Below are 144179 nucleotides of genomic sequence, written 5' to 3' on the forward strand. Positions count from 1 at the left end.
TTTGAAAAATTTATAAGGCTCAAAGTGCCCACTGCCTCATCAATCTGTGAGCTCCAGGTGAAGAGGCACCAGATTTATTTATGGTCATTTGCATTCTCCCCAGCAAGCACAGCTGCTACCCTCCTCCAAAGCACCAGTGCTGGGCTAGGGACAACTCTAGTGGAGATCTCCAGCTAGATACCCTTAGAAGAGGGCAGAGCATAACTAGGGTGGAGACATCAGGGCTTTTCCCAGGAGACCACAGTTAGAGTACACCAGATTTATAAGTTACTAGCAGACCTTCAGCAGTTTAGAAATAATAAGAATTTAAATAAATAAGAGTTTAACACTTAGCAAGAATAGGCTAGAGATGAGACTAGACCTGTGTTTTCATTGGTATAAGGAGCTGCTGGATGATGAAGCCCTCTCTATCAAAAGATAGGCACCTTCTCTGAAATTTATCATCTTAGATTATTGCTGTGGATCCTAAGGGGATAAATGACTTATCTAGAGTCACACAGCCAGTAGAGGGCTGACTTTCTTCCCTACTCTGTTCTGATCTCCTTCTTGAGCCAGTCTTCCACCTCAGTTTCCCCAGAAGAAGCCTTGTATTAGTGTCTCAGGGTCTTCTCTTTACAGGGTAGTGTCCTATCGTTAGGAGCATCTAGGAGGCACAGTGGACAGAACTCTCAGCCTGGAGTCAGGAAGACTCATCTTTGTGAATTCAAATCCAGTCTCAGACACTTACTAGCTGTGTGATTCTGCTTAAGTTATATAACCCAGTTTGTCTCGCTTTCCTCTTCTGTAAAATGATCTGGAGAAGAAAATGGCAAACTACTCCAGTATCTCTGCCAAGAAAACCCCTCACGAAGAGTGCAACTCAACAATAATAAGTCCCATCATTTCTCTCAGTTGAGGGCAGGTTTATTCTGCTTGCCCTAGGTGGTTTGTGGTATTTGCCCTGGGTGCAAAGATTCCTAGTTGTTGCTTTCAGTAAAGGGGTGCTTCTATCAGAGGGTGCACATATGCGCTATTGATTCTTTCCACTTCCTATAGAGAATGTATCCTTTGGCTGTAGCTAACTCCAGAAACTCTGCCTCTAGTGGTGGGAGAGTTAGTCCATTTACCTTTGGAACTCCTGCCTTTAGGGCTGAGCTATACTGATTGGTGAGTGAGTGCAAAGCCGACTAGCGTCTTATGTCTATCTGACTCCAAACCATCCCTTCTGGCTAGCTCCCTCAACCACCCTGCTCTCTGCCTTGATGCCACACGTATGCCCTCCTCCACTTTTTATCTCTTGTTCTGGGTAGAGTAATCAAATAAATAATATCATTACTTTGGGAAAGAGCATATCAATTAACTGCCCTATGAACTGATTCACTATTCCTGTGACTTTGCAGATCAAAATTCCCTTCAATGACCACCATTTCCCTATCTGTGTTATCTCCTCCTAGAAGAATATAAGGTCTTTGAAGGCTTCACTTCTGTATCTGATGCATGCTAACTACTTAATAAATGCTTTTTCATTCATTCATTTATTCACTTCAAATTGGAATGTGTTTTATGATTCTTATACTGAACTGAAACTCTTCTTCTCTGGGTCACACCCAGAGTCAGAGAAGTATTTCTCTTTAGAATCCAAATACTTCTGGTTGTTAGTACTGATGCTTAACAATTAAGACTTATTTATTGGTTACTTGTTTACCAAGGTACTATGTGAGGGTACAGGTTATAAAAAAGGATATGAGATAGTGCAATCTGGTTGGAAAGAACATCGGAGTTAATATGGAGTCTTAACTTATTCCCCAAAAGGGCAATGAATAGAGGCCCAACCTTGGTATCAGGAAGATCTGAGCCCAAATATTACATTTAACATATACTACCCTTGGGAAAATCACTGAAACTCGCATGCCCTAGGCAACTCTCAAAGGTTATAAATTATATACAAAATATTGACATACATCAGTGGAGGGAGTGGGGCCAGAGGGATGAAATGTCAGGTGTAGACCAAAATAAACCATCAATGAAAATATTACTTATTCATGTTGGCCTAAACAATTGAAATGAATCCTACACATTATCCCTTCCTTACCACTTGCATCAAATAAATTTATTTTTGGTAGAGAATCTCAGTACAAGTCTCAATTTTCTGCTGTGTTTATTAAGAAAGAGATAGAAAGGTCCTCTGTAGTAACCAGCCAATCCTCTTATTCTAGGAGCCACAAGAAGAGTGAACTATGAGTTTCAAAGAGAAAGATCTGGTTCTCTTAGCTTTATTACATATGAAAAATGAGACGGGGATAGGCAATTATTTAGAGAAAATTTATATAATATAAAGAATTTATACAGAAGTAGTAAAACCCATATGCTCTGGCATTATTTTGTATTCTAGGAACTGTGAGTGTCTTTCCCTCTACATTATGTAAACTCCACAAGAGTAGGGATGGTATCATATCCAAGTGTTGTCTGCTCAAGTCTCCAGCCTCGTACACTGCACATAGATGCTTAATAAATGGTGATCAAATTCAACTGAATATCAGAATGGGCAAAAGCATGGGAACAGGAAAGGCCCAACTTTGTCTGGCTTGAGTATAAGGAACATAAACATTTTTATGAGTCTTGAGGCTTTGGGGTGGTTTGGGATTGTTTGGGCCTTAAAAAATAATGCTTTGAAAATGTTTTCAAAGCCATAAATTAACCAAGAAATGGTTCAGATTTATTAATTCCACAACTGCTCCGTGAGTGTGCCTAGAGGCCTGGAACTGGGCTCACGCTATAAATCACAAATAGTAATAAAAGGCAAATTCTCTGTGGGTTGTTGCCTTTGGGGACATCTGTCTCTTTGTCAGGGACACCTAAACCATGAAGGCCGTCTTGTCTGGATCAATGATGTCACCTTAATGGATCAGTCAAGTAGTTTTCTTTAGGGCCAGCCCCCTGCAGGAACACCACTTACAGTCTCTGGCCCTAGCCACCTCTGTCCTCTCAGAAAACTTAGCAATTTTCTTTTCCACTCTTGGGAGGTACCCTTGTACCTTCTGTGCTTTCCTTTGCAGAGCTTCAGGGTGTTTGGCAGCTTCCATGCTTTCTCCACAGTTTCTTTCTCTCTCTGTGTCTCTCTGTGTCTCTCTGTCTCTCTCTCTTTCACACACACACACACACACACACACACACACACACACACACACACACACACACACACACACACACACACACACACAGTTTTTCCAAGACAAGAGAAAGATTTCAATCAGTGCATAAATGAAATATATTAATTAAAAAAACAAAACAAATTCTGCCCCTCAGCAGTGTCCTTCATCTAGCTTCTTATTCTATGACAGACACTGATAAGCATAGTGCAGGGTGAGGGGAACACCTGCTAAGTTTTTGAGGATAAGAGGAGGGAATATGTGTAAGGCAGCATAGGGGAGAAGAAAGAAAATAAAGCAGTTGAAAGACAGGAGGCCTGCAGTGGAATCCCAACACAGTCACAAACTCTCAGCATGACAATAGACATTTTCTCTGGGCCTGTTACAAAATGAAAGTGCAGGATTAGTTCATAGCATTTTCTTTTAAAGAATATTTTATTGAAACTTTTATATTATACCACAACAATTTCCAGATATACCCCACCCCTAATGAATATATTTGTCACAAAGAAAAACAGTCAAACAAATATGACATTTGAAGCTACCAAGTCTGATATATAGACACAGATATATGTCTGTATACATGTATATTGCTGCTGTTCAGTAGGTTTTCAGTTATGTGTGACTCTTTGTGACTCCTTTTGGGGTTTTCTTGGCAAAGATACTAGAGTGGTTTGCCATTTCAGCTCATTTTATAGATGAAGAAATTGAAGCAAACAAAGTTAAGTGACTTGCTCAAGGTCACACAGCTAGCAAGTATCTGAGGTCAGATTTGAATCTCCAAAGATAAGTCTTTCTGACTCCAGACCTGACATTTTGTCCACTGATCCACTTAGCTGCTGAATACATGTATATACATATTTATGTATGCATATACATCTATATCTATATATCATCTATATATCTATATATGCATATTTCTATATATCAGACACATATACATATATATTTTTTCATATCTATGTATCAGACATATTGTATACCTATATCTATCTTGTCAACCTTCAAAACGGAGTTTGATCTAAGAAAAACATACTAAATTAGGCTGTATCCGTGTTACTATTTCTTTCATAAACCAGTGACATGCATTGCATGGGAGTTACAGTCCAGAACTGGGCAATCCTTAAGGGGCCAGTCCAGAACTGGCTCAATTCAAGAGCTGGGGTGTCCAGTCTATATACCTTTTTAATAGGGGTTGATATTGCCCCACCATCATTCTACCTCCTGACAGAGGAAGCATCTGTTCTATGAGATCACCCCTCTACCATACTAGACCACTCCCAGCCTTGGGCTGTCTAGGCAGAAGAATCTGTCTCCACCCAAGCAGCTTCCAATGCAATCTCATTCTCATTAATGTTCTTCTGAAGAACTTTGGAGAAAGGGAGCTGGTATGACTGGGTGTGGGGGAGAAGCTCTGAGTCTCCAAAATACTAATTACCAATAAAAAAATCATTTTTCACATTATCTATATATCAGACATGTATATCTCTATAGTTATATAACAGACATGTATATATGCCTATATCTATATGTCACACTTAGTCCCTCACCATTCTACCAAGAACAATGTGTTTCATCTTCTGTCTCTCAGACCAACATTAGTCTTTGCAATTGATCTGAATTCAGTTATAGACCATACAATTTTGAGCTGGAAATAGTCCTACACCCTCACTTTACAGATGATGAGACTGAGAAGCAAAGAGGGGGCAAAATTATCCCTGTGTATGGATGACATGATGGTAAAATTAGAAAACCTCAGAGAATAAGAAGGAAACTAATTTAAATAAGTAATTGCAATAAAATACACTATAAATCCATAAGAATCACTTCCATTTTATAAAGAAATAAGATAATAGATGAGTAAAAAGATAAATTAAGATAAATTCCATTCACAAAAGCTATAAAATGCAACAACTACAAAACACTCTTTGCACAAATAAAAGAAAATATAACCAGAATGATATTTACTGGTCATGGTTGACCTATACCAATAAAATTTAAATGACAATACTTTCTAAATTAATTCACATATTTAGTGCTACAGTAATCAAATAACCTAGGGGATACTTTTTAGAACTAGACGAAACAATAACAAAAATCATTCAAATATGCAAAAGTTCGGTCAACAAAAATTTGCTGAGTACCTACTGTGTGCCAGGCACTCTGCTAAGTGCTGGGACTACAAAAAAAGTTTTAACCCCCTGTTTTCAAGGAACTTATAGTCTGATTGGAGAGAAACATGCCAACAACTAAGTACACAGACTGGAGAGAGTGATAGAGGGATGGCATTAGCATTAAAGAAAGGTTTCTTATAGAAAGTGGGATTTTATCTGGAACCTGAAAGAAGCCAGGGAAGCCAGAAGTTAAAGATGAAGAGGGGGAGCCCTCCAATCATAAAAGATGGTCAGTGAAAATGAAGGCAAGAGGTAATAGTGTCTTGGGAGGAGGTCAGTTTCACTGAATCATAGGGAAGTGTGAAAGAAAGATAAAAGGAGACTGGAAAGGTAGGAAGGGGCCAGGTTGGGAAGGGCTTTAGAAATCAAACAGAAGGTTTTGTATTTGATCCTGAAGTTCATAGGAAACTACTGGATTGTATTAAATTGGGGGGAGGGTGGACAAAGTGTCATGGTCAGACTTGTGTTTTTGGAAGATTAATTTAAAGATTAATTTAACAGCTGATTGGAGGATGGCCTGGAAGGGGAAAAGACATGAGGTAGAGAAAGCAAGCAGAAGACTATGATAATAGTACAGGCATGAGGTGGCAAAGGGCCTGCTCCAGGCAAGGAAGCAAGCAATAACAATTCATTAAGATCTTATTATGTGCCAGGCATTGTGCTAAGTGTTGGAGTTACAAATAAGTAAAAAAGGAAGATAGTTTCTGCCCTTATGGAACTTATATTCAAATGCAGGAAGAAAATATGTAAAATGAAGATGAAAGGGCAGGGAAGGAGGGACACATGGCAAAGTCTGGAGAGTCAAAAGCACAGCCAGGAAGAGAATGAAACATGGCCATCTGGGATCTTTCCCCAAAATGGAGACCTTAGAAAGAATTCACCAATGGAAGAAAGGGTTTGCATAGTAGAAGGATATTCTAGGCTGAGACAGCTCTAAGTCTGCAAGGAAGTTTCAGGATGAGAAAGGAGCCAGGGTAGTAGTAATATCACAGGAGAGAAGCAGGGAGATACAAGAGAGGGTAGGAAGGTTGACTTGGCAATTGATTGGACATGCAGGGGGAACAAGTGAGGTTATAGGCTTTGGTGACTGGAAACATGGTAGTGCCTATCCTGGGAGGAAGTTAGGAAGAGGGGAGTTTGGGGGAAAGATAGTGAGTTCTGTTTTAGACATGTTGAGTTTAAGATAACGATAAGACATCCAGTTCAATGTCTAATAGGTAGTTGGAGATGTGAGCCTGGAGGTCAGGAGAGAAGTTAAGGCTGGCTGGATAAGGAGATCTGAGAATCATCTGAGAAGAGATGATGACTGAATCCATGGTAGTGAGTGAGATCCTAAGGGAAACAGTCTGGAGTGGAAAGAAAAGGCTGCCCAAGGACAGAGTCTTGAAGCATGCCCTGAGTTGAGGGGGTCAACCTGGGTAGAATTACATGAGAAATAAAGTGAAAAGGTACAAATAAAGGGGTCATAATATTACCAGACCTCCAAAAAGAAAAAAGGAATACTAATCAAAATGTATGATGTTAGTTAAAAATAAGCAAAAGTAGAATAGCAAAGAACCTTAGGTCAAAGAAAAGAAATGATTTGCTTAAGGTAGCTTGCAGCAAAACCAATTTGGTTTTGAGTTCTTTGGCTTTGAAGCCAACATCACACTGACCCTCTGAAGTGATTTTTAAGGCAGTGGAGTGCCATGGGAAAAATACTAGGTTTGAACTCAAAGGGTTTATATTTTGGCTCTCTTATTTACTACATGTGTATTCTTAGGTAAGTCACATAATCTCTAGGGGATTCAATTTCCTTATCTGTAATTTAAGGGGACTAGCTTCTAAAGACTCTTCCCGCTTTAAACATGTGATCTCTGGTCACTAAATTCTAGGATTTTAGAAAAAAAAGAAATTGTCAAGGGTAGCTATATTCCTCTTGGGCACACTCAAGGGGTCTTGGGCAATGTAAGGATCTGCCCGACCCCACCTCCCTAACTCCCTTATAGATCTGTTATTCCATAGAGTAATCTGACTTTCCCTCATAGCAGGGCAATCTCTAGCCTAGATTCCAGATTTTTTTCACCAACCAGTTCTGGTCAGCAGAGGTCCCCACAGGAGCATTTATTAGCTGGCAGGTCAGCTTCTTCAACGTCGTTAAGCATCTAGAATTTCTGGCAGCCCTCCCAAGGACTATTATCTCTTGGGCTGTGTAGAATTTGGGTTGAAGTAGACAAATAGTGTAAAGTCCACAGGGGTCCAGTTGCATAATGTTACCAACAGTATTACAGAGATGTTGTTGAGTAAGAATTTAAGTTTTCATGAGCCCAGTTATGAAATCATAAACCCATTCTAATAAGTGAACAAAACAGATCCCTTTAGATGAATCTTTTTGGGATAGAGATTGCCCTGCTAGATGGGGAAGTCAACTTGCTCTATGGAATTTACAAGGGTGTTGGGGAGATGGGGTGGAGCAAATCTTTACAGTGTTCTAGACCCTATGGGTATGTAGAAGAGGGAAATAGCTACCCTTATAAAACTTCTTCTGAAAGATCATTTTTCTCTCTGTCTCTGTCTCTCTCTCTTTATCTCTCTCTCTTTTTCTCTCTCTGTAGGGCAGCTAGGTGGCATGGTAGATAGAGTACCAGACCTGGTGTCAGGAAAGAGTTCAAATGTAGCCTCAGATACTTACAAGCTGTGTGACCATGGGCAAGTCACTTAACCCTATTTGCCTCAGTTTTTCATCTATAAAATGAGTTGAAGAAGGAAATAGCAAACCACTCCACTATCTTTGCCAAGAAAACCCCCAACGGGGTCACAAAGAGTTGGACATGACTGAACAATAACATCTATCTCTCTAACAGTCAAATGAGAATAAGAAAATGGTAATAACTATCTCCCATGAGGATCAAATGAAAGAATATATGTAAAGTGCTTTGTAATCTTAGAGGTTTACACAAATGTTAGCTATTATTATTATTACCATTATAGATGAGTTGAACATAAACATTCCTCAGACTTGCTAAATTCAGTTTCATGCTTAAGAATTTGTAATCAAGAGCACACATGCTGTTAGGTGGGATCAGTACATGGCTGTTCAGGGAAATCTGCCTTCTTCTGGGGCCACTTTCCTCTTGCCAGTCAGTAGTTTTATTTCCATTTTAATTTTCAGAGAGTTGGCCTCCCAGGAACAGCCTCTCGCTTGGAATCTGCGACTCTGTTGTGTGTTTATGCACTAAGCTTGCATGTAATTGACAAATTTAAATTCTGGTCATATTTCATTTATTACACCAACTCGGGGAAAAATCCTGGGCGAAAACCTAATTATAGCGAAAGTGCCATGAGGTAATTGCTGTGAAGGAACTCCTCCAGCAGCCAGGCTGCATATTTCATCCACCCATAAGATGATTATACTGACAAGGTTTTGAAAAATAATAAAATCTGTTTAATAAAAAAGAAACAAAATACCAGCATTTTCACACACAAAGTATTAAAACATCCTTCATTTTGGACAGATTCTAAGTCATTTGATTTTTATTCAAATAATGATCCATGGCCAAGATAGTTATTTTATTGAGAACCAAAATATCATTATCCTTCATACAGATGGTATTCTGAAGGTCTCTGGGCCTGTTTCCATTTAGACTAGCAATGTATCTGCTCCTCATAGGTCCATTACCTCTTTAATCTATATTCCACAGTAAAAAACAGACTCAACCTGAATGGTACCATTTGAAATAAAGAGATAGATGTTTTCTTGATTGACTAAAGTTCCTACCTAGAGAATGTTTCAGGTGCAGGAAAAAAACCCAACAACAAAACAAGGATACCTCTGTGCTCACAAACTTGTTAAAATAATGTCCCTGTATAATTTCTAGGGTAAGAACTTCTCTCAAAATATACATCAGCAGCTCTAAAAAGTCCCATACACTCATGTATGACTTCATTCAACCATCATCATCTACTGATTCATTAGATAAATATTTAATATGTGCATGCTGTATGCAGACCAAGATCAAGGCTGTGGATGATAACAAAACTGAGTGATAGGACTCTTGCTATCATGGATCTTAGAGCGTAATTCCCTTGTTGTTGCTCCAAATTTTCAGACATTTTTGTTTTTGTCTTACATCATCTTAATCAAAGTTAGCCACTGTAGAAGACTTTCAGAATTTCAGACATTAGTTTTATATATGTACACAGTATTGTATGATAAAAATGGTCTTGGAGATTAGAAGTCTGGGTTTTAGTTTTGGCTCTATCATGAACCAGCTTTGTAGCCTTTGGTGACTCCTTTAATCTCTTGATTCAGTTTACTCTTATGTAAAACAAGAGGCCTGAATTAGATGATCTTTTAGACTCTGGCCCACTCTGAAAATCTGATTCCAGAGAACACAGATGAATTATAGTCTTAAATTTTACACATATACACACATATGTATATATATATATATATATATATATATACATACATATGTATGTATTGTATTCATGGGGGCAGCTAGGCAGCTAGGTGGTACAGTGGATAGAGTGCCAGGCCTGGAGTCAGAAGACTCATCTTTGTTATTTAAAATCCAGCATCAGATACTTACTAGTTCTGTGACCCTGGACAAGTCACATAACTCTGTTTGCCTCAGTTTCCTTGTCTGTAAAGTGAGCTGGAGAAGGAAATGACAAACCACTCCAGTATCTTTGTCAAAGAAATCCCAAGTGGAGTCACAGATTTGGACATGATTGAAAAACAACTGAACAACAAAGATATGTGTGTGTGTGTGTGTGTGTGTGTGTGTGTGTGTGTGTGTGTGTGTGTGTATATAAACTAAAAAATAAACCAAGTAAATAAATATGGAAAATATATACACATCATACATATATACATATGTGTAAAATATATACATATATACCTACATATGTGTGCACACAACAAAAAAACAGAAACCAACAAAAACATTTAAATCTGAAAAATTGATGCAAATATTTTGCTTTCCATTTTGGAGCATGTGGACATCAGAAAGGAATAACAGTTTAAATTTAGGGAAAACATATGCTTGTCAGGATGCTAGAGAAAGAACTCCAAATCAAATCACCTGCCCATCCAATTAGGTGAACTTTGTTTTATGAATCAAAGTTATATAGCCTCGAAACTAGGAGTTCTTTATCCAAGATCTATGAACTCTTTAGAAATATACTTTGATAACTGTATTTTTAGGACAATTGCTTTCCTTTGTAATAATATACTTTTTATGCATTTACAAGCACTAACTCTAAGAAGGAGTCCATAGGTTTTGACACAGAAAAAATTAGGAAACCCAGATTAAGATCTTACTCAGCTCTGACTTAAGTAACTACACATAAGTTTTAGTTCAGCTCTGGATGAAGAGCTTACGGATTCTAGAAGAAATAGGATTAATAAGTACTCATCAGTTAAGAGACATTTAGAATTTAAAAGGGAAGAAAGAGTTGGTATTAATTAATAAACAGGAGTCAACCACATTCAAATAACAGTAAAAATCAGTAAGCCTCTGAAACAAAGTAAGAACAAGGTTAAGATACATTTTAACAGAACCAAGACCTATTCAGGCTCTCTAAATCAACATTTTCCTTGAGAAAATTCACAATGCTTTCCAAAACAGAGAAATTTTTGCTTCATTTAATAAACTGTCAGAGTGAGAGGAGTGTTAATATCAACCTCAAATTCAATCTTTTAATGTCAAGGGAAAATATGTCATTGTTTTAGAGGGCGAATGATAGAATTAAGAGCATATTTTATTTTGAGACAGAGAGAAAGAAATTCTCTGATTGGTGAGCTGATGGTTATAAACATAGCATTGTGAAGTATAAATCTTCCTGAGAAAGGAAGATATTTTCCAAAGGGAAAGTCACTGGGGGTGATCAGGAAACAAAGCTTACAGTGACTGTCAGAAAACATTAACCTGCTCTTCATGCCGAGACTTAGTCGTAGCTGCAACCTCGCTTACTTTTCTAATTATGAAAGGAGGAAAAAGAAAAACATCTCTGTTTTGCCCAAGGATGTTAGATTACCTATAACTGATTGTTTTAATTTGAACATCTGGATTTAGAAATTGTGTTGGATGGAACTGTCCAGGTACTGAACCTGAATGCATCATGTACTGCTCTTACTAGTTTGGGTGAGATGGGCTTTGTTAGCACCAACTCTTTTCAAATTGCAGAAAACATTTCACAAAGTATCTGCTGGGAGCGGGAGTGGGGAGAAAGGGAATAGAATAGAGAGCAATTTTTTCTCCCACCTAAGAGCCATAACATTTCAGGTAACAATGATCAATATAACTTTTCACCAATCATTTCTTTCATAATTTCAAGAAACGTATTTTTTCCTGAAGAAACAACTGACTACTTTAAACATAATATCAGTAACTCAAAGAAGAAAATCAAGTAAGGATTACACTTTTGATGTAAAGGGAGTTTTTCTTCCATCTGTGGCTGGGATCAAAATTTTGTTGGTGATACTGGCATCTTTATTTATCTGATTAAAATGAAGACATTGGCCAGAAAGATGGATCTTCATTCTTCTAACAGCAGATCTGTGACACATGCAGCAACACAGGTAATGAGAAAAACATATGCTTATGTTGCTATATCCCAGATGGTTAAATGTAACAAAAAAAAGTCTTCTAATTGTTCACTTCCATACAGGGGAATTTTCAAAAAGGGAGTTTATGTTCAGTCAGGAAACAAGTCTGTCTCTGAGGCTTCCAAAAGTCTGCACTTTTAATTGGTAATGAGCAGACAGATGATGTAAATGAGAGCTATGAGAGTTAGTGAAAGAAGAAGAAGCATTTACCCCAATTTGTTTTCCTGGAAATGAATGCTTCATGTCAAGAATGTGTAATAAAAACAACAAAGGCACTCCCATTCTGCACCATAAATGGCTTAATTACCTTGTTGCTGCACAACAGATTTGCCCTTTATGAGAGAATTTACCAGCTCTTTAATCCCTCTTATTTAATTAACATTAGAATCAGTGCTTACAACCTGTGTCGATGTCATAGCATATTATATTTGCAAACATAAAGGAAGATGGAGTTTTGATCATCATATGTTAGAGATACATTTTAAGGATAGCAGATTATCTTTTAAGGCTCCACTTTCTTGAAGAAAAAAATGTTTATAGGATTTCAAACAGAAAGGGTCATTAGAAATCATCTAATCCAACCCCTTCATTTTACACAAGAGGAAAGCGACAGCCAGAGAAGTTAATGTTATAATGGAGGAAGCAGTGAGCTTAGCGTTGGGGAGGACCTTACTCAAGTTGTATGAACTCTTTACAAATTACAAAGGGAAGTAATTATACTGAAATACAGTTATCAAAATATATATTTTAAAGAGTTCCTAAACCTTGGGGGAAGACCTTGGTTTGAATTGAATCTAACATATACTGTATGATCCTTGGCAAGTCTCTTAATTATCTGAGCCTGTTTTTCCAGCTATAAAATAGTACCTACTATAGTTCTAGGCACACAGTGGGTACTTAGTAAATCCATGGAAAGTTGATCAACAAAGTGTAAAAGTCTTCAGACCTGCTTTAGAGTCAGCATGCTATAAAGGAATTGGAGTCAGAGGACTTAGGTGTGAATCCCAACTATTATTTACTACCTTATATAACCCTGAGAAAATTGCTTACTCTTTTTTCTTCTCCTATGTAAAATTAGAAGTTGATAGCTAAATTTCCTGCTAGTTCTAAATCCTATGATTCCTTTGTACCGTGATATGGAACAGTGGAAAGAACACTGGCCTAGGTGTCAGAAGACCCAGATCTGAGTTCCAGCTCTACTCCTAAATTCACTGGCTTCCTTCAGGTTTCTTTCTTTCAGCCTTGCTTCCTTTCAGAAGCACCACAGTGGCACAACAGAGAGAGCAGTGTATTGGGAGTAAGGAAGAAAGGAAACAAGACTTTTAGAAATGTCTTCCAGCTATGAAATTCTCAGATTCTATATGCTGCACAAATCTGATTATTGTACAATATCAAACCTGAAAAGCACCTTTGAGATCACCCCAAAACCATCATTTTTAAAGGAAAAAATTGAGATCTAAAAGATTGATTCTTACATATCTCTTCTTCAGTAGCAAAAAGCAGAACTGATCTTAAATTTAAGACCTGAAACACCATCCCTATATTTCTACCTATACTGTTAGCCAACACCTAGCTGGTATTAACTGTTTTCACTCCTGCAGTCCTACTATATGGATTGGGGAAATAAGGGAAGCATACATGAACAATGCTGTTGCTTGTGTATAGATACACACACCATACACAGGCATTCTTATATATATAAACATATACATAAATACACAATGCACATTTACATATGCACAATACAATGGATATGTGCACATGTATATATACATATATGTATGTAAACACATATATGTATATACACATAAATGTTATACACATGTTTCATGTTATATATACATAACACATTATGCGTTATACATATACGTTATATAAAAACATATACATTTACATATAAACCCATATACATAACATATAATTTGATCATCTCAACAATTCTTGGAGGTATTATTATTATCAGCACTATTTTATAAACATGGAAATTGATTCACAGAGGGGTTAAGTGCAGCTAGGTGGTAGCGTGAATGGAGCGAAGGGCTGGGAGTCAAGAATTCCTGAGTTCAAATTCAGCCACAGACCCTGTGTGACTCAGGGCAAGTCACTTAACCCCGTTTGCCTCAGTTTCCTCCTCTGTCAAAGGAGCTTAAAAAGGAAATGGCAGACCTCTCCAGCATCTCTGCCAAGATAAATCCCCCAAGGGTGTCACGGAGAATCAGACAGGACAGAAAAATGACTAGACCCAAGTAAGTGACTTTGCCTAGGGTCCCAGGGCAGGGCAGAGGCAGCATCCTAGCTCAGGTCGTCCTGACTCGAGGCTCCTTCCCCTAGCCCCGGCACCTTCTTGTTTTAATAGTTATTCATATCTACTATAAAGTTAATATCTAATAAAAGCTATGGACATCTAATAAAAGTTATTACTATCTAATAAAAGATATCTAATGAAAGATAAACTATGTTTAATAGTCATCTGAGAGGACAGCGAGTTGCCAGCCTTCCTGGAGGCAGTCTCACAGGGGCATTGGGGTCAAAGCTGCTCCGTGCCCTTGAGCAGCCCCTCACGCTGCGCCCTGCACTGCAGACCGTAGGACTTTGGTCAGAAGAGACCTGAGGACGCGCTCTTGCCTGGAGCCCTAAAAGACGCACCAGGAGAGAGGCTTGGCGCCGGCTGCACTACAAGCCCCAGCATGCATCGGGAGAGAAGGAGCGACCAATCAGAAATACGCAAGCCGCCCTAGATCCCGGCATGCTCTGGGGAGGCCGGTTCGGAGCTCTCCTCTACGGGGCGGGGCGGCCGGTGGTGGCTGTCCCTGCGAGGCGGAGGTGGGCTCTGGTGGGGCTTGGTGGGGCGTGGGAGGAAGCCACGTCCTCTCTGGAGGCAGAAATGGACTTTTTTGGGATTCAGGTTGAGGGTTGGCACGGGAGAGTACGCGTGTTCCGGATTTCCCCCGGTAGTTGTCCCGTGGGCGGGGCCCGCTCCCCGCCTCCCTTGAGCCCTCGGTGGCGGGGGAGGGGCTGCGGAAGTGGGGGCAGTCCTCTCTGCCCGCAGACCAACCTCACCGAACCCCCGTAGCCCTGTCTGTGAGGAGGTGGGGTGAGCCAGTTACCCCTATTTTGTGGCTTAGGCTGTCGGGGCGCCAGTAGGTGAAGTCACCCGGCCGCAGCCTGATTGCAGCCAGTACTTAAAAGCCTGGTCCTTCTGGTGTGGAAGCTGCCTCTGCCCGTGCAGATGAAACGACCCCCTGAATTTATAGCCTGAGTTGCCTTGGGGTTCAGGGAAATAAAGTTTCTGAGGGAGCGCTCGAATTCAGGACTGCGAATAGGAGATCGGGGAGTCCGCGCAAAGTCCGAAATCTAGCAGCTCGTTAGAACCCGAGCTCCTCGGAACCTGCTGGTTCGGAACTGTACCCACCTCCAGAGGAACACGTGGTGTTGTGTTTAAGGCGCTTCGGGCAGAGACGGACTCTAGGAAGGAGGGAGTGAATTGTCCAAGACGAAGACTCGGATCGCCGGTCAAACTAGAATGAATTCGAATATTCACTAATTACTCACTAAATAACGTTTCTGGTTTTATTCCTTCCACCCTTTCATAGGCTCTTGTACACCACGGATGTGCAAACGTCAGTGCTGCCCGAGCTGCCAGCCTCGAAGGCTTGAGAGTGTGTCTGCAGGGGCCAGGTGCTGCGTACAGGTGATCTGTTGTTGTTACTGTTAACCAGATTCTGTTGGTTGTACTGAGATGGACATGGAGCTAGTGTCTGAGCCTGTGAGGCTGCACCTGGATCTCACCATCGTCTCTGTTCTTCAGCATCTCCTGCAAGCCCTTTGAATAAAGTGGCATCAAGTGGGAGAGGAATAAGCCTGTTCTGGACTCCGAGGGAACTTCCCTTCTCAGCCCATTAGCTCCCTAGGGGACCCTTTCCTTATGTGTTCTTCAAATCAGATGGTAGGATGGATAGTGGCAAAAAAATCCCTGGCCTGGGAGTTAGAAGATCTGAAGTGTCACGAATTAACTGTGTGGTTGAGCAAAACATTTCATTGTTCTTTGCCTCAGTCTCTTCATCTATAATAGCTACATAATATAGATTGTATGTATATACATATTGTATATGTATATATGTGTATATATACATATATGTGTATGTATATATATATGTACATATAGCTGTTATGTAGTAGCACTTTTTGCAATGTTTTTCTCAGAGCAAGCCTATGGTATTCCCATTTTAAAGATGATCAAAGAGATTCTGAGAGTTTGTATCCTTGGTCACATAATTAGTAAAGAGGAGAGCTAGAATTCAGGCTCAGGTCATCTGACTTTTACTATCTACTATCTCATGTTGTCTCAAAAATTAGAAGAGTTGGAATTATATAATCTCTAAAAGCCCCTTCTAGTGCTTTCATCCTATGAGTATCTAGAATCTTCTTTCTGATCTAGCATGCAAACGGAAGTAACTTGACTGTCAGTCCTGTGGTAGTATTTAAGAATTAATGAGCATGAAGACTTGAAACAAAAATTAAGATTGTAAAAAAAAAAAAATCACTCACTTCTTTTACAGATACTCTGCCTTGAGCATTGTGTATTTTAAACAGTGGACTATATGCCCTTAGGGTTAATATATCTGATCCAGGCAGAAAACAAAAATACCAATTCTTTGCACTAAAATTTAGTTTGTTGTAGCCATTATGAATAATAATCTGGAGCAATAAGCCTAAAGTCGCATGTCTTTTGCTCCAGACTAGAAGATATTCTTCAGGGAAGGCAGGACCACATCTTGTACTTTTAAACATTTATACATAAGGATAGTGTTTGTCTATAGTAGGCATTTTTTGAATGCCTGTCAAATAATTGCACTTGAAATGAATGAAATTTTTATGTTGCTGAATTTTTCTTTTAGTTGGAACATTTATGAATTATATCACCAAAGTGGAAAATCCTAGATTAAATAAATAATCAAGCTATTACATGAAAAAAGTCTTTTTTTATACGACTCAGAATAGTTGTGCCATTCAGTAATAGTAGGTGATAGTTTAAATTAACATTAGCTGATTATATTATTAGTATCTAAAATCTAAACTATTATTTTTCATTTTTATGTCATTGTTTCCATTGTAATGGCCCCATCTTGTGGCAATAGTTTGATTAAGAAAGGACTTCATTAATAGCTTTCATTGAAAGCATCTCCACTCTTCCAGGTACTCACTCTAGAAAACTGGCTAGCTGTCTTTGACTCTCTTCCTCACTCCCATTATCTTATTGGTTGTCAAGTCCTGTCCTCCACGATATTTTATACCTGTTCTCTGCTCACACTGCCATCCTAGCTGAGACCCCTATTTCCGTTTTTTCTAGATCAGGGATGGGGAACCCACAGCCTTGAGGCCACATTGGCCTTCTAAGTCCTTGGGTGCGGCCTTTTGACCGAGTCAGAGTTTTACAGAACAAATCCTTTTATTAAGGGGATTTGTTCTGTGAAGTTTGGATTCAATCAGAGGGCCACAGTTAAGGACCTAAAGGGCCGCATGTGGTCTTGAGGCTGCAGGTTTCCCATCCCCATAGGTTATCAGAAATGGCCTTCTAATCAGACTCTGCCTTTAGTCTCCACTTTCTAGTCCATTTTTCACATAGCTATCAAAACTAATTTATATATCAGGTGACTACAGTGCTATGTTAAAATCCACCAGTGGCTTCACTGTTGCCTATATTATAAAATACAATCTCCTGAGCTTGGCTTTTAAAGCTTTTTATAATCTGATTTCAACTTAGTTTCCTGACTTTATTCATAGGCTGCCAGCTGTTCTTTAATTTTACCTTGCCCTCTCCCACTTCCATGCAGTTACGCTAACTTGTAATATTTTCAGGGGTGTGCTGAAGACAGCTGTAATCTGGCAGAGATTGTTAAATTTTCATTGTGAGTATCTGTACTTCAGAAATCAGTAGTTACTACAACGAGAATTGATTTATTTTTTTGTTCATTGTTTAGACGTAAGTGTTAATAATGCAGATTTATCTTAAATATATGCATGTGTTTTCCCTCAGAGAGTCTGGTCATTGAACATTTACCATTGTACCCTTGGATATACTCCTTTAGCATCTATGCCTGTTGAAATCTAACGTTTCTTTTATGGCCCAGTTCAGAAATTCTTCAGTAACCTTCTCTTATCCTCTCAGTTGAAAATGATTTCTTCTTTCTCAAATTTTCTTATAGCACATTGCTTCAATTTTTCATTTTCCTTTAGTATTTCTACCCTGTATTGTACTATTTTTGTACATTTCTCTTATCAGTATTAGATTATAAGCTTCTGGAAGCCAAGGAATAATGATATTTTTTATCTTGGTATTCCCTAATGTATTGCAGAGTGTCTTGCACATGCTTAATAAATGTTTGTTGAATTGAATAACCTATCTGGAAAAATGTTTTCATTTGGAAAAATAACATACAACAAAATGACCTCATAAATGACTGCAATTTTCTCACTTAGATTTAGTCCTTAGAAAAGAACTAAACAAGACACTTTGGGTTTAAAAATTAAATTTATTGATATCTTTTTTAGCATCTTCATTTTTGAATGTATCACTCTTCCTTCCTCAACCTAGAGAGATGTCTCTTATAACAAAGAATTTTTTAAAAAAGAGTGAAAAAAAGGCAGTTGAGCAAAAACATTAGCCAACTTTGACAGTATATTCAGTGTTCCATGCTAACAGTCTACCACACCAAAAGTAATACCATATTAATACCATAGTGCCATACCAGAGAGGCACATTTCTTCATCTCTTCTTTAGGACTACGCTTGGTATTGTAGTTAAATGATACTCAGTTTCATTTTTATCATTCTTTCCATTTCCATTATTATTGTATATAATATTACTCTTACTTCCCTCTGAATGAGTTCATAAATCTTCTCATCTTTGCCTGAATTCTATCATTTCTTGTAGCATAATATTCTAATATATACACATATATGCATATATATAGATATAGGTATATCTATATATATGGATAGATAGATATTCCAAAATTTCTTTGCCAATTCTCCAATTAGTGGGCATCTGCTCTAAAAAATATATTTGAAAGTAACTTGCAGTATTTCTATTTTGCCAATTTTTATTTTTGTTTTTCAGCCAAATGTTTCAGAATTATATTGATGACCAGCAGATCAACTTGAAAGCTATAATTAAAAATATAGAAAAAATTTCTTTGGATCTGAAGAAGATGAATGGTAAATATGAAGTCAAATTGCTTGCATATTATTGTTATAAAAGAAGAGGAGAGCCAGTGTGCATCTCTGTTCTGCTTAATTAACTTATTCCCCCTTCCTGTGGTTGACTATTAAATTTTTGGGCCAGAAAGTATTTTTATTTTGTGGCTAAAACAGTGCCACAAATGAAATTGTGCCAAATTAATCACCTGATCACTGAATTTTAGAGCTGACAGGAAACGAAAATATCATCTGGTATTTAGTTGGAAGTCTGGAGGTTTGGGTTATAATAAGGGATCTGCCACCAAATAGCTTGTGACCCTGGTTAAGTCACAGCCATTCTGAACTTTAGCTACCTCATGTGAAGAGACCAAATACTAAGATCCTTTCATTTCTAATATTCCATGATTTTCTTTTATTAGTTATGTATTCTTCATCTGTCACAATAGAGGTGTTTATGAAAATATTTATGTAAAATTTTAGTAGATCAGAATTTACCTTCACCAAGTTAACTAGATTACCAAAAAACCTCTCACATTAAAGTACTTTTTTTTTTCTTGGTAATTACAATCATTACCCTCCCCCACTTTTTCTAAATTCAGATTCATATAAACCTGGTTTTCTTAAGGCAGTTTCCCAACCAGAGATTGAAATAGGAGAGACTGGACAAAGAGCCAATCAGAACATCCAGAAGAAAGACAACACAATGACATCTGGTTTGCAGTACGAACAGGACTTAAACCTTGGTACTGCAGAGTCCCATTCTGAAATTGAAAGGGGAGACAAGAAGTAACTACTGCATCTAGGGTTCATGAGGCGAGGGAGAACTTCATCTAACACAAAGTCCCAACCTAGAAACTGAAACTAAAGATATGAATAAACAGAAGAAAACTGATACAGTTATGAAATGCTATGGATTAAGAGAATCCCAAGATGAAATCCCAGAAGAAGAAACAACTCTGTTACAACTGTAAGGAGAATCTCAGAACAATAATTGACTGGCAACAAGGACTCTAAGAGTGTATGGAAAAGATAAAGCAAAACTTGAAACAAGAAATAAAATTAGAGCGTTTAGAGAAAAATGGCTTACAAGAGAGACTGAAAAATCTTCTAAAATAAGTAGAAGCTTTGAAAAATAGAATGGAGCAAACAGGACTCAATGGTTCAATAAGACAACAAGAAATATTTGAAGTAAAAAAAAAAAGAAAAGTTAGAAGAACAAATGAAGTATCTGCTAACAAAAACAACTGACCTGGAAAACAGATCAAGGAGACATAATTTAAGAATCATTGGACTTCCTGAAGACTAGGAACAAACAAAAACTCTGGAAACTACATATCAAGAAATCATCAAAGAAAACTGTGCAAAACTTTTAGAATCAGATGGCAAAATAAAAATAGAATCCAGAGGTTACCTCCAGAAAGAACTCTGAGGTTGAGTACACCCAGAAATGTAACCAAAATCCAAAGATTCCTAATCAAAGAAACAATACTACAAGTAGCCAGAAAAAAGAGATCAAGTACCAGCGTACCACAGCTACGATCACACAAAATTATTCAACCATTACTTTAAGGGGAAAAAAAAACTTGGAAAACAATATATCAAAAAGTCAAAGAGAAAGGTCTACACCCAAGAACAACATATCCTGCAATATAGTCATACAGGGCAAAAAAAAAAAAATGGACCTTTAATGCAATAGAGAATTTTCAGACATTCCTATTGAGAAAATCAGGGCTGGATAGAATCTTTGAAACACAGACAAACCTAGAAAGAAAAACCTAGCAAGGTAGATTCATTTGAGTGGGATAAATTATGATCAAATTGTTTTACCTACTAATGAGGGGGAAAGAGACATTTAGAACCCCGTTGTCTGCAAGACACTGCAATTACTTTAAATTTAAACTTAGGAAATGAATGTGGTTTTATGAGATTTTGTTTGTTTACCATAAGATAAAGAACAGGTGGGAAAGAGAATATACTAGAATTCACTAGGTAAAGTGAGAAAGAGGATGTAAGGAAGCTAATGTTATCTCTTATAATTAGAATATGTCAAAAAGAATATACAAATAGGAGAGGGTAGAGGGAACAGTCATTAATTTCATGAACCTTCCTTTCTTATCTGAAGCAGGCCAAATAAGGTAGAACACACACACACACACACACACACACACACACAAGCTTTAGTGTTGAAATACTTTATAACCAAAAGGACAGCAAGTAAAAGGAGAGCAAGTAGAAAGATTGATGAGGAAATTGTCACAAGCAAAATAAAATACATTTACAAAGGAGTAGCTATAAAGGAAGAATTAAAAGAATAATAAGAAAGGGTTAAATCTGTCTTATTTAGATGAAAGTAGAAAAGGCAAAGGAGTGAGATCAGAAGACTCCAATTATAAGTTACTAGTGTTGATCCCTTTACTTTTAACCACTTTTTGTTGTTTAGAATAGAAGGTAGTATGGATATGATGGAGGAAGAAATGTAGCAGTCATAACTTTGTGAATGGGGTAGACGTGAAACTGAAGGGGATAATATAATGAAGAAAGCAAAATCTAACAATGCATTTTAAATAAAACAGATTCTCACAAAGATAAATGATGGGCTAGAAAAAAATTCTTATGTTTCCAAATGAATTTTTAAAAAGTAGAACTGGCAACCATGATCTCAATCAGAACAATAGTAAAATTGGGAATAGGTCAAATAGATAAATAGGAAAGCTACATTATACTTATGTTTTATACTATACTGCATTATAGATAATGAAACAACATAGAAACTAAGTGTATTGGTAGTGAATACCAATTCTAAATACTTAAAGGAGAAGCAAATTAGTTATAGAGAGAAACAAAAAATGAGAATAATCTTAAACAGAGAGGAAACAAAATCCTCACTATTCACAGATGATATGATGGTTTACCAAGAGAATCTTTGATATTCAAGCAAAGATTAATTGAAAAAATTAACAACTTCAGCAAAGTAGCAGAATATGCAGTAAACCCATAAAACTAATGAGAATTTTGGTAAATTACTAATACAACTAACCTGAGGAGATAGGAAAACAAAGAATATTCGAGATAACTATAGACTATATAAAATATTTAGGAATCAACCTACCTATCATTGTGCATGTAAGACTTCATTTAGTACAACTATAAAATACTTTGCTGAAATAAAGAACAGTTTAAATAATTGGTTAAACGTTAATTCTTAGTGATTGGGTAATGGTAATAGGATAAAATGACAATACTACCTCAGTTTATATACTTAGTACCATAGCAGTCAAAAAGTACCATAGCAGTCAAAATAGTAGGAAGGAGTTACTTTAGAACTAGATAAAAAAATAAAATTCATCTGGCAGAATAAAAAGTCAAGAATTTTAAGAGAAATAATGAAGAAAAAGGAAAAAAAAGTAAAAGGTAAAATGGACAGTTTTGATTACCTTAAATTGAAAGCATTTGTATAAGCAAAATAACTCCAGTTAGAGTTAGAAGAAAAGGAATTGGAAATAACCTTTACAGAAAATTTCTTTGATAAAGGTCTAATAGCCAAGATACATAGAGAATATATATATGTATTTATATATATATGTATATATCATATATATGTTTAAGAATAAGAGCCAGTCTCCAATAGTCAAGAGATATGAAAACTGTTGACACAATATGAAAACATACTCCAAATAACTAATAGAAAAAAGCAAATTGAAACAGCTTTGAGATCCTGACACCCACACCTCAAATTGATAAAAATTACAAAGAAGAAAAATAACAATTGTTAGAAGCATTGTGGGAGAACAGTGTGGGTGGAGCTCCAAACTGGTTTAGCTATTCTAAAGAACAATTTAGAACTGTTCTTGAAAAAGTCACTAAACTGTGTTTACTCCTTGATCCAGCAGTTCATGATCTATCTATCCAAGTAGATCAAAGATAAAGGAAAAGGATCTATAAGAGAATATAGTAATCTTTAAAAAAAACTGAAAATAAAATACATACTTATCAATTGGAGAATGGCTGAATGAATTATAGTGTATGTAATAGAATATTATTTTGCATAAGAAATTGTAAAGATGATGAATTCAGAGAAAGATTGAAAAACTCATTTAAACTGATGCAGAGCTAAATGAACAAAAGATCAACAACGTAAATTCCACAGTGACAAAAACAATAATATGAAGAAACAAAATTTGAAAAGCTTTTGGACTCTGATCAAAATAGTGAAGAATAATGACTTCAAAAGACTGATAATGAAACATACCTCCTACTTCTTGACAGTAAGGTAAAGGAAATGTTCTGAAGAATAGGATTTGGTTCCTCAGACTGGCCAAAATGTTAAGATTACTTTTACTGCACTATACATATTTGTTATAAGGGAAGGTTTCTACATGAGTTGATATTGTAGCAGTTGTAGGCTAATGGGTAGGTGATAGGTACACAGTGAAAGAGCACCAACCAAAACTATTTTAATGCAAAGAATAAAAAATGGAGAAGGGGGATACAAATACCAATTTTGTACTTTATTAAATTTAAAACATACATATGCATATATACACATATGTATATATACATGTCTATATGTGTATATATATATAATGACCTAATAAGTTTAATTTCTCATATAAGCCTTTTGTTTTTTCTTATATTGAAATGTATGTTTGTTAATCATTGTTTACAGTAAAAAATTATTAAAGAATTTTAAAATGTGTGCTAAAACAATGACAATATGGTTAATGACTTCAGCAATCTTTTTTTTTCTATACAGAGCTCACCAATTTACTTCTGTGTGATCTTATTTTGCATTTTAGTCACCCTGTGAAGACAGAAGTGATAGCAAAAATAGAAGAAAACAACATTGTTTCTGAAGAGTTTAAAATATCAGATCAATCAGAGTTAGTTCCTACTTTGAGCAATATCTGACATAGATAAAAGGCAAGAATTTCCCATTTGTTTCCAAATTGTTAAATTATATGAATAAAGGTAATTGTAGACTTTTTAAATGAGGATGTTGTTAAAACTTTTATTAAATGTTAACTGATTTGGAAGGTAATTTTGTATTGTTTCTTAGTGCTTCTCAACTTTTAAACAGTGGTTAATTTCAACTGATATGCCCTTTTAAATACTAGTGAGGTAAATGAATGACATGAAATTGTCCAAGGGACAAAGAACTTGACCCTTTATCCTAAGGGTGACTTTAATCCCACTTAGGGGAAAAAGGAGTTACTATATTCACTAATGATAGACCTATCACATTTACTGTTTTCCACTTTTGTCAATGGTGTCCAAACCTTTTGTTCCATTTGTCCTCAAATTCACCTTCCAAACACTGTCCCTACCAGTTAATTTGAACCCTGCAGTACATTGGACCTAATGCTGGATTTGAGGTTAGTAAACCTTGGCTCCAATACTGTTTCTTCCATATATTATTTTTGTGGCATTTGCCAAGTCATTTTGTCTTTCTGGGCCTCCTTTTCCTCATCTGAAAAAAAAAAATACAACAACAGAAGAAGAGGCCTGCTTTAGGTAATCTCCACTGTCCCTTCAGGTTATACACTTATGATCCTTCTTTGGTGTCTTTATAGATAGTAATAGTTGAATGAAACAAAAGAGCATAAATAAGATCATCTCCCATGTTAAGCCAACATACAAAGTTCATGGACACTGTACAGCTCTGGAGTTCTGCAGCCTGTCTACACAATAAAAGCTCCCTGCAAGCCCTCTGGTTATATTGACCCCCTTTTTGAGAAACTGAGTTAATAGTGTACATTTTCTTGAACCACACTATCTTTGCTCTGATGAGTTAAACATTATTCTATATCCATTACTGCACATTCATATCACTTGAGAAAAAATGCTGATAAAGGATATCTCTAGCCCTTAGAAAAATTATATTTTTGCCAGAAAGCCAAAGAGAAACTGCCCATTGAAAAATATTGTTTAGAATCTGAATTTTAGAATTAGAAGAGATCTGAGGAACCGTCTTGTCCAACACCCTCATTTTACAATAGAGAAACAAGACAAGATTCTTTCACTGAAATCTTTGCCCAAGCAAGAGTCAGTATGACATTCACTGATTCACTCGTTTAATGAACAGTTATTTATTAATGCATAATTAATTTGGTGATATCTACCTGCCAGGCCTAGAGGCCTGTGTGGGCTACCCGAGTCTTCTTACCTCACCTCCGAGGTCTTCGGTTGGCCAAAACCGGATGCTCATATGAGAGAAAGGACGTTCTAGAGTCGAACAAGGGTTGAGCTTTATTTCAGGGTCTAGTTACAAGTGCAGGGGGGTCTTCCTTAGGAGGAAGAGGGGGAGATTTCCTAAGGAGGCTAGGATCTTAAGGGATTGGAAGTAGAAGTACAAGCGGAGAGAGAGGGGGAGGGGAGAGAGGAAAGAAGAGAAGCGGAGCCTACTGTCCTCTTGGCTCCTCACGTGCTAAGAGAGCTTTCAGGCTTCCTCAATCCTACTTAACCTTCAGCCACACAGTTTGCATCTGAATACCGTGCTGTTAGATAACAATAGTGTGCCCAGATCCGGGACGACCTCGAGGGCAGGGAGACTCCACCCATCACGTATCTCCCGGGGAGAGGCGGAAATACCCGAGCTAGCCGAGCTAGCTCAGTCTGACCTTCTCGAATCCCCGCTGTTCATGGAGGGCCTCGTAAGACTCTAAGATTTAGAAGTCCCACTTTTACCCGCCTGAGACCGTCCACACGGATTTGAACTTCCAATCCCAACATCTACCTATTTTTTCAAACATTTTATGTAGTATTGAAATTATTTTTTTAAATGTTTGGTAGAATTCACTGATAAATCCATCTAGTCCTGAGATTTTTTTTCTCTTTTGCAAGCTCATTTATGGCTTGTTCAATTTCTTTTTCTAAAATAGAATTATTTAAGTATTCTAAGTCCTGGTCTATTAATCTGGGCAATTCATATTTTTGCAGATATTTATCCATTTCATATAGATTGTCAGTTTTCTTGTCCAATGGTTGGGCAAAATAACTCCCAATAATTTCTTTTATTTCTTCTTCATTGGTTATGAATTCACCTTTTTCATTTTTTTTATGCTGGCAATTTGATTTTCCTCTCTCTCCTTCTTAACATTGAACTTATGGGAAATAGGGAGTTAGGTTCTTGCAACCACCAAAAACTGATCTTTTGCTACAATTTTCTGTATAAAATTCTCTACAACAAAACATTAGTTCTGGTAATAGTCACCTTTCCCAACACAATAACCATGTAATAGCCAATAAAATGCAAGGGAGAGGAGAGACAATGCTGGTCTGGACAGGGAAGGTCAGAAGTGATCCCTTTTGTCTTTGGGGTTAAAATATGCCTTGTGGAAAGCACATACCTGGCAATAAGTCCCCAGCCTAGCCAGACCTTGGGATTCCTGCAAAGAGCAGCTCAGTTTGTTAGGTATGCTGTGCTGCTTCACTTCACCAGACCCACTGGCAGAACACTTGGGAGCCTGGCGGGACAGACAGTACGGGAGGAGGGATGTGCTCTGGAAAGCCTGCAAGAGGGTGGGGGTAACCACCATCTCATTTACCCACAAATTTCTCCATTTTTACAATTCCTTCATCCCACATGTGAGAGCTTACTTTAACACTGGAGCAGATTCATGAACACTTTTATGAATACTTTCCTTCTTTTTGCACATATAAACTCTTGCACATCTCATCTCATTTTTTTTCTCTACTATGCATAGCTGAGAATGTGGGTAAAGTTGACAACAAGAAAGTGAAAATTAATTGCTAATAAAATCGTGTGAATTCCTAAAATCACAAAAGTTAAATATTTGAATGTCGAGGTCTGTAATTATAAGACATTTATCCGGTGGGCAGCTGATAGTATAAGAGTGGAGGTCGGGTGAGAAAATGGTTTTTATATCTGGTGATCATCTGCATAGAGGTCATAGTTTAACCTATAGCAGTTGATTAGATCCCTGGGAAAGAGTGTACATAGAGAAGAGGGTCTAAGCTAAAGCCTTGGGATATAATAAAATGGCCATAATTGAAATTTTGCTACATTGGGCACTGTAACGATCACTGTACTTTGGGACCGTCTTTTAATTTAATTTAATTCCATACTCTAATAACTATTTTTTAGTATAATATTTTAATGGATCTGTGATCTGATAGGTATGAGTACTCCTTCCAATCATATAATCCATTTACATCTTCTCATTTTGTTTGATTCTTACCCATGTCTCATGAAACCTCTGTGAGAGATCCAGATCTATCCAAAGGATTATTAACCTTTGTTGTATCATGGATCCCTTGGCCTTCTGGTCAAGCTTAAACTCCTCAGAATAGTGTTTTTAAATGTATTAAAATAAAATACATTTGACTGCAAAGAAAATAGATTATATTGAAAACACACTTATCAAAATATATATTTTTTTAAGTTCACAGACCCCAGACTAAGAACTACTAGAACATGATGTAACAACTAGTCTTTTAGTCATTTCATGACTGGCCCACCACCTCCTTTTCTGTTTATGTGGCTTTCTGATGATGTTTTTTTAATCACTTATCCCACACTGTGTTTTCTTCATACCATGATGCAGCTTAATCATACTTATCATGTACTTCATTGCCCTTTGGTAACCTGCAACTTTAATTCCTTGAACACTTTGGTATACTCTGGTTTTTAGCTATAAACTATCACTGGAAGTATATTGATATAAAAAAATCCAACCAGATGCACTTTTGTTTTAGGGGAGAAACTTGACATCATTAAAAGCACTTTGAAACTTCCCAAATGAAATCTGGCCCTCTCCTCTTCCTAGTCAATTTTGGTCCCACTTCACTGTGTATCTTCAAAGTCTAAGACAAGCACATATACATATATATATACATATATATATATATGTAGGTGCATATGTATAAACACACATATATACATATACACATATATACATATTCGTGTGTGTGTGTGTGTGTACACTGATAGAATGGTCTGCTTTAGGCAGTAGGACTTCATTATCTTACTTTTTCCTAGTATAGATAGTTAGGATGACCTCTTTTGAGATATGGATATATCATTTAGAAGACTCGACAGTGTTCTAGGACTTGATATAGCTAACATATGTGATCTTACTCCCTCTAAGGAATTCATCTTGAAACTGTACTCTAGACATTGGTCAGCATGTCTCTATGCACCCTAAGGGCCTTTAAGATTTCAATTTTCTTTATGAAATTAAATGCATTTTTAATAGTCCCCAAAACAGTAGGATCTTGTATTCGCTATACCTTTCAGTCAATTGTGTGATAGTAAAGAGGTGGTCTGCTTAAGAATATTGTTTGTGAAAGTCTGCCTATTTCCTTCTCACATCTTCATTCAAAATTCCTTTAAGTATATCTGTATTTATGTGTGTTTATGTATATATACATACATATATGTATCTATGTATATACATATATATAAATATCTATAATTCTCAAAAAGACTTTAGAAATGAGAAAGTAGACCTTTAGGTTGGCATCATAGTACAGTGGTTACAGAGTTGGTCCAGGACAGAGTGCCCAACTTTTCAGGGTTCCAGGCAACTCTAAGACTATAAAATGCAGAGCAGCTATCCATCAGCATTGGTAGAGGAAGATTCTATGTGGTGAGTTCTATCAATAAAATTACAGGTCCAGAGGAAAAAAAATAATAGTGCTAATAATTTCAGCAAGCTAAATTTCTAGGAAGGAAATGGTATATTACAATTGGGAGGATGTTCTTAGAGAAATTTCTAAAGTACTCCAAAAGTTTTAGAAGAAAGTATAGACATTAGGGGTGTTTTTAGTGCTTTAAGAGTCTTCACTGAATCTGTTGCAGCTGCTATGCAATGAAATAACAGATAAAACTTCATATCTATCACAACAGAAGCACAAATCAGAACTATCATCAAAAAATAAGTATGTGTTTACAGGTCCAATTTCCATAATGATAACATTTCTTTCACTTTATATAATGTTTCACAGTATGATATCCTTCCTTCTGTTATACTCTCCCTCTTTCTCTCAGTATAGGATAGTTCTTTGCTAAAACCTAAGGAAGCTCTGCCTAAGACTTGATTGGCCGAAGGGACTGAATCTCAAGGCACCCGGCTGTAGATGCAGCTTTCTGTTAGCCTCAGATCAGGCATAGCACGATTCCACCACTGCCTAAGTCAACCCCCCATCTTGCCCAGGTAACTGCTGTTTCCATCTGGAGGGAGAGGGGGCCATATCTACCTGAGCTGAGTGCTGTATCCTTTATGATTATTCTTTAGATGCTATGACTAAGTAAACCTCGTTTCATTAACTATTGAAAGACCTACAAGTGTCTCATCTAACTAAAAATGGGTGAGCTGAGCAAAATATAGTTAAGAATTTTAGAGTTTTTTCCTTGTGTTTTTGAAATTTTCCTTACAACCAAGAAAATAGGATTATGGATCAAGCAACAAAGGCTATACAGAAACAATAATATAAATTAAAAGAACAAATTCAGTCCAAACACGGGGGGAGGGGGGGAAGACATCTTTTTATCTTTTAACAACAACAACAAAGGATCTATGTTTTTAAATTTTTGAAATTATTGATACAAAGAGTTAAGTTTCAAATAATGATTGCTACTTATTGGCACAAGTTCTATCTATAATAGAAATCTATTTGTGACATAAAAGTTTGACCTCTCAAAGGAATTAAGTGTTAATGTTTGCTGGAAGTTATGTGTAAAATACACATGAAATAGGTGTTCAAAAATACTTATATCTAATCTGTATAAATTGAATTATTAGACTTCACTTGAAGTGTGAACATCATCATTCATGCAATTTTAAAGACATTGAAGAATAATAAATAATTGTAGATCTCATCCTGAATAGACTTCCTTTCAAAAACATCTTTAAATGAAAGGAATAGAACCTCATTTCCAATAAAACACAGGTTTCCTGCTTAGTTTGAGGTCTCAATCCATGGTCTTGTTGGTGGTAGATCTCCTTCCTGTGCTGACAGATGAGGAAGAGACCGATATTTGCTTGATAGTTTTCTATGGATACCCTGCAGCATATATTAACATGCACTGGTTTCTGGAGTCTCGGTTTTTTCCATCAATAAGCAGAAGTGGCATCTTCCTGAAGTAGTCAATGATATCCGGCACTGACAAAAAATCCTAAGGGTTTAAAAAGAGGGAAACATGTTCAAGGTTATAATTAATAGTGTGAATTGAGGTAAAATGACCCCTTAGGTTCGGTAAGGGTAAGTACCAGTAATAGGGGATCTGTCACAATTGTGGTAATGATACTAATAGTCTTCTGTTTAGCATTAAACTCTTAGCAGAGCATTTTGAAGAAATCTTATTTTCCCATCAATCTCCAACAAATCACGTATGATAAACAAAAAAGAAATTACTTTTGAACCCTGAATAAGTTGTTAGTTTCTTTAAATATACAGATATTTATTATTTCTCCCTCAATAATGGTATTGTTTTGTGTAAAGGCAGATTAATTAGATATTGGGAAACCAGGTTTCTCAGTCTACTGACCATTATCTAGACGTATGACCTTAAGCAAAGTACTTAGCCTCTCTGTCTTAGTTTTCTAATCTTAGACTGGGAATAGTAAGAGTTGTCTTATTACCTCTCTAAACATAATAGTAAGTGAGATTATATTTGTCAGAGAGGTTGGAAACTTATGATGCTCTATAAATAGTATAACATGCTACTATTACTATAATTAGCTTAATTTATAGTCCTAAAAATGATTTCATAAGATTTTTTAAAAAATTATTTCCCTCATGTCGGACTGGACCTACTTCAATAACTTGTACTTATATAGCACTTTGTTATTATTAAACATTTTTACCATATATTCTTTCATTTGATCCATATAGCAACCCTGTGTTAAAGATATAAAAGCATTGTCTCTGTTTTTCAACTACAAATTGAGGCAGAGAAGTCTGAGTGATATGACCAATATCACTGTGCTACTAAATGACAGAGGCAAGGCTTCCTTGAAAAACATTTAGGTTATCTATACATTCATGGACTCAGATATTTGATCAAATTTTATTTGATGTCCATCTACATGGTAGCTACAAAAATACTTCTGGGGAAAATTAATATTATAGGCATATTATTTTATATTCTGACTTTATTCAGTGTTCTCAACTTTTGGAATAGATTGTCATGTCTGGGATGGGGAGGAAGAGAGCAGTCAGGTACTTTCTATGCAGGATAAGTCCAATCAATCAATTGCTTTTCTACAAATAGATGGTTGACAGAGGCACCAGACAGTTCTAGGTAAAACCAATCAAGTGCCTCAGGAAAGAAGAAGACTTGAGTTTAAATCTTGCCTCAGACTTGTACTACCTCTGTTACACTGGGTAAGTCACCCAGTCTGTGTTCTCATGAGTGAAATAGGGGGATTTGGATTCTGTGGCTCCTAACCTTCCTTTCAGCTGTAATTCTATGGTCCTCTGAGAAGTGACAAGCCTGGGAAGAGGGAAGAATAGGAAAAACGAGTTTGACCATCTTAAGATAAGCAAACTCTAAGTGTTAGGAAAAACAAGCGTCTCCATAACTACCTAATCAGCAATTCTGCCATCATACTCATGTGCTCTTCTCCTAGCTCATCTACCAAAGCCTTTTAATGTGGCTTTGGCTTGTTTGTTTTTAAGAAGGCCTAAAATCATATGCAGTAGTATAACTATTGATTATAGAGATTGGTTGAAATTCAAAGAATGTGTTAATTATTTTACATTTCATAATTCCATATCTATTTAATTTTTCTAGAAAACTAGTCTGAAAAGAAGTTATTGTAAAAAATGTTCATTACCTCTTTTCCTCGAAGCCCAGTTCCCAATAAGTAAACTTGACTTTCTTCATTATAGCGAATTTGAATGTTATACACTTTATTTTTGTACAACACCATGAGTACATATGGATTGGTAACTGTTTTCTTAGAGCTGTCTCTCACCAGGAAAGTGCCATCCTAAAAGGAAGTATCAAAAAGAAAAATTAGTATGATGTTAGAATTTCTGTATTCTGTACAGTATTTCTGTAGCACTGATGTCAGGGGGCAAACATCTAGGATTCAGTAGAAGCTGTCAATAGAGAATTCACAAGGGAAATTCAGACTCCTGAATCTACATTTTGCGAATTTCATTATTGAGTTCATTTGCCCAGTGAAAAATACGTAGTGCAAACAATTGCTGGCAAAACCAGCTCTCCTGAAATCAGTTCACCAAGGACCCTTTTAAAAATGGTAAAGATTTAGCTGAGGTATGAGTGGATAGAGAACCAAGAGGGAGTGGGAAACTGATACTGATTTCAACCACTAGAAATCATCTGATCTGATCTGAATCTAGCATTTTTATGGCACATTTCACTTTGTTTATGTTTTTGTCAGGTGGAAATCTGCATCTCTACCCCAGTAGTATTTAAAGAGGATGGCATTTCATAGGGATTCAGTTCAGTTGCTTTGATTTGCTAGTGTGAAGAAAAGGTTTAGCTTTCTCATGGGGAAGATTCAAGAAACATGTCATTCATTCAGCAAACATTTATTAAGTATTAACTAGTTTCCAAGCACTGTTCTAGGGGTTGACAGAATATTAAGATACATTCAGGTGTGTAGATACATACATAATTTTTATGCATATGTATATCATGGTCTTTATATCCAATGAAATTATAATCTCTTAAGGGAGTGCACGACCTAATAATTTATCAATAAAAAAATGGCACTGCATGGTCATCAGTGTCAAAATTTGAGTAAGTTCAGGGTTACCAACAGCAATTTTTTTTCCAATTATTCCTTAAGTCAAATGAGAGCTATTTTTTGTGAAAGGAAGATCTAGAGTAAACGTCATACTTGAGAAGGGAATTGATACCAGTTGGATTAGTCTATTTATTCACCTATACCTACTATGATCACAGTTGATAGTCAAATATAAACAATCAGTTCATTAAATGGGAAATCAATTAGTCAAACCAGTAACTTTCACTGAATTGACCTGGGAGTATTAGGTAAACATAGATTAGAATTATTCTTAATTTTCTATTTGTATATACTTTTTCAAATTGTATCATGGCTAAAGGTGTGTTCATTTCTCCTCTCCCAACCCCACCCCTAACAAATGTTAGCACTGTACCTTGTTTATTTTCCTAAGAGCAGCTTCTGCTTCTGTTCGAGTAACATACGATACATACCATTCATTATTCAATGAGTTCTGAAAATTTTAAAAGAACATTTGCAAATGAATAAACTGTGCTTATATTGCTAATATAGCAGAGTGAAAAATTATGAGTGTTTAAATGCTACTTGGTCCCACGCAGCTTTATGTACATGAATCATCAAAAAATTCCCTATAAATTGAAATGTTTTGTTTACAAAATGTGGAATTGTTTCATTTTTAGAAACATAGGATGAAGCACTATCCTATGGAACTGAGTGCTAAGACATATACATACATACATACATACATATGTGTGTATGTATGTATATCATGGTCCCTACATCCAAGGATGTAGTCTTTTAGGGAAGCTTAGTTAATAAAATCATGATATTCTATATTTATCAGAGTTTCAAGAATTTGATTAAATTCAACGGAATGCATTTCATTTGTACTAATTTTCACCATGACTACCATGACAAATATAAATATGAATTAGCATTCATTCTATAAAGAACTTTGTTGTTGTTGTTGTTGAGTTGTTTTCAGTTGCGTCTGACTCTTTTTGACCCCTTTTGGGATTTTCTTGGCAAAGATATTGAAGTTGTTTGCCATTTACTTTTCCAGCTCATTTAACAAATGAAAAAAGTAAGACAAAGAAAGTTAAATGACTTGCCCAGGGTCACACAACTAGTCAGTTTCTGAGGTCATATTTGAACTCAGATTTTCCTGACTTCATGCCCAGTGTACCACTTAGCTACCCAATGTAGAACTTAGAGGATCCAATTATAGACATATATATCATTATGTACATAAAAGAGTGTGAGCAAAAGAGATGATGAAACCAATATAAAGAATTAAGGATTCTGTTCAATACCACAAGCCTGAAAATGTATAGAAAAAGCAAATTATTTTTATTTTTTGTTGGGAGGGAATAGGATTGTGTCAGAAGGGCTTTGTATTTACCAAAATTTGGATGAAACTCAAAGAAATCCAGATAGAAAAGAATTGGTTTTTTTTTCTTTCCACATTTAAAATCCTTTGTTAATTTTTATTTTGTTTTATAAATTCACCCACAAAATAATTTCAAGACTGTAGAACAATGGTGCCAAACTCAAATAGAAACAGGCGCTACTAAATTGTACATAAGGATCTCTGTGGGCTCACATTGATTTAGAAGGCCACATATTAACATTATCTATATTTTAATTCATATTGTTAAGTATCTCCCCATTTCATTTTATTCTGGTTCTGAGGACACTTGGAAGTGTTGCAATGGGTGTTTGATACCTCTGTTGTAGAAAATTAAAATGTATTCAAAAATAGTCATACAAAGAATGACTTGAGAGTAATTCTACCTACCTCCCCATCCCCAAGAGATGGTGGTAGTTGCCTAATTGGAACTGGTAAGGGTCTTCCATCTGCTGGACCTCTGGATGGTGGTCTGTTGAGTGCACCTTCAAAATTATAGATTAAAACTGATCAAGATAGTTCATTCACTATAACACTTTTAATACTTCTATTAAATCATATTTTGTTTTCCTCAAATACCATTTAAACTATTTCTGATGAATATTCCAGGAATCAATGATAAAAACATTTTCTATAATTTAGAAACCATAATATCTGTTCAGATGACACAGTACAATTCTGTTATCATAGAATGAAGAAAATATAATAAGTCTACAATGATCTTACAGAAGTATATGTTTTAAAGCTACTAGTAATACAAGTTATTTATCCTTTTCATCACATGCAAATGAAGATTCTGCCACATTATTGAGGGGGCTGGTCTTTTATATAATATCTAGTACTACTATAGATTTTTAAATGTTACAGTAGTAATAATATAGTAATAACATTATTAAAATTATTTTTCATCATTTTATACAAATAAAAGTTGTTGCCCAAAGTAGCATGGAATTGTCTTTGACAGTGTGTTTCAAGGGCATTCATTTTATTGTGTTTTTAGTTAGGTGGATTAGTAGAGAGAATATTGAATGTGGAGTCTGGAAGACCTGAACTCTAATCCCACTTCAGTCCCAACTAGTTGTGTGACCTTGGAGAAATCATTTAACTTCTGCATAATCGTAGCACCTACCTCTCAGGGTTGTTGGGAGGATAAAATGAGATAATGTTTGTAAAGCACTTTGCAAACCTCCAAATGTTTATAAATGTCACCATCATTATCAAATGGGTCTAGAATGACATGAAACTTTTGACAGCAGAACAAAAATAGCATTTGTCCTCCTTTACAAGGTTATTGTGCAGATCAAATAGGATGATACAGGTGTTTCAAAAGTCTTAATTCCACTTTAAACTTTAATAGTTTAAAATGGCACTAAGACTAGAATATCTTATGTTTAGGAAAATCCTTTATAAATTGCTAAGTGTCATAGAAATGTAAATTTTTCTAAACTTCCCTGGATGTTATTTTTTAAAATTTGATATTAACAAACACCAACTAAACACCAACGAGCACTTCCATATACAGCATAACAGAAAGAGATGGTTGTACATGAAATGGCATTCTCCGTCTTCAGGTCAGCTCACTTTTCTCTGTAAGTATATAATAAATTCAAAATGTTTCTTTCAAAGTTGTCCTGTCCCTGCTTTCTGGCCTTCCTTCTACCCTGTCTGTGATTTCAAAAACTCTTCTCTCTCCCTCCTTTCCTCCCTTCCTTCTCCTTTCCTTGTCTTAGCTATCCTTTCCTACCCCCTCTAGTATACCAGGTGATGCTTTCCCATCTGTAACCCAGTACGTGGCACCATGCTTTGCACATAATAAGTACTTGATCAATTCACTTGTGAAACAGGAGGACATTTGGAACAAGTATCCAAGCACAGAGATATTTGTGAGAATTATCTGTATGGGATGCAAGAGACTAATTCAATAGTGATGTTAGTTTCTTCTTATGCAGATATAACGGGAGAGGATAATGACACAGATTACTTCAATATGGCAGATACATTTCAGAGAAATTTCATTCTGTGATTTCCCCATTAATATTTACTACACAGGACATATCCCTCCTGTCGACTAATCTAAATCCTACCCACCCTTAAAGAGGTTTAAGTATTGTATTCACACAGAATTTTAGACTTGTACAGAGCTTTAGAGATCCTCTACTCCACTCCACCCCATCATTTTACAGTAGCAGAAGTTAAATGATTTGTCCAAGGTCGCACAGCTACTTGTGACTGAGGTGGGATTTGAACTCAGGTCTTCCTGACTCCAGACTCAATGTGCTATCTACTAATCCAGATAACTAAGAGACATTAAGTAACTTGCCCAGGGTCATTCAGGGAGTAGCAGAGTTCACACTAGAGCTCAGATCTTCTGATATGCGCCCTATATATCTCCGTTTGTTTTCAGCTGCTAAAATACTTACAGCCAGTAACACTGACTAGTCATGCAATTCAATTACATTCAGAAAGCACTGAATGAGAGCAAGGTCCTATGCTAGGTCTTATTTTTATGGAATACATTTATCTTGTATTACTTTCTAGTTGTTTTGCATAGATAAGTATTTATTCCCAACCAGATTATAATATTCTTGCAATTAGTGACTGTTCTTAAGAATTCAATTCATAAAAATATGTATTTTAAAATGTGTACAACTTACAAAATGTAAGTATAAAAATAACTCATATTTTCAGGGCATTTTATTCATTTTTCGTTGAAATAGGTGAGGTATATGTTATCCTCAGTTTGGAGATGACAAAAGAAGTTCAGATTAAGTGACTTGCCCAAGGTCATACAACTGGTAAATGTGAGAGTGTAGATAAGAGCCCAGCTCTCTTGAATGCTGCTGAATTCGGTGCTCTTTCCACAACAGTACTCTGACTTTCAGATTATTGCACACATGAGACAGATGTTAAGTGCTATATAAAAGGTGCAAACAGAGGTTTCATTCTTTGCCTACAACTGTGCTAGATACCTTAGAGGCTACAAATGAAAAAGAAACACTTGCTCCCCCAACACAAGTGTATTAAGTTTTTACTGTTTCCCCCTCCACCCTCCCACCAATCTATGATCTCATCCGTACAGACAGTTCTTGGTTTTGAAATTCCCTTCAGTAACAAAGATCAGTGATTCCTCAAATTTGTAGTCTTAGATTTGCCTTGGGCACTAAGGATCTAGTGACTTGCTCTCTTTCATACAGTCAGTTTATGTCAGAGCCACGAGTTGAATCCAGGTCATCCTGATCCTTTATCCAGTATATTATGTTGGCATATCCTTTAGCTATATGTCAAATTAGATAATGCATGCATATTATAGATACATAGCACTGTATGTGCTGTTATACCACTCTCTCATATCATAGTGCTTCTTTACTTTTGACAGGTGTAGCCAGATCTTTTTTTAAAAGGTTATAACAAAATGCCCGTTGATAGGCTAAACATGTCAATGGTTACTCAAATACTAAGTGACAGTGTTGTTTCAGTTGTGTCCGACTCTTTGTGACCCTTTTTGGGGTTTTCTTGGAGGTCTTTGCCATTTCCTTCTCCGGGTCATTTTGCAGATGAAGAAAGCAGACATTTAGAGGTAAAAATTCATCAAACCCAAACTCCTGTGGGTTCATGAATATTTAAATCTTCTACCTGGTTTTAATATATTACCTCAGCCTGCCAGGGAGCCTTTCGTTGAAGTCATTTTTTAAAAGAAGAATTAGTCTTTCTTCTCAACAAGTTTGCAAAACTATGCTACAGTTGAAAGGTCTCCTGTAAGTCCAGAAGTATGCTAGATGTGGTAGCAACTACAAAAGAAGTTCTAAATCACGTGCGTACCTTTTGACAAGTATGGCGGCAGTGATCCACCTGGTGGAAAATTGCTGTGGAGACAGAATTAGAAGTAAATGAAACAATGGGTGGGATTGTCAGGGTGGAGGGAGGGGAAACAGTGAAAATTCTACTTCATTATATCTGCTTACCTTAAATTCAAGGAACATAGTAAAGAAGAGATGAAGATTACTAGAAATGTTTATTCCAGGGTAGCCCATTCCAGGGTCTTCTAAATATCATATTAAAAGCCTGAGAAACTAATACTGGATGTAATCAGCTGCCTCCTGCTGGCATCCTATGACTTTTTGCCTCTGTCTCTGACTCTTTTTTGTTTTTTTACTAACAACTAGAAAAGTGCTGTTGCTATTCCGATCCTTGATATACTGAAACCATAATAGATTGGACAGCAAGTGTTCCTGTCACATCACTGTCTATGGTACTTATTGTTTATCTGTTTAATTTCATTTTCCCATTTCAAAATGCAGGAGCTTTCTCAGCTCCTAGGCCATTAGGTGTGTGTGTGTGTGTGTGTGTGTGTGTGTGTGTGTCTATGTTCAAATGTTGCTAAATTGTTTACTTTTTTCCTCCCAAATTCCTCACTTCTTGTCCAAGTGTTAATTGTTAGGAGAATGATAGAGGACATCAGCATTGCCAAGTTGGGAAGCAAAAACAGAGTATAACCCACAATGTGGTCAGGGATTGGCTTCACTGACCCCAGCTATGACCCTTTACTGACCCCAACTATGACCCATTTCCCTTATTAACCCACCTGGCACAACCTTTTGGCCCAGGAAGTTGTGCCCCACCATGCTCTGGAATGGTAACAGATATCATATTAGCTCAAAACCTACAAACAGGCAATAGACGAACCTTGCTGAGATGGGCCCAGGCATACTGTTAGATCCTGACTGGGGAAGTTTGGATGGTGGCTTGACAGATCTTGAAGGGAAAGTGTTGGAAGAGAAAGAGGGAATAGCTGGATGAGGAAGTGGCCTGTGGTGCACTATGGTGAAGAAGAAAGAACAGTTAAGATCTCCATGAATAAATGTATTGACAAAGGTTACCTACTATGCTCATTCATGAACACTTCTGCTTTAAGTGCTAGAACTTCAACAGGGCTGGGGTAGGGAGCGATAACAATGGAAAACATTGCCTGTAATTAGAAGGTAGTTCTGAAGATGTAACCCATCCTCCAAAAGGCATTTTGGCTAATTCTCCCTCTTGGAATGTCTCTGTGACGTAATAATACAGATACAATTTTATGTAAGAATTAATTTGAAGTTCCTTTGGTATGCTTTATGTTGTATATCACAGGACATGTTTCTCCTTTGACTCGTCATTATTGCTGTCCATTTCAGTCCAGTCTGACTCTGTGACCTCATTTGGGTGTTTTTGGCAAAGATTCTGAAGTCGTTTGGCATTTCTTCCTCCACATCATTTTACAGATGAGGCAACTGAGGCAAACAGGGTTTAGTGACTTGCCCAGAGTCCTACAACTAGTAAATGTCTGAGGCCAGATTTGGACTCAGGTCTTCCTGACTCCAGGCCTGGTGCTCTATCCACTGTGTTATCCAGCTGCCCCTTTGACTTATTAGGTTGGTAGAAATAACCATTTATTTTCAGAAATAACTAATTGTTCAAAAATGCATTATACTTCTCTACTGATTCTGTCTTGATTCTTTACATGAATGTTAAATAGGATAAGTGCAGCTATTTGCAACTAGCTAGTGCAGCTAGTTGAGTTTTTTTAAACCACAGCTAGTGCATTATTTTAATAATTACATTTATAACTCAGGCAACACTTTTTTCTTATTGACCTAAGGGAGATGGCACGGTATAATAAATAGAGAGGCAGGCCTGGGTCCTCACATATTAGCTTTGTAACCATGGGCAAATCATTTAACTTCTGTGCCCTAGGCCAGGGCTTCTTAAAGTTTTTTCCACTCTGGATCCCATCAGCACTTCTTAAACCCACATGGGGTTGCCACCCACAGTTTAAGAAGCATTGCTCCTAGACAATTCTCTAAGACTTTAAGTTTCTGATGAAGTGTGCATTGGTGGAGAGAATTTCCATACAGGAAATCCTTACACTGAAGAAATTATAGGTCCAGCCTCCTTTCCCACCTGAAAAAATAATAAAATAATTTTGTCTAATTTCATTTTATATCCTTATGTCTATCTGACATGATGTGGCCATCATCAGACCTCTGCTTTGCCCATATCAAATATCTTCATTTGAAGGAAAGGTAAAAAGGAATCATTTAAGTGAGATTTTCCTTACATACCATCATCTTCTTCCTGGAGTAGGGAGAAAAAAGAATAAGACATGATTATTTCAATAATATGAAGTTCCCAAGGCATTGCTATCTCTGTGATATTCTATGAGGATCAACCAATCTTTTTTCAAAATGAGAAAAACATTAATTCACATTAAAAATATTATGGATAGTAGGATTTTCTGTAAAGATTTAGAAAGTGGGACAAGTCAGTGTCATTGTCTTTGTAATATCTCATTCATTCTTCTCAGGGCCCCACTTTTGGCTCTCTAGACTTCTTTCTTTAATAATGGCTAATAATAGCTACCATGTCCATAGTACCTACTATATGAAAGGCACTGTGTGCAATACTTTATAAATACTATCTTGTTTGGTCCCCACAACGACTCTATCCACTGTGCCACCTGGATGCCTACTATTATCGGTAATCAATAATGATCAGTAATGGTAATATTATCATTTTTATGTGGAAAGCTTTTTAACATATGTAATTGTTCTTGTTAGTAGTTGCTAGGTTGTATAATGGATAGAAAACTGGGCCTGGAGTCAAGACTAACCTGAGTTCAAATCCAGCCTCAGATACTTACTAGTTTTGTGACCCTAGGCAAGTCACCTAACCTCCATTTACCTCAGTTTCCTCAATCATAAAATGGGGACCATTATAGCACTTACCTCCCAGGATTGTGGTGAGAATCAAATGAGATAGAAGCACAGTGCCTGATACCTGGTAGGGACTTAATAAATGATTGTTTCCTTCTTTCCTTGCTTTATCTTTAATTATGTAAGGAGACTAAATTTAGCCTGAGAAAGAGTCCCGAAAATAGACAGGAACAAGTCTTTAGAGTTTGACCTAGCCACGCTTCATGAAAAATACAGCTCTAAATAGCTATATTGATGTTCTTTTAAATATTATATGGATTTTTAAAAGCAATACTTTAGCTATAGTGAACTATCTTATTTTCTTGCTGCATGTAGACAAGGAATAAGTTGAACCAGCCAACAAAAGCATTCAGAGCATTCAAGAGAAGGATTGTCCCAAACATTATCAGGGGAAGGATGAAGGAAATAAACATTTATTAAGCACTACTATAGTACAGTGGATAGACTGCTGGGCCTGAGTCAGGAAGACTCATATTCCCAAGTTCAAACCCAGCCTCAGACACTTACTAGCAGTGTGACCCTGGACAAATCACTTAATAACCCTATTTGCTTCAGTTTCCTCATCTACATAATGAGCTGGAGAAAGAAATGGTGAATCACTCTAGTATCTTTGCCCCCCAAAAAGCCCAATGGGGTCATAAAGAGTCTTACATAACTGAAAAAAGACTACAACTACTAAGTGCTTTACAAATATTATCTCATTTGCTCCTCAAAACAACCCTGGGAGGTAGGTACTATTATATTCCATTTTACAATCGAGAAAGGTCAGGAAGGTTAAGATACAGCAGACAGAGGTTTAGTGACTTTCCCAGTTGGTTAGAACCAGAACAAACTTGAACCCAGGCTTTCCTAACAGCCCCTGCACTCTATTCAGTGCACAACCTAGCTGCCCTTAGGTCAAGTGGAGTTCTTAGGAAGGGACAAGTAAAAAGTTGTAGACTCATAGTGTCCCCTTTGTGCATGATAGGGCTCCTTAAAACAAACCTCCTTGGTTCATATCACCGTTCTACTTGAGAGTACATACTGGCTTCATATTTTCCTACCACGCTGTTTAAACTTTTTTGTCTAGATTCATTGTCTGTGTTTGCCCTTCTCTTGTAAAGATTTATTAAGCCTTATCTCCTACAACCACTGCTGCCATCCCCTTCTTATCTAACATATTGCAATTGTTTTAAATGCTCCCCAAACACACCATGCTCATTCCTATTTTTGATCATGCTGCCCTTTCAGCCTGTTTTTCTCCTGAGTTTATTTAAATCCTTCCAATCCTTCAAGACCACTGCCAGAGCCACAACTAGGTTGAGGAGAATGGGGTTTTGTCTGAAAGCACCAAAACATAGCATCATCCTAAGATGTTTTTGTCCCCCAACCATTTAGTCTTTAGCAACAAAGAAAGAGTCCCAGGTAATACTTTTATCCCCCCTGGAAACCATGCCTCTACCTTCCCTCCCATCTGCCTCAGGTTAAAAATTCCTAATTACTACTCTGCCTATCACCTGTGTAAGATTTAGGTGATCCCTAAGGTCCCTTTTTACCTCTTACATGACAGGATTCTAATTCAATAGCAACTAAAGATAAGTTTTGCTAAACAAATAGCTTTTTTGACCAATATTCCTATTGGTAGCTGCAGACAACTATTCAAGTGCATATAAATCTCTAACAAAATACTTGTATCACAATTCAGAACTTAATTAAATTAAATCTGGTGATATTCCTTAATTGTTTTAAGTGCATCAGTCATATCTCTTTCAATAGACTGTCTGCTACTTAAGTTTTGTGGTATTAAGTCATTTCAGTCGTGTCCAGCTCTTTGTGATCCCATTTGGGTTTTTTGGCAAAGATATTGGAATGATTTGCCATTTCTCTCTCCAGCTCAATTTACAGATGAGGACACTGAAGCAAATAGGGTAAAGTGACTTGTCCAGGGTCATACAGCTAGTGACCGTGTAAGTCAATATAGATCTGAACTCACAAAGATGAGTTTACTCCAGGACTGACACTCGATCCACTGTGCTGCCACCTCTCTACTCACTTGACATTAGAAATAACGACTTAATATTCTGTATGTGTCCCTTCCCCATTACCCAGTATAAAGTATAGTCTGGAGACATAGCAGGCATTGAATAAAACTTATTGATTAATTAAATTAACCTTTCTCTGGGTGACCCATGGTATAAGTTGTACATTTGACATTTTTTCAGGATCGGGAAGGCATAGCAAAGACCTTGAAAATTTGGGCATGTGGCCTAGGATCATGGTCATTTTCCCAATTTGCTTCTGAGAGATTGGACTGATTGCTCTCTTCACCACCATCCCCCATTGACTTATGGTAGATTTTACTGTGTATCATATTGACAGCAGGTTGTTTTGTACTTACTTCGCCTCTTATGTCTGCTTCCCATCCATGCCTGAAAATGAATTTGGAAGAATAAAAAGAATTAATTTCTTCCCCCACAGAAATGGTTGGAATGTGAATAACCAAGTTTCTGTTTTTGGATATATATATATTTTTAAATCACCAAGAAGCTAGCCCATTTAAAAGTGAAACAAAACCATTGGGAGAAGGGGGGATGCACGGAGTTTGTGTATAAAGAGAGTTGCAGCAATTAATTTCTCTGTCATCATGATGGGCAATAAGAAAAAATAAGAGTGGTGAAGAGGAGAGGAGAGTTGCAAGATATATTGTAGAGACAGAATGGGACAGTATTTTTTGCAAGTAGTTAGATGTAAGGATAGGGCAGCTTTTCAGAGCTACCAATGGAAATCATGATCAAAAAAAGCTGTTTATTCAGCAGCCATGGTTTTGGTTACTATTGAAATAGAATAATGTCATGTTGGAGCTAGAGAGGCACCTTAGGGATCATCTAAACTCAGCCACTTTATTTTACACAGGAGAAAATTTATAAAAAGAGACATCAAGTGAGCTGCCCATCTAACTTGGTAGTGTTAGAACTAGAGCTGGAACCCAGGCAACTTGACTTCTAGGTCAGGGCACACAAGTTACATAGAAAAGATATCCCTCAAAACAATTGGAAAGATTAAAAATAAACATCCTCCTTCCTTGACAACATTTTTAAATCCCAGACCATGTTCCCTTACATTCTGAAAGGAAGAAATTAGGAAAATGCCACAGCACAAGGGATTTTTTGTACTGACTTAGCCTGGTTTTCCCAAAGCAACACTACAGTGTTACAGATTTTGTACCAGCTTCCTGAAAGTCATTGCTGACATCTGTATTTGGTGGAGATTACTGCTCTGAGACAGTAGCTGCAGCTTTGGACCAAGAAACAGAAAACATCATGGGCCTCAGCTCTGTCAAAGTATTCTTCACATTTCTACAAAGTTTTGTGACCTTGTTCAAATTACTTAGGAGTGCTTCAGTGTTTTCATTTGTAAAGTGGTAGGGGGGTTTATATGATCTGGTCATTGAATACCCTTCCATTTCTGTGGTCCTAAGGTCTTCACTCTCTTTTACCATTCAAACCCCAGAAAAATGTACCAGAAACTTGTCTTTAGCAAAGGAGGCATCACCACAGTATATTCTAAGACACTGCAAGTTGGACAGTAGGCAAAGTTCCGATGAAGAATGGGAGGAGAAAATTTCTACTAACACAAGAAGAGAAAATGGCAGTAGCAGCCCCCATGAACTAGATAGGATGCTTTGTTAAAAATACTCTGAGAAAAATGTCACTGTTGGGGATCCTATCTTCAAAAAGCACAGTAATTCTCATTACATTGATTAAAATTTTCCTGTTTGTCAGGGATTTCTTTTTCACTTTTTTTTTCTCTTGGCTAGGTTACTTTATATCTGACTTTTAAAGTCTAAACATTCCTTAATCACAAACTTCAAAAACATGCCATTTAGTACAAAATAGTCCCCATTATTTTTCTCCTTATATCATTGGTTGTATGTCAGACATGTTTTTAAAAATGATCTTCAGTTGTATGACTCTCATACTCTACTAGAGAGATAAACTTACTTTGGTACAGGTGGCTTCTTAAAATTTCTATCAGGTCTTTCTCCATGTGGCAAAGGAGGCTTCTGTATCTTAGGTAAGTGATCTCCAGAAGGCCTGTGGTATTTAGAAACCAGATTTATTAAAGAAAGTCAACTGAATGCTATAGGTTAGAGTTCTATAACATGTATCATCTTAATCTCCCAAACACTCCCTTCACCTTACCTCAGTGCAGGAGCTGAAGGCTGTAAAATACAGTGAAAAATGTGTCATAATCTTTAATATGTTCCATTGGATGAATATGCATTATGCTGTCTTAAGGTAAAAGATGTCTTACCTTATCAGGAAAAACTGGTTTTTTCCCTGCAAATTACAAATGAAAATTTTTTCATGTCTTGAATCAAGTTCACAATTCTCTAACTCTGAGACCTAGAAACAATCTGGTGCATGGGCAAGCATTTTCAGCCAAATAACACAGGTGAAAGCTTCAAAGATAAAAGCATTATTCTTCGATTAAGACATTAAGAGCAAGTAAGCAAGGTCCCTCAAGACCATCTCATCCAACCTCTTCATTTTGTGGAAGAGGGAAGTGAAGTCCAAAGACAAGAACCTATTTGTCAAGGGCACATATAGTTTTATATGCATGCAAAGAACATTGAGCTTCCAGAAGTACCTAACAGTTCATAAATGGAACAGACATTTTCTTTCTTTCGTTTTTTTTTAATCCCTAGTTTATTGACTTGTGGTGCTGAACTCTAGGTTTTATGTGAATGTGCCACTAATTATCTGAGTGACCTTGGGCAAGTTACTTAACTTATCTAGGTCTCAGTTGCCTCATCTGTAATATGAAGAGGGTGGGGATAAATGACCTCTAAGGTCATTTGAAACTCTATATCTATGACTAGCCTTTTTTCTTTTTGAGTTCATGTCTTCAATAAACCTATTCATGCCTGCAGTTGTGAACTCTCAGCCCAGTAAAAAAGTGCTTAAGCAGTATCTTCAATATTCACAGGGTCAGAAGGATACTTCCTCATAAAAATAGAATTCTAAACTTTTTTAGTTACCACTTAAAACAGGAAATGAAGGAGTTTCTCTCTGCTGAAAATGAGAGCAACAGGATTTTACTTAAACCTGTGCTCAAAATGTAAGAACTTTTACCATGCCTCCCGCATCCCAAACAAATAAAACCCTAGCAATTTTAACCTTAAAAAATGTAAAATTTACTATTGCCCCTTTCTCTTCCTGTCCTCTTTCCTTCCTCTCAGCCACCTGCCTATTCCCCTATAAAAGAAATCAGATTCAGAAAATTAGTTTGATCTCTGCTTTCCAAAGTTCTAGCAAAGAGTGCCACTGTAGGCAACAAAATCTTGGAATGTTAGAACTGGAAAGGACCTTAGACGTAATGTAGGGTGAACCTTCGATCCCTTTGTATTCCACCAAAGGAAAATGAGGTCTGGATAGAGGCTGTAAGCCCAGGGCCTTAAAAATCATAAATAACCACATGATTCAGACCTAGATCCTCTGACAGTCTGATGTTCCCTTGCACTGTGCTCACGAAGAAGAAAAGCTTTTACACTGAGTTAGCCAATAAGATTTTTAACATGTTTTTTTCTTCTTAGTTTCCTTGAGTGGACCTTATTTCTGAATCCCTTGCATAGCTCAAAGAGAAATTACTTCTCCATTCCCTGCATGCTCTCTCTAAGATGAATATGGGATTATAAGGATGCTGGTTAGTATTAGCATATGAAAAACCATTCAGTGAAATTTCTTTAGCGTTTTGCTATTTTGTCTGAAGGCTTCAGCAGTCTTGTTCTGGTATAATAGAGTCCCAGCATTTCAGAGCCCTGGAAATGGGTCTTTGAAGATCTCAGGGTGATAAGCCATATGCCTAGAGTTTCATTTTCACAGCTTGATTTGTCTTACTGTTCTGAGATGCTTTTTATCTTTTCATAAAATGTTTTCTAATTTAATTAGGTCTTACTGAGGATGCTATTCCAAGAATACCAAAAAATAAACAAAGAAAATCCCACACAGCCTATACCCTAATGTCCAAATAAGTTTTAATAAAAAGTCGGCTGATTTGCCCACAGCAGCTCATTTTCTAAGATGTTAAATTTTAAAGGAGATGTGTACATTTGCAGCAATATGTTAGGAAGATTATGCATGAAGTTATGTAAAAAACATATTAGAGAAGGCATCTACTAGCGGTAGACAAGGAAGCTGGGAGACTAGGATAAAAGAGTCCAAGCAAGAGGTGATGAAGGCCTGAACTAAGGAGGGAGCCACATGAGTGGTGAAGAGGAGAGGAGAGTTGCAAGATATATTGTGGAGACAGAATGGGATAGTATTTTTTGCAAGTAGTTAGATGTAAGGATAGGGCAGCTAGGTGGTACAGTAAATAGAGAGCTGGGCCTGAAGTCAGGAAGACTCATCTTCCTGAGTTCAAATCCAGTCTCAGACATTCGCTAGCTGTGTGACCCTGGGAAAGTAATTTAACCCAGTTTGCCTCAGTTTCCTAATCTGTAAAATGAGTTGTAGCAGGAAATGGCAAACCACTCTAGTATCTTTGTGAAGAAAACCTCCAATGGTATAGCAAAGTCGGACAAAACTGAAATGACTCAACAATAACAAAACTTGGATGATTGAGAGAATGATGATACCATAAAGAGAAAGAGAAAATGTCGGCAGAGAGAAAGGCCTTGGGACTTAATAAAGGAGGGAAAAGGGAGGAATTCTATTTTGGACAAGGTGAGTTTGAGGGGCCAGTGAGCCATTCTAGCTTCTAGAAGTTTATTAGTCACAGGGAGGAGAGAACAAAAGCTATTCTTTGAAGGGATAAGCAAAGTCAAAGGGAGATCTTTTTTCTCCTACCAGGCGACACCGAGGCATTTTTTAAAGTTGAGAAAGAACCAGAGAGGGTGACGCTGAAAATGCATGTGAGAAGAGATGACTGATGAAGCAATATAAAAGAGGAGACAAGATGGGAATGGGAACCAAGAGCACAGTTGAAGGAGTCAGCTTCAGCCTTGAGGAAATCCTTACCTTGGGACTGGAGGAAATGGGGAGCATGTGTGAAGCCCTAAGTTTAGAGGAGTAAAGAAAGCATAGTGGGATTTTGTCAAATAGCGGGCAAGGCCATCCATGAACCATAGGGATGGGAGTGAAAGTAGAGCTGGGGGCTTGATTGAGAAAAGAGGTGATAGGTAGTTATCTCTGCCAGTGGCATTGTTTCCTACTGGGGAGGATAGAATCATGGAATGGTACACCTGGAAGAGACCTTAAAGTAACTTCCTTCCATTGAAGCTTTTTTCTAACTGCCTGCCACATAGCTCCACTTGAATGTGCTTCAGGTTTCAGATTTAGCATGTCTAAAAACAATTGCATCGTCTCAAAACCTCCCCCCACTCCAACCTAATGACGTTTCCATAGATGGAGTCATCCTTTTCCCTAGTAACTTAGGATTCAATAAGTTGATATGTCCTATTGATTCTATTTCTGCCATTCCTTACATGAACCCTTCCTCTCATCTCCCACTATAATCTCCACTGTTCATCTGAATCCTATTCCACAAACTTTTTATTAAGCACCTACTATAAGCTAGTCATTGTGCCAGACACCAGAGAGAAAACAACAAACATAAACTTATATCACACCACCTTTGAAGAACTTCTATTTTAGGAAGGGGAGTGGAAGAGGAACAACATGAACACAGAAAATTAAATGCAAAATATATACCATTTACTTTCTGAGAGGTGAGAACCCTATTAACTGGGAGAGTACAGACAGGTTCCCTCTTAGAAATGACACTTGAGGTGAATTTTGAAAAACATGGAGCTTTTAGGAGGCAAAAGTAGGGAGATGATTCATTCCAGGCATGGGATACAAGCTTATGCAAAGGCAGGGAGATGGGAAATGAAGTGGGCTAAATTGATTGTGATTAAGAGTAAGTTAAGGAGGATAATGTGGTGTGTCTGAAAAGGTTGGAGCCAAATGATGAAGTACTTTAGAAGTCAAACAGAAGAGTCTGTGTTTTATCCTATGAGCAAGAGGGGATGACTAGAACTTGTACAGCAGGGAGTGATTTGGTCAAACCAATGATTTAGAAACATCAATTTGGCAAGCTGAGTGGTGGATAGATCAGAGAAGAGAGAGTCCAGGAGTCAAGGAGATGAAGTAGGAGGCTTCAGGAAAGAGATGACAGTCTGAACTAGACTGGAGGTTCTAGTAATGGAAAGCAGAGAACAGAAGTCAAATGTGAGGGGCAGCCAGGTGGCATGGTGGATAGAGTGCAAGATCTGGAATTGGGAAAAGTCATCTTCCTGATTTCGGATTTAGCCTCAGATATTGACTAGCTGTGTGACCCTGAGCAAGTCACTTAACCCTGTTTGCCTCAGTGGGAAACCCCATCTGTAAAATGAGCTGGAGAAGGACATGGCAAACCACTCTAGCATCTCTGCCAAAAAATCTCCAAATGAGGTCACAAAAAGTCAGACACTAATGAAAATGTCTGAACAACAACAATATTTTACTTTAATAGTTAAGTGTCCATTGTGGTTATTTTTTTCTTTAACCTCTAGTTTATTCCATCCTTTACATTCATCGTTTTCAGAGATATTTTTGAATAATCTTCCTAATGAATAGCTCTGACCATGCCATACCTGTGACCAGAAGCTTTTAATAGCTCCCCATCCCCTAATATATAAAATATAAATTGATCCTGATCTTCCTAAACCTGGCATTCAAGATTTCCTACAATGTAGCTCCAACCCATCTCTTCTGCCTTATTTTTTACTATGCCCATCTGCATCCTTCATATTCAAGTCAGAAAGTATTGCTCAAGTGACCCGTTATTATCCTGCTCGTTCCTGATTCCATGTCTTTGCTCACATGGCTGTAGATGGATGCCCCTTTTCCACCTCTGTCAAAGTCCCCTCCCTTCCTTCAAGGCTCCATTCAGGTTCTCTCTCCTCTGTTCTGGGTGACTCGCCTCTTCCCCAGGTGAAAGCCACGTATACCTGCCCAGATTCCTCACAGCGCTGTGACTGGGCCCATCCCATACATGGACACTCCTCTTCATAGGATAATAGGTATCTGAGATCCCTGCAACAAATCTTTGTTGCACATAAAAAGAGTTAGCACTTATATAGGGCTTTCAGGTTTGCAAAGTGCTTTACATATAAAGGGATTAAGCATTACTAGTTTGAAACTTCTCTAGGACTTTTGTAATCACTTGTAAATCATTATCATCATCTTAATAGTTGACACTTATATTAAGCACCTACTACATGACAAGAATTATGCTAAGTGCCTTACAATTATCTCGTTTGATCCTCACAGCAACCCAAAGATGCAGTTGTCATTATTGTGCCTATTTTATAGATGCAGAAACTGAGGTTGAGAGAGGTTTAGTGACTTGCCCAGGGTCACACAGCTAGTAATTGTCAGAGGCAAGAGTCAAACATAGGTCTTCCTGAGTCCAAGGCCCCTCTTTTGTCCACTGGGCCACCTTGCTGCCTAATAGACACTTAGTCACCATTTGTTAAATAAAATGGAATCTAATCCCATCCAGTTTTATAACTGAAGAAACTGAGTCCTGAAGGGTGAGTGACTTGCCCAGGGTCACTCAGCGGCAGAGATAGGACAAAAAGCCCAGGTCTCCTGACTTCTAGTCCAAGTCTGTTTCAACCCTTCCACATGATTTTTTTTGCTACACAAATCATCATTTAGAAATGTAGAAAAGACCAGTACCTATTTGATGTCACATAAACTCACCTATTCCCAAATCTCTTTCAAATTGAGGTAACGTCCGATCCAATGGTGGCTTTTTACTTCTGTCTATGGATGGTGCAGGGACTGAAAGCGAATGATAAATAATATAAGTGGAAATAATCTGGTCATTGGAAGAGGAGAATAACAGTGTACAGAGATAGAGATTTGTGCTTACGGTTGGGTGTTCGGTGGTTTCTGCCTCTAATGGGCTCTTCATGATTGGATTGTGGAAGATGAGGAGGCTGTTAAGAATAGATGCCCTTGTTACAAGGTGACATTTTGGCGATGGGGAAGAGGGAGGGGAAGGTTTCATATTTATGTTAGGTCAAGCCTCAGCAAAACTGTTGACACTGGGTTTGTCTTCAACTATCCTAACTTCTCCTTTCCATGCCCCCTTCCCCCATCTCAACAGCTACCTTTCAATCTCCTCCAATCTTTCCATCATTTTCAGGGATTCCTACCAGTCAATTATATACCTCGGTAGGAATTTCAAGACTGTGAAATTTATAGGATTCTACAACTTTATAGCTTGCACTTAACTAGTCCAAGTTTTCCTTTTTACCAATGAGAAAAATGAGACCCAGAAAGGGGAAGTGACTTTTGTTCCCTCAAATTCATATGCACATTTCATGCCTTATCTAATTGAAGAGTGAAAGAGTTTATCTCCAGCTAAAAAGGAATTGAGGCATTAGCAACAAGAGAGGGGGCTGTTTGAAAAATCTAGAGACTTTCCTGGTGTTTTTGAAAGCAGGTCATACAGGGAGCCCCATATATTATTACTAGGTTAAGCTGATTCTGTTCATATTTCTTTTAAAGTAAATTTTCCCATTTATTTTCAATACTGGAAAATTGAAACCCAGTTCAGAGAACTTGTGCATTACTCAAGCCTAAGGAGATTTTCGGAACAGAATAAAGATGAAGTCAGTTAAAAGCAGAAGAAACCTACTGTGTTCCGGCCACCAATGGCTGGTAAGGGTCTCTGAGGGGGAACTGGAGGCTGCTGAGGGGTTTTCCCAAGGGGGGGCCTGTCTGAAGAGACCAACAAGAAAAAGTGTTTTAGAGGAGACACAATGAAGGAAAAGAGGCAGAAGATAATAACAACTTCTAGTAATCAAGTCCTTAAAATGAAATGGAGTCACCTTGAAAGCCTAGTGGAATTCTTAGTCTTCCATATGCAACTTCATTCCATATATTTAATTAACTGGAAGGGACCTTAGGGATCTTAGGGATTTGGAGTCTAGCAAAGAGTAGAAACTAGAACTGTGATCTCATTATTGTCAGGAGTTCCTACTAAGTTTCTCTACCAGTGCAGATTGACATTTTTGTAACTTGTAGTCAGAGAATTGTGTAGGGGCTCTGAGAGATCAAGAAACTTGCCCAGGGTCACACAACCAATTTATGTAAGAGGCAGGATCAGAATTCAGATCTTTCTGGCTACAAGGTCAAGTTCTATCCACTGTGGCACACTACCTCTCACAAAGCCATGAAATGGTGGAAGGTTTGGGGGCTAGAGAAGGGTAGACAAATCCAAGTCTTAGAGGAGCCACAAATTAGATTAATGGCAAGGCTGCTAGATTTACTTCTTTTATGGGAAGGGTACAGGGGTTAATGATTCAGCTGTAGGAAACTTTTGGGACGGAAACTTCCTCTTTCATTTTAGACTGGCAATCAATATGTGATTTATCATTTTAGAGAGTTACCTAGAGTACTGAAAGAATAAATGACTTCTCATAGTTACATAGCTAGTGTGTCTCGGAAATGAAGCCAAGTCTTCCTTACTCCAAAACTGACCCTCAATCTACTTTGCCATAGCATCCCTTCTATAATAATTAAGGTCTTAATTAACACTTCTTAATTCCACCTGTCAGAGTTGAGGAAAAGCAAAATCTAGGCCCCTTACCTATGTACATGGAACCTGTAGGAATCTTGGCAGGAAGGATTGTGTTCTGCATTTCCTCATCATTGGAGGGAGGGGGCTCATAATCAGCCTCATCTTCTACTTCAGGTTCCACCTCCTCACTGGGAGACTCATAATCTCCATCCTGATCTTCATTTGGGCTTTCATAATCATCCTCGTCCTGATAATGATGGCAATAAATATTTTACATTTGTATACTAAGAACCAACCTCTGTGCCTATTATCTTATCCTTATAAAATCTTTATGAAAGTAATCTGTGTATAAAACCAAGGACTTCCTTGATAGGAACATGAAACAGGACTAGACAATTTTTCAAAGATAATCTTGTACAGTTGACTACATTTTCATCATTTTTACAATTGACCGAATGGTAGAGAGAACACAAGACTGCTGGGTGAATGCAAAAAAAACCCAAAAAACAAACAAACAAAAAAAACTGAATCAACAGAGTGAAATTCGGTTTGAAAATTAGTCTTCTGGTTAGGTGTCTCACATGAGAAAATGGGGGCTAGAGATAAATAGGTGAGGAATGAGTCATATTTGAGTAATTATGCAGTATTTTTAATGATTCCAGACTATTTACTGATGCAAAATATCATCTTTGTGGCCTAATTCTCCCAGTGATATTAACAGGTTAAGAATCTTAGACCACTAGGATTCCAGAAGAACCACAATTATGGTTGACTCAAAAGGTATCTCTATATATGGTTATAAGTGGTGGGAATAAATAGACCTATTCAAAATAATTGCTTCTGTAAGAGAAGTGTTGAAAAAAAATTAAGTACACATACAACCAGAAATGGTTGGGAGCTTCTTACATGGTGAGAATGAAGGATAAAATATGGATAACTGAAATATTACATGAATATTCACAAATTATTTAAATTGTTGAATAGTCCCTCTGTGCATGAACTATGAGAACATCTAGACAAGAGTTGAATAAGATGAAGAGGTATGAATGTGTTGTGATCAGCATTAAGTAGAGAGAGCACCCATATTGAGAATGTCATAAATTAGATGAGTGAAGGAAAAGGATTAAGTGTTTACTATGTGCTAAGTATGTGCTTCATATAGAAAAGCAAGACAACCCTTGGCCTCAAGATTACATTCTAAAAGGAAAAGACGGCTCATATAGAAGAATGACTAGAGTTCTGGAAAATCCCAAGGAGAGCTAGTGAACCCTTAGGGAAATGGATTAGCATGTCTTTTCCAGAAGCACTAGTAGTATGAATTTGATTAAGGTTTCCAGAGGAAGAAATAGGAAGCACAGTATGAATGGGAGGAGGGGGAGATATGACAGGGCAGATGACAAGAAAGTGGATGAATGTGGAGTATGGTTGGGATTGGCTATATATAACTGGCCATGTGATTTTGGCATTCACTTTAGCCTGGATCCAGAGAATGGTCTCTGAAATATCCCAAATGAATTTAAATGAATAACAAAAACTTGTGAGAAAAAATAGAAGCAATAATAATAACTACAGCTTAATAGATGGCCTTTGATAGTTCCATGGATGGAATTCCATTACCTTGTGGTCAGGCTAGTTATGAATCTCTCTGACTAAGGTAGGTTTATCCTCAAATAGCAGACAATGGGTCATCACTTGACCCTTCCTTGCACCCTTTCAAGCTTGGTAGGATCTGACAGATCATATTGTCTGCTGGAATTGACTGGAGAGCCCAAGGTTGCCTGTATACTAAGATAAGGCATCAGAATAAAAGTTGAGTGGAGGCATTTTAACCATATAGAGTGGTATTTTGTTAGGTGTTGAAGTCTAACTCACATGCCTACAACTTGAAGACTCTGCCATTATGGATATGAAAAGTCATATCAGAACTGTAGATGAAAGACCTACAGATAAGGAAACAAGTTCAGAAGCATGAAATCACTTTCCTAAGGTATGTCAGAGAACCCTGACAGGTCTTCTGATTTCAAGTCCAATACTCTTTCCACTACATCATATTGGTCCAAGAAAGTGAAACTATTTTATCTTCATTGGGCCTGTGCCTGTTAGGTTAGAGGCTTCTTATAACGAACTCCATGAATGTATCTTTACAGAAAGAACTAATGAAACCATACTTCCTGAAGCAAAACAAACATTAGAGCCCAGTAAAAAAAAAGTTATACAGCATAGCCATTCTACACGTATGCCTTTCATTTAACCAAAGAACATCTCCATTAAATGAAAATTAGAAAGTTTGTCCAACCTACTTCAAATGATTTTTTTGTAACATACAAAAATAGTGTCAAGGGAGATAATATATGTGACTGGGATTTGAACAGTAGAAAATCCATAAAAATGTAAAGTGTCATAAGTAGAAAAGTCATTACTTCTACCAGCTTGAACATCCTATCCTTTCTCAAAGACCTCAAATCTCAAAAGCAAGAAAATTTTATTTTCTTTTAATAGAGGAGTAATTCTACCTGGCCACCAGTGGACAGAAGATACCATTGGCTGTCAATTTCAGTGGCTACTGACATAAAAATCTGCTTGGGAGTGCTAATTCTTTGATGAGATAGTCCTGTAGCAATGCCTGGCTTTTAATTAATATCAAAAGCCAATTCATTTAAGCCAGAAATGAAAGTAGTAGTAGCAGTAGCAGTAGTAGTAGTAGTAGTAGTAGTAGTAGTAGTAGTAGTAGTAGTAGCAGCAGTAGTAGTAATAGTAGTAGTAGTAGTAGTAGTAACAGCAGCAGCAGAAGTACTAGTAATAGTCTAGTAGTAGTTGTTGTGGTTGTATTGTAATAGCAATAGTAGTACTATCAGTAATAGTAGTAGTAGTAATATTAATACTAGTAGTAGTAGATGGTGATGATGATGTCACAATGATGATCCCACAGTTCCACAATCAGTGCTTATTCCTATACTGTAATAGTTTAAAGGATGTGAAAATAAATGCATGAATAGTGAGAACACTAGAATATTCACTTGGAAAACTATTCTCTATTTAAAATGTCAAAAATAATGTAAATTTGATATAAAATATGGCACTTTTCAGGGAGAAAAGTTAAGCCAATTATGGTATTGCTTAGCTTTAAATCATTATCATTTATTTATCTCAGAATTAATTATGGCTTTCAAATTAAAGGAAGTGGTAAAACAAAACATCACATTAATCATTAGATGTACATGAATGACATTAAGTTATATGGTTCCACTGGAAAACACATTAAATCCTAATATCTTTAAGGGCTATAGGGATAGGTAAAAAAAATTACAGAAGGCCATGGTTGGTTATGTTCTATTTGATGATTTAATAAGAAAACAAAAACAGGAAGGACAGATAACTATATTGTGGAAGAAAAGAAGAGGAATGGGAGGGAAAGCATTATTATTTAGGAAAGATGCATAAGATAAAGATTATATAATTATGGAGGAAAGGGAGTGGGGAATTGGTACTCCATGAATTTTATTCTCATCTGATCTGGATAAAGGACGACTGAACAAATCATTCATACTCATGGATACACACAGAAATTTTCGCATAAAGATACATTAAAAAAACAGAAATAAGAAGCAGAGAGGATGGTTAGGGAGAAAGGTCAGGATAAAGTATGTAAGAGAAAGAAAGAAGATAAGATAAGAAAATAAGAAAGAAAATAAGAAAAAAAACTTGATTCTAGAAAGAGGAATTTGAAGGGTTAAAGAGAATTAAAAGAAAAGGAAGAAAGAGCAAAAACATGCAAGCAGGGTCAAGGCAAGGGAAAGAGAACAGTAATGGAAAGAAATGAGTTGTTTCATTTATGAATCATTAAGTGTTAGGCAAACTCCTTTTCTTTAACTACCTTCTTATTTGTAAAGAGGTGACTGGAGGCAAAGAGAAGACAGAATGGAAAGAAGAGCACATTTAACAATTGTAATAGCGAATGAGAATGGGACCAACTCAGTCACAAAACAGAAGGAAATGGCAGAAGGAATACAATCTGTCAGTATGTTGTTTATAAGATGAACACTTGAAATACAAATATTCACACAAAATTGAAATGAGAGGCTGAAGCAAAAAATTATTATGCTTCAGTTAAACTAAAAATAAGCATTAGCCATGTAAATACAGACATGATAAAAAAGAGATAAGCAGGAAAATTGTTGTTTTTGTTTAGTCATGTATAACTCTTCACAGCCCTGTGGACCATATTGTTCATGTGGTTTTCTTTCAAAGATACTGGAGTGGTTTACCATTTCCTTTTCTAGTGGACTAAGACAAGCAGACGTTAAGTGACTTGCCCAGAGTCGTGCAGCTAGTAAGTGTTTGAGGTCAGATTTGAACTCAGTTCTTCCTGACTATAGGCTTAGCATTCTATCTACTGAGCCATTTAGCTGCCTTGAGCTGGGAGATACATTATGCTTAATAGCACCACAGTTAATAAATATCAATCCATTTATTCATGATCCTAATAACATGACATCTAAAAATGAAAGGAAAAGCTAATAAAATTGGAGGGAGCAACTGAATTGTAAAATTATGTGACAAACTTTAATGTACCTTTTTCAGATCTAGACAAATCTAACCAAAAGATAATTAATAAAGAAGTTATAGGTCCAAATAGAACTTGGGAAAAATTAGAGATAGATTTCTATTTGATTAATGAATAGGAATAAAAAGAAATTTACATATTTTTCAACTGTACACGGCACACTTATAAAAACTGGTCATATATTGAGGCATACAAACTTTTGTGAAATGCAGAAAAGTAAGAATACTAAACTCATAATTCAGTGATCATGATGCAATAAAGAATTATATTCAATAAATTCTCCTTAAAGAAACAAATTAAGAGTAATTAAAGACTAAATAATGTAATTCTAAAGAACTAATGGATAAAAGAACAAAGTATAAAGACAAAATTTTTATCAAAGAAAATTACAACAATGAGACAACAACACAACATAATGAAATATAGGGAATGTAGTTAAAATAGTTCTTAGTAGAAATTTTATATCTCTAAATGTTTTCACATGACCTGGAGGGGTTGTGGGAAAACAAGCACACTATTGTAATACTGGTGAAGCTGTGACATTGATCTAGCTATTCCTGAAAGCAATCTGGAGATATGCCCCAAAAGTTATTAAATTGGGCTCTATACCTTTTAATCCAATTATACCACTACTAGGAAAATACAGCCAAAAAGATCAAAGAAAGAGGAAAAGAACAATTAAAAAAATTCATTATAGTAGCTCCTTTTGTAGTCATCAAAAATCTGAAACTAATAGCTGTCTTGATCTTGGGTGGCTAAACAAGTTACAGTATATGAATATAATAGAAAATTAGTATGTTATAAGAAATGAGAAATTTGACAGTTTCAAAGCAAACTAGGAAGATCTTTATGATCACTGCAAAGTAAACAGAACTAGGAGAACAAGTTATTCAACATCAGCAACATTGTTGAGATTTTGAAGGATTTTATAATTTAGGTTAGAAATAGCAAAGCACGAATCCAAAGGATTGAAGTTGAAATTTGCCACTGATCTGCCAAAGAAGTGATGAACTGGTAAAAATAAACAAACAAAACACTGGGCTATACATCTTCAGCCTGGTCAATGAAGGAGTTTTTGTTTGCTTGTTTTTGCTACAAAAATAGCAAGAATAAAATAAAAGAATGTAACTAAAAAAATGAATAACAAATCAAAAATACTCAACAATAAAGTAAAAAACTTAGAAATCAAAGAAAGAGATTAATGAAATTCAGAGTAAAAGAATCATTAAGTTGATAAAAGTAGTGACTGCTTTTTAAATTTAATAAAATGGACAAATAGTCAATCTGATTTTTAAAACAAGAAAACCCAGGTTATTCATATAAAAATGAAAAAAAGATTGTGTAACAATTGAGGAAATTAAGGAAATTATTAGCAATGATTCTGTTCAGTTGTATACTAACAACGTTGACAATTTGGAGAAAACTGGTAAATCCTTACAAAAATGTGAAATATCCAGATTAACTAATGAAAATACTCTTTAAATTATCCAATTATAAGAAAAAAAAAGAAATTAAACAAGCCACAAATTAAGTCCCAAAGAAAAAACTCCAGGACAAGATGGATTTACAAGTGAATTCTATAAAGCATTCAAAGAATAATTCATTCCAATATTACATAAACTATTTGCAATACAAATAAAATACCTTTTAGGTTTTTGATAAAATCTTGTCTTACTACAAGAGAAAATGTTGGAAAAACTGTTGAGCTATATCCCTAATGAAAATTAATGTAAAACTTTTAAGTAAAATATTAGAAGTGGTCTACCATGCTATATGAGAAAAATTATACAGTATGATCAGACTAGTTTTACATCAAGAATGCAAAGTTAGTTCAGCACAATGACCTGGTATAGTTGTACCTCAGAAGCTCACTATTTTTTATAGGCTGACAAATGACAAGTCCCCATAAACTACTAACACTGACAGAAGCATGGCCTAAAATTTCCCAGATATCACAATGATCTATTAAAACTTAATATTTTAATAATTGTTCTCATACTAAATGTTTATATTCTCCAAACTACATGGAACAAAAAGCTTTCAAAATATAGAGACCTAGCAGAGGAGATCAGGGAACAAAATTAAGTACATATCATCTCTGTTATCCCTTGTGGAGCAATATCTAGGAGGTTTTCAGTGAATCTGCATTTCTTACACATGCACACACACACACACACACATACACAACTACACACTGGTATAGGAAACTCCCTGCACTAATAAAATCACAAGCTAATCCAAAAAAAAAAGTACTTCTGTTACATACTTTACAAGGTCATTATGATGAGAAAAGAAAATATTGTATATCTTTCCTTCCTCCCTCCTTCTATCTCTCCTTCCTTCCTTCCTTCCTTCATCATTCTCACTCCCTGTATATATCTAATCAGTTGCCAAATCTTGTCATTTCCATCTTAGAACATCTCTTCACATCTGTCTTCTCCTCTTCACTCAGTCATCACTCTAGTTCAGGCTCTAATCACCTCTTACATGGACTCTGTGCTGTCTGTGGTCCATCCTTCACAACACTTAATGTCATTTTTCTAAAATGCAAGTCTAACTGTCAGCCCCTCCTCTCAATAAACTCTGCTGGCTCCCTATCACCAATGAAGTCCATTATAAACTACTTTCATCTGATATATATAGCTCTTGACAATTTGTCCCCTTCCCTTGTTTCCAGTCTTTTTAAACATTACTCCCATCCACACTCACTACATTCTAGGCATATTGGGCCACTTACTCTTTCTCACATGACACCCCATCTCCTATCTTTAACCCTTTGTATTGTCTGTCCCCTGACTTAGGAATGTCCTCCGACCTCACCTTCATTTCTTGGTTTTCCTCAAGACTGAATTCAAGCAGCACCTCCTACAGGATGTCTCTCCCAGACTCTCCAGCTGCTAATGCCTTCCCCATCCAAGGGAACTTTTTACTTGATTTGTATGTGTCTTGTATAGACCTATATATGTACATGATGGTTCTCATATAGAATATAAGCTCCTCAATGGCAGAGACTACTTTGCTTTTGGCTTTATATCTTCACCCTTTGGATGAGATGTATAAATTCTTGTTGATTGATCGATACATTAAGCACTTTTAAAACATTAAAGCCATTATATGTGTTAGTTATTGTCAGTTTTTTAATTATTATTTTCTGGGCAGCTATGTGGAGCAGTGGATAAAGCTCCAGGTCTGGAGTCAGGAAGATTCATCTTCCTGAGTTCAAATCTGGCTTTGGACACTTACTAGTCTTGGACCCTGGACAAGTTACTTAACCTGGTTTTCTTCAGTTTACACATTTGTAAAATAAATTGGAAAAGGAAATGACAAACCACTACAGTATCTTTGCTAAGAAAACCTCAAATGGAACCATGAAGAGTCAGACATGCCTGAAAAAAGACTGGACAACAACATTTTCATGTTTTAGGTTCATGGGAAGCATTGCTGAAGCATTGGTTTATCTGAGTTAGTGTTTTTGCCCCTTTATGGAGTTGCTCCTCTCCCAACAAGAAAGCACATTGTTTAAAGAAATAGAGACTAAAGATAATAACTAATATAAAGCAAGCAAGAAAGCAACATTTTGAAGTGCCTATTTCATGCAAGGTATTGGTCATGTAAATACTCACAAAAGATGACCAGCCACCATCGTCATCTTCTTGGAACTCTGGAGAAACAGTGAATATGAGTCATTGGCATCAAATAAACATAGCAAAAGAAGTCACTCTTCCCATCCTACCCTCATCCCATTCCCAGATCCTCCCATTTTGCCTCGTGCTTCTAGACTCACTTGGAAATTGTTCATAAGTATCTCTAGGGTATCTCATTGAATTATTCAGGTAACATCCTTGTTTCAAGGCTCAATATAAGAGGAATGGTAATGTCCTAGAGAAATGAAATTTCTGGAAATTTGGGATCACCAAGGCTTTGGGAGTGGAAGGGTCATAAGGATCTTTGTGGTACAATGGAAAGAACACTGGATTTGGAAGCAAAGAATCCACCTGTGAATCCTAATTCTGGAGCTTTATATGTGGGACCTTGGGAAAATCATTTATCTGAGTTTTAGTTTCTTTTTTTTTGTCAAATGAGAAAATCGAGCTAGATGACATTGATGTCGTTTCCAATGTAATTCCGAGAATTTAGGATGAAACTGAAATAGATTATATATTAATTATCTGTAATTTATTTTGTTTAGGTCTTGTTTGCATATAGTTCTTTGCATGTTTTCTTTACCAATACACTGCGAGTTTCTTGAGATCATGGACTGTATTTTATCATTCTTTGAATGCCCAGTGCTTATTACTGGCTGGCACATAGTAGGCACTTAACAAATACTTGATGACTGACCGACTAGATATAATAATTTTAAGGACCATGATCAAAAAAGTACAAGCCACTTTTTAAGATTTGGAACATAAAATGCAGTGTATTAATTTGATTTGCTCATAAAACTATCAGTTTCAGTATAGGTAAAAATGTAAAGGGCCTGAGGGAAAAAAAGATAGGAAAACATTTTGGCTAAGTGCTTTCTCCCTATTTGTTTACTATTTGAGAAGCAAAACTGACATCTCTGAAAATAATATTTTTCTCAAAATATTAGATTAAATATTTATTTTCATGTGCTTTTGTATCCTTAGTAACGTGATATTTAAAAAGTCTGAGAGATATAGTTTCTGGTTAATGAATATTTCATTAATAATTCTAGCATTTCATTAATAAAAGGGTCAGTGACCCTCTTGAATGCCAAAGACCAATCCTGGTGGTGGGCTCATAGTTTATATTCTCTTGGAAAAATGGGTGGTCCTGAGGGTGGCAATCAACTCCAATTGATTAACAATTAATGAGAAAATGATTATTATAATGAGATGTGGGCTCATTCTAAAGAGGGTCTTTGTAGATATGTGACTTGGATTACCCAAGTCTTGGTCGAAGTGACTTATACAAATCAAATTGGGAATCCACTTTTACCTCAGACTTGTCTGACCAACACAATGAATAGGAATTCACCAATTCTCTCAGTCTGGTTGGGTAAGTTTTTCCCAAGACATCCTATAACGGTTGGTTTCTGAATAAAGAAGGGGAAAACCCTTTAATCCTAATTCCATAACTGGTTATTAATAAAAGAAAGAAATAATCATTTCTCCAAGTATATGTGAACCTTCTAATTCTTGGAATCTATCTCTTATGAAGCCTTTTTTGGTAGCCCTTCCCTCTCCCTTATTCCCTAACTCCATGACCTCCTTGCCTCACTGTCTATAGAACTTTAAATACATTCTGGCATTTTACTAGTTACTGTTTTGTAGGTACATATGGTTGTCCTTCTCTTGGGCATGGGTCACATCTTTTATATCTCTATATTCCCCACTATGCTTACTAAAATGCTTGCTGAATCTCTTGTTTACAGACATTAACTGAGTGTGGTGAATGAAACTCCATCAGTTTTAAGATGTAGAAAGTGAAGTCCAGAAAATTAAGTGATTTTCCTGATTTACTTAGTGAACCGGGAGAATGCCTTCCCAGCCTGACATAAACCCATTCCCAACTTCTAGGGAGTAACTGAAGCCCAATTAGAAGGTAAATTAAAATTTCACTCTGAGTTCTCATAACTTCAGCCAAGTAGGAGATAAATTCAGAGGAATTCTCTGAGAGGATACAGAATAACAGAAAGATGACACTGGATTCTGACCTTTTAGTAGCTAGATCATTTGGCATTTGGTCTCTTGTGGGAGCAGGGATCTAGAAGGGTGAGAGGCTGAATCTTGGATGGCAAGCTCCCTTTTCTCACCAAATTCTGCCCAGATCTTTACTTAGGGAAGCAATTTTATAACTATACCACTAAGGCTATTTAAATGATATCCATATAGACACATAAATAACTATAATAACATAAATATCAATTGCCAGTTAAATCAAATTATTACTCAAAATCATACACTATTACCTCTCTCTTCAGCAAATCTTGGTGGATGGGGCCTGAAATGAAAAATGACATGGATATTAACATTCCTATTTTTATGAGTAAACAATCATTGTCTTGATTCCAGCTAAGCAGGAATAAAGGATCTACTAAAAGTTTAGGATATGTCTTCCAGTCACCACTTTTAAAAATACCAGTCAGATGGCAGGGTAAGCCAGATTGAAGCAGTTATAGAAAACCCATAAATAACAAGGTAAGAAAGTCATTCTTTCCTCAATTTATTTGGATCTCTAAATGGTTAAATTGAAAATACTTTCACTAAAATATTTTACAAAATAAGAAATTATCCCAAATCAGGGAAGAATTAGTAAGAAAAAGAGATACATAAATCATTATCAATTCATCAACCTTAATGTGAAAATATAAAAAGAGACAAAGTGGCAAAAAGTGGCAAAACAACACTACAGAAATCTATCAAAAATGTTCATAACAAATTACTCTTAAATGAGAAATGCAAGAGGGAAATGATATTTCCTCAACATGATAATAAAACTTCTATCTAAAACCAAGAGTCAGCATTATTTATAATGGAGATATACTGGAAACTTTCCTATAAAAATCAAGCACAAAGCAAAAATGTCAATTAACATAATTATTCTTTGACACAACTTTAGAAGTTCTACCTATAGAAATAAATGAAATAAAGAAATTAAGAGAGTAATCATTGACAAAGAAGAGCATAAAAATCCCATTTATATACTTTATATATTTTACTTAGAAAACCCAGAAGAATCAACTATAGTAACAACTATATAGTGGTATAACTTTGTATAGTATTCAAAATATATTAACAAATGTCTTCAGCGCAGTAGAACTGTAGAAACTAAATTGCTCAAAATATTTATATTCTTACATATTACATTGTTAACAAACTTGAGTAATACATAGAAAAAGAAATATTATTTAAAATAAAAAAGAATGAAATTTGTAGTAATTTACCTACCAACATACACATAAGACATACAAATACATGCAAATTAAAAAAAAATTAAAATCCAATTAATTGGAGAGGTATTCAGTCTTTTGGGCCAGACAATCTTATAGTAAAGATGATGATACCACCCAAATTCATTTACAGATTTAATACTATATTAATAAAATACCAATGGTATACTTTATAGAATTCAAGAAAACAATAATATGAAGCATAGGGAAGAACAAATATTTAAGAAAGTCAATAGAAATAATGGTGGCAGATAACAGTAGGGAGAATGAAATTTCTGCCTTTCACATTATTTTATAAAGCAGTAAGTGTCTGAGCATTCAAATAGTGGATTCAAAAAATAGAAATCTAGTAGCTAGATTAGCTATGGAAGATTTAGCTACACATATTCACAGCAGTCTAGAATTAAATAAAATGAGAACCTAAATTCCTGGGAAATAAAATTAAGAAAAAACCCAATAGGGAATTTGATTAAAATTGTATTTTGATCAGCATCTTATATGACACAGCACAATAAATTCCAAATGGATAAACTATTTAAAGATTTTAAAAATCAGACCACAAAATTAGAGGATATCATGTGATAACTTTCATAATTGCAAATAAGGGAATAATTCTTAGCTAATAACATTTTGGAATAAAGGATAAATGATGAAACATTTTTGTACAAATTAAATCATTAAGAATAAGAAAAAATGTACAAATTTTGTTGGAGGATGATATTTGTATTAACTTCTCTGACACAATTCTGATTTCCAAAAAACAATAGGGAATTGATACAGATCTATAGGATTAAGAACCCTTCTTCACTGGCTAAGTAGTCAGGGATAAATACATTAACAGAAAAATTTTGAAGCAAAAAATAATTTTAAAAAACCTATTATCTTAGATTTACCAGTCAGCTGAAAAACAGGGAACAGAAATCATCATAAGTAAAACAACAGTTTTGTTGCTGTTCATCAGTCAGCTAGAAACTAAAAACAAAAATAAATTATCATCATAGGATCATAAGTCAGTTAAAAAAATGGGTTTGAAATGTGAATAATGAGAAAAATGTAAATTAAAAATACTAGGTATCAATAGCCATTAAGTTGTCAAAGACAGTACAAAAGATATTTGCAATATTGGCAAGGCTGGTAGAAACAGAAAAAGTTAGTAACTCCTGGTAATGCTGGGGATTAGTGTTTTTGAAAAGAATGTAGAACTGTATAATAAGTTATGAAATTATTCATGCCCCATGACTCATTGATTATACTGCTGGATTTACATCTGAACACGTTATTGACAGAAAAAATAGAATTTTCTGGGTAAAAAATATTCCTAGCAGCACTATGAATAAAATAGCCAATAGTTAATATGTTCCCACAATTGGAAAGTGACCGAATAAACCATGGCATATGAATAAAATCAATATTTTATTCAACAAGAAAAGGCAAATATGAAGAATTAGAGGAAACATAGAAAGTTATAACAAGTGAAATAGAATGGAAAAAGTAGGTCCAGAAAGGCAATTTAGAGATGAACTACAGTCATATAATGGAGACATCAGGCAACAACGAAATACAAGTGAAATAAAAATGGACAATGTTGGTAATACCTTATTATAGTCAAAACCCTCAGGGCTCCTTTCCTGTAACAAATGGTGTACTCAAAAATAAAAGGTTGTATGTGAGGCAGTTAGGTGGTGCAGTGGATAGAATGCCAGGTCTGGAGTCAGGAAGATTCAGCTTTCTGAGTTCAAATCTAGCCTCAGACACTTAACCTTACTTGTCTTAGTTTCCTCATGTGTAAAATGAGTTGAAAAAGGAGATGGTAAACCACTCCAGTATCTTTGCCAAAAACCTCCAAATGGGGTCATGGAGAGTTTGAAACGACTGAATAACAAGTCTATAGTACAATCAGTTACAATTGCTGTTTTATGTTGTTTTGCTGAGTTGTTTTGGAGAGGTACTTCTTTATGATTTGATATGTATATTTGTCTATATTTATTTTGTTAAAGAGAAGTTATCAATTTAAGAAATAGAAAAATAATTGTTACAAAACTCACTTCCTTGCAAATAAACTTCTTCTTTCTTCATTCTTGTTGATTTCTTGACTTAACTTGCTTAAAATTCTGTAAAACAAAAAAAAGTATATAAACCCATTAAAACTACAAAGCCAAGGTCTATAGGCCACCCCATTGCTTCAATCTCTGTGATGAGCTTCATGTTACCTTTCAGACAATACAAAGCAAAAATTACCATGTACACTGAGTTTAGACTTTACCTGGCATTAAAAACACTCATGATCCAATCCTATCCTATCTGTCCAGCCTTAGAGAATGGAATCACTAAAAGAGACATTAGAGATCATCCAATCCAACCTCCTCATTTTGTAAGAACTGAGGTCCAAGAAAGTAGAATGGTCAAATGAAAAACAACAGTAAAGCCACGATAGACTTCCAAGTCAACTGGCTTCTGGGTAAACACTTTCTTTACTGTCACATTTATGCTTTCTGCTCCCTATAACAAGCAATCCATTCCTGTCAAGACTATTTCTTCCCTGTGCCCCCAAACATAGCATAATAATTCCTACTATAATGGGGGACTGGTACATATACCTCTAATGAGATCTTCTCATCTGAAGATGCAAGGAAGCTTGATTTCTGCTTCTAGGAGAATCATGATGATGCACCTTGGAACATACATAGACATTTTGTAATTGGTTCTGGTCAGCTACCAACATGGTGAAAAGATGCCTCTTTGGCTGAAGAGGCATTCAAAAATGACTGCCAACTTCAACTGCTTCCTCTTAACCTCAATGCTCTTGAGGGATCTTAATGACTACTTCACTTATCACCATGAGTGGTGAAGGGTGAGGAGAGTGGGGACTGGTAAAGGGAGTGGAGTCTATGACTATGTGAGTTTGAAAGGTCCAAAGGACATCTCAGAATCCTGGCTTCCCAGAGTTTGAGTTAGCAGTGAGTAAAATATTGATGTAAAGGGTGAAGGGAATGGAATGTCATCCTTCAGTACCTTGGCATTCCAGAGTCTAGGTCTGCACCAGTGACAGACATGTCAATGCCTTAAGGATCAAGGAGTAACTTTTGGGACTCTATCTTAGTGGTAGATGGGAAAAGATTGTGGCTTCATTCAGCATTAAAGCCACCTTTGATTATGAACTGAGTGGGACCTATTCTGGGCAGGAACTGAATTTAATGGAGTCTATTCTTCCTAGAGGCCAAGGTGATATAAAAGAGAGTATGCCATAAAGGTATTAGGGAAATATTTATATTTTGTTTTCGCTGTATCTTCTCCTTAAATATCCCTTTGCAAAAACTAATTTATTCTAAGTGGTTAAATGGTAATGAGTATATTAGTCAGTAGCCCCTAATATTGAAAACAGCACAGCTGATTGAGACTCAATAAGAGTAGGGATACCTCAACTACTCAGGTTACCCACTTCGGAACTCTGGGGGGAACGTGTATCAGCTTGGCTCTCAGAAAGGGAGCCAGCATGTACAAGATACACTTCTTCTATGTTCTGCTCATGGAAGAAAGCAAAAACAAAACCCTCTAATGACATCTCAAGCTTGAATAATCACCCTACTTTCTGCTTGGCTGAATCCTACCCCTCTTTTTTATAACACTCACCACTCCTACCACCACCACCACCACCACTCTACCACCCAACAACTCCCATTTATATAGTGCCTAAGCCTAACATGAAGGCATACTATAGAGACAAGGGGATTTCAGTTATTTGTACATGAATGAAAGAATGAATGAATTAAAAAGTATTTGTTAAGTGCTTACTATTTGCCAGGTACTGTGCTAAGAACTACAGGTACAAATACAAACAAGGGTGGAGAAATAGAACGACCCATAGTAGTGTCAGTTTGGGGAAACTTCTCTTCAAAGTGACTCCTGAGGCCAAGGAAACAGAGCTGTGGGGATGGTACTTGATTTCTCTTCTTGGCAACAAAAAGATGAATAAGAATTATTCCATTTTAAAAGAAACTTCCACCATTTTAGAGAATACCTTCTGACATAGGGATTTTTGATAAGATTAACCACAAAGAAATGTTTTTTCCCACAGAATCAAACCTGATCTTCAGTGAATTCAAGGTTTCACATTTTCCTCCATTTCTTTTCTGCTACATACAGATTGTTGCTGATTTGACTGTGTACTTTGAGTCAAAATAGCTATAAAAATCCAATCTATGTTCAAAGAAGTTAATACTACTACTGCCCTGAGCATGATTCTTATTGTGCTAATACATATTTTTTAATTTATAAAGTGATCTTGGCTGCTACTCACTTTATTTGATGTCCAGTCACTCAGACCTGCTGCTGGGGAAGATTCTCCCTGAGTTTTCAAGAAGCCCAGGCTAAGAAATTCCCACCATCTATGACAGCCTATGACATCTATGACAGTTTAAGTAGCTTATAATCTTATAGCAGGAGACAACATTTAAGAAGGAGTTGCGTGTGTGTGTGTGTTGGGGGAGGGGTAATTATGAATGTATTAGCGTGATTTAGATAAGGCTGGAAAATGGTGAGATCATGTGGACAAGATAAAGTAAAATATCAATTATCAGAGCCCTGAGTCCTAGGGACATAATCCAAGTTCTTCTACTAGAGCTCTCTCTGTGCCAAAAACAAAACAATTCATGCATCCTTGTTCCGTCTCAATGACAATGTAATACTTCAAAAAATAGAGGAAATAACAAAGGGAACTGCTATTCTGACATTCTGATTACCGAGAAGGAACTAGTCACTGATATAACAAGTGATAGGAAAAGGGTTTGGAGGAGGATTCTGTCTCAATTCATTCTATCTCAGAATTAATAATGCAGAAAGGCAAGAAATATCATGGATACCCTGAGTTTGGGGAGAGAAGATTTCACAGAGAAAGTCTAGGTAAGCCTTTAGGACCTTAGCCTAAAATCCCATATGTAACAGATCCAAGAAGCATAGGGAAAACACTCAAGAATAGAATTTTAAAAACACAAATATAAATAGTCTCAACAAAGAAAAAAACAGTGAGTTGTTGAAAGGGACCAAAGTGGATGCACTGGGAATGCGTTCTCCAATTTAGATTTTCAAGAGTGCACATGGAGAGGATTGAAGCAAGGACAGAAGATAGAAGATGGATTGAAAAACTTGATAGTGTCAGAACCACTAATACTTATAGTGAGCTGTAACTGGAGGTAAATGCTAAGGACCAAAAAAAATTTTTTTTCAGTTAGATTGGAGAAAAGAAGAGGAATATCTCTCCAGGGAGATGGGGCCATTATAATGGATTACATAAAAAAGGGAGAAGTAATTTTTTATTTTCTATTGTCAATTAACTCCTGAAAAGTTCAATGAGCCTTGGACTAGAAAAGAGCACAAAATGATTAATAGGATTTGAAACTCAAGATAAATGAGCAGATAGCATAAGAGCATTTAGCTGTATTGGATAAAGTCACTTGCCCTAAACAAACTAAATCTCAAGGTATCTAGAAAAGTTGCAGATTTGATTGTGGAGTCATAATCAGCAAATTTTGAAAGACATGAGATAGGAGGTCCTGAAAAATTAGAGAAAAATTGAATGTCTTAGTTTTCAACAAAGAGAAGAGAACAGTCTTCCAACTATAGGCCAGTGAACTTGACCTTGAATTGCCAGTACAATTCTAAAATGTATTACTAAATGATTGACATTCTCCTAGAACTGGGAGCAATAATCAGCCAGGGCCAGCATGTTTTCACTAACAGACCATGTCAGACTAATCTTTTGTTGTTTTGGTGATGTTACTAGATTGATAAAATATTTTCTAGTCTAGTTTTCAATATTTTCTATGTGTACTGGACCATTCAGTAAGGCATTTGGCAAATTCTCTGAAGCTATCTTTGTCAACAAGATGGTGAGACATGCTAGATGATAGTAGAGTTAGATATATTTGGAACTGATTAAGAGAATGGAACCTAAAAGTGGTCATTGATGGTTCAATGCCAACTTGGAGGGAGGTATCTAGTGACTTGACCCAGTCATCTCTGCTGTTTAATGTTTTAATTAATGACTGATGAATGTAGAGATGCCATTTTTTAAATCATATTTACAGCTGGCACAAAGTTACAAGAGAGCATATTAGATCATAGGATCAAGATCCAAAAAGATATCAACAGGATAGAACAATGATGTGAGCCTAATAATGGAGATACATGTAAAGTCTTACTTGAGTTAAAAAAAAATCTTCATAAATACAAGATAGGGTAGCATCCCTAATAGCAATTTTCTGAAAAAAAAAAGAAAAGATCTATGGCGATGACTGATTTTGATAGCCTTAGCCCTTCTCAGCAATGCGAAGGCCTAAAATAATTGAGAAGGACTCATGACGGTAAATGCCATCCACATCCAGAGAAAGAACTATGGAGTTGGAATGCAGAGCAAAGCAGACTGGTTCTTTTTGTTTGTTTTTGGTTTGTTCTTTCTTTCTCACAGTCTCCCATTTTATGCAACATAACTAATGTGAAAATGTGTTTATAGGAATGTATATGTAGAACCATATCAGATTGCATGCTGTTTTGAGGAGGGAGGGGGGATGGAAGGGAAGAAAATTTAAAACTTAGGGAAGCAAATGTTGAAAATGAAAAATAAATAAATTAAAAAAAAAGATCTGTGGGTTTTAGCAAACTTCAAGCTCAGCATGAATCAACAATGTGCTGGACGGCGAAAAAATAAAAAAACAAAAAAAAGGAAACTGTGGTTGGGCTAAATACAGTGTCCAGAACAAGTGAAACAATATTACTGTAGAAACCTGCTATGATCAGACCATACTGGTCATGATTATTGCATTCAGTTGCGGCAACCCCATTTCAAGGACAACATTAGCAGACTGCACAGGCAGTAGTGGAGGAGAGGCCAAGATGAGAAGAGACATTTAAATGATGGTACATAGCAATCTGTTGAATGATCCTGGGGGAAGACCAGAGAAAAGGAAAGTTTGATAGCTACTTGTCTTAAAATATTTTAATGGCTGTTATGTGTAAGAAAGATTAGACTTGCTCTGCTTGGCCCCAGAGGACAGAGCTAGGAAAAATGAATCAAGGTTTCCATGAAGCATATTTCAGTTCCACTATGTAAAAATTCCTAAAACACAGGATTGTTCCCATATGCAGTGGCCTGTCATGGCAGATAGTGTGTTCCTTTACACTGAGATTCTTCAGGAGGAGACTGGGTGACCACTTGTCAGGAATGTCATATTGTCTGTCCCTTTTTAGGTATAGGTTGGACCAGATGAAGTCTTAGATCCCTTCCAATTAGGAATTATATCATTATAACAACTTCCTCATATGGTACCCTTGGCAGTCCTGTTAGGTGGTGCAAAAACGCTCATTTGTTGACTTATTTATTTGTTCGTTTATTGATTTATTTATCTATTTGTCTACCTATTTATTTCATTTTGCATGTCAGGAAACTGAAGCTCAGGGTGGGTGACTAGCCCAGAGTCATACAAGTCTTTTTACTTCAAGCCCAATGCTTTAAAGATCTCTGGACTTTTACAGGGCAGGTAGTCCAGAGGGGAATCCCGAATGTAGTTCTTTCACCCAGAGGGAGGAGAGGGCATAGTAGAGGAAAACAAGTAGAATTCTTGGCAGCCCTGACATGAAAGGAATTCTACAAACCCCAGTGTTGATCCTCATCTAGCCTATTTGTGATTGTGACTAGTGTATTCAGTTCTTGGGACCTGCTCATTGTTAGCTGGTGCATTCACAAAATTCTCCAGCCTTTCTTTGGCTATTTTAGTATAAAAGCCTCAGAAAGCCTCAAGTCTCTCCCCTCTCCCATGCAGTTTGCATACAACTAGCATTTCATCCATTCTAAGATCTAGCAAGATGGGCAGTAAGGTGGTGCAGTGGATAGAACACTGGCCTTGGAATCAGACAGACTCATCTTCATGAGTTCAAGTCTGTCCTCAGAACCTTACTAGCTCTGTGACCCTGGGCAAATCACTTAACCCTATTTGCCTTACCTTCTCATCTGTATAAAGGAGCTGAGGAAAGAAGTAACAAATCCAGTATCTTTGTGAAGAAAATCCCAAAATGGGGTCATGAAGAGTCAGACGTGGCAAACACAACAAGGTCTAACCTGACAGGCCTTTTTGCTGTTTCTCAAATACAACAGTCTCTGCCATTTCTGGACCTATGCACTGGCTATCTCTCATTCTCTCCTCACGCCTATCTCTTAGAATCCTTTTTTTCCCTTTGTGGAAACTTATTTAAAAATCTTTTTGTTTAGTTCAACTAAAAATATTAATAAATAAATATTTCTCTAGTCTAAAGTCTATTTCAGACCTTTCCTCTTTCTCTTAGGCCTGACTAACCCTTTTCTCTTAGGAAGAATGAGAAATATCAAGAATGAAAATGGAAAAATGGATTAAAGATGATAACAAAACTTAGAATAAGAAATACCTCTTTTGTGATTAAGATTATCACCTTCCCAGACCCTTGAAGAGAGTAACATTGTGTTGGTAAATGTTTAACAACTGCCTCTCCAGGAAGAAGAAGAATGTAACACTACATCTTAAAATTTAATCTATATTACCATTTTCCCATCACTTTTTAGACTAGACAATCTTGTCTCAACTAGACCCTTTGTATTTAGACAATCAACAAAACAATAAATCTAATCCTGATTTGTAGCTTGCTAATTTCTAAAAATGTGTCAGTTCTGGGAAGAGTCAGCTTGAAGAGCCACCTAACGGCAGTGCCCCCTTTGCTCATTCTGAAGGGATTGTGGTATTGGGCAGAGACCAATGATCTCTCTGGATTTCTTTCTATGGATCCCGGGCAGGTTGGGGGGCAGGAATGGTCAAAGAGAGATGAATGGCTTTAGGAAGCTGGTTCTCCCAGGGTATTATGGAATGATTAAGAGATTATTGTTCTATTAGAGGGGAGTAGGAGGCTAACTTCAAGCTGTTTTTATCGTGTGTGTGTGTGTGTGTATGTGTGTGTGTGTGTGTGTGTGTATCACATCATAAAGCTTCCAGAGCTCATGTAACTACTGAAGGAAGGAAGTACCAAACCACACAGTGACACCAGTGTTGCAACAAAGGACTAGCAAGAGAGTTAGAATTGGGCCAGAGAATTGCATTTGCAGAAAGTCATGCCTACCTAGGCTCTCTGTCCCTTCAGGAGCACCCAGTGCATTTAGGAGAATGCTTATCAAGCTAAGGTATAATCAGGAGATTTTTCCTTCCCGTCCTTTCTGAGGTTAGCTAAGCAAAGCATTTCCTTGAGAACTAGCAACATCCTCTCTGATGTTCCCCTCCCCTTGCCTTAAAAGGTAGTCAGCAGCTGGGGGTGACTCATTTTCCCTTCTTTCTCACACACTCAAGACCCCAGGGCCAGGGAAAGAGGTTGAGATTGGGGTGAGGGGATAAGTGAGTGACTGGAAGGCAACAGCTCTCTTCTACTGAATCAGAGACGGAGTGAGTAGGTTTCTTTGCTCCTCTGGAGAAGCTGGATGAGAAGAAACTCATAACAATGTCTGTCCAGGCCTTGCCTAATTCCCAGGAAGCTATGTAAGTTGCTTGAAGAAAAAGATCAGCCGATCTATGTCTTAATCCTAGCTATTTTACTAACACTAGAACCTTGAACAAATCAGTGGATTTACTTGTGCCACTGTTTGCTCATCTTTCAAATGGAGATCACAAAACATACCCTATGTAGGCCATCATTTAGGTTCAAATAACATAACATACATGAAACTATTAAACTGTCAAGTTGTCTTCCACTGCTCCTCCATACAGATGAGGAAATTAACTTGGCTATTCTGAAAGCACTCTTTGTGTTTTCCGGATGAATGCTGGTCATTTAATAAACAGCTGCCAACAACTGGTCTCTGGGGGTCCAGGCATTGCCTTAAACTTGATTTTAAAATAGTGAAGGTGTTTACAGAGCCCCTGTATGGCGCAGCAGCCTCTGCAGATCCTCATCCAAGTTCAAACATGGCTCTCTGAGTGCTCTATCTTAACTCTTTATTCTTTAGGATGTAATAATTCAATTTCAAAGCACAAATATCAGGAAACTACACCAAGTCTAGGCCCCCACCTGAGAAAGTCCCATAAAGGCTCTTCTCTGTAAATTCAGACCCTTACACATCTCTCACACTGCCTCATGCTCCCCATCTTGTGCCATTCTCAGAATTTAGAATTTTTTTCACTATGCTACCCTTTTTCAAGACCCTCTCAAGCTCTACCTTTCCCAGGAAGCCCATAGCATATATCTAAAAACATGATCAGGTGCCCTGTCTTGTTTTCCATTAACTTCATATTTTTAAATCTTGTATCTCTGAGTAGACTATAGATTCCATGAGGCTAGGTGAAAATGTCTTATACTTCTACTACATTGTATCCTCCATTTGCCATTTTCTTCTTCCACTCATTTTAACAGATGAGGAAACTGAGGCAAACTTCATTAAGTGACTTGCCCAGGATCATATAGCTAGTAAGTGTCTGAGGTTGGATTTGAACTCAGGTCTTCCTAACTCCAGGAGCAGCATTGTGCCACCTAGAAGTCCTATTTAACTTAACACAGAGAAAACCTTTGCTCTTGAACTATGGTAGCAATGGACATTGAAGGTGGTGTGACGCAGCTCAAGACCCAATACTAGAGAAATGGGAGGCCCAGAGGCTTCCTGTCACGGTTGCCTTTGTTCCATGGATAGAAGAAAATGGGTCTTTTCTTTTTCTTGAAAGGTTGTTGGCAATATCCTCAGAGAAAAAGGAGGGAGGAGGAAGCAAAAGGGAGACAGACTGGAAAGGAAATTGGAAGTCAAGAGAGCATTAGTCTTGGCTCCTCCTCTAACTCACTGATGAATTTAGGCAAGTTACTTTTCCTGTCTGGCCACCATGCTCTTCACCGTAAATGAGAAGGACTCAATTAAGATCATAACTAGTAGAAATGGTTAATGGGACTTTGATCCTGGAAAACTGGCTGGGGGTAAGCAAGGGGCAGGGACCTGAATTCTCTCCATGACCACCGTCCGCAAGTCTTGCCTTGCAGTTCTCTGGAGGCAAATGGTTCAACTGTCCCTGGTCCACCATCCCCAAGGATCTGTCACTTCACTTTTTATACTTTACTCACTTACCTATGACACCTCTCTCAAGGCCCTCACAGCCAGGAGCCAGACTCTTTGGGGGATGGGCCACTTCCTTCCTTGTAATATTTACATCTATGGTACTAAGTGCCATAACTCCTGTACTCCCCTCCTTCCCTCACACTTATACATACACCTCGTACACATTTAATTGAATTTGCCTCAGGCACAATCACTGCTAATTATCACGCTAGATTAAATTATTTTAAAACCCCTTCCAGCTCTAATAATTTATAATTCTGAATTCCTAATCTGCCCTAGGCATTTCACAAATGGCTTCCCCTAGTCAGAGGGAGAATCATAGTATAACAGAGTTTTGCTGCACAAGCCCATCACCTAAGACTGAGACAGCTATGTTAGGGAGAGCAAGGTCCTACTTCTGGGAGAAGAGATCTTTTGTTCTCCTGTACTTCAGCTTCTTTCCATTGGCTGTGGAACAGGCTGCATCTTTAGAACTCCCAGATTGAGACAGTCTCACTCTGAGTATGGAGAGCCTTCCCCCTCTCCCTTTTAGACCCTGTGGCCCCAAGAATAGGGTTTGTGGTTTTGGTCTGTGTCATTTGTCTTTAGGTGCAGGTACTAGAATTTGCAGACCTAGAAGCTCAAGATCCTGCAGCTTTGGAAGTAAGATTCCAGGCCAGATAATCTGATGATAAACTGAGCAGGGAAACTCCCAGAAGCCAGCATGCCAGGACAGGAGCCCAGCAGATTGTAGGGGTTGGAACTTGATGGCCCCAGCTCCGAACCTAATACTTCACCCCTCCCAAGAGACTGAGGGGTACAGGGGATAGATTTTGCTTCTCAAGTATTGTGGTGGGGGGGGGAGGGGTGTGGTTATGCTTGTTCCTGCCATACATTAGAATCAAATATTCCTTTATAAAAGCTAATCTGACTGTTAAGTGCTTAAATGGAACTGGGTACTTTTGTTGATTTTCGGTCACTTTTTCAATCCTCTAAAACTGTTTATGACCTCCATTTGGGGTTTTCTTGGCAACAACACTAGAGTGGTTTGCCAGTTCTTTCTCTAGCTCGTTTTACAGATGAGAAAACTAAGGCAGAGTTACGTGACTTTCCAGGGTCCCACAATTAGGAAGTACCTGATGCCAGATTTAAATTCAGGAAGATGAGTCTTTCTAACTTCTGGCTCAGCACTCTATCCATCGCACCACCTAGCTGCCTCAACCTGCTGCTTGGACTCCCTAAAATTGAGGGAACAAAATTATTGGGGACTTGAGTCATTGACAGAGAGACAGCCATTCCTGATTCCCCCTTAAGGGTTCTAGAGAACTCTGGGGAAGGGGTGGAAAGTACCATCCCTGACCTTCAGATAGGAGGGGCTAGTGTGATCACCTTTATAATGGGTTCATAAACTGAGAGGAGGAATGAATGTTAGAGGACATCTAGTCTAAATCGTTCATTTTACGCAATGAGGAAACATTATGGCCCAGGCAAATGATATGATTTGCCTCAATTCACGTGGATAATAATGATCAGAGACAGTATTTGAATTCAAGTCTTCTGACTCCAGGACCAATGCTGTACACCATTGCCAGATGTATCATCATGACTCTATCCCTCATAGTATACTGAGAAGGTCATACTAGACAGACAGTGTGCTAGGCACTGTGGGAGGTTGAACTATAAGGAACTTTAAATGACTGTCCCTGCCCTAACAGAGTTTCAAATCTATGTAAACATTAAGACAGAATCTCAGAAAACTCAGTCAGCTTTGACTCCTCCCTAACACATTTATTCAACCAGTGTCAAGCCCCGGAATTTCTTTATCACTAGCCTAGTATCTGTCCCCTCCTCCAAACATCTCCTGGATGAAATCTCTCATCCAGGCTTCATCTCACCATGTTTAGATTATTGAAATGTGCATATGTTTCTCTGCCTCTGGATTAACCCTCCTCTGGTCCCACTAATCACAGATACTTTATAGTGCAGGTCTATCAAGCCATTTCTCTGCTCAAAAACCTGCTATAATCCCTCATCATTTACTGAATACATAGAAACTCCTGATTCTGGAATTCAAGGTCTTCACCAGTCTGGAATCCTCCAAGGCTCCTTCTGCTCTAAATCTATGCGATTTTCTTTTTTTAGATCTATGGGTCCAACCTGCTCAACTTTATCTCATACTGCTTCCTTTAAGGTACTCTACCTTCTAGTCAAACTGGTGTACTCTCTGTCCTCATCCCCTCCCCTACTTGTCCCCTATCTGGGCATTTTCACCAACTGTCCTCCCATGCCAGGAATTACCTCTTGGCTTCTCTGGTTTCCTTCAAGTTCTCACCCAAATCTCACCTTCTACAGGATGCCTTTCCACACTCCATTCTAGTGCCTTCTCTCTGCTGCTTATCTCCAATTTTCCCTGCATGTTATGTTGTTACCTACGGTGTTGTCTTATATATTGTCTTTCCCATTAGGCTCAGAGCTCCCTGAAGGCAAGGACTGTTTTTTTGCCTTCTTTGTATCTCCAGTCCTTAGCATAGTACTAGGCACATAGCAAGGGCTTAATAAAGGTGTATTGACAGGGTGACTGACATTGTTCCAATAAACCTCCATTCCTGGAATAGATTCTTCTCACCTTAATTTCTGAAAATCTATTCAGATCCCCTCCACATCCAGGCAAAAGTCATCTCTATCTCCTCAAATTCCTCATAATACTTTGTCTATACCTTTCCTTTGTAAATTAAAGTTGACCTAATCAGGGACTTTAGAAGTCATGTAGCCTAACTTCATTTAATTTTATTTTACTGATATAACTTCTATTTTGTTTTATTTATTTTCACTCCCTCCCATGAATTTCTCACCAAAAAGAAAAGGAAAAAAATCCCTTGTAATAAATATGTATAATTAAATAAAACAAATGCATCCATTAACTATCTCCATAAATGTATGGGGCAGCTAGGTGGTGCAGTGGATAGAGCACCAGTGCAGGAGTCAAGAGGACCTGAGTTCAAATCTCACCTCAGTCATTTGACACTCACTAGCTGTGTGACCTTGGGCAAGTCACTTAACCCCAATTGCCTCATTCTGGGTCATCTCCAGTCATCCTGATGAATATCTGGTCACTGGATTCAGATGGTTCTGGAGGAGAAGTGAGGCTGGTGACCTGCACAGCCCTCCCTCACTCAAAACAAAGCAAGTGCAAGTCATGTCATCATTTCTCTGATGGCATGGTCTTCGGCAACGAAGGATGAACACACATGCCATAAATATATGTCTTTTTCTATATTTTGTATCTACCACCTCTCTGTCAGGTCAAACTCTTCATTTTATAGATGAGAAGACTCAGGCACAGAACTGTTAAGTGATTTGCCTAAGCTCACACAGATAGTTGGTTAGCAGAGTTGAGATTTGAAACCAGTTCTGATTACAAATCCAGCGATCTTTTTACTGTAGTGAACTAAAAAGGAAAAAAAGGGAAAGTAGCCTGGTGGCTCAGTGGATAGAGTGTAGGGCCTGGAGTCAGGATGATTTGAGTTCAAATCTGGCTTTAGACACATATTAGCTGTGTGATCTTATGCAAGTTACTTTATTCTTTTTGCCTCCGTTTCCTCATTTATGAAAATGAACTGGAGAAGGAACTCACAAACCGCTCTGGTATCTTTGCCAAGAAAATCCCAAATGAGGTCGTGAAGTGTCAGACACAACTGAGAAACAACCGAACAAGCTAAAAAAAAAAATCATCTCATCTGGCCAAGGTCTTAAAACATACAGAAGAAAAGAAGAGATCCAATCCTATCATCTCATAGATCCTGCTCCCCAAGCTCAGCAGTTAGAGATTCAAGAAAGGACCTGAGCAGTCATCCAATCCACCCTTCTCCCCATTTTACTTATGAGAAAACTGAGACCCAGAGAAATTCATGGAGTTGTCCACCATGGCAAGAAGTGGCACATGAATCCAGTTCTTCTGATTTCAAACCATGCCCTCTTTCTAGTGCTAAAAAACCAAACTAAAACAAAACAAACCCAACAACTACACCAACAAAAGACAAGAGATCTGAGACTCAGGCATGGCCACAACATTCTATACCATGTCCCAGAGCCTGGTTGCCTCCCTATAGCTCCAATCTATCCTTCCCTCTCTTTTATGAATTGTGAGAGCCTATTGTTCACTGAGGGAACAGCCCCATTTCCTTTCTTTCTAACTACTCAGCAGTCTGCACTTGCCTTAATATCTCCCTCTATCACTAACCTCTTGCCCCAGCTATCTCCTCTCTCATCTCCCCTCACCACTCAGCTGGTGACGTACATTCTGGGACCCTCAGAGCTGGAAGTGACCTCAGAGATCACTTAGTCAAAGCCCTCTCATTTCGAAGGCAAGGAAGCTGACTTCTTTTTTCAGTAAAACCAGAACACAAAACATTGTACATTTTACAAGCAACTGCCTCACCTAGAGATTCGCACCCTTCCACACTTCTTTCTCCTCCTTATCTAGGAGCCAAAGTGAGATGGAAACCAAGAGATTTGAGACACTGAATAACCTCTTCAGTAGTCATTGGGAAGGATTAACTGTCCTCAGCAGGGCCCTCCTATGGTGTTTGCCTCTTCACAGTCAGAGCTGTGTCTGTGGGGCAGACAGGGCCTACCTACATAGAACAGGCCTGCCTACTCCCCCGCCGTACCTCCAGCTCTTTCTCTTGCTAGTCTTTAATCAGCCTGAAATCACTGAATTAGAAATTCATTCCTTTTGATCAACTCAGAGGATCTGGGTTCAAATCTATCCCTGTGTGCCTTTGAGGAGGCTACTTAATTCCCCCGGCCTCTAGAGATAGGGGGATGAGCTGATGGGAGGGAATCTACAGAAAGGGAGAAGCAGGAAGCAAGAAAAGATAAATATCACTGCCTTTGTAACTGGGGGTGCAGCTATAAGAACAGAGGAGGGCCACAGGGAACCTCTCAGCCCCCACCTCCTGAGCTCATGACACTTCTGTACCAGTGAGCTCAGAGACACCAAAACGGGCTTGGGGGGAAGGGAAGGGGAGGGCGGCTGCCTCTCGTGACATCCCCTTTCCGCTCTCCTTAGGCTTCCTTCTCTTCAGAGGGGTGTAGGCCTTGAAGTCTCCTTCAGGGCTGAAGCTTCAGAGTGTGGTGACTCATACCACCTTCTTTTTCATCTTTTTAAATAACTGTACAAGTGTTATCTTCCTGCCTCAGACTTGGCTCTTTTTCTACTCAACTGGGGAGTAATGTCTCCAGGCCCTCACCAGCACACTTGCTCACCTAGTAGCTGGGGAGGAGACAGGGTACTTAGTCACAAAGACTCTTACAGGGCTCTCAGACCCCACCCAGTGCAATCCTCTCCATAATAGGATGAACAAATGGCAGTTGTCATCAGGTCTTTTACCATTCTGATTGTCGGCTTGTCAATATCTGTCCTAAAATATGGCACCCAGAATGGAACTCAGTATTCTAGTTGTGACCTAATCAAGTTCTAGAGTTCCCTTAAGTCCCTCTTTCCTCACCTGCTCATAGATTTATAGACCTCATGCTGGAGATGTGGGTTCTCTACTTGAGATGTGGATTTCATATACCAGAGAAATGGATCCTATACTGGAAATATGGATCTTGATTGATGTTATAATAGCTGTAGACGCCATCCTAGAGATATGAATCAAATGCTGCCTCATAGAGTGTAAGCCCCTAGAGGTCAAGTTTGGTTTAATTTTGCCTTTGTATATTCAGCATGTAGTGCAATATCTGGAGCATAGTAGGGATTTAATACTTGTTCAATGAATGAATAAGTGAAGGAATGGACTTCTCTCACCCCCTTTAGGCACTCCATTGACATCATTAAGAAGGCACATAAAACTCTGGGAATTGTGTTCTTGGAATTTATTTTTGTTTTTAGCTTGTACCTCATTCTTTGGTTTTTCTTTCCTTTCTTTCCTTCCTAACCCTTTCTCTGGAACCCTGAGAGTAATAATAGCTGCCTTCTGGGGATTCAACCTGGAATTTGATCAGAAGTTGGGGAATGCTGCTATTTCTTCTCCTCATTCTTCTCTTCTCCTTCTCCTCTTTCTCCTCCTTCTCCTTCTCTTCCTTCTCCTACTTCTTCTTCTCCTCCTCCTCCTCCTCCTCCTCCTCCTCCTCCTCCTCCTCCTCCTCCTCCTCCTCCTCCTCCTCCTCCTCCTTCTTCTCCTTCTCCTTCTTCTCCTTCTTCTTTGGAGTGAGACTAGTGACTTTGTGTGGCTCTATCTCACTTCAATCCAAATCATAAGTAAGTCAAGACATCACCCCATGATGCTGTTGGTCCTCTTCAATAGTGAAAGATGGACAATACTTTTCCAACTTTATTACATGCTAATTGCTTTCTCTACACTCTCGAATCTAGTGGAACTAACCATCTTCTTGGGAAAGCTCAATGGATAGAATGCCTGACCTGGAGTCAGAAAGATTCATCTTCCTGAGTTCAAATCTAGCTTCAGACACTTAACTAGCTGTCACCTTACTAGCAGTCACTTAACCTTGTTTGCCTGTTCCCACATCTGTAAAATGAACTGGAGAAGGAAATGGCAAATTGTTGAGGTGTTATGGGGTGCTTGGGACCCCAAAATACCAACATGCCAGGTTCTTGGCTATATTGGCCAAACAAGAAATCTGAGCATTTGTGACACTTGTATTGACAAGTGGGACAGATAGAATCTGAGCTAGATTGAATCTGAGCATTTTCTTGGAGGCAAGATGGATCTGATATACAGACTCTTCTTATGGGAGGGATCTAGGATTGGCTAGGCATCTGGGGCAATTGGGGGAGGGGTTTAGGGAAGGTCTTGATGGGAGTGGGAAGTAGCTGAGATGACTGAGACACCAGGAACCAAGAAAATGAGATATTGATGGGATCAAGGGTGGGATGTAGCAGGAGGCATTGTAGAGGTAATAGATCATGCAGGGCTACCCTAGGTTAAGGGTAACAAATGTGGGCATGAAAACCCAAATCAAGTAGGAAGATTCAATCAGAGTTCAAAGTAGGGTATTCCAGGGCCTATAGATGAATAGGACTCAGATTCTTTTGGGTAAGGACTGAAAGTCTCAGCTTAGGCCTGTACCCCATCAGCAAATCATTATACTGTCTTTGGCAAGAAAACCCCTCAAAGGGGTCATGAAGAGTCCAACACTACTGAAAATGACTAAACAACAACAACAAAGCCCATCTTCTCTGCTACTATCTACTCCACATGCCCAGACATTGCCCCTTGACCCTCATGCTAAGGAATTCTCAGCATTGCCTGTAAATAAAATGTTATGATTTTAAGGTCTTTCCATTTGCTCTCTAGGTGCATCTTTTTATATACGTTGTCTCCTCCAGTTAGAATGTGAGCTTCTTAAGATCGATTGTGTCTTTGCTTTTCCACTTGTTTCCCCAATATTTAGTCCAGTGCTTTGCACAGAAAGAGTGAGTGCTTAATAAATGCTGTTTCAGTCATTCCTGCACTATTCAGTCCTGCAAACTGGCCTTGTTCATTCTCCCAGTCCTGTACCTCTGCATTTGATGTTTCCCCGCATTGCCCTCCTCACCTTTTAGAATCAGATTCAGCTCAAGCGCCCCCTTCGGCATGAAACCTTGCTTGAATCCTAGGGTCACTAGCGTCTACCTCTCCAAAATTACCTTGTATTTGTTGTGAAAGTTTATAGAGATCTACATATGCCTATGCTGCCTTCCTCAAGCTCCTTGTGGGCAAGGATTCCCTCACTTTTTCCCCAGTCCCCAGTTCAGTGCCTGGCACAAAGAAAGAATATATATAATAAATGGTTATTGATTGATTCCTTCCTCACATTGCTTACTAAAACATTGTTGTTTTTAAGTCATTTTTCAGTTATGTCTGACTCTCTATGACCCCCATTTGGAGATTTCTTGGCAGAGATATTGGATTGGTTCGCCATTTCCTTCTCTTGCTCCTTTTACAGATGAGGAAACTCAGGCAAACAGGGTTAAGTAACTTACCTAGGGTCATACAGTTAGTAAGTGTTTGAGGCCAGATTTGAACCCAAAAAGATAAGTCTTCCTAAATCCAGCACTGGCACTCTATCTACTGTGCCACCTACCCCCAACTAAAGCTTAGGGTTATTGGTAATAAAGCCAGAAAATCTGAGGAAAGCACTAGAATCCAAGAGGTTCTAAATTCTAGTCTTGAGCCTTTTCTCCTGGTACTTCTCCAAATATTCCTGGATAAGTTTCTCAAATTCCCTTGTTTCTCCCAATGGAAAATGATTCTTTGGTTCTAACATCTCTCCTGCTCAGGGTCATGTTTGGTAAGAGTTCTAATACTACCCCTAATATTCTTTCATAGTGATGCAGTAGAAGAAGTTACACTCTTCATGACCTAATCGATTTTGTATTCCTAGGCTTGTCCTTCATCATGTGGTTCACTTCTCTTGCATCTCTCTCTTTAATAAATATCATCATAAAAACCTCACAGATCTGGCCTGAAATCCACAGATTTTGTTTTTGTTTTTAGCTTGGATCTGACTCTACATTTTAGGACTTTTCTCCCCTCCTAGGTCGAACTTCTTCTTTCAGTTCTGGCTGACTTGTCCACTCTCCTTCAGTTCCCACCCCATCTACACCAGGATTCTAATCTGTACTTGCTCATCCTCAAGGAAGGGTCATCGAATCTAACTCTCAATTTATCAATCAAGGCTCCATATCTAGGTCTCCTGTTTCTCAGTCCATTGTTATTCAATATGGACTATAAAAAGGTGAGAAAGGAAGCAGGGTTCCATTTTAAGTTTACCTCTGTAGATGGCAGCCAAACTGCGAATATGGTTCAAGCAAACCTTTGTCCATACATTTCTTTGACCTCTTACTTTAAAAAGGGGTACACTGGAAAGAGTGGTGAGTTTGGAATTAAAGGACCAAAATCAAAATTTTGGCAGTGATATTTGGGTAAGTCATTAAACTTTCGGGACCTTAGTTTTCTAAACCGTAAAATGAGTGGGTGATACTAGATGACTTCTTCAGTTGTTTCCAGTTCTAAACTGACCTTGGTTACCCCATCACAATGTCTCATTTCCAGTTCCTAACCTATTCCTAGATATTCTGTTATCTCTCCAATTCCAAAAGGATGACTCAGGGAATTAAGTATCATTCCCTTAGACCACATTAGGGTTTGGCTGTCCCTAAAACAACCTGGACTTTGTTAGATCATAGATCCAACCATCATCAACCAAATGTGCTGATGGAAGATGTCCTATCTTCCAAATAATCTACTATCTGAGGTCACAGAGTCCTGGACATCAGCCATTCCTTCTTCCCCAATACTCCAGTCATTCCCTTCCTTTCAGAAACAAGCATCTAAGACTTATGGGTGGTAATGGTTTTAAATAGCTTTCCCCCATCTTGATTCAAACTGGGTCACTTGATAAGAGATACTTCGTAAGAGATAAGAGTACTTACGGTACCCGGAGCTTTGGAAATTTCTGAATATCATTCTCAGACAGGTTCTGAAACAAAAATACAAATAATATATTACTGATCCAGAATAGAGACATTAGGGGTCTTCACTCTTTCACTAGGCCTGGTAGATTAGGTTGCAGTGGAATCACTTATGAGAAGGAACTAGGATCTGTTTGTCATTGCCTCTTCATCTTTTCCATCAAGGAGACCTCTAATGACATATTTGAGTTTTCTTTCAAGTTTATATATTGTTCTCCTTATGGTTTTTTGGAGGAAACCCAAGATTCCTTGTCATCTATACAATTTTTCATCTGTCAGACAGGGTCTTTTACCAATGGCAGCAAGGCTAAATTTTTGAAGGCTGGGTAAGAGCACCTGGAGAAGACATAGGATCATAGATTGGGTAGAAATGATCTCAGAGGCATCTATCCAACCTTCTCTTTGTTTATGAGAAAACAGAGACCCAAAGAAAGGAAATGCCTATATGTGTGTGTGTGTGTGTGTATGTATGTGTATGTGTCTATATATATGTGTATATGTATGTGTAGAGATAGAGACAGAGATAGATACCTTCTGTCTCCAACCCCTGCATTCTTTCTCCAGCCTCTGTCATCACTATTTAGTTGAATTCTTTTTGTTGAGAGTAAGAAAGAATATTGAACCGCTTTTAGCAAGCATTCAAAGACTGTGACAGGTGAAGTTGACTATCACAATATTTAATATCAGTATAGTTTTAGTTTTCATTTGACACATTCTTTACCCTCTACTGGCTCATGAAAATGTCTTAGAAGTCCTTTAAATTAGGCAGATACTATAGCTTCCATGTTATAGAAGAACAAAGTGCGGGTAAAGGAGATTAAAGAACAGGCCTGAAGTAATGGAGATGGCGAGTTGGCAGAGCCAGTACTCCCATCCTGGTCTTTTGTCTCCTTGTCCATTGTCCAATATGCTTGTACCCTACTGAGGTCAAGATCTGAGTGAGCCCAATGACAAGTCTCATAAAGATTCTGTGTTTCCATCAAGCCATCTAATGTTGCTTCTGGGCCTTATATCTACTTTTAAAAGTAATGAACATCAGGGGATGGTGTTGATGGAGACTGCAGCCTGGGGGTGTCAGCCATAGTGACCCAGAATTATTCATCCTTAAATCAGTCAAACCACTGACAAGTATTTATTAAGCACACCAGGTACTGTGCTGGACACCAGGAATACAAAGACAAAAATGAAGACAGTCCCTGCCCTCAAGGAGCTTACCTTTTATAAAGGGAGACAACATATACGCTTACAGGATAAATGCAAGGTAAGTAGAGGGCAGAGAGGCCCTACCAACTGAGGCAATCAGAAAGACCTCATGTATACGTTGCTTAGGCTGAGCTTTGAAAGAAACTAGGGATTCTAAGAGGCAGATGTGAGAAGAGGTAGATTCCCACTCATGAAAAGACACAAAGACCTTCCAGAAGTCTATATTAAGCATTTTCTATGCACAATACCTTGTCCATTCACTCACTCATTTGTTCATAGTACAAGAGATAGCCTGACACCACAGGGGAAAATTTTGGTTCCACTCCCTTCTCTGATATATGCTAGATTAGAGATCAGGCAGATCTAACTTCCTTCAACTTCTCATTGCCCTGAGTAAATCTTAAAAATATAAATTTCTTCTGTTGTCCATCTGCATTGATTGGGGCAGGGGAGGGTTTCTGCACTTGAAGTTCTATACAAAGATGAAACCACAAGTTTGGACTCCATCTGACTCCTACACCCCCATTCCCCTGCCAAAGTTATATTATACACTGTGATGATGAAGAATAGATTGTGAGCAAATTACCATTTTCTAGTTAAACTCACACTCAACTGTTTGTAAGCCTGGAACTCTGAGTAAGGGTAGAGAAGCTATCACTAAAATTTCACTCTCCTCTTTCTGCCTACATGGCTGTTTGTTCAGGACACAGAAAGAACTCATTTTCCAGCATTTCCAGTTCTCTTTGAGAATCCCAGAAACTTGGCACATGAGTTTGGCTGCTTACTGGGCTCCCAGGATTGTAGGTCCCAAGCTTTGCTTTTTAGAGACAGTATTTATCAGATGACCAAACACAGTAACAAATAGAAGCAAACACCTAATAACAAACAGCAGAAGTAGCAACAATTAGTACTTAATAATGTTCAAAGTACCCTGCATATGAGCTCTCATATGACCCTCACAACAATTCTGTGAGTAGTTACTGCAGCTGTTATACACATTTTACAGATGTGGCTACTAAATCTCTGAAAATTTAAATGACAGGTAAACAGGAAAAAGAAACCATAAGGGATGCAATAAGGTTAAACTGTTTACATTACTATATGGGAAGATTATACATATAACTCCTAAGAACTTTATCATTAATAAGTTAGAAGTTAGTTAGAACTTAGAAGAAACTAAAGTTTACATAAAGGGAGGCCATGAATGTGATTCTATCATGTTGGGACGATCCCTGTTTCCAAAATGAAGGGGTGAGAAAGAGGGAAGGTGAAGGAAGAGGTAGAATGGGCAAAATTTTCTCACATAAAAGAGATGTGCAAGGAAGAGATTTTATAGTAGGAGGGTAAGGAAGGGGTGGGAAATAGTTGAACTTCACTCTCATTGGAATTGGTTCAAAGAGGGAAGAATGTATATCTATGTATACACACATATATGTGTATGTGTGTGTGTGTGTGAACACTCAGTTGGGTATGGAAATTTATCTTATCCAATAGAGAAATAGGAGGGTCAGGGGAAAAGAGATATGGGGGGAAGATGGGTGGATTAAGTGAGGCTGTGGTCAGAAGCAAAACAGACATTTGAGGACAAATGGTATAAAAACAGAGAGGGGAGGATAAACAGAAGAAAATGGGATGGAGGTAAATACACAGTTAATATTCATAACTGTGAATGTGAATGGATTAAGCTCACCCAGAAAAAAGAAACAGACAGCAGAATGAATTAGAAATGAGAATCCAACAATATGTTGTATTTGGAACACACTTGAAACATAAAGATATACACAGAGTTAAAACAGGTGAAGGAAAAAAAGCAGGAGTAGCAATCATGATCTCAGACAAAACAAAAGCAAAAATAGACCTAATTAAAAGAGAGAATCAGGGAAACTACATTTTGCTCAAAGTTACCACAGGCAATGAAGTGATAGCAATAATTTTTATCACATTTCTCCGATAAAGTCCTTGTTTCTCAAATATATATATATACACATGCTTATATGTATGTATATATGTAATTGAGTCAAATTTATAAAAATAAGAGCCATTCCCCAGTTGATAAACAGTAAAAGGATAGAAATAGGCAGTTTTCAGATGAAGACATTAAATCTATCTATAGTCATATAAAAATGCTCTAAATCACTATTGATTAGAGAAATGCAAATTAAAACAACTCTGAGGTACCACCTCATGTCTTTCAAAAATAACAAATGCTAGAAAGGATGAAGTAAAATAGGTACTCAAAAACTGTTGGTAAAATTGTGAACTGGTCCAGCTATCTTGGGGAACAATTTGAAACTATTCCCAACAGGCTATAAAACTTTGCACATGCTTTGACCCGGCAATACCACTACTCGTTCTATACCCCCAAGTAAATCAAAGAAAAAGGAAAAGGACCTATATGTATAAAAATATTTATGGTAGCTCTTTTTGTGGTAGCAAAGAATTGGAAATTGCGGGGGTGCTTATCAATGGGGAAATGGCTGAACAAATGATGGCATATAATTATGATGAAATACTACAATATAATAAGAAATGATGAAGGAGTGGTTTAAAAAAAACATAGTAAGACCTATATGAATTGCTACAAAGTAAAGAAAGAACAGAGGTATCGTTGTGCAGAATAACAGCAACATTGTATTGATGATCAAATGTGAAAGACTTGGCTAATATGATCGATACAATAAACCAAGAAAATTCCAAATAAGTTAAGAGGAAAACATGCCATATACCTCCAGAGAGAGAGAGAGAGCTGATGAAGTCAGTGCAAATTGAAGTAGAATTTTCTTACTTTCTTTTTTATTTTCTTTTTTTGTGATATCATTAATATATAAATATATTTTGCCTAATTTTCAAGTATAATTGATATCATTTTCCTTGTCTTCTCAGCAGATAGGGGAAGAGATGGGAGATGGGAGAGAGATAATTTGGAGCTAACTTAACAATAAAAGAATGTTAAAATATTAATGTCAACATGTTAAAAATATGCTAAATGTTAAAAACAAATGAATAAATGAATAATAATTTTTTGAAAGAAAAGAAAAAGATGTGACGAGCAGGATGGTTGCAATGATGACTTCAGAAAAATCTGGGAAGATTTATACAAACTAATGCAAAGTAAAGTGAGCAGAACCAGGAGAGCCCTATATGCAGTAATAGCAATATTGTAATGATGATCAGTTGTGAAAGACTTAGCTAATCTGATCAAGACAATCATCCAAGACAAGTCCAAAGGACTTATGATGAAAGATATTATCTATCTCCAGAGAGAGAACTGATGAAATCTGAATGCCAATTGAATCATGCTTTTTTTCTATTTATTTTTCTTACTTTTTTGTATGTCTTTTTGCAATATGCCTAATATGAAATTACGTTTTGCATAACTTTATTGATATCATATTGCTCGCTTCCTCTATGGGTGGCGAAGAGGGGGAGGAGGAAGGGAGAGAATTTGGAATTTGAATTTCTTTTTAAAATAATGTTTAAAAATTTTAAATGTATATTGGGAAATATTTAATGAAATAAAAATAAAATAGAAAAATAAACTACCTACAAGGAAGTTACTATATAAATAATAACAATGATAGCTAGCGTTTATATTTCACACTCTATGCTGCTATCCCAGTACCCATTGACTGTGATTTGGGGATATGAACTTTTTATCCATTTAAGTCCTGGTCCCTAGGGACTTAGAGTCTGCGGATGACATGATCTTTCAGGATACTGTTACCTTTGTGTTAACCATCTTTAAATATAGCGAACCAGCAGTCTTATGTGCTTGTTAAATGGAGGTGGGGGATGAGTAGTGTATATTTGGAGGAACTGAGAGCATAAGATTAGTGGCTAGCATGTAGGTCACATTTCTTTATTTGGCCAGCTTGTTTATTGAATAGAAAAACACAATCAACTCAGTTGATTGGTTAACAGTGCATGGATATCTTGCTTTTCAAAGCAGGGTAGATAGCTTTCTATTGGAGAATCCTCATCAGGCTATTGGAAGAAGGGCTTGAGGTCAGTCTTTCCCAAACAGTCTAAAACAAGGTTTATGGAGAAATATAAAGATTCTTGATGATGAAAGTCATATTTTGGGGTGTTTGATAATGTTGCTTAGCTAATAACCCTTTTTCAGTGAACACCAAGATGCCTCCACAGAACATATGCATAAACTCAAGTTTGGAGTATATTCTAGGACAAAAGCCTTTTGGCCACTGTCCCTTTCTCTCATTCTCTCTTTCACTTTTCTCCTTCATTTCATGGGCAACCAGAACATTCTCTAAAGAGACCAAAGGCAGTAAGAGCTCAACTAATAGTTTGGAGCAAAAGAGATCAGAAACAGTAGCCCTGATGTTGTCAGAGCAGAAGAGGAAACCATTTCTTCATAGGAGAGTCTGAAGTAAAGCCTCAGAGAGAGGCTTGTGAGGTCCTGGAATCATATAATATCTGAATTACAGACTGTCATATCTATGGGTAGTACTTTAAAGATCACCTGCATTTTACAGAGGAGGGACTAGAGGCTCAGAAAGAGTATCTAGGGAGTCACACAGATAGTTCGTGATTAAGATGAGACTAGGACAAGTTTCCAGAATCCAGTTATCTCTTCCCACAACACTGTGTCACATCAGCATAGCCCACAGACCTCATGGGAGATGGAGTTCAGAATGGGAGATGCCTGGTTTGGATGCAGTTTATATAGGGAAGAGTCCTGGGTTTTTAGTAGATGACACACTCAGTATGAGTCAGTCATGTGATAAAGCTGCTTAAACAACTAACATCAGCTGAGGTTGTGATAGGGTGTTTGGATTCCAATTCTAAAATCACACTTCTCTTTAAAAATTGCATTTCTCCCTAGCCTCAAAACACTATCCCAGGCACTTTCTCTCCAGCCCAAGGACAGACTGCCCCAGCAAAAATCGTTATCTCTTTTCCTGATACAGTAGCTAGATGCACTCATAGAACTTATTAGGCTGAACCAGCTGTGTACTGGCTGAACGGACTGTGTACTGGGTCATAACCGCATTTACTACTCACTGACTGATCATAAGTGTCATAGACTTGGACAAATGTATACTCCCTTATCTGGTCTAACAAGACATTGATGAGAGCAGCCTGGTATTCCTTAGTCAGTCCTGACCATTAGTTGACTTAGTGACATTTCAGACCTAAAACCATACCTCCATGTAGCCCCTCCTTGGGCTATTTCCTGATGAACTCTGGGTAAAATATCTGTGCAGTAAATACTAAAAGTGCATGTTCCTTTAAGAACTAACCACTCCTTAATCACTTCCTAATCCCACCTTGAATCACCTAATCATCACACTTGGAACATGTTTTACTATAGAATATACTATGTAAACTTTACCTATACCCACAAAATCACAAGTTCCTTAAGAACTCTTGCCCACTGAAAAGTATAATAAATCTTTACCTTGTCCTCAAGAATGCTTGAGTCTGCGAATTCATTCCAGGCAACTTGCCTCTGGTACTCTGGTTTTTGTGGGGGTCTCACTCCCCTGTTCTAGCCCTTATCTGTTTCATTAATAGAAGTATAGTGTCTTAATCATAGAAAGCTACAATCTCATTGTCCATTTTGGTAAGAGGACCTCAGGAGGACCAGGTTTAATCCTGGTGCCACATTTAAGAAAGATTTGGACAAGTTATAGTGTATTCACTGAAAGATAGTCAAGAATTCAGGGGTGCAGAACCTGCAACCTTGAAGCTATATGTGGTCTCCAAGGCTGTAACCTTTTGACTGAGTCCAAGTTTTACAAAACAAATCCTTTTATGAAGGGGATTTGTTCTGTAAAATTTGGATTCAGTCAAAGGGCTGCATTTGAGGACTTAGAGGGGCTGTCTTCATCCTTCACTTTCGAAGAGGACCATGACATCAGAGAAAGGGCTACATGTGGCCTTGAGGTCATGGTTCTCCATCTCTGGTCATGATGATAAAGTGATATTATGGGGAAGGGTTGGAGGGCCTAGCAATGCTTACTGGAAAGAACAGAAGAAGAAAAGATAAAGAAAGAGACATGATAGCTATTTCTGTTGTAGGGCTATCCTATGGAAGAGAGAGGATTGTTCTACTTTGCTGTAGTGAATAGAGTATTGGACATAAAGTTAGGAAGACCTGAATTCAAATCTTGCCTCTCATATTTACTAGTTATATGACCTCTAGGCAAGGCACTTAATGTTAATCTGTCTCAGTTTCTTCATCTATAAAGTAGAACAGAAACTACCTCAGGGAGTTATTATGAGGATCAAATTAATCGTATCTATATCTACATCTATATCTATCTATCTATCTCTCTATCTATCTCTCTATCTCTATATATAAAGTGCAATGTAGAGATTGACTGTTGACTATGAATACTCCAATACCCCAGTGGAACTTTGATCTCATCCATATGGGAATTCCTGTCAATTTTGTAGAATTCAACCCATTCAAGCCTGCCCATTCTACTTGACTCTTGACCATGTATTCCTTTTGATGCATGACTTGGCTACTCTTCTTTTTCCCTAATATTTTTATTTTTCTGGCTGGCTCCTGTACCTTGCTTTCCTATAAAATTCCTTGTTTGTGATGTATTTTAACCTGCCTACACCCACTATGTATCATGGGTTTGGGATCCATATAAGAAAAAAAAAAATCTTTGAATGACTAGAGCTATTGAGAAACGAAAAGGGCCAGTTGTAGACATAGGAGAAGCATTCAAGTAGAAGGGGTATGCAGGAGGTATGAAGATGGATTGTATAATTGCTAAAATCCTTTCTGATGCTAATTCTATGGCTAAGCTGCTCCCACAAATCCCATCCTTTTATGGAAGCCTTCCCCAATCTTTTTTAATTCTAGTGCCTTTCCCTCTGTTAATTATGTCCTATTTATCCTGCATATAGCTTATTTAGTTTATATTTGTTTGTATGTTATCTTCCCCATTGGATTGTAAGCTCCATGGAGGCAAGGATTGTTTGTTGCCGCTTTTTGTATTCCCAGAGCTTAGCACAGTGCTTGGCACATAGTAGGACATTAATAAATGTTTATTGATTAATTCATAGGGAATTCAGTGATAAAGTGACTCCCCTATCCTAAATCTTAGAAAGGCACACCTACTCTATGGACAGTTCCATGGAGATTTCCTATTTGACTGATAAAAAGCCATTCCATCCTTAATTGTGTAATTGTCAGGGGAAATAAAGAGCTTAGAAAGAGAATTTAGTGCGATCACAGTGACAATTGGTTACTATTATGAATTCAGTGGTAATTCCTACAAGCATATGCTCCCAACTGTGGAGATAGTATCATTAGAACTTAACCATTACCTGGAGGTTTTGATCTTTGTAAAAGTGAAAATTGTCCCAGAAATGGAGTCTAAAGCTTTTTTTTTGGTACAAATAGGTTATATCAACTTCCTTCACTCAGAATGGGGAGAGGATGTCCACATAGTGACTTGATGACTATCCATGAGTATAGGCCCTGGTTTTAAATAAAAAGTCTACCAACTCCTAACTTTAAATTTATCATGATTACAGTGTTCAAAGGCATCTGCAGTTGATTCATTCTAGATTAAAGCAATCTAGCTTCCTTTGCCTGGCCTAGTATAAAACCCCATAACCCCATAATATTTACAGGCCATCCAGAACTAGTTAGTGTCTTGGACCAAATGGGACTCAGTTAGCTGTAAATGCAACTTTGTGTGGCCCAGGTATGGCAGTGAAGTAAAGAATGATTTTTTATTGTATATTAGTACCTAGTTTCAGCCTCCTCCCCCACTACTTTTCATTTATTTTTACATATTTATATATACACATGTTGTTTCCTCTAATAGAAAATAAATTCCTTGAGGGCAAAGAATATTACACTTTTGTCTTTGTATACTCAACTCGCAATACAGCGGTTGGCACAAAATAGGCACTTAATGAGGTCTTGTTGATTGATCCCTTTTGAATGAATAAATGTCCATTATTGATTTACCTACCTTTATCCATAATAACCTTATATTCAGCTTAATGTGAGACTGTCTATATCCCTATTCTTTGAATGTCTAGAACCTATCTGGTTTAGTCATTATCAGTTGGTTATACCTTAGTATGAATGAAAGATTTGAAAGTGGAATTTGAGAGAAAGAGAGACAGAGACAGAGACAGAAACAGACAAATAGGCAGAGACAGAGAGATGGAGAGTAGGAAAGAGTGAGAGACAGAGAGAGTGAGAGAGACAGAGACAGAGAGATTGACAGAGAGTGAGAGCATACTTTGGGCACTGAACCAATGATACTGATTCGGAGTGGAGTTGGGATGAGGGCACTGAAAACAAAATTTTCCTACTTCTCCATTTTGCCTCAGCTTGGTCCAGGATCACTGTATTGTGAAACCAGTGGGGTGGGGCAGCAGGGAGAAGAGCATTCAGATATTCTAATTTCAAAGAGAAATCTAGCTACGTAACTGGCCATACTTACCAGAAACCTTGGACCGCTTATAAGGTGTTTCTTCACTACCTTCTCACAGTCTTTGTAGTTAAGCTGCCAACACAAAGGGAAGAACACTGTCATCAGCAGGAGAGAATTGTCCTTTGCTACCCCCTCCTCCATCTTCAGATCACCTTAGGAGCCTTCCAATGGGGGAATCGGCTACAGAACTTGCTCTCTTCCCCCAAAGCTGGAGACTTGCCACCACTCAGATTGCTATAAGAAGCTTTCAGACTGCTGCTATGGGTAGTTCTTCATTGCAAAGGGTTGGAAGTCCAGTCCATGAAGAAAGAGGTTGCTATCACATAAAGTCATAGATAGAATATTGGCATCACTGCCTTACTAGCTCTTTAAGACTGAACTTTCTGGCTAAGCTTTCACGTCCTCAAGGACTTTGCCTGATAATGTCTGGTATCCCTGCATTCTGGGGAAAATAATATTGGATCCTTCTAACTTATTGTTAGTAACTGAAGGGTCTTTGCATAGTGCTGGTTTAGGCCTAGGCGACTTTAATTCTAGAGATGTAAACTGAGAGTCCTACCAACAAGAGTCAAGAAAGCAAAAATCTTGCTCCCATTAAGCTCCATTCAGAAAAGAAATGTATAAAAGGGATTTTGAAAATTTGAGCTTACCCTCTCTCCCATTTTATTGATTGGAAAAATAAGGCCCAGAAAGGGAAGAAGGTTGTCCAATGTCACATAGCAAGTTATGGGTAGAGGTGGAGGTCAGATCTTCTAGTTCCTCATCTATGGATTATGGACCACTCTGGTCTTAGAGGTCATTTTGATTCTACTTTCTTCAGTGAAAGTTAATCAAAAAATATAGAGCTCCTGCCCCATAGACTTTGTGGGATATGATAGGTAAGAAAGGGGATTGCCAAGAAACAGAATATGTAGTCCCATCTTTCAAGGTTGCTACTCGGTTGGGGAAGAAAAACTAAACCAATGAAGCAATTAGACAGGAAGATGAAGCTCCTCCATTTTCCTGGCCCTCCTATCTAGGGAATTAAGGGAGGTGAGTAATAGCAGCTCACATTTGTAGAGCACCTTAATATTTGCAAAATGCTCTACATATATTACCTCATTTGATGATCAATGAATTTCTCTTCTGAGGGGGAGTCTTAGGAAGTCTTTTCCTACTGATTCATTAGGAAATGTTGCTTCCCCTCCTCTCTTCTGCTCTCCTCTCTATGATTAGAACAACCCAGGTTCTACTCTCTCATGCCTCTAATAACTCTGCTGGCTCCAGGATCACTCCCAAACCTTGAACCTGAAGGCTGGTTTGAAAATTACTTGGTTCTCATTGTTACTTGGCTTTGGCCGCTGGATGTGAGAGGCTGCCATATTTTGGAAGGTCAGAGTCACCAGTAGCTGTTACCAGTACCTTCACTGATCCCTGGAGTAAAATTTCCCCCACCCAGAATATGCACTTCTCTGTCCTTACCTGGCCCCCTAAATCTTTCATTCCCTCACAGCTTATTAGAAACCTGGACTAGAACTCAGCAAACTTGGCTACTAGAACCTATTTTGCCACTAATTAACTCTGTGGCTTTATATAAGTCATCTGTTCTCTTCTTTGGGCCTCATTTCTTCATTTGTCAAATTAGGACATTGAACAGGATGATCTTTTTGGGCTCTGAAATGTTAGGATCCCCCATGTCCCAGGAATGATTTTTAAAGTCTTCAGTTAAGAAGAGAATTGGAATACTTCAGAGAGCATTCCCTTGCATTGACATTTGTATGATGTCAAATCAAATAGAAGATTATCAGGGGGGATTGGCTGGCTAGGGATTTCTCAGAAATTTCTCAGGAATTCTCAGAAATCAAATCCAGTCCAAGCCTAGAATTCAAGGAAAAAAGGACCCATGACTGATTATCTTAAAAGCCTGACCATGATCATCTGGTAATTTTTTCCGCTGGGAAGCAGTTCTCATCCTTTTGCACTCCAGGGGAAAGATCCTTTCACCAAAAAGGAAAGAAAAAGAAAAACTCACCTTCTTGAAGTATTCTGCCAGCTCATCAGGACCCCAGCCCAGGACCTCGGACCGGTAGGGTACATTGCTCAAAGCCATTTCTGTCTAGTTGTTTGGAGGACCCACAGACTCAGGCCATGAGTGGGATACCCATTGACAGAGACAATAGTGAAAGTCAGCGATTCTGAGTTTTCCAGCAGCACCTAGTTCTCCTTCATAAGATGAGATGACTTGGTGTCTGCATTACAAGGCAGTTGTAGCCTAGACTCCAACGGCTTCCTCTACGAACAAATATGGTTTCTTCTCAGAAAACCAGCTAGCTCGTTTCCTTTACCACTTCCTTTGCTGGGTTCTAAATAAGTAAACAAGGAAGTTCAGCTTGTAGGGTGTGGGGGGGTGAGGCAGGGGTATTGAAATTTGGAACACATATTTATCTGCTTGCCTGGTAATTTCCCAAGGGACTAGAAAGAGTCTCAGCTGTAATTATTGTCTCCCCGGTCTGGATGGGAGGGGCAATTAAAGGGCCTAAATCTTTAAACATATTTTTAAATGCCAAGTTGGTTGAGTCTTTTTCTGATAAAACTTAGGTATATGCATGCATACATGTGCAGAGGACAGTTAGTCAATAATCATCCACTTAGTGCCAGGAACCATACCAAGTTCTGAGGATACAAAGAAAGCCAAAAAACACAGATACAGACTTATTAGCACATGCTTAAGGACATTTGACCCTGCTAGGCAATGACTTGCTGGATAAGAATCTGTTGTGAGAATTCACCTGAAATAGTGATAGATGCAACAAATCTGCAGAGAAATTTGTGTGTTTGCATGTTTTTAATGATTTTCTGTTTCTCTTCAAGGACTTATCAAAGGAACATCCTACCTATAATAATTTGAGATGCCTTTGACTTCTGAGAAGTGATAATTAATCAATCAGTAAGCACATATTAATTACCTACTATATGCCAGGTACTGTGCCTACAACTGTGAGATGTCTTTTCAAGGGAATTGTGGGAAGATGGTGAAATAAAGCAAAAAAACTAGCTGGCTTTCCCAAATCCTCTCACAAATAACTTAAAATAATACCTTTAAGTCTTACCATTTATTTTCCCAGGATCCATGGCCATAACAATCTCTATTTCCTAGGCTCATGACTTTTAAAGATCTTCACCACACTTGAACAGCATTACATAATGATAAAAAAACTATAAACATTTGTGTTTAAAATTGTAAATATCCACTGCAACTGTGCAGTGAGATAGAATGGTGAGATAATATAAAGTTGTGAGGCTATTGCTGGCAATATGTCTTCTTTGTCTGTTGCCCTATAAAGTAGGTCAGCACTGGTCAGTGAGTGGGGAACCCTTAGGGTTGAATATACAAGCTGGAATGCTGTGAGTGCCTTGATCAGCCCCCACCAAGACTTGGGGGGATTTAGAGGAAGCACAAGCTGTGCCTGTCTCATCCAGAGGTAGGAGTAGTTGTCCCTCCACCCTTCTTGCTGACCTCTTGCAGAAGGGTGATTAGAGAATGCTGTAGGAGTTGGGCTCCTATTATTAGCAACCTGTTGGAGAAGACTAGACTAGAATAAAGCAAGATTATCAATCCCTCTGAAGCTGTCTTCCTGTCCTTCCTGTCTGACCAGATCAAGAGTGAACCTGTGCTAGCAGCCTTCCTGTGTGATAGTGTTTACATATCTTACGCAGCCTAAGACAACAGGGAAGGCTTTAGGAAAGATTTGACCACCCAGGGTGTTGGTCTGGCCTGATGGAAGTGCAGGTACCCACAGGGTACATACTACAGGTCAACAAACAGCAAGCCCTGGGAGCAGCTGTGTAAGTGGAAACCTTAGCTCCAGAATCTTTCACCCCACAAATGGGGGTTGGGCAGGTAACCAGAGGAAGATTGAAGGAGCCGTTCTCTGGTTCTGGCACTGGCATACTGACTACATGTAGCCCCAGGCTATGGCTGCTACCAAGGAGGAGCTAGCACACACTGGATGAATAGAGTAGTAGAGGGAAATAACTCCTTAACTCTTAGAACCCGGTAAGGAGAAATTAGTAACTTGATAAGACATTAGGAAATAGTAAAACAAAATCAAAAGAATGAAACTGTTAAACTGTTTACTTCTTATATGGGAAAATTATATTTGTACTCTTAAGAATTATCATTACTAGAGTAGTTCAAAAGAATATACAAAGATCAAGAGCTTGGGGTTGAGTTATTATTATTATGACAGGATAAGCCTAAAACAATAAAATTGGATAGGGAGAGATAAAATGGAGCAAATTATCTCATACAAAAGAGGTGTGAATGGAATAACTGTTAAAATAAGGAAAGGATGGGGTGGAGGGCACATAGTGTGGGAACCTTATTCTCATTGGATCTGGATTAACAAAGGAATAACATACATTGAGTAGGTTATTAAATTTTCTTAACTTACAGAGAAATAGAAGGGCAAAGTGACAGGACAGGGAGGGGGATCTTAGAAAGTTGTGTATATTAAGAAATAGGAGGGCAAAGGGATAGGATGAGGGATAGACATTTATAAGGGTGTGTGGATTAGGGAGGTAGTGGTCAGAAGTAAGTTAACTTTCTGAGGAAGAATAGGGGAGAGAGAGAGAGAGAGAGAGAGAGAGAGAGAGAGAGAGAGAGAGAGAGAGGAAAATAGGATGGAGGGATATATATATACATATATATATATAACTAGTAATTAATGATAACTTTGATTGTGAAGGGGATGAATTCATCCGTAAAAGGGAAATAGACAGCAAAATGGATAAAAAACCAGAACCTGATGATTTGTTGTTAACAGGAAACACATTTTAAAATGAGAGACACACATAGAGTAAAAATAAAGGGATTCTATATTACAAATGTATGTATAATTATGGTTTGAGCTGTAACTGGCATTTTGGGGATTTGTAGTTCAGGGAGAAATGATTCTTGTAGGCAACTAGGAGACACAGTGTGTGGAATAAAGCAGTGCAGGAAAAGGAATGCTGAACTTGGAGTCAGCCTCATACTTATTAGCTGTGTGACCCAAGAACTATGTGAACATAATAACATACACACACACACACACACACACACACACACATATATATATATATATATAAACTTTTTATACAAATAAGATCACACAATAATTGGAGAAACATTAATTTTTCATGGGTGGACTGGGTCAATATAATAAAGATGATAATTTCATCTAAATTAATTTTCTTGTTCAGTGTCATCTCAATTAAATTATCAAAAATTATTTAATAGAGCTAGAAAAAATAACAAAATTTATTTGGAAGAACAAAAGGTCAATAATATGAAAAGAATTAATAAAAATGTAAAGGAAGGAGTTTTAGCTATGTCATACCTTAAGCTATATTATATATATATATACATGGAAATAGTTATCAAGATTATCTGATATTGGCAAAGAATTAGAAAAGTAGATCAGTGGAACAGAGCAGACGTACAATACTTGGTATTAAATGATTATAGTAAGCTTGTGTTTGATAAATGTCAAGATTTAAGCTTTTGGGATAAGAATTCACTGTTTGGTAAAAATTGTTGGGAAAACTAGAAAGCAGTCTGGCAGAAGCTAGGTATATACCAATATAGCCACTCTCTTTGTAATGGCAAAGAATTAGAAATTGTGGGTATGTCCATCAACTGGGGAATGGCTAAACTGGTTGTGGTATATGATTGTAATGGAGTGCCACTGTGCTGTAAGTAAAGATGAGCAAGTTGATTTTAGGAAAACATGGAAAGACTTCCATGAAATAATAAAGAGTGAAATGAGTAGAACCTAGAATGTTGCATACAGTAACAGCAATATTGTTTGAAGAGAAAATTACTTAGCTATTCTGAGTTATATGAATATTCAAATCAGCTACAAAAGATTTATGAAGAAAGATGCTATCTACCTCCAGAAAAAGAACTGATAATCAGAACTATGTATTGTATAGTTTCACATATATATCTGTGTTAAATGTTAGCAAGTACAGAGCTGGGAGGGAGGGAAATAGCTTGAAACTCAAACGTAACAAAAATAAAATAAGACAAAAGAGATATTTTTTCTAGGTCTCAGTTTTCTCATCTTTAGGTCAAGGTTGGATTGAATTATGTCTACTATCCCTCTCTGTGCCAACTCTATGAGGCTGAACATTCCTGCAGCCTCCTTGAAATTAACCATTCATTCCAAAATCTATATATGACAGAACTCGGCACAATCTATATTTTTTGGAGTTAGAAGGGAATTCAGTGGCCATCTGGTCAAGCCATACCTGGAAAAGTTTCTTCTCAATAATGTAGCTTACAACTGGCCAAGTAGCTCCTGCTTAAACACCTACAATAGCTGGGATACCACAACTACCCTTCTTTGGGGCAATTTTACTTGCTAGAAAGTTTTTCCTAATATTTAATCTCAGTTTTCCTACCTATTTCTACCTACTGCTTTCAATTTCACCCTGTGGGGCCAAATAAAGCAAGTCTATTACCTCTTCCAATAGTAAGTCAGACCCTGAAATATTTGAAGAAAGCTATCCTATCCAACCACCATTTGGTCCTTCAACTGATTCTTATATGGCTCAGTTGAAGACCCTTCACCATCTTGGTGTCCCCTCTTTGGATGTTCTTTAACTTATCAATGTCTTTCAGTAAACATGGTGTTCAAAAGTGAACACAGTACTTCATATGATATGAGTTGCCTTTCTTTTTGACATTGTGTCTCTTACAGAAACCTGAGAAATATTAAGCACCTACTATGTGTGAGACCTTGTGTCATGGATATATCTCTCCCAGGCCACCTTTCCAGGGCTATTACATTACTCTTCACATACTCAACAGTTAAACCAAATTAGTCTTTTTATCATTCCTCATACAACTGAACCCCGTGCCTTTTCATTGGCTGTCTCTCTTGTCTAGGAAGAATAAAACATAGCCACAAACCTGTAGAAATCTGTTTTGGGGAAGGATCCCAGACCAGTCATCCCTCATTCTCCACACTTTGCTACCATGCCTTAGTTGCTTCCTGTCTTTGCTCCCATTGGTGAGTTCTTCCTGGAACCTCCATTTGAGGGAAGTCTCTCAGAGCAGGCTTTCTTCATTCTCTTGGATTTAGCTATAAGACCCCATGTGCTTCTTTCCCCATTAGAAAGGAAGCTTCTTGAGGATAAGTAGTATCTTCTGCTTGAATTTGTATTTAGGGTGCTTAGAGCAGGGGCATAGTAAGCTCTTAATGTTGTCTATTGACTGAAGATGTTTCAGTGTCAGAAGGGAAATAAAACATATACACGAGTAACATTAAAATAAAACTGTATTGGATGTATACATATACCCAGAGAAGAAAGACACCGCTCCTATTGGGATAATCAGGGAAGAGCTCATCAAAAAGGTAAAATTTTAAATAAGCATTAAAGGATAGGTCAGCCTTCAGAAAGTAGAACTGATAGGAGAGGGAATTCCAGAACAAGGCAACATTATAAGTAAAAACTTGGAGATGGGAAACTGCAAGGCATGTTTGTATAGGGGAGAGCCATAAAGCCATAGAAGTGGAATGGGGCCATATTGGGAGGTGCCTTTAAATTTAATGGGTTTAAGCCTTGTAGTCAAGTTTTATAACTCAGTTACAGTTCCATCTTCTTTCTCAGTAATTCTTATACTCCACACCAGCAGCTCAACTTCCTGAAATTTCCAAATGGTTCTGATTCCTTCATCTAGCACCTTTCATACTGTAGAAACAAACAAAAAGTATTTGTTCAATCAATCAATAAGCATTTATTAAGTCCCTGTTTAAGCATCAGGTCCTGTTGTAGGCTGCCTTTGATTTTCAAGAGATCCCATTCTGTCAGGTAAGGGAAGCAAACTGTTCACAAAGAAGAACACATACCTGCACACAGCACAAAGCACAGGTTTGCTGTGTCACTCTCTACTCAATTAACCCTAAAGGCTCCCTGTTACTTCCAGAATCAAGTATGAACTCCTCTAGCCTGACCCCCAGGCTACCTTTCCAGAGTTATAATATTGCTCTTCACACACACAACAGTTAAACCAAATTGATCTTCTTATCATTCTTCATATAACTGAACTCCATCTCCATCTTGGTGCCTTTTCATTGGCTGTCCCACATGCCTAGAATGTACTCCCTCTCTTCCCGGAAGGATTTCTGGTTTCCTTCAAGTCTCAACTCAAGCACCACCTGCTGCAGGAAGCCTAATTTCTACAGCTACCTTTCCCCTTCCCAAATGGCTTATATTTATTGTGCATGCATTTTGAATATATCCCTATATGTACAGGCTATTTCCCTCAACATAATATAAGTTCACTGAGGGTAGGGAGGGTTTCTCTTTTGTGTTTCTATTCCCAGCAACTGATACAGTCCCTGATATATGGTAGACATTTAATAAATGTTTGTTGATTTCTTGATTGATTGACAAAGGATATATGTTTATCCCTTCTGTTTCATAGGCATAAGGGGCATGGCACCCTGTGAACTAGAAAAACCATGTAAAATTTTTTGGCCCTCCCTTCATATCAGAAAAGAAGTCAATTATTATGCCATTAAAAGATAAAATATGTTGTTATTATGCAACATTATTCATATACTTTATCAATTTCTGAGTTATTAAACTTCTGTGTCATCTGCTGGCCTTAGCAAAACTCCCCCCAAATTCCCATTTAATTTCTTATGCTGACTCACAATATATCAAAACCACAATGGAGGAAGTTGTTATGTGGAAAGGATAACTATATACCAAAAAGATACACAGTGATTTAGATTAAATTAGTTTGAGCATGTTCCAACTTCAGCATTGGAGTCCTAGTCCTTTTCAACAAGTCTGCTACTCCTGATGCTTCTGGAAAGTGATGCTGATTATAACCTTTGAAAAATTGCTGTTTGAATGATGTTTACCACATTGAGATGGTGAAATTCAGACTTGGCTTCCATGTCTAATAGAATGCATTAGGATTACATTTTACCAGATTTAAATGTGTGGAAAGAACAACATTTAATGGGGCTGCCTAGCAGTAGTCATCCAGTAAATCTGATCATTTTAGACATCTCATTGAGTTCATTTAGTAAGCAGTATAGTGTAAAGGAAAGGAATTGGATAGGAATCAAGAGCGGAAAACCCTGATCTCCTGCTACTAACTAGTTGTGTGACCTAGAGACAATTCCTTAACGTTTGGGACTTTAGTTCTTCATCTGGAGATGGGGCTAATAAAATCTAGTTACAATCCTAGTATGTTATATAGATAAAATAATAAAAACAGACCAACCAATCAACATTTAAGTATTTATTGTTGTTCAGTCATTCAATCATGTCTGATTCTTCATGATCCCATGGACCATAGCACATTGCTATTGTACATGGGGGTTTTCTTAGCAAAGTTACTAGAATGCTTTGCCATTTCCTTCTCTGAAAGATTAAGGCAAACAGAGATTGAGTGACTTGCCCAGGGTCACAGAGCTAGTGATTGTCTTAGGACATATTTGAACTCAGGGCTTCTTGATTCCAGGCTCAGCAATCTATCTACTGAGCCACCTAGCTGCCTCCTATTAAGTACTTATTGTATACTGAGGGTCATTCCTATTTTCTTCTTTGTATATCCATGTATATATGTGTATATATATTCTATAATATGTGCATACATGTGGATATGCCATATACATATATGAAAGTACACATTATATATTCACATATGCATATGCTGTACTACAAAGTATATGGGCATGTACATAGGTATCTATTATATATGTATTAATAGATTATAATATATAATACGATATTATATGGTTATATTATATCACATTACATCATATTATATTGTAATATACATCTAGTCAGATGTATACAGAATAGATATAAGATAATCTTAGAGGGTAAGGCTTTGACAGGAGCAGGGCTGGGGGAAGGAATCAGGAAAGGTCTTCTGCAGACTGTCCTTTCAGCTAAAAGAGGAAGGAAGCCAAGGATTCTAAGAATTGGGAATTGAGAAGGTACAATGTTTCAGGCATGAGACACAGTCAGTAAAAAAGGCTCAGAGATACAGTGTTGGGTGTGAGGAACAACAAGGAGTGTGACAAGATGGCAGAGTGTGAAGTGAGTGATGTGAAAGACTGGGAAGATAGGAAGGGACTAGTTTGAGAAAAGCATTAAATGCTAAAGAGAAGTTTATACTTTATTGTAGAAGTAATAGGAAGCCACTGGAATTTGCTTGGCCAGAAAGAGGTAAGGGAGTGACATTCCTATCACTTTCCAGGTCACTTCCCTTCCTTCTTTAACAAGTTTGGTACATGGCTCACAAGTTTTCTTTTCTCCCCAATTCCTGCCCTCCTCCTAGGGGACTTCAACATGCATATTGACACTCCCTCAAGTACCCTACTCCTCAATATACTGACTTCCCATAATTCCCTCCTCCTCCCCACTTAGGCTACACACAAAGATGTTAATATCCTTGATCTTGCCATCCCCCTAAAATGTACCACCTCCATGTTAAAAAATTCTGAAATCCTCTTATCTGACCACAATCTATTGGCTTTCCATTTTTCCCTCTCTCTTCTCTTACAAAACCCTACTCTGTATCCAAACTGTGACCATCAAACCCTTAACCTCTCAACTCTCTTTCAGGCCAGCTGCTCTGTATTAGCCACTCTCTCCTCTTTTCCCTATCTTGATCCTTTGGTGAACCAGCTAAAATCCATACGATCTTCTTCTGTTGAGTTCCTGAACCCCTTTTCACATCACTAATAGTGTCATGCCAAGCCTCAGTCTTAGATCACTCCCATCATCTGAGGCTTTCACTTCTACACTACTGTGCTGCTGACCCAAATAGAGAAAAATCACACAACTATTCTGAGTAGGTCTACCACGAATTTATGTTATACAACATCAACTGGGCCCTCACTACTGTTAGTTGATCCTTCTATACCCCCTTATAAATTTATTATCCCACTTTCCATAGGGATCTTCTATACCTTTTCATCCCACCTCAAAACTCCCATGGTTCTCTCTCTCTTACTAATTCATCTGAGAACCTTACTTCATATTTTTCAGAAAAAAATATTTTTCAGAAAAAAAATTCACCATGAGCTCCCTCTTCTTCCCTCTTCCTCATCTCATAGCACTCACATGCTTTCTGCTACTATCTCCTCCTTCATTTCATTGTCTCACATAATGAGACAGTCTTACTCTATACCAAAGCTAACCTCTTTTCCAGCTCAAGCAATCCCATTTCATCACATCTTCTCCATCAAATTGCTTCCCCTGTCATTCTCACTCATCAATTATTTTCAATCTCTCCTTGTCTATTGGCTCATTTTCTAAAGCCTTCAACCATGTCCAACTCTCCCCCATCCTCAAAAAAACCCTCACAGTTTTCTTCCCATTAGCTATCATGCTACATCTCCTCTGCCTTTTGTGGACAAATTCCTTGAAAAATCTATTTACAATGAGTGCCTCCACTTTCTCTTGTCTCACTCTCTTCTTAACCCCTTAATATCCAGCTTATGATTTTAGCATTTCAACAAAACTGCTCTCTCTAAAGTTACCAGTGATCCCTTAATTACCAAATCCAATAGTCTTTCCTCAGTCCTCATTCTTCTTGACTTCTCTGCAGCCATTAACGCTACTGATCATTCTCTTCTCTAGGTTTTTGGAATATCACTATCTCCTGATTCTCTTTCTGTCTATCAGATTGTGCTCAGTCTCCTTTGCTGGAGCCTCATAGATCATTCATCCAGCCATAGTCACCCCACAGAGTTCTGTCTTGGGTCTTCTTCTCTTCTCCCTCTATGACAACTTCACTTCTTGATCACATCTCTCCTGTCCCAGCCTCTCTGCTGACTTCCAATCTTCACATCTCCAGCTTTCAGACATCTCAAAGAAGACATCGAGTAAAAATCTTAAACTCAACATATCCAACACTTTCCCCTCAAACTCGTCCCTTGTTTTTAACTTCCCTATTACTGAAGAGGGCAATGCCCCTCTCAGTCCCTCAGATTCACAATCTAGGAGTCATCCTTGATTCCTCACTATCTCTCATTCCCCCATGTCCAATCTGTTGCCAAGGTCTTTCAATTGCACCTTTGTACATCCCTCAAATATGCCTCCTTCTCTCCTCTGACACTGTCACCACTCTAGGGTAAGCCCTCATCACCTCACACCTGGACCATTGCAATAGTAGTGGATCTGCTGCCTCAGGTCTCTCCTCATTCTCATCCATCCTCCATTCACCCACCAAAGTGACATTCCTAAACAAAGATGCAATCATGTTACTCCCCTCCTCAATAAACTCCAGTGATTCCCTATTGCCTCCAGGATCAAATACAAAATCCTCTGCTTAGCATTCGATGACATTAAAAATCTGGCCTCCTCCAACCCTTCTTTCCTATTATACCTTAACTCCCTGACACACTCTTTGATCCAGTAACACTGGCCTCCTTTCTGTTGTTCCTCAAAAAAGATACACTATTCCTAGTTCTAGGCATTTTTCTTGTTGTCTCCCATGCCTGGAATGCTCTCTTTCCCTCTCTCTGATAATTAACTTCCTTGACGTCCTTCAGGTTCAGCTAAAACCTCACCTTCTACAGGAAGCCTTTCCTAACCCCTCTGAATTCTAGTGCCTTCCTTCTGCTAATTATTTCCTCATTTTCCTGTATATAGCTTGTTTTTCCATATCTGTTCACTAGTTTTCCCTATTAGACTGAGAACCTCTTGAGGAGAGAGACTATCTTTTGCCTCTTTTTGTATTTGTATTTTTGTATTTCGTACACAGTATTTAAGACTATAGCTTAGCACAGTGCCTGGCACATAAAAGGCATTTAATAAGTGTTATAAACTGAGTGTCTGATTGAGATGGTCATATTTGTGTCTTACAGAAATCAGTCATTTGGAAGATGAATCAGAGTGAGGAAAGAATTGAGGCAATGAGATCAATGAAGTTATTACACATGGACTCACCCTCAATCAGTTTCACATTCATTTGATCGTCTTTAACATGATATCCATGTTTTTTAGGCATTTACTTTTTTGCTTTGTAAAATAACTTGAGTAATATGATTTGAATTACTTCAAAATCTGTAAATTTGAAATAAGCCTCTAATTTGGTTTTATTTTGGATTATAGAGAAAGGCAATAAGTGATGAGGGACTGAGCTAGGATCATAATTATGTGAGGAAAGAAAGGGGCACATACAAGAAATGTTGTGGACATAGAAACTACAAGATTTGGCAATTGATCTGATCTGTGACGTAAGTGAGAGTGAAGAGTCAAGAATGACATTGAGGTTGTGAAACTGGGTGAGTAGAAGGATGACACAATCTTTCTTAGTAATAGAGACATTTGGAAGAGGGTAGATTTTGGGGGAAGGATGAGTTTTGAAGTGGTCATGTTGAGTTTGAGATACCTAAAGGATATCCGGTTCAATTCATAACAATTGAGTAGGATGAGGAGCCATAGACTAGAATGGGAAGTTAGGGTATTTGAGGGGATATCAACACGAGTGCTACTTAACCCTAGAGTATGAGGGGAAGGGTTGGTATGAAGAGGGTGACTGAGCCAGGTGCAGAATTCACTGAGAAAGTAGTGAGAGTGCCCTGGAATTCTGTCAGTAACAACCATTGGACTTTGGGTTGGCGATCCTGTCCCAGACATTTACTTTCTGTATAATTCTGTGCAATTGAATTAACCTCTGAATGTCAGTCCTCAGTAGCCTCATCTGTAAAATGAGGATATTAATAGTACCCACTTCATAATAATATATATGTGTGTGTGTGTGTGTGTATAGATATACATATAGTGCTCTGTAAACATTAAAATAGTATTATATATAAATATATATAGTATATGTATGTATACATACAGATGCACAATACATACAAATATGCGCTTATGTATATACAAATACACACATGCACATATATATGTAAAGGTGAAAACATGCAGACATGTGGTATGTATGTGTACATACACACATATTTGTTGTTCAGTCATCCAGTCATTTTGAACTCTTCATGGGGTTTTCTTGGAAAAGATACTAGAATGGTTTGCCATTTCCTTCTCCAGTGGATTAAGGCAAACAGAGGTTAAGTGACTTGCCCACAGTCATACAACCAGTAAATGTCTGAAGACAGATTTGAATTTGGGTGTTCCTGACTCCAGGTGCAGCACTCTACCCACTGGCTCAGAGAAAGAGACAGACACATAGATATACACACAGTACATATATGTATCTATGTATACATATGTATGTATAGGTACACATACACACATGTACTTTTTCTGTATATACATATATGCATACATATACCTTAAAATTCTATGAAATACCAGCTGTGAATTAGATGTAAAAGTACTTTGAATAGTATAAGATTGTGTACCAATGTTGGGTTCATTATTATTATTTGTGCTGAGTAAACTTTCTCTAAAATCAAAAGTAATTACTTCACCTTTCCAATTCTCTTTGCCTATTTAAACTCAAGCTCACTTAGTTCATATCCCAGAAACCCAAGAGAAGCTTTTATCTGCATTATTATGTTGCTTGCCTTATTTTGCTCAAAGCAGAACATCCAGTTATTTATTTAGCCATTTAGTCATTTATTAAATGTGTACTACGTACCCAGCATTATTTCAGGCACTGGGAAAGATAGAGAGGTAAATGAATACAATCGGTTCCCTCACCTCAGAGGTGGTCTTGACTGACAGTCTAGCAGGAACTTAAGATATGTTCCTAAGTAACTAAAATACAGGATGAAATGTGCTAAGTGCATGAGAATTGTGGACAAATTGCTATGAGAATTCAAAGTGAGGAGTAAGCACTTTTCTCTAGGGGCAATCACAGAAAATTCTTGAAGGTGGTTACCTAAAAAGTAGATTGTGAGAGACTCCTACCAACTTCCTTGAAATGCACAAAATTAGTATCACTCAAGGCTTTATTTCCAAAAGATACCATTTAAATGCAAATAAACATTAGTATCTATTAACACCATAGGTTAAATTACCTTGTCAAAGTATCTACAAAAACCCGGGTTTCTAACCAGTGGAATCCAGGAAGGTAAATTCAGTTATAAGAGGATGGAACGAAAAGTCTATAGTGTGGGACATTACAGTTGAGACTTTTGGCCACTAATCAGAGCTGTAATTAGAAAACATGGCACTCAGGACAAGTTCATTGTTAGGGACATATTGGCACAGGAAGGCTCAGGACGGGTAGTAGGACTGTGGGCACAGTCATACCAGGAGAAGTAGCAATCTTTCCCTTCCCTCTCTTCCTTCAAACTTCTGGAACCTGCCTTCTCTCCCAACCTCAAAAGGAGCATGAATTGGTTGAGAACTGCAAGACATTCAGAAACAGATATTTCTCTTCCACTGAGAAGAGGAAGTTCTTCCTCTCTGCTGACCCTCTGTTCTTATGTCGGTGCGTGGAGTAAAATCCCAGTCCTTTCATCCTAGTTATAATGCCAAAAGTGAACTTTGCCTACCTCAAAGTTTTGCTTAGAGAGTAAAGCATGCCTGAGTAGTCAAGATTGTGCTGAAACCATATCTTACTGATGGGAGAAGTGATTGTTAAATTTTCAGTATAATTATTTAAGCCTTGTAAATTGGCAAATGATATAAATCAGGGATTGCTTTGTTGTTTTGTGTATTGTCTAGACTTTTAAAAAAATGATGGAGAGAATATTAACAATAGAGAACTTTAAAGTGTGTTGTTGGAAAGTTGATTGTTAAACATTTGCCAGCACACCACTGGTATAACACTTTGGTTTAAAATGAGAGTTGACCTTGTCCCCACATCAAGGTGTAAGAATTGGCAGTGCAGTCATTGATTTAGAGAGCAAAGGGACCTGGGATGTTATTGAGTCCAATACTATTGGCTCATTTTACAGATGAGAAACCAGGGTCTATAGTGGTTAAATGACAACACATAGGGTCACACAGCTAATAAATGCCTCAGAATAAAACTTAGATCTTCCTGACTCCATGTTTCTCACTATCCACTGCCCATCTAACTTGCTTTAAAAGCTAAAGAATGCTTATGGATCAAATTCTGCTTGATGCAAGCAGAGGACGTTCACATAAAATCTTTTCTCCAGACTTCAGGCAGCTAGATGGGACTGATATTCACACAAATAACAGGTAGGCAGTCACCTCACCCTAAGATTGGACATTCACAAGGAAAACATAAGCCAGTATTGTGTGGGGCAACAAGGAGCAATATTTTCCATTTGCTCACAGTTCCGGATTTCATTCACTCACTCATTCATTTTTTTTTTTTGTAAGTTTAAGTGAGGTGACTCAGGTGTATGGTGGGTGGCAGGAAGTACTTTTTTGGGCTTCCTTAAAAAATCCTTGTTTGAGGTGTTATGAGCTTAGTTGGCCCTCCCGATAATTTGACAGTTCAGGGACACACCCAGATCACTACTGAAAGACAGGGGGAATATGTGCTAGATAGTATAAACTGGAACTGAGCAGAAACAGTAATGAATATATGTTGAGAGAGGGTCTTCCTTTTATCAGTTAATACTGGGGAATAAATCAATCAATAAACAAATATTAAGCTCTTATGAGGGACCAGGCACTATGCCAAGCATTAGGGTTACAAAAAGAAACAAAAGACAATTCCTGAGTATAGCTCTAGAGAAGTAAAAAAGATGTTTACTACAATAGATGAGCTTGTTCCTATAGACATCACCTTGTTTTCTGAGTAGACAGCTGCCTTTGTGGTACAATTTTGGGGGCAAGAGAAATTCCACCCCTTCCATCTACCCCCCCAGGTCTTGCCATCTGTATCAGAAAATGTCTTATTCTCTTTATCTTAGCTCATGCTCCCTTCTAGCCAGGAACTCTCACCTGAATATCAACTATATACCCAGTCCTTGTCTGGCTGTACTTGTAGAAATTGATCACTACCTTTATAGCAGGGATTCTTATACTGGGGCCTGTAATCTTGACTAACTAGCTGCATTTCAATATCATTGATTTCTTTTGTAACTATGTATTTTACTTTAGGTATTTGAAAACTTTATTGAGAAGGGTCCCATAGGCTTCACCAGACTGCCAAAGCGGGCTCCAGTACAAGAGGAGTTAAGAACCTCTGTTTTACAGGAAGCACATAAACCCCCCTCAGATGAGGTAAAAGATTGCTTCATGTACTAAAGCAATTTTTTTTTATTGGTGATGCCTCTTAGCTGGTCTCTGGTTTAACAATAGATCAACAAGTGTGTATATACTCTTTACCATGTTCCAGGCATGGTGTTAAATGTTGGGTAGGCCAGATAAAAATGAAAAAAATCCCTGCCTTGATGGAGCTTGAATTCAATCATTCTGTAACATGGACATCATACATACACATACATATATACACATATATGTATATATACATGTATGCATATATACACATATATGAATATACATATGTAGTACAAGGACATGCATATGTACATATAGAGGATGGATTGGAATGGGGAAAGACTTGAGGCAGCAGACCTGCCATCAGGATATTTCAATAATCCAGGCAGGAGATGATGGGTCACTGAAGGAGATTGGTGACAGTATCGGAGAATAGCAAGTGCCATATTTGAGAGATTTGGCAAAGGCGAAATTGACAGGCCTTGGCAACAGATTGGTTACAGTGGGGGTGGGGAGGTGAGAAATGGTGAGGAGCCAAAGATTATTCCCAGGTTGTGAGTCTGAGGGACTGGGGGGATGGTGTTGGGAAGTTAAAAGAGGGAGAGGGTTTAAGGGGAAAAATGAGTCCACTTTTGTCTGTGTCTACTGGATATCAAATTTGAGATGTCTGCAAAGCAGGTGGGGTTGTAAGATTGGAAGTCAGCAAAGTGGCTGGGTTAAGAGAGATAGATTGGAGAATTATCATCACAGAAATGGTAATTAAATCCATGGGAACTGATGAGATCAGAAAATGAAGTCGTATAGAAGAGGATCCAGCATGGAACTCAAAAATTTAAAAAAGTGAATGTTGGGGGAAAAAAGAAAGAAGAGGACTCAGGATAGGTCTCTGTGGTTGAAATAAATTTAGAGGAAATTTTCTAGATGTGAATCCAACAAAAAAGAATGAGAAGGAATAGTCTGATAGGTGGGAGGAGAACCAGGAGATAAAAAAGAGTTTCAAAAAGGAGAGAGTGATCAAGTGTCAGTAGCTTCAGAAAGGTCAAGGCCAGTAAGGATTTAGAAGAGGTCCTTGGATTTAACAATTATGAGATCATTGGTAACATTGAAAAGACAAGTTTTGGTGGAATGATGAGGACAGAAGCTGAATTGTAAGGGACTGAGAGAAGAGTGAGAGGAGAGAAAATAAAAGCAGCTATTGTAGATGGATTTTTCAAGGAGTTTGACTACAAAAAGCAGAAAAGATGTAGAATGATAATGGTGAAGGAAGAGGGCTTTTTTGAGGATGAGGGAGACATGGACATGTTTGTAGACTTTTTGGAATGAACCAGTACACAGGGAGAGATTAAAAATAAGAGGTAAAATGGGAATTAAAGAGAGGAGAGTCTTTAGAAGAAAACAGGAATGAATGGTATTACTTGGGTAGATAGAAGGGGTTAACCTTGGTAATGAAAAAGGTCCTCATCTTGTGAGACAGGGGTGAAGGAGGAGATAGTGGAAGAAGATGAGATGAGGGAGAAAGGAGAAAAGGGAATTCATAGTGAATGACCTTAACATTTTTTGGTAAAATATGAAGGAAAGTTCTCACCTGAGAAGGTGAAGAGGGGAGAGTGAGTCATGGGAGTTTTGAAAAGGGATGAAAAACTAGAGAAAACCTTTTCTGGAAAGTAGAATAGTGAGCTGATAAGATAGGCATAGAAATATTGACTAGCACAATGAGGGCCAGTTGAGGTTGTATAATGTCATTTTGTGGTGGACCAAGTCAGAACTCCACCTTGGTCAGCAGCACATTTGTAGGAGTAAAGGTCACAGATGGTGGGGGAAAAATGACTAAAAAATGCTATTTCTTCAGGAGGGATCCAGGTTTAAGTAATGGTTATTAATAGAAGGAGCGGGAGAAGAAAAGATTTAGGATGAAGATTTAGTTGTTTGTGGAACAGGTATTCCACAGAGCGTACTGAAAGGACTGAGTTGAGTTACTTTGAGACTTTGGGATGGGAGGACTGAAAAGGATGAAGTTGAAGAATCACAAGGTGGGTGCTCCAGAATCACTGGGATGTGAAGAATATGACCAGGTATGAGAATGTTCATCACTGAGTGGAGGTAGCCACTCCTCTTCAAATGGAGGCTGGAGGCAAGTGCAGTGAGACAGAAAGGGACTTTTCTCTTTCTGTTCCTTCAGGGTTAATCCTTCTTTATCTTCGTTGTTCTTGTGGGTCTGCCTGTCTTCTGTTCTGACCCTATCAATTGTGGCTCTCACTGGCCTACACAGTTCTCAACTATGGCCTGCTCTGACTTCCAATTCCTATCTGAGTCTTAACATCTCTGTCCTGGATTCCTGGCACTTTGACTTGCTCTTCCTCTTCCCCTTGGCATAAAAATATGGCTTTTGGATGGCAGAAATGTCTAAATTAGAGGTTTGTTGTTTATTTTTTTTTAGACTTGAATATTAAAACTTAAATACATACTAAGAAAAGGAAACATTACAAACTTAAATATTAAAATTTAAACATAAAATCAGAAAAAAATAAAATGTACGCACAGCAGAATGTGAGAAGATTCAAAATATATAGCAATAAATTTCCTCTTCAAGAAAACCTATATATTAAATACTATGCATTGTGTTGAAAGTTGTCAAGTTTTTCTTTGCTTCCTTGTAGGTTTTATTTTGTTCTCTGCTGTACATTTTTATTTTGTTCTACCCCCTCCCTCCCTGCTACAATTAAGTGTGGGTATATTTCTATATAGATATTGATGTATACACGTATATACACATATATACATACATATATACATACATACATATATAAACATATACTTTCCCTAACAGCTTATACTCCTAATCACTGTTTGTGCATATCCATTTCCTATCCCTCCTGACCCCTATACTTTACTTCTACCTGCTACTTTGTCTTCCTATTACTTAACCTACTCCATTCATGATCTATCCCTTATCCTCCCATTTCCATTAATCTAAACACCCTTCTTTAGCCTCCTTTAACCTATTCCTTCACCCTCCCTTCTAAATATCCCTTCCTTATCCTCTTCCCTCCCTATCTCCTTAGCATTTTATTTCTTTCTAAATTTAGAAGACTTTTTACTCTTCTATATGTATATGTATTGCTCCCTCTTGAACCCATTCCTGATGAAAATAGATTACCAGAACTAACAGCTCTCCTCCCACATTTAATTTCTCTTTATTGGCTCTTCTTCACACCTCATTTATATAAGATAATTAATCTTTTTTGCTGTTCCTAAATGGATTTTCTTTTTGAAGTCATGTCATGCTTAGGTTTACCCCAATCTTTCTTATGAGCTACCCAATTACTAATAACAATCTTAGACATGCATTTTACATACATAACAGGTAAACAGTCTGTTCTTATTGAGTCCCTTGTAATTGGTCTGTGGCATGTGCCTTATGTTTCTCTTGGTTCTTCCATGTCAAATCTTTGGTTAAATTCATTTTTTTTTAAAAAGTCCTGAAAGTCTGATAAGTCATTAAACGATCTTTTTTTGTCATTCAGGATTATGTTTAGTTTTGCTGAGCTTGATATTTTCAGCTGGAACCTCAGTTCTTTTGCTCTTCAATATATAGGGTTCCAAGACCTTCAGTCTTTTACTGTTGCCACTGCCAAGTCTTGTGTGATTCTAATTGTGGCACAATGTTTATTTTTACGTTAGCTTAAACCATAAAGAAATCTTGTCCCCTGCTAAATGTGAATAACTCCTGGAAGGAGTAAAACTTTATTAATACCTTACTAGAAATCTACTCAGGTTCTTTGCTGAGAGCATAGGAGCAAGGTTGGAGTGGCAAATATGTGTGTGTGTGTGTGTGTGTGTGTGTGTGTGTGTTTGGGGGAATATGGAAAGAGAGACAGTAAGGAGTGAACAAACATTTATTGAGTACTGACTATGGTGCTAAGTACTTTACAAATACCTCGTTTGATCTTCACAAGAACCCTGAGAAGTAAATGCTTTTATTATTCCCATTTTACAGTTTAGGAAACAGAAGCAGAAAGAGGTTAAATGATGTGCCTAGGGTCACACAGTTAGTGAATCTCTTAAGGCTAGATTTGAACTTGGATCTTCCTGACTCCAAGTCCAAACCTTTAGCCACTGTATACTATAACTTTGTCTCCTTGACTCTTTCCTGACTGTGAGGATTCAGGTCTTTAACAAATACTCCTTTATGGATAGACATTTCATTTCTAAGATTCAAGGTTTTCTATCTTATTTTTGAAGAATACCTGTGGTCAATCTTTAGCACAGAACAAGATGCACCAAAGGTCTATTAACATGGCCATAAAGATTAGAGTGGTTTATTTCCAAGTTCTTTAAGGGAAGTTATCCTTGATTTTTTTTTCAAATTTTTGTAATTTTTAATTGACATTTTCTGTTTCTTACAACACCATGACATCTCTTCCCCTTATCCTCACAAGATACATCCCAGATAACCAAGAGTATTATTTCAGAGAAGGAAAAAAAGTCTACACAACTGATCAATAGATTGAAAAAGATCCAAAAAAATTTGTGCAATATGCAACATCTGTAGACCTCCCATCTCCACAGCGGAATGTATTCAGGTTATCTTCTCATATCTCTTCATTCAGGCCCTATTTGATCTTTATAGTTTTGTTAATTTTCTTTTGACTTTTTGGCATATCATCGTTCTTTCTATTTGCATTGTTGTATTTATTACATACATTGTTTTCTTCACTCTGCTTACTTCCTTCAGCATCAGGTCATATAGATCTTTACATGCTTCTCTGTATTCATCACATATATCATTACTTACAGTATAGTTATATTCCTTTACATTTATGCACCACAATTTATTTAGCCATTCACCAATTGATGGGTATTTACTTTGTTTCTAATTCTTGGCTATCACACACAAAAAATGCTGATATAAATATATATACACACATATATATACACACATATATATATATACATACCTATATGGAGACATTTTCTTTTTAATAGATTCTTTGTAGCATAAGCCCAGGAATGGAGTGGCTGGTTCAAAGGATATGGATATTTTAGTCATGTTATTTGCATAATTCCAAACTGCTTTCAATGGTTATGCCATTCCAAATGGTTATGTCATTATGCAGCTCCACCAACAGTGTTTTAGCGTGCCTATCTTTTCACCACCACTCCAACACTGATGCCATTATTAATATTTTTTGGGTGTCAATTTGCAAGGTATGAGATAAAACCACAGAGTTATTTTTATTAGCATTTCTCTCATTACTAGGGATGTGGAACATTTTTTCATCTGGTTGCAAACACTTTGCAGTTTTTTATATCTATATACATATTATTTCTTTATTTATTTAACTTTTAACATTCATTTTCACAGAATTTTGGGTTCCAAATTTTCTCCCCCCTTGTCCCCTCCCCCCACCCCAAAACATCGAGCATTCCAATTGCCCTCATCACCAATCTGCTCTCTCTTCTATCATCCCTTTCTGCCCTTCTCTCCATCCTCTCCTCTGTCCTGTAGGGCCAAATAACTTTCTATACCCCTTTACCTGTATTTCTTTTTTCCTAGTGGCAAGAACAGTACTCTACAGTTGTTCCTAAAACTTTGAGTTCCAACTTCTTTTCCTCCCTCCCTCCCCACCCCCTCCCTTTGGAAGGCAAGCAATTCAATATAGGCCAAATCTGTGTAGTGTTGCAAATGACTTCCATAATAGTAGTGTCGTGTGAGAACTAATTATATTTCCCTCCATCCTATCCTGTCCCCCATTACTTCTATTTCACTCTTTTGATCCTGTCCCTCCCCATGAGTGTTGAACTCAAATTGCTCCCTCCTCCCCATGCCCTCCCTTCCATCATCCCCCCCACCCTGCTTATCCCCTTATCCCCCACTTTCCTGTATTGTAAGATAGGTTTTCATACCAAAATGAGTGTGCATTTTATTCCTTCCTTTAGTGGAATGTGATGAGAGTAAACTTCATGTTTATCTCTCACCTCCCCTCTTTTTCCCTAAACTAAAAAAGTCTTTTCCTTGCCTCTTTTATGAGAGAAAATTTGCCCCATTCCATTTCTCCCTTTCTCCTCCCAATATATTTCTCTCTCACTGCTTGATTTCATTTTTTTTAAGATATGATACCATCCTCTTCAACTCACTGTGTGCACTCTGTCTCTATGTGTGTGTGCGTGTGCATGTGTGTGTGTGTGTAATCCCACCCAGTACCCAGATACTGAAAAGTTTCAAGAGTTACAAATATTGTCTTTCCATGTAGGAATGTAAACAGTTCAACTTTGGTAAGTCCCTTATGACTTCTCTGTGCTGTTCACCTTTTCATGCTTCTCTTCATTCTTGTGTTTGAAAGTCAAATTTTCTTTTCAGCTCTGGTCTTTTCCTCAAGAATGCTTGAAAGTCCTCTATTTCATTGAAAGACCAATTTTTCCCCTGAAGTATTATACTCAGTTTTGCTGGGTAGGTGATTCTTGGTTTTAGTCCTAGTTCCTTTGACTTCTGGAATATCCTATTCCATGCCCTTTGATCCCTTAATGTGGAAGCTGCTAGATCTTGTGTTATTCTGATTGTATTTCCACAATACTTGAATTGTTTCTTTCTAGCTGCTTGCAATATTTTCTCCTTGACCTGGGAACTCTGGAATTTGGCCACAATGTTCCTAGGAGTTTCTCTTTTTGGATCTTTTTCAGGTGGTGATTGGTGGATTCTTTCAATATTTATTTTGCCCTCTGGTTCTAGAATCTCAGGGCAGTTTTCCTTGATAATTTCATAAAAGATGATGTCTAGACTCTTTTTTTGATCAAGGCTTTCAGGTAGTCCCATAATTTTTAAATTGTCTCTCCTGGATCTATTTTCCAGGTCAGGTGTTTTTCCAATGAGATATTTCACATTATCTTCTATTTTTTCATTCTTTTGGTTTTGTTTTGTGATTTCTTGGTTTCTCATAAAGTCATTAGCCTCCATCTGTTCCATTCTAATTTTGAAAGAACTATTTTCTTCAGTGAGCTTTTGAATCTCCTTTTCCATTTGGTTAATTCTGCTTTTGAAAGCATTCTTCTCCTCATTGGCTTTTTGAACCTCTTTTGCCAATTGAGTTAGCCTATTTTTCAGGGTGTTATTTTCTTCAGCATTTTTTTGGGTCTCCTTTAGCAGGGAGCTGATCTGCTGTTCATGCTTTGCTTGCATGTCTCTCATTGCTCTTCCCAGTTTTTCCTCTACCTCTCTGGCTTGATTTTCAAAATTTTTTGAGCTCTTTTTGAGCTCTTCCATGGTCTGAGCCCATTGAGTGGGCTGGGATACAGAAGTTCTGACTTCTGTGTCTTTCCCTGATGGTGAGCATTGTTCTTCCTCATCAGAAAGGAAGGGAGGAAATGCCTATTCACCAAGAAAGTAACCTTCTATAGTCTTGGTTTTTTTCCCTTTTCTGGGCATTTTCCCAGCCAGTGACTCGACTTCTGAATATCCTCTTCACACCCACTTCACCTCCAGATCCACCCAGCCAGCGCTTGGGGTCTGAGATTCAAATGCTGCTTCCCAGCCTCAGGGCTTCTGCAGGGGCAGGGCTGCTAGTCAGTGTGAGATAAAATTCAGCTGCTCAGGTGGAGGCAGGGCCGCCTCACGGGCTCAGTTCCCTCAGGGGGTTTATGTAGAGACCTTCAACAATGGATCCGGGTTCCTGCCTGCTTGGGGAGGCCTGGTCTGCTCCTGCCTCTGCTGTTGCCTCCCGAGGGGGCCTGAGTTATGGGGGCACCCCACTCCACTCTCGACCCCCCAAAGAGACCCTCTCACCGACCCTTGTCACCTGTGGGTGGAGGGACCCGCATGGCTGCTGGAGAGTCTGTCCCTGAATCCTGCTCGGATCTGCTCCTCTCAGCGCCGGGCGGCCAACGCAGGGCTGGGCTCTGCTCTGCATCTGCAGAGTGAAGAACCTTTTGTGAGAGGTTTTCAGGCTCTCTGGAACAGAAATCTCATCTGCTCTGCTGTTCTGTGGCTTCTGCTGCTCCAGAATTTATTGGCAGTTCTTTTTTACAGATATTTTATGGGTTGGGGGTTTGGAGCTAGTAGTGTGTTTCTACTCTGCCATCTTGGCTCCGCCCCCCTGCAGTTCTTCTTTTGAGAACTGTTTGTTCATATCCATTGACCATATATCTACTGGGTAATAGCTACCTGATTGGTTTTCTGATAGTCAGTTGGTATAAATAACTCAACTACCCTCCCTTACTTCTCCTGTCTCCTTCTTAGAAAAATAAGCTTGATAATGACTACATTTTATTGTCATGTGGGTTCACGTAAAAATGAATTGAAAATGAAATGAAAGAGTTTTCATCAAACATATCCATCCCTGCCATCTTCATGTCATCCATAAACTTGGTAAGCATGACATCTGTACCTCCCATGAAGTCATTGTAGTGGTTATTGAAGAGAATGGGGACAAATTTCTAGTCCTGTGCTTTTCTACTAGGGACCTTCCTCTTGGTTCATTTGCTTGAGGTTGTTCCTAATCTTTCCAACTATTAATGTCCTACTATTTGTCAATATTTTCTATATACTTATGCATATATATCTGAAATATAAAATGTATTTTCCTTGAAGACAAGGACTGTTCTATTTTAGTGTCTCTCATGTAGTAAGTTCTTCATGGATGTTAATTGATTGATTGATTTACACATCTATTTTCCACCAATCTTTAGACCTGTTCTTTCAAACCAATTTTGAATCCATCCCTTTGTACAAGTAGGATGTGTACTCCTAGAAAGCATGAACTATTAGGATTCTGCCTTTGTATCTCTAGCATCCAGCTTGGTGTCTATTATATAGTAGCCAATTAAAAATGCTCATTGAATTAGCTTGAATTGATGGCATAGTGGAGCGCTAGATTTTAGAGTGAGGGGAATTGGTTTCGAATTCTGCTTCTGATGCTTGCTAGCTATGTGCTGACAGGCAGGACACTTCATCACTCAGCTTCCTCTTCTGTTAAACTAAGATAACAGCTGTAGTAACTTTTTCTCAGGATTTTTATGGTAGTCAAATGAGATAATAGACAGAAAATGTTTTGCAGAATTTAGAGGCTGTTTGAATGTCAGATATCATCAAAGGGCTATGGTTCTTTCTAAGTCATAGCACAGCCTAAGGGAGAAACCTCTTTGACTCATATTCTTTTACAGAGAAGAGTACAGCTGGGATTTTGAGCCTCTGTAAATTCTGCCCAATAAATTAGAGTGGAAATAAGCCCAACAAATAATAAAGCACAATGGAAAGAGCCCTGACTTTGGAGGCAGAAGACCTAGTTTCCAATCTGAGTTAATAGCTCAGCTGTTTACTACTGTATGGCATTGGTCAAGTCTCTTCATCTCTCTGGGCCTCAGTTTCCTTATCCATGTAATGCAAGAGTGGGACTAAGTGACCTCTAAGGTGCCTTCCATATCTGAATCTATGATCCTATGACATTGGGAGAGGACTTTTCCTATTTTTATTAGCCAAGGTTGGAGCAGGCTAAGGAAACTGGGGTTAGGAAAGACTCCTATTGAATGTAATAGATTTGTTTGTTCCCAAGGGGTGTATGTTGACTATTTCTGACATCAAAGGAATTTTCCCAACTTGTTTTTGTCTGGGGAGCAGAGGATCATCCACCTCTTCCAAAGGGCTGCTTCTGCATGGCAGGTGGCTTGCATCCACTAAATGATCTGACAGAAAGGGCACCCCCATGCCACTCCCTACCCCAAGGGAGGGGTAGGGAAACCTGTAAATGAGAACTCAAAACACACCTTCTGGGTTTTATCAGATTGTACTTGTGGTCTTGGCAGAAGGAGCTCTCCTCCCATGTGCACCGAGCTGTCTCTTCTTTGAAGATTATAGAAGAACCAACAGGTTAGACACAGACGAGTGCTGGAAATGAGATAAGTGTTCCACAAATAATTGTTAAGTGATTCAGTCTCAGAAGTAGTTGAATCTTCAAGTTCTAATGTGCTGACTTTAGTGAATATGGGTCTTGTCAACTCTGGTTAGAAAGCCATATGAAAGAATGAATAAAGCACATATTGAATGCTGTTGTTTTTCTCCCTTTGGTAGTTACCTTACAATTAGATCTATTTCCTTTTCTGAAATTTGAATTATTTAAGATATCTATCTCGTTTTCTGATAGTTTGGGAATTTTATATTTTTGAAAGTATCCCTCTGTTTCTTTTATGTTCTCAGCTTTGTTAGCTTATAATGTTAACTGCTTATAATATGTCCTGAATATTCTTTTTACTTCTTCTGGTTTTGTTGTGATTTCATCTTGCTCATTTACTATTTTATTGTTTTGATTTTCTTCTTTTAATCAGCTTAGTTAAGGATTTATCAAATTTGTTAGTCTTTGAGAAGGCTAATTTATTAATTACTATGATCACTAACACTAATATTAACAATAAATAACTAATTTATTAGTTTTTTAAAAACAACACACTTTTAATTGTATTTATCATTTCTGGGGGGCTTCTTTTGTTTCCAGCTTATCTATTTTTTCTCTGATTTTTATTACCTTTTTTGTGCTTATTTTAGGTTTATTTGCACATATTTTCTAATTTTAAAAGTGCCTATTCAGTTCATTAAACTTCTCTTTTTCTATATTGCTTATATATGATTCCAAGAAAATGATTTCCTCCTGAGGACTGCTTTCACTTCATCCCAGAAATTTTGGTATGTTATTGCATTATTTTCATTTTCTTTTACATAAGAATTAATTGTTGTTATGATTTGATCTTTGACTTAATTATTATTTAAGATTTCATTTTTAAGTCTCCATTTGAATCTATATCTTTTCTGTGTTGTCCCCAAATCAATTTCTATTCTTATTGCATTATGGTCCCTAAAGGATGTATTGGCAATTTTTGCCTTTTTACAGTTTTTGCAATATCTCTTTATCCTACTACATGGTCATTTTTTTGTAAAGGTTCAAACTGATGCAGAGAAATATGTATATTCTTTTGCCGGTCCATTTAGAAGATGTCGTAAGTCTTTTCTAATAATTTGTTCAGTTCCATATTTTTCCTTTTATCTTTTTTATTAGGCTTATCAAAAACTGGGAGAGGGATATTAAAGTTTCCTCTCACTATTGTTTGCTGCCTATGTCTTCTTGAAACTCAAATAATGTTTCCTTTATGAATTTGGCTGCTAAGGCATTTGGGGCGTATAAATTTGTTACTGATATTGCTTCATTGTCTATGGGACCTGTCAGCATAAAATAATTTCCTTGTTTACTTCTTATTTTTTGAATGCTTATTTTTGCTTTGTGTGATAGCATGATGACAGTGTCTATTTTTTGTGTTTACTTGATGCATAGTAAATTATTTTCTGCTCTCTCTTAGCTTGGGCCTGTACCCTGTCATTCCCAGAAAAGCACCATTCACCTGTGGAAAGGCTGTTGCTCGGTTCTGTCCATAATACCCTGTTTCTTCATTGCTACCTTTACCATATTTGTGCGTTCAGCAGGCCCCTTGTATATTTTAGAAATCTCTTATTGGTCTTTCTATCATTCTATTTCTGTTGCTGGTTACATTTATTCACTTCTCCTGAGTTTCTGTGTTTGGGGTGTTTCAGAATTAAATATCTCTTCAGTTCTGTTATCTGAAGCTCTTTTTTTTATTACTATTGAATGTTCATTGGTTAAATTCAGATTTGCAGAATAGATCAACTGCATTCTAAGCTTCAGTGTTCTTTGGAACACATTCTTCCATTCCCTTCTCCTTTTTTTAGTAGATATAGAATAGTTTTGGGTTTTTCAAATAGCCTTTCTTTTGTATTTGAAAGTCGTTTTCTTGATGACTTGCACAACTTGTTTGGGTTTTTTTTTTCTGAACTGAATTGTTAAATTTAACCACTAGTATCTTCGAATTTGCAGCCTTTGGTTTATTGTTGAGGAGGAGGAGAAGGAGGAGATCTGTGAATTCATTCAACTGGAATTTCATTTTCTATGTTAAGTTCTGGGCAGTTTTCTTCTATTATTTCCTTCATTATAGTGTTTAGGATTTTTGTCCTGTCCTGTTCTTCTGGGAGACCTATGATTCCTAAGTTGTCTCTAGGCATCCTGTCTTTGAGATCCATATATTTTGTTTGCATAGAGATCGTATTTTCTTTTAATGTTCTTGTTTTTTGCTTCTTTTCTTCTAGATTGTCTTTCTCAATCACGCTCTCAATATGCTGTTCTCTCTTTTTCTTCCCCCCTTGGTGAGGTTTAACATTACAGATTCAATTTTTTCTATTCTACTCACGATTTTTGCTGTGTAGGACATAAATTTTGCTCTCATAATTTTCATTTCTCTTTTAAGCCACTCAGCAGCCACATGTTATAGTTCCATCTTCTCAAATTCCACAGGGTCCTCTGCCTCATCAAGTGTTGGATCATTTTCCTTCATTTTACAGTATTTATTCATACATTCCTAAACTCATTTCCTAGGTCTGGGGGTAATTTTTGTTGTTGTTGATTTATCTGTTTATGTTCAAGGTCTTTGAGATTTCTTCTTTCTAGAATCTTTAGTACTTTCAACATTTCTCTTCTCTCCTTATTTTCTTTATCATTCACTTCTGACTCCTTTTCCTCTGACTGTGATTTCCTTCGGGGATGGATCTCAAGATGTCTCAGCCTCCTCCCACATTGGACAGTTCATGGTTTATCAGATTAGATCTCTTCCCTAAAGGATTTTGGATGGTCAGGACTGGCCCCACCTTCTATGTTTCTCTTCCCTTCACTCAGGCTTGGGGGAATGAGGCACAGCTCCCCACATGCATAATGTCCTGTCTTGGTGATCTGTCCCACTCCCTTTATTCTTTAATTCTCTGTCCTGGAAGTGGTAGTTCAGGGCTTTGCATCACCGGTACTTCTGGGTTATGGCCCCTGGTAGACTTTTGCTCTGAAAGGATTGTGGCCAAACTAGCTGTTGAGGCCCAAAGAAAATTTCCGTGCCTAGCTCTTTTGCACTGGAAAGGGGAAGAAAAGATTGGGGTACAGGGATTGGTTTTGATGGACTTGGGTCTGCTAGTGAAGCCTTCATGTCAAGAGGAAACATCTAACACACATTAAATGTAGAGACAGCTGAAAGCACTGGTAGTCAAATTTAAAATGAATTTAAATCACAAGACTTGGTCATTTTTCAGTAATCAAGCCTGGATTGTACCCACTCTAAGCATTAAGGCAGACAAGTGAATAGTGAATGCAAAAAGCAGGGAATATTATTTGAGAGGTAATAATCTGTTATAGAATACAAGAATTGGTGCAATGATTACTCAACCTCTGAGATTAAGGTTACACAGTTTATTTAAGGATACATGTTGAGTGTCATTGCCATTTTCCTTGTACCTTGCAATCATGCACCCTGCAACCTCCAGATTGTGGTGAACTGAACTGAGGTTCTGTCATGCATGGGAAGCTATAACCTTCCAGAGCTCTTGAAGCTTTGAGTGACTTTGGGATCCACCTTTGTGAGTAGGGCAATCATTGCTAAACATGTGTGAAATGATGATTAAGTCACATATTCTAATTCTGTGCTGGAATCTCTCTAACATCACCCCTGCCATGGTCTACCTCGGTGTCCAAAACAACTGTTTGGTTGCTTAAGGGTGGGTGCACAGGAATGAAGATAGACCTTCACAAAAGTAACATATTGCAGGAGAAAAAGCACTGAACATGGAGAACAGTGACTGACATAGTAAATGCTTAATAAATGTTTGTTGATTGAATGATTGGCTACAGTCACAGGACCTTGAATTACTCTCTAGATGACCTTGGCTACAACCTCTCTCTCTGAGTCTCAATTTCTGATAGATCTAGCATGGGCAACTAAACCCAGAAGTAAGGAATATGATGGTGGGGTAAGTTTCAGCAACCATGTTCAAGCCATGGCAGTAACGTTTCCAAATGATGCTCAGTTCCCTTCCTTTCTGAGAATTAAGGAAGCCCCAGTTTCAGCAGTTAAATAAAAGTTTGGCAAATGGCATCAAACAAATCTACATGGGGCACCTAAGGTGGAGCAGGGAAGGAAGGATTTTTTGTTGGGATTAAAGAGGAAATAGAATGCATATGTTGGCTGCACTTAGAGGAAAATCCATTGTTTGTATTCTAGAAGCTGAAGTCCAAAGGACTTAAAGAGATTGAGGACAGAAGATATATCAGACCCCTGGAAAATTAATCTCAACTTAGTGAACTTTTTTTAGGTCCATTCTACCAGGACTCAGAACTATATTTTGTGGTTCAATCATTTTCTAGTCGTATCCAACTCTTCATGACCCCATTTAGGATTTTCTTGACAAAGATGCTAGAGTGCTTTGTCATGTCCTTCTCCAGCTCATTTTACACATAAGGAAACTGAGGCAAACAGGGTTAAGAGATTTGCCCGGGGTGACACAGCTAGTAAGTATCTGAAGTCAGATGTGAAGTAAGGAACACGAGTCTTCTTGACTCCAAGCCTGGTGCCCTCCACCACCTAGCTGCTTCAGAGCTATAGTATGGTAGAGCAACTGGAATGCCTGCTCCAGGGTGCTGAAGTGTAGAGGTTGCTAAAAACACTGGTAGTCTTGTGGCATCATAGAAACAAGCATAACATAATTAGTAAGAATAATTAATTAAAATGGAGAATGATCATCTTTATTGCTTCCATTTTCAGTGGACTCACATTCTAGGTGAGTTACTCCATGACATGTCCCTACCCCTTCCCAGTGGCATCAGTATTCCTAACAGTGAATCATAGATGTAAAGATAGCATAAACCTTAGAATTTATCTAATCTAACCCTTCCATTTCACAGATGGGGAAACTGAGGTCCATAGAGGTTACATGACTTGTCTGAGGTCATATAGCTAGTGACAAAACTAGTAAATGAACCCAGATTCTCTCACTGAAAACCCAGTGCTGTCCACTATACCATCCCTCAAAGTAAGGTCTGTTTTTTTCATGACAACAAAGTGTCCCAAGTGTCTATCCATTCAATTGAATTCTGTCATTCCTCTCATGTTGTCTGCTTATTCCCTTCCATGCTTAGCTCATGACTCTCTTAGCTTCTCCTTCTGTGCCTCAGCTGCCTCCTTATTCTGGAATTTCCCTCAGGGCCTGCTACCTTCTTATCTTTGGCCCCTTCTCAGAATGGTGATTGATTCTCCCATGGTTAGGTAGCTATTTGCATAAAACTCCATCGATTAGCCAGAGGATAGGACAGAGCATTCTGAAGCAGCAGCAAGTCCCAGTTCAGGCACTTTGTAGGTCTGGTGGTTAGGTAGTGCCCTCGGGCTAATGTGGGAGAATGCTGCCATGTACCACCATGAAAGTACCTATTAGCACAGGGCAGTATTAGGAAAAGTATGATATCCAAGTACTGTAATGAATAGGACATTTGTTATAAAGAAATAGATGACCACTGTTTACTACATATTATGTCCTTTATATAAATTATATAAACTTTTTATATAAATATGATGTAATTCAATTGATTAAAAAATGTAGGGGAGTCATGGGATGGGTAGAAAGAATAGGCTTTGCTTTCCCCATCTGTTCTTTGAGCCAGGTAATAAGGAATTATGGGGAATTGGCCTCAGTTTCCTCATCTGTAAAACAAACTGGAGAAGGAAATGACAAACCACTCCGGTATCTTTGCCAAGAGAACCCCAGATGGAGTCATGAAGAGTCAAATATGATTGACAAATGGCTCAACAATAATAAATATGATGTGATAAATTTTGAAGTAGATTTCAAATTTGAGAAAGCAGGAGGTTTGTGGGGAAGGGGAGAGACCTGCAGTTGTTGGGATAGGATGTTGAGTGGAAAGAAAGTGGAATGTCCTAAAGGCTTGAATAGACAAGTCAACAACTTTAATACAGGAGAGGAACTTGGGGCTGAATACAAGGATAAAGGAACCACTGAGGGACAGACAATAGTCACTTTGAATTTCCATTCCTCCTCCCTACTTCTAAGAGAACACCACATGCAGTTTGACTAGACTAAGATACTGAGGACCAGGAGTAGTGAGAGAGCACATCCAGCTGGAGTTTGACTGAAAGCAGATAATGAACTATTTGACACCAGGTTAAAAAGCATAAGAGGCCATCTGCCAGGAGATAAGGAGAATTGGAAGCCTAGTGTTGTGGAGTACATGAAACAGAAGAAAGACCATGTGAGCTTCCATGAAAGGTAGTAAAAATCAATAGAAAAGTGTTGTAGGAAAAGCTCAACCCACTTCATGCTTTAATGGGCTGAGGTTATACAAAACTTGGGGGAAAGGTTTACTCCCTGTATACTATAATTTTTATGTTTTCTGTTTCCTGTTTTCATTAGTTTGTAAATATATTTGTTCTTTGAGCCTTGTGAACCTGGATCTTTTAAGGGGAGTTAATGACAACATTTTAAGATTATATCTGACCTTCAGATCTGTCTGACTTTAGGTAAGTTGCATCTTCTCTGGGTCCCATTTTCATCATTTGTTCTATGAAGAGATTTATCTATTTGATTGTAGAGGATCTCTTCCAGATCTGAAACCATGAGCTATGATTTTTCTGGGCCTATTGTTCATCTCTAAAATTAGGAAGGCTGGCTAAATGACCTTTAATGCTCCCTCCCCATAGAGTTTACACAATTGATTGTACTCGATTGGACTTCAAGTCTTTGAAAGTGAGTAATCTGTACATGGATAGCTAGATGGTGCAGTGTATAGAAATGCTGGGCCTGGAGTCAGGAAGAATCATCTACATGAGTTCAAATCCAGCCTGTTACTAGCCAGGTGACCCTGGGCAAGTCACTTAACCCTGTTTGGCGCAGTTTTCCCATCTGTAAAATGAGCTGGAGAAGAAAATAGCAAACCATTCCAGTATCTTTGTAAAGAAAACCCCAGGGGGACGGAGCCAAGATGGCAGAGTAGAAAGACGCACATACACATAGCTCCGAACCCACAACCCATAGAACGGCTACAGGGAAGTAACTCACGGTGAATTCTGCACCCAGAGGCCACGGAACATTGGAGTGAGGGAGATTTCTGTTCCGGAGAGACCTGCAAACCTCTCGCGGGGGGTCCTTCGCACTGCGGACTGGGCACCGGGACTGGGAGCTGAGAGCAGCCCTGCTGCGGTCGCAGCACCCAGAGGAAAAGATCCGAGCGGGCTTCAGGGATGGGATCTCCAGCAGCCACGCGGTCCCTCCACCCACAGAGGGACCTGCAAACCTCTCGCAAAAGGTCTGTCGCGCTGCAGACGCGGAGCCTAGCCCAGACTTGCCGCGGCCGCGGCACCAAGAGGTACAGATCCAAGCAGGCTTCAGGGACGGGATCTCCAGCGGCCGCACAAGTCCCTCCACCCACAGGTGATGGGGGTCGGTGAGAGAGTCTCTTTGGCGGGTCAAGAGGGGAGTGGGGTGCCCCCATAACTCAGGCCCCCCCGGGAGGTAGAAGCTGAGAGGCGGCTGCAGACTGGGGCTCCCCAAGGGGGTAGGAGCCTGGATCCATTGTGGAAGGTCTGTGCATAAACCCCCTGAGGGAACTGAGCCTGAGAGGTGGCCCTGCCCCTACCTGACCACCTGAACTTAATCTCACACTGAATAGCAGCCTTGCCCCTGCCAAAAGCCCTAAGGCTGGAAGCAGCATTTGAATCTCAGACCCCAAACGCTGGCTGGGAGGATCAGGAGGTGAAGTGGGTGTGAGGAGAATATTCAGAGGTCAAGTCACTGGCTGGGAAAATGCCCAGAAAAGGGAAAAGAAATAAGACTATAGAAGGTTACTTTCTTGGTGAGCAGGCATTTCCTCCCTTCCTTTCTAATGAGGAAGAACAATGCTTACCATCAGACAAAGACACAGAAATCAAGGCTTCTGTGTCCCAGCCCACCCAATGGGCTCAGGCCATGGAAGAGCTCAAAAAGAATTTTGAAAATCAAGTTAGAGAGGTGGAGGAAAAGCTGGGAAGAGAAATGAGAGACATGAAGTCAAAGCATGAACAGCAGATCAGCTCCCTGCTAAAGGAGACCCAAAAAAATGTTGAAGAAAATAACACCTTGAAAACTAGCCTAACTCAATTGGCAAAAGAGGTTCAAAAAGCCAATGAGGAGAAGAATGCTTTCAAAAGCAGAATTAGCCAAATTGAAAAGGAGATTCAAAACCTCACTGAAGAAAACAGTTCTTTCAAAATTAGAATGGCACAGATGGAGGCTAAGGACTTTATGAGAAAGCAAGAAATCACAGAACAAAGCCAGAAGAATGGAAAAATGGAAGATAATATGAAATATCTCATTCGAAAAACAACTGACCTGGAAAATAGATCCAGGAGAGACAATTTAAAAATTATGGGACTACCTGAAAGCCATAATCAAAAGAAGAGCCTAGACATCATCTTTCATGAAATTATCAAGGAAAACTGCCCTGAGATTCTAGAACCAGAGGGCAAAATAAATATTGAAAGAATCCACCAATCACCACCTGAAAAAGATCCAAAAAGAGAAACTCCTAGGAACATTGTGGCCAAATTCCAGAGTTCCCAGGTCAAGGAGAAAATATTGCAAGCAGCTAGAAAGAAACAATTCAAGTATTGTGGAAATACAATCAGGATAACACAAGATCTAGCAGCTTCCACATTAAGGGATCAAAGGGCATGGAATAGGATATTCCAGAAGTCAAAGGAACTAGGACTAAAACCAAGAATCACCTACCCAGCAAAACTGAGTATAATACTTCAGGGGAAAAATTGGTCTTTCAATGAAATAGAGGACTTTCAAGCATTCTTGAGGAAAAGACCAGAGCTGAAAAGAAAATTTGACTTTCAAACACAAGAATGAAGAGAAGCATGAAAAGGTGAACAGCAAAGAGAAGTCATAAGGGACTTTACTAAAGTTGAACTGTTTACATTCCTACATGGAAAGACAATATTTGTAACTCTTGAAACTATTCAGCATCTGGGTACAGGGTGGGATAACACACACACACATGCACACGCACACGCACACACACACACACATAGAGACAGTGCACAGAGTGAATTGAAGGGGATGGAATCATATCTTAAAAAAATGAAATCAAGCAGTGAGAGAGAAATATATTGGGAGGAGAAAGGGAGAAATGGAATGGGGCAAATTATCTCTCATAAAAGAGGCAAGCAAAAGACTTATTAGTGGAGGGATAAAGAGGGGAGGTGAGAGAAAAACATGAAGTTTACTCTCATCACATTCCACTAAAGGAAGGAATAAAATGCACACTCATTTTGGTATGAAAACCTATCTTACAATACAGGAAAGTGGGGGATAAGGGGATAAGCAGGATGGGGGGGATGATGGAAGGGAGGGCATGGGGAGAAGGGAGCAATTTGAGGTCAACACTCATGGGGAGGGACAGGATCAAAAGAGAGAACAGAAGTAATGGGGGACAGGATAGGATGGAGGGAAATATAATTAGTTCTCACACAACACTACTATTATGGAAGTCATTTGCAAAACTACACAGATTTGGCCTATATTGAATTGCTTGCCTTCCAAAGGGAAGGGGTGGGGAGGGAGGGAGGGCAGATTGGCAGACAGGGGCAATTAGAACGCTCAGTGTTTTGGCGTGGGGGGAGGGGACAAAAGGGGAGAAAATTTGGAACCCAAAATTTTGTGAAAATGAATGTTAAAAGCTAAATAAAAAAATAAAAAAGAAAACCCCAAATGAGGTCATGAAGAGTCACACATTATTGAAAAACTCCTGAATGGCAACAAAAATCATATTAGAAATATACTCAGTTAACCAGAATGATGGCTTCTCTCAAACACTGGGATATATAGAACTGCATGACGTTGTATTTGAAAGACTGAAATCTACTCTGTTTTCTTGCAAAAGGCACTAACATGTGACTCAAGTTAGGAGTGTGTTTAAAGTGGTTGACATTTGCATATAATCACCCTCATAGATCTTGCTGGGAAGCCATCTGATACCGGCTTTCCAGAAAATTGTCTTAGTTTGTTTTCATCTGAATTTTAGGATTGATTTACATCTTTAAAAGGGGGAGATAAGACCAATTCCTCCCAAGGAACTTTTTCTCCTTGTTGCTTTTGTTTCTTTCAACCATTCTGTCATAAGCACTATTGGTAGCTGGTTTCCCTCCCCCTAACTCATAGCCTGGTTGATTTTTATGGTTTCAGATTTCAAGAAGTATCTACCTATTTGGACTTCATAAGAATTCCCTTGAGCTGCAGAGTGGACAAGGCACTTGTAATGTTTACTATTTGTTGTCATATCCAACTCCTCGACCCCATTTGGAATTTTCTTGGCAAGACTCTGGAATGGTGTGCTATTTCCTTCTCCAGCTGAGCTTATAGCTGAGCAACTGAGGACAATAGGGTTAAGTGACTTGCCCAAGGTCACACACATAGTAAGTCTGAGGACAGATTTGAGCTCAAGTCTTCCTGATGCCAAGCCTAGTGCTCTATCCACTGCACCACCTAGGTGCTTTACTATATGAATTGCTTTCGAGATCAACTCCAGGTTTAGGAAAAGTTTCCCAGTTTAGACAGAGCTGGAAAAATCATCTTTCTAGCAAAGACTTCCTTCAAACCCAGATCATTTTTTCAGGTGATAAGAAAAATGAAGAATGTCCAGTTCTCAATTTAATTAGACCAAAGCATATCTCCACTTATTAAACATCAAGCTCTTGTGGTGCACAAAGTCCAGGCTAGGTCTTATGGGTAATACAAACAAGAATAAGATAGAGTCCCTATCATCAAAGGGCTTAAAATTAAGTAGAGAAAAAAAAAGACACACACCACCACTGCCCCTGTTCTGTCTTTTAAATGTTTGCCAATAAGCACTTATTCAGTGCCAACCATATGCCAGACATTGTGTTAAGTACCAGGAAAACAAAGATGTCAAAGGCCAGCGTCTGATCTCAAGCTCACAATTTAATGGGGAGACAATGTGTAAACAGCTATTTACAAACAAGATACAAATTTGGGAAAACCAACTGAGGACAGACCTAGCCTTAAGGGGAATAGTGGGAGATTTCAAGAAAGGTTTCCTCTAGAAGGAAGAATTTTAGTTGGGACTTGAAGGAAGCCAGGGAAGGTAGGAGGCAGAGATGAAGGAGAATTTTCCAGATATTCATAACACCCAGTTAAATGCCTGGAGAATGGAAGTAGAGTTCATGTTTGAGGCCAGGAGGACAATGTCTCTGGATCACAGAGTAGATTGGGAGTATAAAGTGTAAGAAGACTGGAAAGGTTAGGTGGCTGGGCAGGTTATGAAGAACTTTGGATAACAAATATAATTTATATTTGATCCTGGAGGTGATAGGGAAGCACTGGCATTTTTTGAGTACAGGGATGACCAGTGTTGTTGTTGTTGTTGTGTGTTGTTTGTCCTTCATTCTTGAAGAGGACCATGACATCAGGGAGGTGATGCCATGAATTGCAAGTGAACTGGATTTAAGTGAATTGGATTGTGCAAAGTCATCAATCTGGGTCCAGTGGCCAGATATAGATCAGGATGACTGGAGATGGTGGATCAGAATTGTACTTAAGAAGATCACTTTGGTGGCTAAATGGACCAATGATACATGACCAATTATTTCTCATCCCATACTAAGTTTCTTTTCAAATTCAAATAAGAAACTTGTTCATATTTCATAAAGGGATCAGGTCAGGCTTATTTTCTAATTCAAACAAAGGACCTCTTTGTACTTCAGAAAGGGGTCACTGGACATGCTGAAATTTTTATTAGTTAGTTTAACACCTCATTATCAGGCCTTTACTTTTGATGATTCAACAAGGGCTTTCTACAGCTACCAACCTCTTTCTGTAATGGATGCTGATAGAAAGTAATAAGATACCTACCTCCAGGACTGGAATGACATTAAAAGAGATAAAATTTACTTAGCTGTAAAGAGAAAGTAGTCATACCTATACTATCTACTTCATAGGGTTTTTGTGGGTAGAGTGCTTTGGAAGTCTTGAAGTCCCATTGAGACCTGGGGAGTTATCATTATAAAAGAAAAACATAAAATGTAAAATAAAAAAAAGTGATCATAATTATCATTCTTATTACTCTAAGGACTTAGCAACTCTTATATGCCTTGTTAGCCAAGAGTCCCCCACAGTTCTCTATTCTAGACACATCATACTTTGCTGAATACTATCTTTTCCTTTCACTGATTCCCACATTTGGGTTTTGATCACAAGAAAAGCAAATACTTTTCCTTATGATGAAATGGTTGCTATTTAGTAGAGCTGGAGAGTGTGTGTGTGTGTGTGTGTGTGTGTGTGTGTGTGTGTGGAGGGTTGTCACTAAATACTTCTTTATTAAAAAAAAAAAACTTTTGCAATTAAAATTTCACAGAATCCCACAGTTCAAAGGGTCCTCCAAAGGCCTTTTAATCAGATCTATAGCTAAAGAAGAGCTAGAACTTCCAACAGGCAGAAATCAGGTTTGAAAGCATTCTGGGCATGAAGGATGGTGTGTATATATAAAGGCATGAAGGTGGGAAATGAAATTAATTTTGTTCACCTCATATGAAGGGAATCAAAAATGGTCCTTTGGCTAGATGTAATCGAGAGCCTGAGGGGTACTAGTGTAGGATCATTTTAGAAAGATTTGCTGGATCCATTTTTCAAAGAACTTTAGTTGCAAACAGAAGTTGGTACTTTTTTTTCCTAGAAGGAGTTACTGTAGCATCTTGAATAAGTGACTAGATTTAGGAAAAGAATTGAGGCTGTGTGGAGGATAGACTGCTGGGAGGAGAGTATGGATGAATATGTATATGGATGAACAGACACACACACACACAGATACACACACAGATACACGCACACAGACAGACAGACACACACACACAGATGGACACAGATACAGACACACACATACACACACACACACACATACACACACACATATACACACACACATATCAAGGGCTATTGCACTAGTCCAGGAAACTGGTGACAAGAGTCTAAATTAGAGTGGTTGTAATACGGGTTGGGAAACAGGAACAGACTGGAGAGATTCTGGGAAGTTAGAATTGACAAAGACTTGGCAACTGATTCGATATGATGCTGAGTAAGAATGAAGAGTCAAGAATGACTTTGGGTTTGTTCTCTAAGCTTGCAAACCCTGGTGGCTAAACCCCAAATCTCTTGTCTCCTCATACTGTAATGTCCCTACTACACAAGCTTTGCCTCCATCCTCATAAGCCTAAGATTAAAATATCTTTTTTTCTTATTTCTGCATGTCATCTTCCCTACCCCACCCTCACCCCCATGACCACACCTTTAACAAAACTGTACCTTTTCTCTCTTTAATAGGTCCCTGCTCAAGCTCCACTTAATGACTGGCTTAGAGTGATTATCAGTAGTAACCATTTCTCTTTCCCTCCCAGCGTGATTTAGTTATTTTTTTCTCTTCCTCATTAAAAGGGTGGTTCCCTGACTACTTCTTAAAGAGGCCTATTCACTGAATGGGCGTTACCTCACTCTAAGTGAGAACCTCAATAGGCCTTTGCATCCTGGGCCATCTCCAATCATCCTGATGAATATCTGGTCACTGGATGCAGATAGCTCAGGAGAAGAAAGTAAGGCTGGTGACTTTGCACAGCCCTCCCTCACTCAAAACAAAATCAAGTGGAAGTCATGTCATTATTTCTCTGATGGCATGGTCTTCTTCGAAAACAAAGGAAGAGCACACCAACAACCTTTTCTCTCTTTCCCATATCCTTCTGAATTTGTCCCTCCACATTTTCTTTTTTGCTGCCAGCCTATGCTAACTGCAACATCCGGCCAATTAATTATCTTTCATCTTTCAGAAGAAAGGAACAGGAAACTGAGATGCCCAGTTTGGTTTCACAGCTAGCTATGGGAAAGTTATAGTTTTTAACACAATCGCTTATTAGGAGGACTAGCCCAAAGGGCAGTAAGCCAGAACTCCCACACACATAGCAGATAGCAGCTATTTTTATTAGATACTTGCACTTGATGGCCTCACTCTAGGCCTATGAATTTAGGTAAACCACTTCCTTCTCAAGCCTACACTGTCAAGTAAGGCAGTTAAACTACAAGAGCTCTGTAGTAGCTTTCAGCTCTAATGAACTATGACTTGAAAAGATCTGGTGTTCTCTGCCTAATAGCATCAAAAATCTCCTTCCAATTTGGTGCTCCTTCTCGGAGAAGTAAAACTGTAACAGATGCAATGATTCTCAATTCTTTGAATATCAAAATACTTTTCAAACCCCTTCATGATACTAGACACACTTTCACTATTGGCCATTGATTGATAAATGACAGGATGACAAAAAGTTTCTATGAATTCCTTAACACTAAAATAAACTTGTAATATATTAAATTTTAAAATATATATGTAATTTTTTAAAACAAAATTTAAAGAAATTTCATAATTTTCAATCATAGTTGTATAAATCTCTCTATGTTCTAAAATATTTATAGCAGCTCTCTTTGTGGTGGCAAAGAATTGGCACTTGCAGGGATGCCCATCAATTGAGAAATGGCTGAACGAGCTATGGTATATGATTGTGCTGGAATATTCCTTTGCTATAAGAAATGATGAGCTCAGTGATTTTAGAAAAACATGGAAATACTTTCACGTAATAATCATGAGCAAAATGGGCAGAAGCAAGAGTAACAGCAGTAATATTTTAAGAATGACTGAACTAATAAGTCATTTTGACTATTATAAATACCCAAATTAACTATAAAGGACCTGGGAAGAAAGATACTGTCTATATCCAGAGAAAGAACTGATAAGTAGAAGTATGTATAGAATAATTTTACATATATGTGTATATACATATATACACACATACATACATACATACATATACACATATATATATATATTTATACACACACCCATACCTATTTGGGTCTAACAGTAGCCCTCTCTAGGGTGGGGGGTGGGAGCAAAAAAATAATAATAAATTTACATGATAATTTTGTTGTATGTTAGAAAGGAATAGCAAGTTGTGCATAGTAGATTTGCAATTCCATGTACAATCATCTTTTTTATTGTACTATGTTATGGGAATGCTTGTTTAATAAATTAAGAATAAAATAAAATAAGTATGAAAATAGAAATATGTAGACAAATCAATCACCAAGTAGTTGCTAAGCACCAACTAATGTGATGTAACATGTATATAAACACAATAAATGAGACAATTCTTACTTATAAGAAATTTACATTCTGGGAGGGAAGACAAGAAATATACATATAGGTACATAAAGCAGATTTAAGAAAAGAAACATAAAGAATTAAATAAATTAAAAGTATTTATAAAATGCAAGGCAGTTTAGTAGGGAGTGCCCTTGCAGTTGGAGTGGATCAGAAAATGTTTAATGGAGAAGCTACAGCTGGACCTCTGTCTTGAACAAAGAGAGGGACTTTTTAAAATAGAGGGAAGGAAGAATGGCATTATAGGCATGGGGAATGACCACTGCAAAGGCACAGAGGTTGGAGATAAGATGTAAATTATGAGGAAAGTAGGGAAGAGGATGGGGCAAAAAGTAGCAAGGGGTATAATGGACAGGGTTTGAAATGTAGGTTTAGGGTCAGGTTGTGAAAGGCTTAAAAGTTAGACAGCAGAGTTTATATTTAGTTCTCAATGCCATGAAGTTTATTGAGGAAGGAAGTGACATGGTCAGATATAAGTTTAAGGAAAAATCACTTGACACTTGTGAAAGTAGGTAGACTAAAGTCTGAAGAGACTTGAGAGAAACCATTTCGGGGATCATTAAGACAATCTAGTTTGGAGGGGGCGGGGATGAGGGTATGAATTTAGGTGATGACTTTGGAAGTAGAAAGATGGGGTTGAATGCAAAAGATGTATAGAATTGGCAAGATTTGGTCATTTGGTCAAAGGACTGTTATTCCTTAATGGGAAGGGGTTCCCCAAGCTATATATCCCAAGCTTTACTTCCTTCCCACCAAATGCCAGTTCCACAATGAACACACAAAGCAAATAGCAAATCAACCCAATTTTTCAAGTTGATAGCAAACAGAAATTAGAGAAGGCATCCAGATAGGAATATATAACAGACAATACACAGAATGAGCTTTCCTGTTTGGAGCAAGATAACTCAGCTCAACCAAGAGTCCCAGATCTCTTAGAAGTTGAAATTCCTCAAAGGCTCTAGTGTAGAAAGCTGCAGAGATGTGATCAAGGTGTCAATTCCTCTACATGATAGCTTCTTCCCAGAGTCTTTCTCCCTTCTGAGACCTGAAATGAATCTAGACTCATGTGTCTTCTTTCTTGAAACTGGAAGCCAAAAGACCAAAATCCCTCTTCTCTCAGGCGCTCTCCAAGACTGTCCAATATGCAAGTGTGGAACATTGAGTAATCAGTTTCTGCCAATGGACTTTCAGCCTTGTGTTAAGCACAAATTGACGAATATTTGCTGCAAGCAACTGAATTAAAGGCATTCACCTGGAAGCATCCTCATTTACTGGGAGCCCATTAATGTGAGTGAGTCAAAGGAAATGGCTGAGTCAGGTAGACAATAAGTAGGCAGCACTGTGAATGAAAGCTTGTATCATTGGTCTTCAGACTATTAGGAAGTGAATGGATTGTCTTTTGAAGGCTTAGCCTCATGTGTCAAAATGGCACTAAGTGGCACTTGAAGACCAAATTTAAATTTATGCTCTGCCACATACTAACTTGCATGACTTTGAGTAAATCACTAAACTTCTCTGGGATTCAGTTTCCCCTTCATAAAATGAGGGTCTTGGACCAGATAGCCTCTGCATTCTTCCCAACTCTGAATCCATGATTCCAAAATCTTTGCTCTGGCCCCTTCCTTTATAATAAAACATGTACTCTCATTCCTAAGTATGGGTGATCAGCTTAAATCCTTACCTTCCTTTTCACTGATGCTAATATCACCCTAATATAAATCCTCACCACCTCAGGCCTGGGTTACTTCAGTAACCTAACTTTTCTCCCAAATTGTAATCTTTCTAGTCTTCAACCTGTGCTCTACACTCCTGCCAAAGTAATTTACCAAATGCTAAGGTCCAATGATCGTATTTCCTTTGCTAAACAACAATTTTGAGTATCTTCCATTTGTTTAAAATACAGGTCCCAACTCCTAAGCTTAAACTCCCAAATTCTAAGGTTCCTACCTATCTTTCTGGACTTACTCCTTTATATGTATCCTAAATTTTGGATTATTTGTTGTTCCCCAAACATGTCATGTAATTTCCCACTTCCTTACCTTTGTTCATTCTGTCCATGCACCTCAAATGCCTTCTCTACCATTTGTTAAAATATTCCTCTATTTTTCAGAGTCAGCTCAAATAACACCTCTATTTTGAAGCCTTTCCTGATCCCCTTCCCTCCACCAAACTAATGTGGACTTTCTATCCTCTGAGATCTTGTAGCATTTCAAAAATGTCTTTTTCTGAGTGATGTTATTATATTTTACCTTATGACATTATATAGTTCTATAATATTATTAACCCTGAAATAGAAGAAAAAGTTGTTGTGGAAAAGATGCTTTTGTTGTCATCTTTGCATTCTTAGTACCCAGCACAGTGATTTGCCCTAAAAGGTATTTATTGAATATTTGTTGAGTTGAATGTTATTTATACAAAAATAAGAAGAATTAGACTTGGCTTCTATCTGAATTATTTCTTTCGTCTGTGGAAATAATTTACAGTAGGATTAAAGGAGAATTACTGAGATCTTGGCCTAGGACAAATATAACTGGGAACCGGATGACCCTCTCTTTGCAACAATATAGGATCCAATCAAGCAAGATATCTAGCATTTTGTGTTCTTTTCCCCCTCTTCTCTCTCTTTATTCCTTAGAAATGTCAGCTCCAGGAAACTGAGGCAGAAACAACAACCACATGAGTGGTGAACATGACTAAGATGTGAAACAGTAAGAGCCAGTTAAGTCCGTAATCAATGTCACTTGTGGTCTCATGAGGGCCGTGATCTCCTTTGAATTCTTCTCTTTACCTCATCTTTCCTGTATTGCTTTAATCCACGAGCCCGAGAAGGGGAAATGAATGCCCCTTCTTCCACTTAATTACGAGTTCAGGACTCTCATCTACATGGAGTGTTTAGGAGGGACCGAGCACAGAGGAGAGACTGCATATATTTCTTTTGCATTTAATTTCATGTTATCAAAAACTATATAATCACATAATATACTAAGTGTCTAAATTTGATTGCCGTGGAAAGTCACCTGAAAGGGAGAAACACCTGCATAGGAGTGTGTGCTATCCTCAGATGCGAATAGTAAATTTCATTTTTAAAAATATTTGAGTAATATTTCGTTTCATCTCCCAGCTTCAATCGAATTTTATTTCTAATCAAGTGAAAAAGTTTTCATGGTTGGGTTGGAGAGGGGCTTGAAAACAGCCTGGAATTTTCAGATTTAATAAATTTCCAATGGCCAGTGGGGACATTGAAACATATTCAAAGTGGCTATTCCATTTACCCTCATTGGAAAGTGACTGAAAAGGCCAGTCTGGGTGGGTAACTCAATTACACTGCCACCTCATGGCTAAATTTGATATCGCACTCTCAACCAATGTAAACCAGGGGAGAAGGAAAATGAGCCCAGAGATGGCCACTTCCTAATGTGGATAAGGAATCAGTGCTGAGTCAGGTGCCACATGCATACTAGACCTAATTCCCTTCTTGTTACAGAGGGGAGCAAGTCCAAGTTACTTTCACAGTTTTTTGTTTCGTTTTTTTTTTATCTTCTGCATATCTTTACTGAACACAATAAAATGAACGAACCACTGAAGACCTTCTTGCTCAGATTAAATGGATAATTTCTTGTTATCTTTCAGTACTTGGTTCTGTCATCATGGGATGAAATTGTACCTTGTAGCAACTTTTCTCAATCCATTATCCTTTGTTTAACTTTTATTTTTTTTAAATTGATCATTTATTTTCCCTCCCTCCTTCCTGTCCCTCTTCCCCCACATATTGGAACCAGGGAGAAAAACAATGACAACACTGTAACCAATATTCATAGTCAAATTTTTGCTTTGGCCGTGTCTAAAAAATGCATCTCATTCTGCATTCCCTCACCTCCTGATAGACAGGAGGGGGGTTGCATATTTTATCAGTCTTTTGAAATCTTGTTTGGTCACTGAATTAATAAGAGTTCTTACATCTTTCAAAGTTGTTTGTCTTCACATATTGTTGCTATTGAATACATTGTTCCCCTGGTTCTTCCCGCTTCACTCAGAATCAGTTCATATAACCTTTCTAGACTTCTTTGAAGCCATCCCTTTCATAATTTCTTACGGTAATAGTGCTGTTTCGTTATCAATATAACATATTTTAATATAATTATAATGTCATAATATAATAAATATAATAATATAACATATTTTAATATAATAATAATATGTCATAATATAATAAAAATATGTCATAATCAATATGACATATTTTGTTCACTCATTCTCCAACTGATAGCTACGCTCTTAATTTCCAGCTCTTTGCCACTACAAAAAGAGCTAGTATACATACATATATACATACATACATATACACACACACAAAGACAAGAGATATTTCCTGTTTTTTAGGCTCTCACAGTCTAATGAGGGAGATAAAATATAAATAGTTATCCATAAACAAGATATATGCAGGAGAAATTGGAACATTCCAAGCAAGGGAATGCATAGCATTAAGGGGAACGAGGGAAAAGCCTCTTGAAGAAGGTAGGATTTTATCTGAGACTTGAAGGGAACCAGGAGGCAGAGAGAAGACAGAGCATTCCAGCATTGGAGACAGCCAATGAAAATGCCCAGAGTCAGAAGATGGAGTATACTGTTCAGGGAACAGCAAGGAAACCAGCATCACTGGATTGTAGAGTTGGGGGGTGGGGTAGAAAAGTATAAGAGAACTGGAAAAATAAGGGGCAGGTTATGAAGGGTTTTCAACTCTGGACGGGAGATTTTATGATTGATACTGGAGGTGATAGGGAACCTCTGGATTTTCTTGAATGAGGGACAAGGGAGAAATGACATGGTAAGACTTCTGTTTTCTTTTTTCTTTTTTTTCTCTTTGTAGGCAATTGGAGTTAAGTGACTTGCCTAGGGTTACACAGCTAGTAAGTGTCTGAGATCTGATTAGAACTCAGATTTTTGTCTCCAGGGCCAGTATTCTATCCACTGCATCACCTTATTGCCCCAAGAGTTGTGTTTTCTGAAGATTAATTGAACAGCTAATTGGAAGATGGCCTGGAGTGGAGAGAGATTTGAGGTCAGGAGACCAATCAGAAAGCTGCTGCCATAGTCAAGGTGTGAGGTGATGAGGGCCTGCACTGGGTGAGAGAGAAGGGAGCATTTGTATTCTAGAGATATTATGCAGGTAAAATCTGCAGAACCTTTCAACAGATTGGATATGTAGATTGAATGTGAGTGAGGAGTCAAGGGAGACTGTGAGGTTGTGAACCTGAGTGACTGGGAGGGTGGTGGTGCCTCTCATAGTAATAGGAAAGACAAGCAAGGTGGTGGTGGGGGGGCACAGAATGGGGGGATGGATCTCGGGGAAAGATGGTAAGTTGAGTTTTGGACATGTTGAATTTAAGATGCCCATCACAGAGAAGAGGGAGAGGAGGGGAAGGAGAGTGGGATAGAATTTGTTTTAACAAGTAACTGGGGAAAGTAAAATATTATTTTAAAAAATAAGATCATTGGTAAATTGGGTGAGAGCAACTTCAGCTGAATGATGAGGTCAGATGGCAGACATTAGAGAGCTAAGAAGAGAATGTGAAAGAAGTGAAGGCATCCGTAGTAGGTGATCTTTAAGACTTTAGCTACAAAGGGGAGGAAAGATACTGGACAGTTTATTAGCAAGGATGATTGAATCAAGTGAGAGTTCTTTTGAGGCTGGGGAAAACATGAGCTTCTTTGTAGGCAGTAAACAAGCATCCAGGAGACAGGAAGAGATTGAGGATAAGTGATTATCGTGTGTGTGGGTGTTCATCCTTCATTGCAGAAGAAGATCATGCCATCAGAGAAATGGTGACATGACTTGCACTTTGTTTTGAGTAAGGGAGGGCTGTGCAGGTCACCAGCCTTACTTCTCCTTCTTCTCCTTCAGAGCCATCTGAATCCAGTGACTAGATATTCATCAGGATCACTGGAGATGACCCAGGATGAGGCAATTGTGGTTAAGTGACTTGCCCAAGTTCATGCAGCTAGTGAGTGTCAAGTGCCTGAGGTGAGATTTGAACTCAGGTCCTCCTGTCTCCTACACTGGTGTTCTACCCACTGCACCACCTAGCTGCTCCAAGGAGGATAAGTGATAGAATGGAAATGATAGAGGGGGCATGCTGCTGGAGAAGACAAGAAGGAATGAGATCAGTTGTACATGCAGAGGGATTTGCCTTGGCAAGAAGGCCACCTCTTCATGTGAGACAAAGATAAAAGAGATGATAGTAGCAGAATGCATCTGAGAAATAAAAACAGAAGGAGTCAGAGCTCTCAGCTAAAACTCTCAAGTTTTTCAGTGAAATATCAGGCAAGGTTGCCAGCTAAGAGAGTGGGAGGTGGGGGACCATGGGAAGTTTGAAGAGGGGTGAAAAGGTTTGGAAATGCTACTCTAGTGAGTGAGATAACATCACTCAATCAAGAAGGCATAAAAGGATTGCCTTGCCATATTGAGGCCCCAGTTGAGATTATGTAACATCACTTGTTAGTGGACTTAGTACAGTTTCATGATTTTCTTTCAGTCACATATGAATAGGAGTGAAGGCTGACGATAATGGGAATAATCTGGGCTTGGCAGAGCAAGATCAGTAAAAAGGTTAAAAGGACTTCAGAGAAGAGGACAGTATAGAGTTGAACTGCTTCACCAAAGGGTCAAGATGAGGAAGGCAAGAGAGCGTACACAGTGTAGGGTAGATGGCCTGGAGAACAACTGACGTGTTGAGGAGCTGGAGTTTATGGCAAGGATGAAGAAGAGGGTTTTAGGGTTTCAAGGCAAAGGGAGAGGTGGAATGACAACAGACTGTGATGAGATAATGGAATTTCAGAATTCAAGAGCATGGAAGTGGAATTTTGTAGGTGATGGAAAGAGAAAAGATTTTGATCATCTTTGTGTGTGATTGGAGTGGGGTAGAGGAAGCAGGGTAGGAGTAATGAGTAAGTTGAGGAATCAGGAGGCAAGAATATTTGAAAGAAAAGCAACGTGTGGTTGAAGGCCCCTAGAATAAGGGCAAGAATTGGGAAGGAAAGACTGTAAACCAGGCACAAAACTCATTGAAAAAAGGAAGGGAATGCCCTAAAGTTCCGTAGACAACAGCTATCAGAATCTTGAGGAAGTTCAGGTAATTTATATAATTCCCTAGGGCTTTGTACTCAGAATGGAATCTTCTCAGTGTTTTAGGCAGCATTGTGTAGCTAGATGGAGATACCCACTAGGGCAGGCTCAGGAAAGTTATCCACGGAGAGAGTCCAATGGAGTGGACTGGAGAAGTCACCTGTTTGTATCTTTGATCATTTATCAATTGATCAATGGTCCTTGTTCTTATCAATTTGAAATGGTTCCTTATATATCTTGGAAGAGGGTCTGGATGTGAGAGATGATGTGGAGGTAGGGATGAGTAAGACTTGAAGAGTGATTTTATCTGGGGGGTAAGGAAGAGGGAAGAGTTAAGAAGGAACTAGAAGTTGTAAACCTATGTGCCTGGAAGATGACCTCAACAGAAATGCTAAATTTGGAAGATGAGGAGGTTGATGGAGTAAGACAGAGATTTCTGTGTTGAATAGACTAAGTCTGATATACCTATGAGACATCTGGGTGGACGTGTCTTACAGCACCAACTAGTTGATGATGAGGGACTGGACTTGAGGAGGGAAAATAGACCTGGCTATTTAGATATGGAAGTCATGTGAGGAGAGATGATAATGGAAGCTAGGGAAGCAAATGAAATCTCCAA

The 144179-nt window shown here is 38.0% G+C and overlaps 2 protein-coding genes across 4 annotated transcripts; one reads left to right on the forward strand and one right to left on the reverse strand.

Annotated features, from left to right (window-relative positions):
* The first annotated feature begins 14612 nt into the window (after positions 1-14612).
* C1H5orf58 (chromosome 1 C5orf58 homolog) lies at positions 14613-24132 on the forward strand. 3 transcript variants are annotated; one of them, XM_072630940.1, is made up of 5 exons: positions 14637-14717; positions 15488-15585; positions 17754-17803; positions 19015-19112; positions 23848-24132. In XM_072630940.1, the coding sequence occupies exons 2-5, from the start codon at positions 15505-15507 to the stop codon at positions 24000-24002; spliced, it is 384 nt and encodes a 127-aa protein (XP_072487041.1). In that variant the 5' UTR covers positions 14637-14717; positions 15488-15504; the 3' UTR covers positions 24003-24132. The 3 variants fall into 3 exon arrangements, with proteins under 3 accessions (XP_072487042.1, XP_072487041.1, XP_072487043.1); XM_072630941.1 differs by lacking the exon at positions 17754-17803 and having other exon boundaries at positions 14613-14717; XM_072630942.1 differs by lacking the exons at positions 14637-14717; positions 15488-15585; positions 17754-17803 and adding an exon at positions 15704-15840.
* A 5450-nt stretch (positions 24133-29582) lies between these two features.
* Positions 29583-96474, reverse strand: LCP2 (lymphocyte cytosolic protein 2). Its single transcript, XM_072630944.1, has 21 exons — positions 96201-96474; positions 94199-94261; positions 84513-84559; positions 66033-66098; positions 63007-63038; positions 60695-60732; positions 52577-52754; positions 51623-51705; positions 50852-50918; positions 50680-50760; positions 45245-45270; positions 45133-45152; positions 44932-45024; positions 43329-43359; positions 40301-40313; positions 38886-39018; positions 38022-38065; positions 34593-34687; positions 33210-33287; positions 31895-32050; positions 29583-30231 (listed from the first exon to the last, which is right to left on the reverse strand). Exons 1-21 carry the CDS (start codon positions 96276-96278, stop codon positions 30109-30111), a joined length of 1545 nt encoding a protein of 514 aa, XP_072487045.1. The 5' UTR covers positions 96279-96474; the 3' UTR covers positions 29583-30108.
* Between the last annotated feature and the right edge of the window lie 47705 nt (positions 96475-144179).

This window comes from Notamacropus eugenii, chromosome 1, assembly GCF_028372415.1.
Source record: "Notamacropus eugenii isolate mMacEug1 chromosome 1, mMacEug1.pri_v2, whole genome shotgun sequence".
In the NCBI taxonomy this organism is placed as follows: Eukaryota; Metazoa; Chordata; class Mammalia; order Diprotodontia; family Macropodidae; genus Notamacropus; species Notamacropus eugenii.

Excerpts from the sequence above, each read along its gene's own strand:
- LCP2 (XM_072630944.1), bottom strand. The coding sequence starts at position 96,278 with ATGGCTTTGAGCAATGTACCCTACCGGTCCGAGGTCCTGGGCTGGGGT. Across the intron at positions 63,039-66,032 it reads AGAAGTTTATTTGCAAGGAA|GCCCCATCCACCAAGATTTG; the intron begins GTGAGTTTTGTA and ends TTTTCATTTCAG. Across the intron at positions 34,688-38,021 it reads GCCGCCATACTTGTCAAAAG|GTGCACTCAACAGACCACCA; the intron begins GTACGCACGTGA and ends ATAATTTTGAAG.
- C1H5orf58 (XM_072630940.1), top strand. The coding sequence starts at position 15,505 with ATGTGCAAACGTCAGTGCTGCCCGAGCTGCCAGCCTCGAAGGCTTGAG. Across the intron at positions 15,586-17,753 it reads GGGCCAGGTGCTGCGTACAG|GGGTGTGCTGAAGACAGCTG; the intron begins GTGATCTGTTGT and ends TAATATTTTCAG. Across the intron at positions 17,804-19,014 it reads GAGATTGTTAAATTTTCATT|CCAAATGTTTCAGAATTATA; the intron begins GTGAGTATCTGT and ends TTTGTTTTTCAG.